Raw genomic sequence first — 115,596 nt, 5'->3', positions numbered from 1 at the left:
GGAGGTGACTCCAGGCCCTTCCCTTCACTTTGGCGGGGGTCTCCATGCAGAAGTGCCCAGGCTGAATAGATGAGTGTGCAACCCAGGGTGACTGGTGGTGGGTCAGGACCACCTGCAAGTAGAAGGAAAGGGAGGATAGGAGGTTTGGGGGGGGGGGTGTGAAGGCTCCCATCTAACTTACTGCCCCGTTTGACACTGGTGTGGCAAGCACACCCATGGAGCAGCCCTACGGCCGGGTGATGGGGTTGCACCCCCCTGCCCCAGGAGCAGCGTGCAGCGCTGGGTGTGCAGCACTGGGTTTTGCTCCTGGATGCTGTTCCTTCGGCTGCCTCCCCGTGTGCACCTGCAGCCACCTCCCGCCCTCCGAAACGCTGCAGTCCTGCCAGCTCCGAGCGGTGCGCGCGGGTCAGAGCAGGGTCAGTGGGACGGATGTGAGTCTTGGCCTCTCCCTCGCAGTGACTCACCTTTTCAGCTCGGAAGGGAGAGCCCAGGGGAATTCTCCACGGCCTAAATATAGAGCGGGGTTGCCTGGAGCCTCTTGACACGCTGCGGTGCAGAAAGGCCACTCGGGTGGCAGGGAACCTGCCTCGAGAGAGGCCAGGGAGGCGCAGGGAGGCTGGGGAGCCAGTGGCCGCGCTGGGGTTGTGCTCCAGCTGGTGCAGAGAGCGGGTGGGGGAAGCTGCAGGCCAGCTAGCTCACGGTGCTCCGGGGGAGAGGGGCTGCCAGAGCACTGACCACACTGTGAGCACGGGCTGCTCGTGCATTCATGGCCTACAGCCCTCTCCAGTGCCCGCCACCCTGGCGTCAGGCTCCCTCCACCAGCTCACCCATTAGGGCTGGCCATGCTGTGGCCTCAAGCTCGCACGTGCCAAATGGCATCACGGCCAGGGAGCACGAGGGCACAGCGGGATCCTCTGCAGCCCAGCGTCCCTGGGCTTCCAGCGTCTCCTTTTCCTGGGAAGGGGCAGCGAGGGGGCCCTGCCCTGCCGTGCTGCCTTACCCCTCAGTGCGGGCACTGCCGGGAGAGGGCAAAGGTGTCGGGAGGGGGCTGGCTGGTGTATCAAACCGGGGCAGGCAGGCTAGGTACGGGCAGCACCGGGGATGGCCAAGGGCTTCCAGCCTGCCTGGCAGGGAGGCGGCCACCTCGCTGAGCTCCGCTGGCACCAGCACGGCGTGTACTGTTGCTCCAAACGTGCATCGCACACAGTATTAGAGACGTGTCCTTTGGTGCAGGCAACCCAGGCCACTACCCAGCCCACCTGGGCACTGTCTCCTCGCACAGCCCGCACAGGGACTCATTCCAAAGGCCAGTGCACTCACCGGTACTGTACCAAGCTGAGATGCAAGAACTTAATGTGGTTTTAAAATTAGTTTTAGTTTCTGCAATTTTTTTTTAATTACCCCTCTAGGCAGGGAGGGCAAGAGTCTTGCAGGCTCCTCCAGGCCGGCTTATGTCACATCAATTCAGTCATATCACAGAAGCAATAAAGCTATCAAACAAGCTTGGCTGGCCTCTTTCTTCTGCTGCCGTTGGCCTTTTTTAGGGGAGGCAGGAGGGATTCCCCTGCTCAGGCTGGAGACAGCTTCGCTGCTGACTCCTCCAGCACAGTAACCCAGAGGCAGCTGCCAGGGGCTGCAGCTGGCCAATGCCACCAGCCTGGTGCTGTGCTGCTCCTTGCAGGTGACCTGAGGGGTGGGGGACGGGGCTCCTGGGTTGGGTGCATGTCATGTTGGGGGGCAGAGGGGTGGGAGCTTGTCCTGCCCTGGGTGGGCTGCCTGCGGCTCTGCCAGCTTCCCGCCCAGGGTCACGGCAGCAGGCGGGCTGGGTGCAGCTGAGACAAAGGCAGATGTCCAGCCAAGTGACTTCTCGCCACAGCATCCAGGAGTTAGCGGTTTAGGAAGCTGGGGGCTGAGGCTGTGACTAGCTCCGACACCTGCCAGGTCCCAGCGGGAGTAGTGTAACCCCTGCAGCAAACCCCAGCAATGCCACAGGGTTTCCAGAGTCACGGGGTGAGTCGGGGACAATCCCACTGCCCTGGGGAGCTCGGTGGCTGCTTCCAAGGTGGGCGACCTGTCTGCCAGACCTGCCGACTCCTTCCTACAAACAAGGGGTGGCTTCCTGCCAGCACTGACGGGACACTGCAGAGGCAACTGCTCAGCCCTCCCTGGAGTGTGGCTGCAAGTTCCAGATCCCATCCCAATTGATGGAGCTGCTCAAACCCTCCTTCCTGTCCCCTTCTCTTCCCAGCCCTTAAAGAGCAGGGCCGCTACTGCCATCGGGCTGGGCCAGCCACAGGGGTGGCCTGTGCCCTGGTCTGGCCTTGGGAGGGCTGTGGAGGGGGAGAGTGCAGAGCTGGGACAGGCGATGCCTGTGGGAGGTCAGCAGAGACAAGGACACTTGTTCTGGAGCAGGTGTCCCCAAAGGAGCCACATCATCGCTGGGATGGAGACGATGCAACCAGATGATCTGTCTGCGTCACAGCTCTCTCCCACCTGTGTTTTGTCACACCCAGCCATGGCCTTGCACAGGCACAGCAGTGGCCATGGCATGCTCAGTCCTGCCTGGACCACATTGCCCCCATCCCACCTCATGCAAGGGTGGCATCTTCAGGGGCAGGTATGACAGCAGGCCCTGACCCTGCAGGGCTCATTCCAGACCAAACAAGGGACATGAGGACATCTCAGCGCTGCGGGTGCAGGAGCGCAGGAGCCTTAGGAGGCGCCAACCCAGTCACTGCCAGCAGCAGCCAGGGAGCAGGTCACCCATCTGTCTGGAGATCCATGGGGCCAGGGGCCCTGCCCTGCTCATGCTGAGCACTGCCCAGGGCAGAGTCTGTCCTCATGGGAGCCCCAGGGGAAAGCGCAGTGTGTGGATTCAGGCACAGAGCTGGGATGTGCCACCTCCTGCCACCATGATCTTGGGCAGGGGGGACAGGGAGGGGCTGCTGCTGGCAGGACATCAGTGGGACTGACAGCAGCAGCGGAGTAACGTCTCCCAGGACAAGGACCAGGGGCAGAACAGGGAGTCAGGACCCTCAGGTGTCTGGTGTAGCAGCCACAAAGGGGGCACACCTGGAAGGGGACAGAGGTCAGGCTTTGCACAGCCACCCCTTTCAGGGGACTGGGGACACTGTGGGCCCACCTGTATGGGGTTCCCTGGATATCCCCCCTGTGCCGTGCCCCACACAGCCCCCTGCCTACCACCAGCATCACACCCACAGCGGCTCCTGGCTGTGCCCTGGGGACATGAGGACCAGCCCAACTCATAGGGAAGGTGGGAGGGGATGGGGTATCCCCTGGGGATGTCTCCAAGCCCCGAGGGCTGTCTCTGGTGGCGGCAGCCCTCCCCCCCTCCATCGCAGCCCTCCTGGGCATCTCTCCCTGCAGTGGCAGGGCTGTGGCCAGTCCTAGCCCCACAGGGACAGCCAGGCAACCTGGAGCAGGACCTGCCACTTGCATGGATACTCTCCAACAGCCCTGCAAAGCACAGGATCCTGTTCCCCGTCCCCAGCTGATTCCCCACCCCAGGGACCCTCCAAACCTCTGCTGGGCCAAGGTGCCCAGGGTATCCCTGCTGCCATGGGGGCATCACGGGGGGCAGAGCCCACGCTCCCGCGCGCTCCAGCCAGTGGGTGTGAAGCCACCCGCGACCGCAGGCTCGGCCACGCCGCCGGTGCCGGGAGCGGGGTGGGACCGGGGCCAGGCGGTGCCGTGCCAGGGCAGGGGCAGCAGCCGCGGGCTGCCCGGCCGGCGGTGCCGCGGGAGCTGTCAGCCCGGCGACGGATAATCCGACGAGACGGGACGGGACGAGGCTGCCGGCCCCGCCGGTGGCTCGCACTTCCCGGCCGGCCCTCGGGGCCTGGGGGCCCGGGCTGCCGAGCAGCGGGGGACGCCGCCGCCAGCCGGGAGGCGCGGGGTCCGGGGCAAGACCCCAGGGGCAACCCGAAGCCGGCGTGCGGCCGCGGCACAGCCGGCGAGCGAGGCGCTGGCCCCGCTCCAGGCGGGGAGTTATATAAGCCCGGGGAGGCCGCGCTCGGGGCAGATGGCGGGGCAGGGGGCGGCCCGGGGCGCGCACCCGCCCGCCCGCCGCAGGCAGGGCCCGGGGGGCCGGCGGGCCGCGAGGGCTGGCCCCGGGGGGGAGCCTGGGCTGTGCCCCGGCCGCCGGCTCCGGCCGGGGGAGCACGTGTGAAGCGGGGCCGAGCGGAGGCGGCCCTGGGATTTGGCACGTTTGCAAGGAGCACTCGAGAGCCCCGGGATGGACGTGGAGGGCCCTGGGCGGTGACGTAAGGACTCGCACGGGCTCGGCTCGGCTCGCCAGCCGGCCCCCATGTCCCCGGGGCCTGCGACGGCCCCGGCGGAGGGAGGCAGGGAGACGGCGGAGGTAAGGAGCCCGGCGGCGGGTGGCCCTGCCGGGGTGGACCTGGCCGCGGGGCGCGGGCGGGCTGGGAGGCCGGGCGGGGAGGCCGGACTCCTCCTCCGGCGAGGGACGTGCACGCCAGGCACACCGGTGGCCCGCGGCGGCTCGGGGTGCGTGGGACGCCGGCCAGCCCCGCCGCGGCCCAGGCGCTGCCGGGACGGCCCCCGCCCTGCCCCCCCACCCCGTACGGCGGCCCGCTGCATGCGAGGGGTCAGCGCGGGGCTCTGTGCCCCCGCCGCCGGGCGTGGGGTCCCCGTGGGGCACCGCTCCCGGAGCGCTCCGTGCAGGGCTGAACTCGGGCCCAGGGGTGCCCGTTTGTCCGTCCCGGCAGCGCCGTGACCGGGCTGTCGGGGCAGGGAGCCCCGCTCCGGGGGCGTCCGTCCGTCCGGGCTGCGTGTCCGTCTGCCCGTCCGCCTGTCCCGGGGGTCGGCCGGCGGGCAGGTGGTGCTGGCGGGGGCCGAGTGCCGCCGGGGGTCCCGGTGCCGGTCCCGGCGGCGGTGCGAGTCTCCACAGAGGCTCGGCGGCGGCGCGGAGCCGGTGCTGACGCGGGGTCGGGCTGCGGCTCCTGCTGCCGGCGGGATCCCTGCGCTGTCCTGGTCCCGGGGCGGTCCCGGTGCCGCTGCGGGGCGGGGCGGGTCGGGATGCCGGTTGGGATCCTGGTGCCGGGGCGGCTCGGGCTCCCGGTGCCGGTGTCGGTGCCCGCCCCGCCGGTCAGGTGACGGCGGCTGGAATTTGACACCGGCGACGGCGGCGGGAGCGGGATGGAGCCGCCGCTGCCCCGCACTGCGCGCCCGCCCGCCAGCACGGGCACCGCACCCCGAGGCGCACCGTGCCCGGGACCCGCACCCCGAGGCTCAGCGGGAGCGGCACCGGCAGCGGCACCGGGAGCAGCGGCGGGAGCCGGTGCCGTCAGGGCAGCGCCGGCCCCCGCCCGCGCCCCGCCCCGGCGCGGCGGCGGCGGGCGGCGGGGGGCGGCGGGGAGTGGAGGCGATGCGGGGCGGCGGCGGCCCGGGGGATGGTCCCCGCCGCGGGCACGGTGAGTGCGGGCCGGGGCGGCGGGCGGCAGCGTCCGCCCCAGCCTGCCGGCGGCGCCGGGCCTCGGCGGCGGCTCGTACCGGAGCTGCGGGGAGGACGGCGGGGGGGCCGTTTCGCCGCCCGCCCCCCCGGCAATACCTGCGGGGCGGTGAAGGGGCTCGGGCCGCCCCCGGGCAGGTCCCCGCCCGGCGGCTCCGGCGGTGGGAAGCGCGGCGGGGCCGGGATTCCCTGCCCGGGCGGGGAGAGGCGGAACCCCGCCGCGGGCGCCCGAGCGGCATAGGGACGGTCTCGCCCGCCTTTGCCCCGGGCTCCCGCACCGGCCCCGTGGGCACGTCGGGCAGGTCTGTGGCCCGGCTGCCCGGGCGGTGGGCGGGGGAGAGCCCCGGGACGGGGGTGCGCGGGCCGGCGCTGCCGGCGCCCCCCGGCTCTGCTTTTGCCGGCTGGGGCCGAGTCTGGTGGCGCCCGTGTGCCCCACGTGTCCGGCTCCGGCCTCCCGCGGGTTTGCGGGGCGGCTGCCAGCGCCGCGTCACACGTGGGGTCGATGTCTGATCCCCCCCTCACTTCTCCTGCCGGGGCAGCGCGGCGGGATGCCGGGCCTCCGCCGGCTGCACCCGTGCCCGCAGGTGCCCGTGGGGGTCTCCGGGCATCTCCCCACGCTGCCCGGCAGGACCCGCGGCTGCAGGGCTGGCACGGCAAGCAGCGCCGAGCGGCGCCCGAGCATAGCCCCCTCCCAAAAGCGGCCACTGTACGAGCTCAGACCACCACCCAGCGCTGGGGCACGCACGGGCGCGCCGTGGATGTGCTTCGCGTGTGGCTCCTGCCGCCCCCGGGGGCCCGGGGCAGCCCAGGGGGCAGCCGCTCCCCGCTGCCCTGTGGGCAGCGGGGGGGCTCCCACCGGGGCTCTGCACGGGTGGGCGTGGGGTGACCGGCGCGGGAATTACCCCAACACGCTGGTGCTCAGCCCCCAGGTGCAGCACACGTGTGGCCGGGGGGGGGTCAGGCAGGTCCTCGCATTGATGGGCCTGATCCTGACCCTGGAAAGGGCTCCTGTGCCTGTTAATGGCCCAGCTGGGCTCTTGCAGGGGTGGCAGGGGCAGACCCCAGCCAGATCCCGCCACCCACATGCGGGAGTTGGGGGTCTGCCGGGGGTGGGGTGCGGATCTGGCATCCCCGTGGGGTGCCCCGGAGCTTGGCTCAGCCCTGCCGGTGCTGGGGGAAAGCAGGGGCCGAGAGGAGTTGCGGAGCCGGCGCGGGCTGCGGGTTGCGCTCTCGGGGAGCTGCCCCCGGGGCCGGGACTCCGTGCTGCGGAGACGCCGGCGGGCCGCATCCGTAGCCCCGGCTCCGGGGCTCCCGGGGGCGAAGGGAGGCTGCCCTCGCCCGGCGCCGCGCCGGCAGCGCTCCCGCCGCACAGCCCGGGGCCGTGCTGCCGCCGGACGGGAGAAGCCTGAACTGCACCGCTGCTCCGTCCCGTCCTATTCCGTCCCGTCCCGTCCCGTCCCGTCCCGCCGGGATGCTGGGGCCGAGGGGCCGCGGCGGGGCGGCCGGCCGCGGGAGTGGGGACCGGGGGGGGGCCTTCCCCTCCCAGCGGGGCGCGGGGACCCTCGCCTGGCCCCTCCGGGGGTGCCGGCCTGGGAAAACCATGACCTGGAGGCAGAGGCTGGCGCGGGGCCACGGGCCGCCACGGGAGCGACGTGCTGCGTGGGCTGTGCTTGGCCAGGCCGTGGCGGCTGGCCCGGCCGGGGGGCCCGGTGCCAGCCCTGCCTGCACCGGGGACGCATCCTGCCTGGTGCACGGCCCCTGCAGGAAGCACATGGGCCTAGCAGTGCCCATCACAGCCCCTTGCCACGGTGTGGCCAGTGCGGGGTGGCACCAGATGCGGCAATCGAGGCTTGGGGACCATCCCCTGAGATGCTGGGGGGACTGGGGAAATGGCTTTTGTGTCCTTGTCCCAGCAGTACCCAGCTGTGTCCCTTCATTTCTTTCCCAGGAGCGCTCTCCTTGGCGTGTCCCTTCCTAGCTTTACTAGAAGCACCTGGGACATGCCAGGGCAAAGCCATGGAGGGGACGGGCAAACTTCCTGTTGCAGGGTGTCACCGAGCTCCAAGGGGACAGTTCTGGCCTGAGAGACAGGGGATCTGGCAGATGGGCCAAGGAGGGTTCAAGCCTCCTTGGGAGCCCGGGGATCCTGGCTTGGGACACAGGGGCCTCCCTGCACCCCTGGGGAGCTGGGGAAGGAGGTGGCACAGGTGGCACGGGTTCCCCCAAGACCGCACTCGCTGCTCGGCTGGGACCATGCACAGCGGGGACTGAACTCCCTGTGTGTGTCAGGGCAGTGGACGCTGGGCAGTGGTGTTGAGGTGAGCCCAGTGTGGTGGCCTGTGCCCTGCCATGTCCCCATGGGACCTGCCTGCCCATCATGCCCCTTGCGGTCCCACTCACCCGGGCAGCTCTGGGGCTGCGTGTCCCAGCTTGGCGCAGGCAGCGGGCTGGGGAGCCAGCGCAGGGTCAGGGGGTGGCTGCACCCGAGGAGCCTGTGCTAATGGATTTGGAGTTTCCAAGGTCAGGCTCCCACCGCAAGCAAGAAAAACATTCCCAGGGAAGGGCCATGGGAAAGGCCCCCCCCGCCCCCCCCTCCGCGGCACTCCCAGCCCCAGCCACTGCTTCACGGCCCAGCCTGGCATCCCAGGCCGCTCGTGCAAGGAGGTGGCTGCATCCCCCTGAGGAGAGGTGCTGGGTACAGGCTGGGCCACCCCAGCTGCGAAATCTCTTGGAAGGGGTGCACAGGGTGATGAGGGTGCTTGGCTGTGCGGGAAGGAGACGGAGGGGGGGGTCATGCATGGGGTGCAGGAGGTGTTATGGAGTGCTGGGGGGTGAGGGAGGGGATCCATGCTTGTCAGGGGCAGGGAAGAGGTGTGTCGCTCCCAGGCAGCCCGCTCGATGCCCACTCCATCCCCTTCGCATGGACACTGACCCCCATCTCTGCGCTTGCAGCCAGCATGGAGCAGCGAGCAGGGCCACCAGAGCCGAGACCTGCAGGACCCACCACGCACCTGCAGCCCAAGGTGAGCCCAGGCCTGGCTGGCCATGATGGCCGGGACCACACATCCCCATCCCCAGCTCATGGAGCTTTGTCCCTGGTGGGGGAACTCTGGTCAGGGTTCATGCCACTGTGCTGTGCCTTGTTGCAGGAGGGGACATTGTGGAAGCTTCTTACCATCCTCTCACTGCTGGCCGGGCTGGCCACGGGCACTCTGCAAACCCCACACTGCAATGAGACGCTGGACACGGCCCCCACGCCGCGGGGCATGGCCACCGCCAGCCCAGCTGTGGAGGATGGCGTGGAGGTACCGCTCACCGCTGCCTGGAGCCAGCTGTACGGTGCGTGTTGGGGCAGGACCCCCAGCCTGGGCATGGTAGCCCTGAGCGTGGGTGGTTTGGGAGCTGCTGTGGGGAGCCCCAGCCCACACAGGGCTGCCTCTGCACATCGGGGCCAGGCTGGTGGTGGGGGACATGTGGGGTGCTTCATGCTGGGGATGATGGCAGAGCCCAGGGAATGAGAAGATGCTTTCCTGGGCACCCATCTGTACCGCTGCCCTGCAGGCATCCAGCCAGTGCTGTGGTGTGGTGGTCAGGAGGGGTCTGCAGGGCACAACGGGGGATGGGCAGGCTCAGCAGGCCCCAGGAGGGCAGTGAGCGTGGGGTGGGGTCTGACACTGCTGTCCCCTCTGTGCAGGGGACAACATGACGACGGGTGGCCCGGGCACCACAGAGCTGGTGGAGGACCTGCTGCTGCGTGCTGAGCGCTCACCGCCGGGGACCAGCAAAAACAAGAAGGGGTCAGGGAAACCCTTACGGGCAGCCCGTGGGCGCAACTGCCACATCCGCAACCTGATGGTGAAGGTGCGCGACCTGGGCTTGGGCTTCAACTCGGACGAGATTGTGCTTTTCAAGTACTGCAGTGGGTCCTGCCACCGAGCACGCAGCAACTACGACCTGACGCTGGGCAGCCTGCTGCGGCAGCAGCTCATCACCCCGGGGCCGCAGGAGCGGGTCCTCAGCCACCCCTGCTGCCGGCCCACCCGCTACGAGGCTGTCTCCTTCATGGATGTGCAGAACACATGGCAGACGGTGGAGAAGCTCTCAGCAGCCGAATGCAGATGCATTGGTTGAGGAGGGGGCCACCAGCTCAGCTCAGCCCTGGCTCGATGCTTGGTGACAGACCCTAGTTTGCCACGCTCAGTTGCACCGGCGCTCAGAGGAATGGTCTGGCAGAGGCTGGTGCCCCTGGTTTTACGTGGCCACGAGGGACGAAATGGAGCCATGACAGGGGATGGGCAGCCAAGCCCCCTCCTGCTCGGTGCCATGCAGCTGGTGCTGCCAGGGTCCTGCCTGGGTGCACCCCGGCTCAACCCTGGGAGAGGAGCTGGAGCAGGTATGGAGCATCCCTGCTGCTGGCAGAGGCCTGCCAGCCCAGTGTCTGCCAGCAGTGCCCAGCTTGGCTGCACCCTGCTTGGACTGCTGCTCTGGCACTCCCTGCTTTAGGGTAGCCGGGTCCAAGTGTCACCCAAGCTTCAGAGTGGGACAGAAGAGGAGCAAAACCTCCTGTCCCCTCGGGCACCCTGGGGCTGGTGGTGGCCGGAGCTGCCCTGCAGGGCGGGAGCATCCCCGAGGACAGGAGTGCAGCGGGGCCAGCCAAACCACACCAGCGCACAGGGTGGGGGACCTGCACCCACCGGGGCTGGCGGCAGCCCTCAGTGCTCCGGTGGGGCACAGGCACTCACTGGGACCCCTGCCCGGCTCCCAGGGGGGTGGCAGGGCCCCCCCGCAGCCCCCACCATGCTGCGGCACTAAACTATTTATTACTCTAAATTATTTATTTATTGTTCTCGAGCGGCAGCTCCTATTTATGACTTTGGGCCCCCGGGGGCCGCGTTAATTTAACCCCAGCGCTGCCGTGAAGCCCTGGGCAGCGCCCCGGCGCCCCGTGCCCCCCGCCCCCTTTTTCTATTATTTGTAAAATGGGAGGGATAAGCTCTATTTTTGTACAGTCGCCTTTTCCCGTAGCAATAAAGCGATGGGCTGCGCGTCCAACTCCTGTCCGTGCCCGCGATGGGGGGTGCCCGGGGCTGGCAGCGGGAGGCTGGGGGCCGTGCTGAGCGGGGCCCCCGCCGGCGCTGCCCGTGGGGGGCGGGGGCGGCTCCCGGTGCCCGGCAGGGGCCGCGCGTGGGCCGGGACTACCGCTCCCGGCGTGCGGCGCGGCGCTGCGGCAGGTCCCGGGCTGCCCGGCCGCGCCTGCGGGGCAGCGGGGCGTGGCGGTGCCGGAGCGGAGCGGGGAGGCGGTGCCGCTCGGGGCGTCCCTCGGGCGCCTCCCGGCCCGACCGCCGCTGCCCGCCGCGCCGGTGCCGCCGCCCTCGTCGGGGCGGGGAGGCGGGTCCCGCCGCGATGCGGCTGCCCGTGCGCCGCCGCTGTCGCCCGCCCGCCGCCGCCGCCTCCTGAGCGCCGCCGCAGCCATGGAGCGGAGGGCGGAGGCGCCGCCGCCGCCGCAGGGCCTCGACTTCACCGTGGAGAACGTAGAGAAGGTGGGCCCGCCGCCCCGAGCCCCCGGCCCGCCCGCGGCGTTGGCGAGGCGGGTGACCGCGGGCGCGGGATGCTCATGCTGCCGCGGGGGGGGGGCGGGGGGGGCACCTTGCGCGGCGGTGCCGGCCGCGGGGGCGGGGGTGTCGGCGTGCCCGGTGCCCTGCCCGCACGGGGGCGGCGGGGACCCGCCTGCGCGCCCGGGGGGTCCGGTGCGCGGCGCGGGAGGTGGAGCCGCCGGGCCCGGTGCGGCCGGGCAGCCCGGGCCGGGAAAATGATGTGGCAGAAATGGGAGCGGGAGGGAGGAGTTGTGCCTCCGGCGGGCGGCCGCTGGGTCGCCGTGCTGCAGCGCCGGGCTGGGAGAGCCTGCGGGTCTGTCCCGGCCGCGGGACCAGCGGCATCGGTGTGATGCTCGACATGGTCAGTGTCTCCATCAGGCAGGGAAGGGACTCTCAGCAGGTGCTAGGAATTACAGCTGGGAAAAGCCTTCAGAGGGCAGATGGCCCAGCGGTGCCTTTCTGAACCTGGAATCGAGCACCCCTGCTCCTGCTGATGCTTGAGGTCCTGCTAAGCAGCTGCAGGGTGAGAGGACCAAGGTCATGATTGCCAAAACCTGGTATCCAGGGAATGACCACTGCAGACTGAGGCCTGCTGGCATCACGCTGCTGCTGGGAAGAGCCCCAGGCAGCCCCGTGTGACCTGGGGTTCATCATGGAGGCCGAGCAGGGCACCCCAGCCAGCACCCGGGGAGGCAGCCGAGCGAAAAAACCTGTCCCTTCTGCCAGCTTGGGGGTGATGGGGGCAGGGCAGCCGAGGCTGCATCCCTGAAGGGCAAACAGCAATGGAGAGCTTCTCCCTTCCACTCACCCTGTAGCCAGACAGCCGCTCAAAGACCAACAAGCCTGTCAATCCATAGTTCGGTCCCCAGACAGCTAGTGGGAATCCCAGTGTCCTCATTTTTCCTCGATAAGAATAGATTGAGTTCCTTGCCAAAGCAATGCCCATGGGTGTGCCGGTGGGCACATGGCTTGTGTTTCACACCCGTCCCTCCCCAGCAGCTTGCTCGGCCTTGTGGGGGGTGTCGGGTCAGGGATGTCAGGTCTACCTGGGCACTGGGTTACCTTTGTGGCCGCAGGTGAGACACAGCCCACCTCTTCCAGGGAGACAGCGACAGAGCGTGGCTGGGGGGATTAACTGATGTCTGGAAAATGCTACATTAATGCAACCTTCTGCAGCTTAATCTGCATATATCCAGGGCTGCTGGATGATTTTTCCTCCGACTTCCTTTCTCTTCGGCAGACACAAACCGCTCCTTTGTTTGCACCAACAATGAAGCACACACTTGCCCGGGAAGGGTGGGCAGTGCCAGGGCAGGGGGCATCTGGCGCTGGCTGGGTGAGGTGGGGCTGTGCTGAGAGGCAGCTCGCTCTCAGCACACTGCTCTGGTTTTAGTCTTCTGCTGCTTGGGAGGAGGCAAAGATGCCCTCTAGGATGCTTGTCTCCCCTCCCCCAGCCGGCCCAGCTTCTCCCGGGTCTCCATAGGCTTTGCCATCTCAGTGATGTCCTCTAAGGTGCGGCTGTGGGCCGCGAGGCTCTGAGCTGCTGGATGGGGGCAGCAGTACTGTCTTTCCCAGAGGGAGAAACACGGTGTGGGATCAGAGGTTCAGCAGCTCAGAGCCCTCCTGTGTGTCTCTTTTCAAGGGAGGGCTGTGGAGTCTTCCTGGTAAAAAGCGAAGGAAAGGTGCGCTTTGCTGAGAGCTGGGCTGGTGGGAGGCAGGTGGGTAGAGCTGCTTTGTCAGAGGTGATGCTGGCAGATAGATGAAGCTTCTACTGGCCTGGGCTGTTCTGCCTGCCGTGTTTTGTGCATGGCTCTATTAATAACACTGAATACTAATTAAAGTCAGGGTTTGACTCCACGTTGAGTCAGTGATAAGTGCTCGGGTTAGGAACAGCGTAAGGAGCTGGTTATCCCTCAAGTCAGAGGGTCGAAGCCTCTCCAAGTCACCTGCAGTAGAAGTCATCATGTGTGGCAGTTGTAGCCAGGGCAGTCTCTGGTGAGATCGCACCTGTCATGCTCTTCTGATGGTTTTTGTGGAGAGGATTCACATCCCTAGAAGACCCTTCTGTACCCCTGCTGTTTATTATGCGGTGTCCTGGGCAAATGCACCTGCAGTTTTGCAGGGCTCTGGGTGCCCATGTAGCTGAAGAGGATCATTGCTGTATTTATCCAGCATGACTTGTGCCAGAGGGAGGCAGTTAGATGCCTCCAGCTGTGACCAGTGGTTGCGGGGAGGTGGGAGGGTGCAGATGCTGTAGGCTGGGCCACTGCTGCCCTTTGCCAGCCATCAGGTCTGAAAGGCTGCGGGCAGCTGCCTTGGTTCCCAGGGGGGTGTCAGGTTCAGGTGCTGCACTTCAAGAGCCATCTGAAAGTTGCTCCCTGTATTTTTTTGCTTTGTTTTTTTCCATAGGGAGCTCTCCCCTGATACAGGGAAAGAGTGGGGCTGTGCTGGGGCTGAGCTGTTGCAGTATGGTTACTGCGTCAGTGTCCCCCCAGTCCTAGCTGAGGGCTGCTCGGCTGCTTTTTGTTTCCATCTGAGCCTGACCTAGATGCTGCTCTGGCTTCAGCACAGCTAGAGCAGGCTGGCACGGCCATGGTGTTGTAGACCTGCTGGGTGGCCGGCAGCTCTGGGCTGGCTCTGCTTCCCTGCACCTGCTGCTGAGCAGGGCTCTGCTGCTGCAGTTGGAGGGATGGGAGGGAAGGGAAGGCTGGGCAAGCTGAGGGCTTCAGGCTGTAAGGATGCTCAGCCTCCCCATGCCTAAACGGTGCAGTCTGGTTTGTGACCTGCATGTGCTTTTGTGTGCCCAAGGGCTGTCCCCGCTGTGACTGACAGCCTGGTGATGGGGTGACTCTGCCCTGTGGAGGTGACACTCCTGCTGCAGTATGAGCCCTGCTCTGGTGAAGGTTGATTGCAGACATTAGGTCCCTGCTGGCTGTGTCTGTCTCGGAGGAGTAGTGCACAAGCAGGACTTGTGCCTTGTATTTCTGGTCTCCCCCGGTCAAGGGTAGCAGCACCTAACACTGCAGTATTGGCCAGGAGAAGAGGACTGCGAGACCCTCTACCTGTTTTCAGTGCAATTGAATCTGCCCCCCGCAATACCCCCCTTTTTGAAATAAGAAAGAAGGCAGTGCCATTCCTCCATGAATTTCCCAAGTGCCTGCTTTCACCCGCTTTTTTTTGTCTGATTCCTTCCAGGTCTTTCCTCCCTTGGCCTGCCTCCCATCCTCTGGGGTGTTTGTAATATTCACTGACATCTTTTCCCTAGCACATTAGCGGTCTGGCGTCTTCTGGTCCTTCCAGATTGCCATGTGCCTCTCTGGAGATGCTTGATGAACGCACAGAGTCTCTCTGGCAGGATGGGTAGGCGGGATGTCATGGAGCTAACATCCGGAGCCTACTGTGATGGGAGAGGGGTGGCTTTGATCACCGCTCCTCAGAGATGCTGAGCCTTGAGGATGTGGCAGCTGCTGGGGCTGCTTTCCACCCAGGAGGATGGGGAGGAGAAACCCAAGCGCATCTGCTTTCTTCAGAAAAATACTGCCTGCCTTCAGAAACCTGATCCAGAGAATCATGGATACGTCAGGGTGGGGGAATGGCACCCCTCTGTCTGGGGCACTGCTGGCAGTGGCTGGGCCACTTCTTCCTTAAAGGCAACCCACGTACATGAGATGTGGCAGCCCTGCCAGGGAGGGGAAATTAGGAGGCTCGAGAGGAGAGATTCTTGCAAAATTGAGGGAAATGAGGAGTCACCTTGTTTAGTGTTTAAGCAGATTCCACCTAGAGCCAGCCTTGGCTGAACACCTTGCTCCTTCCTGTGGCATGGTGGTGATGGGATGGGAGGGCAGCACCTTGTGTTTCCCAGGGCTCAGCTATGCCCTTTAAGGGCCATCACTGGAGTCTCATCTCGGCTCCAACATCTTACAGAGCAGGAATGGGTGACGTTGGTGCCTGGGCACCAGCAGGGTTTCCCCTCTCAAAATGCTTGTGAACTCATTCACCGAAGTGATGGGTGGAAACACAAGATGGTGAGCAGGGGTGTTCAGGTCATCCTTGCAACTCATCCTGGGTTCTCCGCTCCAAGTTCCTCTCTGGTCCTGCTCACGCTTTGCTTGCGCAGGCCCCTGGCCGCCACCGCTGAGAGTGCACATCTATAGTCCCCGTCCCTGCTGGGGACCATGCTGTCCTCTGCAAAGGGCTGCTGGCAGTGAAGCAGCAGGAGAGATGCTGAGGCTGCGGAGCTGCATCTGGGCTGCAGCCCCTTCCGGACAGCCAAGGACTCAGTGTGGGCAAGCTGGGCTCAAAGGGGGGCTGCGAAGTGGCAGCACTTCTTATTAAGAGGAGCGGGGGGAAAGCCCCACTCTTTGGGACTGCTGGCAGAGTGTGGGTGCCTTGAGCAGGAGCAGCATGCCTGGCAGCACACACATGGCTTTATTTTGCATCCATTTGCTATCCTCGGCACTTCGGCTGCCGCCTTCCCTGGGCTGCTGGCTGCTCAGCCTGCCGCACCATGGCAGGGGGAGGACGGCTGCTGCAGGGCGGGGGGGGGGGCAGGGATGACGTTCCCTTCGCTCGGCAGAGCCATGGTAATGGCTGTGCTGTTGCAGGCCTGGAGCACTGGCAGTGCGAGTGCGTTCAGCCAGAAAGGGCAGCGGGAGACATCCCCGGGGGTCCTGCTGGAAGGAGGCTGGTGGCTGCTGAGGGGCCGTGGCCACCACTGCCCCTGGTGTGCTGTGGCTGTGGGCACAGGGCAAACAGCAGAACAGGAATGTTTTGCAGCTTGCTGCTTCCCCTCCCAGGATGCAGACCTCTGGGCTGTACTTACTGTCCCCTCCGCTTGCTCAAGCAGACTGGCCCCTGGAGGGGACCTGTCTCCCCGTGGAGCGCCCAAAAATGGCAAGCAGCACAGTCCCCCTCTGTGGGGCTGGAGCCACGCATCTGGGGCTCCTCTTGTCAGTCCCACGAACGGCAGAGACAACACCTCTCTGCCAGGGACCCTCTGTGAATGTGTTTACATGGTGCAGTCAGGGAGTCAGCCTGGGCTCTGGGCTCCCTGCAAACGCTCCGAGGGGTGAGGGCTGGGAGATTCTGGGCTTGTACCAGCTCCTTTTCCCTTGTGATACTGCAGCGCAACCTAAGATCGAGGGCCTTTGGCAATAACTCTCCTTAGACTGGTCCCCCTCTACCTCCTGAAGTGACCAGTGACCTCTGACCCGTGCCTTTTGGGCAATCTGCCCTGCCCCAAAGCAGCTCGCTTCTGGCTCTCTTGAGGGGCTGATGCTGCTGCAGTGACTACAGCCTAACTGAGGCTTTGGCCACAGCTTTTTAGAGCAGGGAAGAGCCATCATAACAAACCTGAATTTTTTTCAACCCAGCAGAGCCGACGTTGGAGAAAGTTCCTTCCCTGGCCAAAGGGCAGAGCTGACAGCCAGGCTGTTTACCAGCTCTCACGTTACAGGTCTAATTGCGGAGGAGGCAGGTCTGGTGTCAGCCACCCGTTGGAATCAGAATGCACAAAGCCTCCCTGTTAGATGTCATTGCCCGATTTCATGCCTTCTGCTTTTCCCTCCTGGCACTAATGAGTTTCCCTTGTCATCTCCAGCGCTTCCTGGTGGGCCTGAGAGCGCTGGCGGGTGCGGTGATGTCCAAGTCAAACAGCGGCCAGTGCCGGTGCCTGCCTCTGGGATGGGAACAGTGCCTTTCCTTGCTGGGGAGGAGCGTGCTGGGTGTCCATCTACCCTTCTGCAGGGCATGGTGCCTTGCAGCCTCCTGTCCCACGCTCTCAGCAGGAGATGGTACTCAGCCAATGTGGGTGGTAGGCGAGGGAGAGTGCCTAGTCTTCTCCCACGGGTTTCATCTACTGCTTTGAGGTGGGCTGAATGGTGCTGGCATTGATGCTTGTCCTTGGAGGTCCTCTGGAAAGCTCTCCCACGTTGTATAGAGCACCAGATGGGGCACGCTGTCAGCAGCCCCAGGGCATGTGCTGCCCTGCCTCTGTACCTGGCATCCTGCACACAGGCAGGAACAGCCATGCTCCAGCCAGGAGCTGCCACAGCGGTTCCCTCTGAGGCTCGGGGTGCTTGGGGAAGGGAGGTGAGAAAGCCAGCAGCCGTGTTTTTCCAGAATATTCTTCTGATTTCCAACAGCTTGCAGCATGAATCTTCAGCATCAGCTTTGTGTCCGTCTTCTGAATAACTTAGACTTGGTCATCTTGCCACTCACCCTGTCTCCCCGAGGTGCTGAGCAGTGGAGGCTCCAGCATGTGTCCCTGGGGGCTTCTGCTGGAAACCTCCCCAGAGGCTCCCAGTGGGAGGAACTGGGCTGTGGAGTGGTGTTGCTGGGCGATGGATGCCTCTCCAGAGAGCTCAGTGGAGACGGCAGGCAGGGTGAAGCCTCAGGGGTGCAGATGAGGTGCTGGGATGGTGGTGGCTGGAAAGCTGACCCTGCCTGGGGAGGGGTCTCGCAACCCAGTTGTTCCCCATTCTTCTAGTACAGTGACAGTGACATCTCCCCAGCGTGGCCATCGAGGGGAGCATCTATCGTAGCACTGCCTCCTTGCCGTTATGACGCAGCTGCCATCATAGTGCTGGACATCTCTACTGCTGGGGCTGCACGGGGGGTGCTTGCACCTCAGCCTGTGCTAGGCTCTGCCTGGTCGCTCGCTCCTCTCCCTTCAGTTGGGCAATCCCATGACAGCACCAGGGTCTGCTTGCTTGGAGGCACTGGCAGAACCAGGCCTTAGCCAACAGCGCCAGCAGCCCCAGCCAGGTGGAGGACGAGCCCACAGCTGCTTCCCAGCGGGCAGGCTGTGCACGCCAGCCTCCTGTCTGCTGCCATGCTCCCCGTCACCTGCGGTGCTGTGTAAGGCTCGCCCATGTGCACATCGCTCTGGGGGCTCACTTCAGTGTGCCCGGAGCGTGCGCAGTGCCGTGCTCTGCCGGTGCAGCTCCCCACCGTGAGACCATGAAGCGGCAGCCCTGAAACCAGTGGAGGTGAGCAGCTGCCGAGCTTGTGGGTTGGAAACCCAGTGCTGGAGGCCAGGTCCATCCTCCACACATGGTGAGGCCCGTGCTTTGCCAATCTGTACTGGGTTAGAGTTTAGGGCTCCTGGTGCATGTGTACACGTTGTGCCTCCTAATATATGATGCATAGGGATTTTTTTCTCCCACAATTTTCTAGGTATTAGTAGAAAGACTATTCAAAATAGAAGAAATCAATTAATTAGGGAATGTGGGGGGGTGTAAACAGAGAGGCTGGGAGGAGGTGGGGAGGGGTCCCAGGCTAGGGAGCAGGCAGAGGGGACCACTGCCCGCCTTTGCAACTTGTGACGGTGCCCAGCAAGTGGGGAAGGGAAAGAGTGGACTGTCACTGACTCTGGGAATCTCAAGTGAAATTTCTTTTGGAAAGAAAATACGCAACAAGCTCTGACAAGAGCAAGTAAGAGACTGAGCCAACAATGGGGGAGATATTTGGGAGCTCCAGCTTAAGCCCTCCTGCAGCATGACTCTGTCCTTAGCAGAAAAGCAGGGGTAGGAGCCAGGTTCCTACCCCCAGGAGTGGTTGAGCTTTTAGCACATCTGCAGCTACTGCTCAATAGTGAAGTAAATTCTTGCTTTGATAGGAGGGGATAACAGCGCTTACCTCTGCCCCAGCAGCTGAGCGATGCTTTGGGCAAAATTCCGACATAACTGGGAACAGAACAAGGTTTCAGCTGGCTGCTGATAACTCATGGGCTCCCCTTGGCCACTCTGTCGGGACAGATTTCTCTCTCTCCCCATGTCCTGCTTACCTAGGGTTAACCTTTTCTGTGTCAGGATATGTCTTTTAGTAGGACAGATGCCTGTCCCTCTGCAGCCCGTGCTGGCTGGCTCCATCTCCTACGACGTACTTCATAACCTCTTTCTTTCTTACAAAGAGGTTATCCTCATTTTCCCCTGCCACGAAGTCTTGAACAGAGGTGTTTCAAATGATGGCCCAGGCAGTGCTGTCTCTGTAAGGTTCCTGCCATTTTGTACTGCTCTTTGGTCTTGTGCTGGGAAGCAGCAGGAGGCACAAGCACTTGCTTGGGAAGCTTGTTCCTGTGCCCCAGGCTGCCAGCTCTGAGGCTTAAAAATAGGGTTTAAATCCTCTCCTGGGTACAAGAGCTACACAAGAATTTCATAGAGCTTTTTAGGGGGGAGGAGGGAGGATATTTGAGACCTGGAGCCAGGATGGGGACAAAAAATCCTCTGCACCTGCTGGAATCATCCTCTGATTTGCTGTTGGGGTGCAACGGGTGCCTGATAGCCTGACAAATGCCATTGCTTTTCCTTGCTCCTGGCATGTGCAGTCAGCGATTTGAAACGAAATGTGCTGTGCCAGGCAGAAACCCATGCTGCTAAAAGATGGAGCTCAGGCAAGGGGTAGTCACTCTCCCTCTCCATGTAGAGGGCATCACTGGTTACCAGTTGCACCCACTCATAATAAATAACTGATTAATGTTGGCCTTAAGGTCTATATAATTGAAGCCTTGCAGCCTGTGTGAGGCTGTTCACGTGGATCTGAGCTCTGCAAAGCAGTAACTAGATCTCCCAAAGCTGTTGGAGCAGGTAAGTGATGTTCCCCTTCTCCATATGGAGAGATGGAGTGAGCAGCCCTGGACTGTCGCAGGAGGCAGGGTTAGATGCCAGCTCAGCTGTATCTGGGCGGGTTTGGGAATACTTCAAAGGGACTCCATGGAGGGATAATCCCTGAGTGCAGTGACTGCGGGTTGCCAGGGCTCCGTACCACCTGACAGATGAAGATATCTGCAGTGGCTTTTGTGTTCCTTGGGCTTCTGGATGCAAGCTTTGGGCCGCACATGCTTCTGAGAGCTGGTGCATCCATAGCGCCTTTCTAAGAGTGGGTGGAAGGCAGGAGTGCCGGCATGCTGTGTCCCTTACAGCCCTTGTGCGGCAGAGTGGTCCTGCACCCACCACAGTGATGGCACATCATCAGGAAAGCAGGTAGGTTCGGCATAATTGAAGGTAAAAATGGGAGATGACTAAGGAAAAGAAATTTCCAGAGTGCAGCATGAGAGGAGGAGGGGAAGAACACTTTGCAGGTCCTTGCCTGCTGCCAGGTTGTTCTCACTCTGCCGAGAGTCCAAGGAGGCCAGCTAACACAGGCTGACATGGAGAGGGGAGCTGGCTTTGCAGGGCAGCAGCTGGGTGCTGGGCTCCATCCCAGTGAGCCTCCTCATGGTGGGACTGGCCACAGTGGTGCTCCTCGGCTGATCTAGGGTGCTTCCCTCTCTCTTCCAGGCTCTCCACCAGCTGTATTACGACCCCAACATCGAGAACAAGAACTTGGCTCAGAAATGGCTGATGCAGGCGCAGGTCTCCCCCCAGGCATGGCACTTCAGCTGGCTGCTTCTCCACATGGACAAGGTGCCTGAGATCCAGTACTTCGGTGCCAGTGCTCTCCACATTAAAATCTCCCGTTACTGGAACGACATCCCAGCTGACCAGTACGAGAGCCTCAAGTCACAGCTCTTCACGCACATCACCCGCTTTGCCAGTGGTTCCAAGATCGTGCTGACCCGGCTGTGTGTGGCGCTGGCCTCCCTGGCGCTCAGCATGATGCCAGAGGCTTGGCCCTGTGCTGTGGCAGACATGGTACGCATGTTCCAGGCGGAGGACTCCAATGTGGATGGGCGAGCACGGTGCCTGGCACTGCTGGAGCTGCTGACGGTGCTGCCTGAGGAGTTTCAGACCAGCCGCCTGCCGCAGTACCGCAAGGGCCAGGTACGCAGCGTCCTGGCACAGGAGTGTGGCTCCGTCTTCCCTTTGCTGGAGCAGCTGCTGCAGCAGCAGGACTCCCCGGGTTTCATCAAGCAGAAGGTGTTGAAGTGCTTTTCCAGCTGGGTGCAGCTGGAGATCCCGCTGATGGACTGTGAGAACCTGATCCAGGCAGCTTTCACCTCTCTGCAGGACCCAGAGCTCTTTGACACAGCAGTGGAGGCTGTTGTCAATGCCATTTCCCAGCCTGATGCCCAGAGGTAAGGGCAGCCTCTCCCATGCGCTGTGGGTTGGTGCTCCTGGGCATCGATGGGGGAACAGGGTGGGGAGGAAAAGCCTCAGGCTTTTTGCTAGCTGCCATCTGCCCTGGTGGTGCTAATGATAGGGTTTGGAAGTGGGAGATGTTAAAAGCAGCCAGAGGCTACTGGTTTAACGTGGTTGGTCCTGGAAGGCTTTGCACCATGGTTGACTTGGGAGGACCATGTAGTCTTGGGCAGCTGCAGCCCATCTCCACCCTTTTCCTCTTAAGCGGATGAGGATGCTCCCTTCTGGCTCTGCACGTCGGATCCTGCAGCACCCGGCCTGGGAGCGGTTGCCCAGCTCCTACCAGGGTTGTTCAGAGACTTTCCTCTGCCTCGTGCTGCTGGTCCAGCCAAGGAGCTGGTTTGATGCAGAGATTATAAAACCAGACCTGTTGGTTTTCTCCCTCCTCCTGGCTCCAACAGCTCGTGCCAGCCGAGGACTCCTCCTTTGTTTGTGGCTGCGGCTGCCTCTGGAGCAGCTGAGCCCGGGGCTGGGGCAGGTTCTGCCAGGGCCACGCTGTGGGGCTCTGAGCTCGTCTGCTTGGCCACGATGTCTGAGCTGCTGTCAGCTCTTGCGACCAGTGCCCACAGAAGGAAAAGTCCTACGGTTCCTGTGGCCACATCCCCTCCTGGCTGCTTAGCAACCTTCCCCTGAAGAGGAGGATTTCCTTGAAGGCTGGGCTGAGCTGCTGCTACTGTGCATCCCTGTGCATTGCTGCGCATTGCACAGGCTCCAGCTCTCTGCAGCGGTGCAGATGCTGCTGCGGTTGTGAGCCCTGGCCCTGGCCCTCCCCTTGGCTTCAGGTCAGGGCAGCCAGTGCAGCCCCCAGCTCGAGGCCAGCCTGGGGCTGCCTTCTTCGCTGTCAGGGGCGGTTGCATCTGGAGACTCTTAAGTGCTGGTGCACAAAGGGACCCATCAGGATTTTGATGCATCGCTGGGCGTGGGGAGGGGTTGCCTCATTTGCTAGCATTCAGAAGATGACCACAAGCAGCTTTTCCTTCTACCGGGCAAAGGCTGTGGGACAGCCCAAACCCTTGTGGCAGGATTGGCGCAGAAAATGAGAAGGTGAGAGAAGGTGACTTGCAGGTCTGAAATGTTGGACTCTCTTGTCTTCCTCCTTTCCATTTCCCTTGAGTCTCAGAAGTCCCTTGGCTGTGATTCTCTACCCATGTGCAGGAACCTGGCCCTGCAGCACTGTTCTTCAGTTGCGTTAAAAGCCTGTGCTTTTGGTTGAGCTTTCAAAGTGAATTTTGGTGAGAAGTGTGGCTGGCAACAGAGTTTCCTCTCTGCTCCCATGCTGACCCTGCAGTGCAGTTTCTGGTCCCGTTTGGTCCTGCTAAGCTGGCTGTTCCCTTACAGCATCACCGGCACTTGCTCTCCATCCTTCTCTCTGGAGACATCACTGGCCACGGCAGAACACCCTCCTGTCCACAGGTGTGTGGGCCGTGGCCAGGATGGGGCAGGCAGCCAGCCTGAAAGGCTGCCCAGTGTGTGAGCCTGGTGCAGCCCCCACTGCCGGGGTGTGGGGACAACGGTGGCATTGTCGCAGAGATGCCCTGCCAGGCGGTGTGTGATGACAGCTGCTCCAGAGAGGAGCAGGACTGTGCTTGGTGCTGAGATATGGGATGGCTTCAGGAGTGGGGTAGCTCACAGAGCCACCACTTCCCAGCCCCGGTGGGCTCTCTCCTCCCTTTTGTTCCATGTCCTCCACACCACATCCCTCCTCCCACTTCCCCTGGTGCCAGCTGTCCCGCCCCTCTGGCTTTGTTGCTCAGCCGCAGCAGATCCAGCTCTTCCCCAAGCCCCCAGGGAGTCTCCTGACCTTTCTGTCTCTTACCAAGGCAGTCGGAGATCCCTGCTTCTTTTCAGCTGCTCTCTTCCTCCACGGTCTCTCACCTTTGTTTCTGCAGGGGCATGGCTCCCCACTGCCCGTGTCTGGAGGCTCAGAGCATCCTTGGTGCTGGGCTGCTGACATGGTCCTCTCCAGAGTTCTGTAGGGCATTGCTCTGTGAGAGGGTTGGTCTTGGGGCTCCCTGCTCCTCCCATGGGTTCCCCTGAGTGTTATGGACCACGTGTCTTTCTGCCTCGCTCTCTCCCAGCTGGCTTCATTGACATTGCTGTGGAGGCAATCGTGCAGGTGTGCTTCTACCATCAGCAGAAGGCTCAGTGGCTCACAGACTTGGCTTCTGCTGCTGAGGGTTAGGTAGGTAGCCTGTGGGACATCTTCTCAGGGGGACACCACCTTGCAAGGCATCCCTCACACTGCAGCTCCTCATGCCCTGAGTAGCTTGTTGCCACCAGTGTCCAGGTGGAGAAGGGCAAGTGGGACCTCATGGGCAAGGATCACCTGGTCACGGTGCTGCCTCGCTCTTGGGTAAGTCGCTTGTGCTGGCAGCTTCCATGTCCCTGCCTGTGAACAGCAGCGGGTGGCTTCCCTGCCTCTGAGGTGTTACTAGAGATGATGCAGCAGATTTATAGATGCAAAGTGTTTGATCTCCTTACTTGTCAGGTGGGTGGAAGCCCTTTGCACCCAGAGAAGGAGGCATCCCAGGCACTGAGGGAGTCTGGACGTCGCTCCTCTGTTAGGATATGGCATTCCTGAGAAAAAAAACTTGGAGACTTGGCCAGGAGCTGGCAATTGGAGCACCTGTGAGCACAGCTCTGCTCTCAGGGGTGGTGGGAAGCTCCTGAATCGCAGAAGGGCAGGAACAGAGAGATTGGTGCATCTTGTTTGCAGAGGAGGTTTGGGCTGGATTTTCTGTCTCGTTTGAGGATTATCCCCCCAGCTAAGTGGGTCAGAAAGCTCAGTGGCACGAGCTGCAGGGGGAGAGCTGGCATATGGCTGTGTTTCTGCACCCAAGTGGGTATTGTCAGAGTGGACAGAGGGACCTGCATGTGGTTTGTGCCCGTGGTGGGAGTTACAGAGTGTGGGCATCAGACACTGAGCCGTGTTTCTGAAAGCAGCAGGGAGTTGCTGTAGTGGTGGAGCTGGCAGGATTGCAGGTGTCTGGGTGGGATTGCTTAGTGTCCAGCCCAGCCCTTCCTGGTCTTGGCACCTGGTGCTGAATCCCTGAAGAGGAATTTCACTGGAAGTTTTCCAAGAGCTTCATTAGAAACAGGTTTTTAATAGCGTTGAGGTTTTCTCATCAGGATGTAGCTCAGAATTTGGATCAGGAAGGATGAGATTGTCCCATATCTCCCTTCTGCAGGCTGTCCCCCATACCGTGGTGTAGCTTGGGGAGGTTTGTGAGAAGAGTGGGAGGAGGTGCTGGTCTCACCGAGCTGTAGATGCTGCAATTCACTAGGCTTTGAGAAGGGACCAGACAAACTCATGGAAGCAAAATTTGCTCAGTTGGTAAATACCAGGATAGCAAATCTTGCTCGGAAAGGCTAAGACAAATCACTGGAGGGAAATACATGGGGAAGCATTGTCCTATGGCTGCTCATACAGTCTTCCACAGGCATTCCCAGTTGCTGGAGACAGGCTGCTCAGCTGGGCGGCCTGAGGCTTGCCTGGGCCAGGATGGTCTTGTCCTCTCCTGCCTGATGCTGGGGCACTGGGGCTGGGAAGTGGTGGCTGGCAGAGACAGCACCAGCCTCCTGGGGCAAGCTCTGCGCCAGCCAGGGCTGTGGTGCCAGCTGGTTGCTTGGGGCTGGGAAGCAGCACTGAGCAGGTGGGGTGGCCTGGGTCTCTGTGCTCCGGGATGTGGAGGAGAGCCATTCAGCTCTAGCTGGCTCAGCCACGGCTCTTTGGGTGACTGGTTAAAACAGCTCTGAGCAAGAATTTCCTCCTCACTGGGGACTCTTGCATCTGAGCGGCCCTTAAATCTGCATAGGCAGTGAGCAGAGCAAGGTGGTGCTCAGGAGATGTGGTTACCCCCAGCCTTTTCTAGAAGTCCTCACTTCACAACATGAGATGAGTTGCAGCACGGAAGCAAGTCCAGGTGATTCTCTGTTAGCTGTGCAGGGAGTCCAGAGGATCAGCTCAGGTCCAGACATCTACACTGTGAGTATTTCAAGGTAACCAGCAGAAGCCAGATCCCTGTAATAAACTCCTGAAGTCATGAAAACATCTCTAGGGTAATGTGACTCCAGTGCTGCAGGGGAAGGATGGCTTTGCCCTACACTGAAGCAGTGGAAGGTCCCCTGTGCCTTTTTGTCTGGGCACTGCCCTGGCTCCCTTGGGCCAACTCTGACTGCAGCATCAGTTTCTGGGAAGACAGGCTGGTGAATTTCCAAATTCTCCATCATCACATTGCTCCCACATTGCCACATGCATCACTCATGGGACATGAGAGGCTTGAAAATGCTTTACACAAAAACGCCCATCCCCTTTGCTGTGTGATTTCTTCTGGGGGAGAGGGGTGTGTGGGGGTGACCCCTGGCAGCACACAGAGGGGATGCTGAGTGGCCGATGGGACAGAGACACCCTGTTCCTTCTGTCTCCTCCTGTGGCCCAGACCTAGAAGCTGCCACTGCCAGTGTGACTCTCCCTGCACTCTTGGCACTGATGGCTTTATTCTCGCCTAAATCAGCCATAGAAAATGCTGCTGGTGCACAGGGCAGCTTTGCCACTCTGGGGTGGACGTGTGGCTGTCCTGGTGTCAGCACTTACATCTCTTCGCCGTGGTGGACACAGGAGAGCTGGCATCACGTGTGCCTTCTGCTCCGAGCATCCTTGGCCCCCGCACCTGCATGCGGCGGGGCCGGCGGGGAGCACACGGAATAGCTGCAGCTCCAGATAACACGCCTGGTCGGGCAGGGAAGCGGCAGGCTGCTCATCAGCCTCCAGCACGGCCTCTCTCCGGGGGCCCTGGGCTGCATTTCACCTTGGCTGCCTCCTTCTCGTTGCCTTGGTTACCATCACTTACAGGCGGTGCGGAGGGGAGGCTGATGTGCATGATGTGATGTGGGAGAGCTGTGCTGCGCTTGGCTGCGGCAGCCCAGGAGGGTGGGGGGCCATGGCACTGTGCCAGGGGGCCAGCATCCTCCCTGGGCAGGAGTCCCCAAGGGTGGCTGCCCACTTCATCCCAGGCAGAGAGCACAATCTGGATGTGCCTGTACTGGAGAGGCATGTGGCTTCCCACCGGTAGCTCTGGCTGCCTCCATGCAGCACCGAGAAGCGCAGGCTGCAAGCGTAGTGAAAAGAGCCTGCAGGTCTGCCCTCATCTTCCTTCTGCCGTTTCCCATCCCCATCAACACTGCCATGCACAGGCACAGCCCGCTCGGAGCTGGTTATAGCAGTGACAAGTCAGTACTGGCTGGAGGGTGCTGGCAGCCCTGCCAGCAGCTTGGGGTGGGCAGAGGCAGATGCCCGCACCGTGCTGCCGTGGGGGCTTTGCACAGAGCTGATGGCCGCTGGCTCAGCCCTTCTCTTTGCTTGCAGAGACTGCGCTGCGGGAGTGCTCAGGGCTTCAGCCTTCATCCCGATGCCACAGGCTGGGAGGAGAGTCCCTGTAAGCGGTAAAGGCTCATGGATGCATCCTATTGCACAAAGCAGCCTTCCAGTAGGGAAAGCTGGGCAGGAGCCCTGGCAGAGCATCAGGAGGGATGGGTGCCATGGCAGCCGGTGCCAGTGAGGCGATGCCCGGCACTGATTTAGGCTGTGCTTGCAGGTACGTGAACACCCTGCTGAAGCTCATCCCCCCTGTGCTGGGGCTCCAAGAGCAGCTGCGCCAGGCGGTCCAGAGTGGGGACATGGAGACGTCGCACGGGATCTGCCGCATCGCTGTGGCCTTGGGGGAGAACCATTCCCGGTGAGTGCTGAGTGAACTTGGAGCAGTCAGCTGTTCCCCACGTGCTGCTTTGTCCAGGGCCTGTCCTGCACCCAGTGATGCGTGTCACAGTGGTGGTTCTGCTCTGACCGTGCTCTCTGCTCCCCAGGGCCCTCCTGGACCAGGTGGAGCACTGGCAGAGCTTCCTGGCCCTGGTCAACATGATCATGTTCTGCACTGGCATCCCTGGGCACTACCCCGTCAATGAAACCACCAGCTCCTTGACACTCACCTTCTGGTACACACTGCAGGTCAGTGGCCATCGTTGGGCAGCCTGCCTGGGTCCTGCCTGGAGGCACCAGTGCACAGGGACTGGGGCTTGGCCTGGCTGTGCTTGATCCCCAGGGATTTCTGATGTCCCTGCTCCTCGCTCTGCACTCACAGCCACCACAGGGCATGTGCCTCAGAAATGCTGGCCCTGTGGCTTGCTTTTTCCACCCCCGATCTTCCTTGGAAGTGTGAGCCAGCTTTTAAGGGCCTCGTTAACGTAACTAATTAGAATTTCATATTATTGTATTATTTTTTTCCCCCAGCACCAGACCTCGTTGTTTAGCTCCTTGCTGCACACCTGCACCAGCTGCACGCGGGGAAGTGAGCGTGTGCCGGCTCACTGCGGGCTGGACCCTGCTGCCAGGCTGGGGGTCCTGGTCTCTCAGAGGAGGAAAGAGAGGGCTGGGGGCTGCTAATGGCTGCTCAGTGTGGGGTCCTTCTCCCAGGGCCAGTGTTCCCTGTGCCAGCAGAGCAGCCCTGCCACATCATGCTCTATTTTTAGCCCCACTTCATCCCCGCAGCTCCATTCCTCCGCAATCTGATGCGGTGTGGCTGAGCGCAGGCAGGGAGGGGGGCGATGCTGGCACCGTGCTGGCAGCTCCTCTGCTGTGTGGGGCTGGGCAGAGGCTCCTACCTCCTCCCGCTGATTCTCCAGATAGGTCTGAGATATGGGTGCAGGCAGGAGGGCACTGTGCCGAGGCACCCATCCCAGCCTGCCTTGCAGAGGGTCCAAGACACGTGTGCCCCTGATGCAGGTGTGCTCCTGTGCTCCCAAGGCTAAGGATGCGGCAGGGTGATGCCAGCCCACTGTAACTGTGCTGTCCTCAAACACCCAAGGGTCCATCTGGCTGCTGGGGCTTCTGGCGTCTTGCCTCCAGACAGGCCAGCTTGCCTCTCAAGCTGCAGAAGGGCTCAGCATCAGGTGGGGGAGCTGGAAATACAACCTCCAAGGTGTGACAAGATCCCACCAGCCCTGGGAGAGGTCCCCAAGTCCTCTGTGCAGTAGGCATGCCAGCTCTGTTTTCTTTCCCCCGCAACACCTGATGTATTTCTCCTCCTGCCATCAGGACGACATCCTCTCCTTTGAGCCAGACAAGCAGGCGGTGTACCAGCAGGTCTACAGGCCTGTCTACTTCCAGCTGGTGGACGTTCTGCTGCACAAAGCCCAGTTCCCCTCTGATGAGGAGTATGGCTTCTGGTCTTCAGATGAGAAGGAGCAGTTTCGGATATACAGGTACGGCTGGGAGGTTTGGGTTTGCTTGTCAGGCAAGGGTGCAGGCACTGTCCTGCCACCCTGCAGACTGAGCGCTGTGGGGAGACCCACGGAGGGACACAGGAGATTCCTTCCGCCAAGAGCTGTTTTGGCTGTGGTGGTGGGATGAAAACGAGCTGGTGTTTTGTTTGGCACAGCGCCAGCTGCCCTGCCTAGGGAGACCTGGGAGTGCTCCGTGTTGGGCTGGGGCAGTGTGCCTGTGCAGGCGGTGCCTGCACCCTGCCTGGCAGTGGGAGAGCAAGTAACGTGTCCGTGTGTGGAGCACTCTGCAGGGGATGGGGAGACCTCTGCATTTGGAGATGCAGTTGAGACACCTCCCCCATGTTCTCTGCAGGGTGGACATCTCCGACACACTGATGTATGTGTACGAGATGCTGGGTGCTGAGCTCCTGAGCAGCCTCTATGACAAACTGGGACGTCTCCTGACCAACACAGAGCAGCCATCCACATGGCAGGTGAGCGTGGGGACCTGGGTGCCAGGCTGATGGCTACCAGCTCGTTGGGGACCTATTGTCACCATGGGGCATTGAGAGCAAAGGGTTGTGACAGAGGCAAGGAGCATGCCCACCTTGCCAGCACACCTGCAGGCTCTGTGGGGTGTGCTGGGAGGAGGAACAGGTCTTCTGCCTCCCTGTCCTTAGCGCTGCCTAGGGACCCAGCCTCCTTGGCCACTGTGGGGGGCTCTGAGCTAGTGTCTGGATCTGGGGCTGGGGTGGGCATCAGGGGTCAGTGCCTGGCTCTGACAGTGCCTCTCCTGCCCTGGCAGCACACGGAGGCCTTGCTGTATGGCTTCCAGTCCATTGCCGAGACCATCGACGTGAACTACTCTGATGTGGTGCCGGGGCTGATCGGCCTCATTCCCCGGATCAGCATCAGCAATGTGCAGCTTGCTGACACCGTCATGTTCACTATCGGTGAGGCCTTTGCTTGTGTGCAGGCTGGGCTGGGGAGGGGAAGCCCCTCTGAGGCTGCTCCTGCCCAGCAATAACAGCAGTGAAAAGCAAAGCTGAGCGTCCCAGGACGCAGGGAGCAAAAGCCCGCAGGGCAGTCCTGCGGTCTGATCCCGTCTGTGTGTGCAGGGGCCCTGTCAGAGTGGCTGGCTGATCACCCCGTCATGATTAACAACGTGTTGCCGCTGGTGCTCCAAGCCTTGGGCAACCCTGAGCTCTCCATCTCCAGCGTCTCCACCTTGAAGAAGATCTGCCGGGAGTGCAAGTATGACCTGCCACCCTATGCTGCCAACATTGTCGCCGTGTCACAGGTAGGAGCTGGATGCAGACGGACATGTGGTGGTGACCTGGGATGTGCTCTGTGCACACCCTTTCTTCTGCAAGGGGCAGGGCAGGGGGATGCAAAGCGGCAGCTCAGGGCATCTTGCTTGGTGTGGGGGACTTGTCTGTCCTGTTCCTAGGCCAGTAGACCCAGGTGGCAGGCCCTGTGTCCTACTGTGAGTGGAGAAATGGCAAGCAGTGGCCGACATGACTGCCAGGATGTCTGCTGGGGTTGCACATGGGCATCTGTTCTTACCCTGGTGTTTTGTTGGCCTTGTTGGGAGCAGCATTCTGCCAGCTCTGCACCTGCCGGGCAGCTGGTGCTGCTGCTGAGCATCTTGGGCAGCATCCTGGTGTTCAGGCCTCTCTGGGGACTGAGCTGGTCCAGGCAGTGCCAGGGCAGCTTGTCCTGTGGTCTTTCTTGGCTCTCAAGATTTGGGGCAGATGGGGCTCAGAGTCCCGAGGCAGTAGGTGGAGGGCTGAGCTTAGGCCTGCTGCCAGGGTGTGCATGGGAGCAGAGAGGGGCACGAGTCTCTGCTTTGAGCCTGGAGGACACTGTCACTGGAGTAAGGAAGCCCTGGCTGAGGTTGGCTCCTCAAGCCATCGTGCTGCAGAGCCCGTCCAAGCCAGGGGCTCCCCTGGCTGGGTGGGCTGGCATGGGGAAGAGCTTACCAGGGGACAAAGATTTTGCTCCCTGCCTGTGGTGGATTTGGGGGAGTGCATGCTCTTTGGCTGTGCCCAAACTGGTGTTGGTTGTCTTGATGTCCTGCCTCCAGGAAGGGAAGGGGCTTTCTGCAGCACTCACATTCCTCTTCCTCTCTCTCTCCTTCCCTTTGGCAGGAGGTGTTGATGAAGCAGATTCACAAGGTAAGAGGGGCTGGCTCACACCTCTGGCTGGTTCTGCTTGCCCCCCTGTACCCCTTAGTTGCACCTAGCTGAAGACACAAGGGGTGCCATCACGAGCTGGGCTGTCCCTGGAGGAGAGCTCGGCACTGCAGCCATCATGTGTGGGGCCAGGAGTACCTGCTGGCTGCCTCTCGCCTGCTCCCACCACGCATAGGCTGGAGTTGCACAGTGGGGTGTGTACCCATAGAGAGTGAAGCCCCCAGGGGGGGCTTAACTCTAGCAATTGCCAGTCCCTCCAAGCCCAGGATGCTGAGATGGCAGGCATGTCCTCAAGAGAAAAGAAAGGGAGATAAGTGTGGGGACAGAACCATGCGACCAGGACAGGTGGGACGCTTGACCCCACAGGGGCTGAGACAGGCTGTGCAAAGGAGGGTGTGCTGGGGTAGGGTGAGTGGTGCCAGTATGGAGATCTTTGGGCACACTGGTCTTTCCTTGGAGGGTTGCTGGGAAGAGGCCAGGTGTGCTGGTGGCAGAGTGCAGTCCCCGGGTTCTGCCATGCTGGTGGGGAGGTGAGATGCACCTAGAGTGACCCAGATAGAGCAGCTCGGGAGCTGCAGCGCACTGGGGTCCTGGCTTTGCTGACTGGGTCCCTGGCAGCTATCTTAGCATGTCTGTGGTAGGGCTGCAGGCTGGGCAGTGACCTGCCCCGTGGTGTCTCCTCTTTGTCCCAGACAAGCCAGTGCATGTGGCTGATGCAGGCTCTTGGTTTCCTGCTCTCTGCGCTGCAAGTGGAGGAGATCCTGAAGAACCTGCACTCCCTGATCACCCCCTACATCCAGCAGCTGGAAAAGCTGGCTGACGAGACGGTGAGTACCTGCGTGCTACCTCCACCCAGAATCAGCTTCTCCCACTGGCTGTAGCCCTGGGTCTGCCATGTTGAGGCAGCACTCTTGAATGCTGGCTCGAGAGAGAGCACAGTGTGGGGAACCCCTCTCTGGCACTTTGCCTGTGCAATTCTGGTTCCTCAGGATCCCAAAGGCATGACAGTGATTGAGCAGCACAGTCTATGTCATGCTTTGGCTTTGTTTTCCCTGGCAGCCCAATCCCTCTAACAAGCTGGCCATCATCCACATCCTGGGCCTGCTCTCCAACCTCTTCACCACCCTAGACATCAGCCACCACGATGATGACCATGAAAGCACCGAGGTCAAGAAACTGCCAGTGCAGCAAGGTCCCAACCCAGTGAGTAGAGCAGTAGCTTGATGCTCTTTGCTGCAGCCTGGCCAAAGCCTTTCTATTCACTGCTGGTGCCAGGAGAGGGGGGTTAACGGGGAATGCAGCATGTACGGTGAAGAGGGTAGTGCTGGTGCATTCCAGCTGAAACAACTCCTTCAGCTCATCCCACTACTCTTGAGGTGGGCAGAGGTGACCTGCAGGATCCCTTTTGGCTGGGTGCTGCTCTGGAGGACAGCCCGGGTGCTAGCTGCCAGCTGTGAGCTGTGTGCCAGGCTGCTTCAGCAGGGAATGAAGCTGCCCAGCTTTGGGGAGGGGAGGGGGCAGTGGTGCCTGAAGGTTTGAGTCCAGGCCATGCTTAGTCTTGAATCTCCCCTCCTCGGTGTCATGGGGGCCAATTCTTTTCAGACCTCTCGTTCCTTACAGGTGGTGGTGGTTCTGCAGCAAGTCTTCCAGCTCATACAGAAGGTTCTCAGCAAGTGGCTGAATGATGCCCAGGTGGTGGAGGTAACCAGGCTCCTCCTGTACACAGCCGGCAGCTCTGCCTGTCCTTGCTGACCTGAACTGGGCACAGCAAAGGACAGACTCGGGTTGATGCTCTGTAAGAGGGATGTCTTGCTGGTTGTCTGGACCAGTCTTGCTTGCTGTCACCAGCATCGTCCAGCCATTCTTGTCTGTCTTGTGCCCCTGTCAGCTCTGCTTCTCTCCGGTTACAGAGGCCCTACCATGAGCAGGGAGATGGGAGATGGGGGTCTACCAAACCTGTGTTCCCTGAGAGGATAGCTCTGCTCTGACTTGGACCTGTGTCATCTGGTGTTCCTCCAGTTCACTCAGTCCAGTAATGCCCATGTGCAGCATCTCACCAGCCCCTTCCTCCTGGCCCTTGGGGAGGCTTCCTGCTGCAGTAGGAAGGGTGTTTCCTGGTCTCTGGGAGTATTGTGTGCTGCAGGGCACCAGTACAGGAGCAGGTCTGAGCCCTCTGTCTAGCTGGTCCCCATCTCCATTGCCAGCTCTCCCCTCCCCCGGGACCTGTCCATCAAGCCCTGTGCCCCAGGAGAAATCTCCTGGTGCCTGTTGCTCATGCAGTCCCTCTTCTTCCACAGTCTGTCTGTGCCATCTTTGAGAAGTCCGTGAAGACCCTCCTGGATGATTTTGCCCCCATGGTGCCTCAGCTGTGTGAGATGCTGGGACAGATGTACAGCACCATCCCCCAGGCCTCTGCCATCGACCTCACCCGGCAGGTATGGAGCCACGCTCGGGGCTGGGGCTGCCGCTCCCCGGGAAGGCGGGGGACACGCAGGACCAGCAGCAGCTTCAGTCTTTCTCTCTCTCTTGCAGCTGGTTCACATCTTTGCCCATGAGCCTACCCACTTCCCTCCCATCAAGGCCCTCTTCTTGCTTGTTACCTCAGTCACGCTGACCCTCTTCCAGCAAGGTACGTGGGATTAACCCTTCTTCGTGCTGGGGCTGTTGTCAGGCTGTTGCATGCATGGAGTCTGGAGGCGTCTTACCAGGAATGGCTGTTTTCACTCCTAGCTAAGCTAATGGGGCCATCTCTGTTTCTTGGATTCATCCCAACCCCTGGAAGGTGGGTACCTTCCCCGCAGGGCAGCAGAAGCAGCAAACCCCTGGGCAAGACTCTGTGCTGCCGTGACAGCCCCGCTTCTGCAGCAGGGCTGGGCGTCGTGTGCTGCAAGGGTCAAGCCAGAGCTCCAGTCCTGCTTGGGCAGGGAGGCTGCGCTCCCCGGGAGATCTGGGGGCTTTTCCGGGGCCCAGAGCTGCTTGTAGTGGCCAGGAATCGAGCCCTCGCACGAGCAGGAGGATGTGTGTGTGAACATCTGGGAAATTACCTTTTCAGTCACTGCTGTGATGCTGGGGATGCTGGCATCCTCCTGCAGGGCAGGGGCCCCTCTTTGGTTCACTGCCCACCGTACAAAAAGTGAGTGAGGTTAGGACAGGCCCTTCCACACCATGGCTCCCCTCAGCCTCTTGGTGACTTGCCCCGTGACAGGGACAGATGTATGTTGGAGCTGCTGGCTCTGGTCCTTCAGCACCTCTGTGTGCGGTCCCCAAGGGGTCTTGTGTTTTGCTCACAGGCAGGTGCCGGGTAAGGTGATGCTGTCCCCCAGTACAAGGCTCAGAGCTCTCTAGAGTGGTGGGGGAGGTGTGAGGACCCCTGCTTCACCATCACGCCACGGTCCGAGTAAATCCTGCTGTGCTGAGGTGTCACCGGGGTCAGTGGCAAGCAAGCCAGGCTTACCTGGAGATCGGGTCCCAGCTTCTGCCAGCGGCGTGTGGATGCGTCTACGCTGAAACCCTTTTGGCTGGGTGCCCGGGGAGGCGGCGATGCCTCCAGGCAGCAGCAGGCATGTCTGCAGGAGGAAAGGGGAGGGGATGAAGCCCGAGCTGTGCCAACGCTTGGACGCGAGCTTTGCTCAGGCAAGCGGCTGTCCGGCTCGCTGTGTGCCCAGGACTGTGTGCTCCCACCTGCCCTGTGGGTCCCCTTTGGTGGGCAGCCAGCCCTGAGCAGGGCAAACCCCTTCTGCGGAGCCCACGGGCAGCAGGAGAAGGGGGGACGCCTGACCCCACAGGGACCAAGACGTGTCTGTGCACAGTCAGATGCCAAGGTAGGGTGAGTGGTGCTGGCATGGAGATCTGTGGGCACTGAGCTGCTCTCTCCCAGGAGGATGCTGGAAGAGACCTCCAGGGGAGTCCTGGACTCGGTGTCTCGGAGAGCATCTGGGAACGGGGTGGAAGGGTGACTGTGCCAGGGGCTCCTGAGCAGCTGGTGCTGGTGACAAGCATGTGCACGCCTTAGCCCGGCTGGGCCTGTCAAGCGTTTGCTGAGGTGTTGTCGTTCACTTGCAGTTATCTTCCAGGACCAAATGGTGCTCTGAAGACACCCGCTCAGTCCCCACAGTGCAAAAGCTCTAATTCTCCTTGTGGAGATGGTGCCCAGATAGCCCCTGCTCCTCCTCCTTTTCCTCCCCAAGGACATGAAGATCTCCTCCTTGGCTCTGCAGCACCCAGGTGCTAGGTGGAGACCCTGGGGCTTCAGACCCTTTCCTTTGCAGTTTCTTTCTGTTCTTGGGTTCTCCAAGTTTCATGATTTTTTGTATGTTTTGTTTCTTTAACTTGCTTCAAGCTGCTCATGTTGCCCATCCCCTTCCCCACACACCCCTCCTCCCTTACACTCCTGTTTTCACTTGTAAATTCTTTCTGTATCACATAACTATATGATGTTGAGTTGCTGTTTGTATGATTTTTCTCTTAAGTTACATCTTTATTATATTTTAGGGCCCAGGGATCATCCTGATATTGTTGATTCATTTATGCAACTCCTGGCACAGGTGTGTTTTAGTTTCTTATTCATTCACTTTCTGTTCTCTCTCTTTCTCTTTTTGATTCAATTTAAACCTATTTTTAGCTTTCTGTTGACAACGTTTTTTTTCCTTTTAGTTGAATATCGAGTTTCTCCATCTGTTTCCGTGGAAGTTGAAAACAAAACATTCTCCTTTAGTTCTGGGTTTGCACCATCCCCAGGGCAGTGCCCTCCTCTGCAGGGCAGCCTCCAGCCGCCACCCCCTCGCCTTGCTGAAGCTGGCGCGGGGTGCTCGGGGCTGCTGCTGCAGTCACCCTTGGGTGACAGACAAATTAGAGCATTAAGTGGATGTTTTCCCACCCATTTACCTGCCCTGCGATGGGTTCTCCAGAGCAAGGACAGGCTGAGCTGGCTGCCTTGCCCCAGGGCCAGTGGGAGCAAGCCCCTGCCCTGGTAGCAGGCAGCTGCCAGGGTTCGGCTCTGAGCAATGTGCTTGTGATGGTGTCCGGACCTGCCAGGGTGCCACGCTGCCTCCTGCCCCAGCAGCCTCTCAGGCTGGTGGCAACTCCTGCGCCTGCAGCCCGGGAGCACTCCCATGCTGTCGGCTCAGTGATGTGTGGGGAAAATTTGCGTTGACGTGGTAAGGGCCACGGACTGGCTTGTGGGGCTGGCACTCGTGTCACCGCTGGTGGTGGACAGACAGGGCCAGAGCTGTGTGTGTATATCAGCAGCAGGAGCCCAGAGTGCTCCTCAGCCCGCTGTGGCCCATGAGGGAGATGCCCTGATGTTCTTGATGCACTCAGCGCCTCTGTTGGAGACGTGTCCCCTGGCACGTAGCCACAGGGTACCCCTCCTCAATGGCAAGGAGGGGCCTGGCAGAGTCACTTTCTGCTTCGTTTCTGTAATGGCGAGACCTCTAACGTGCTGGCCCGGTGGCTGTGCAGGAACACCCATCCAGGCAGCTGCCAGAGCTGTGACCATCCTGCCCTTGCCGGCAGCCCGGGAGGGGTGTCTGACACGTGCAGGCGCTAAGCTGCCAGCCCCCCCTGACAGCTGCTCAGCCCACACATGGGTCTTGTGGGATGGAGCAGGCGATGGGACTGTACCGCACCCCCCGGGCAGGGTCTGCTCCTCATGGGTCTCACCTTGATGCCCAGATCCCACTGAGACCCGTCACATCTAACAAGCCATATTGCAGCATTTTCTTCCTTACTTTTCATCTTGAAAGATTGAACATAATTGAGATTATCAGAAAGCATTCACAGCTTTTGCCAGCGCTGGTTTTGGAAGCTGTGACCTTTTAACAAGGGTTTCAAACGTGATGGGAGGATGGTAGATGGGTTCTGTGCGTGAGGTTCATGGAGGTGTCCTCCCCAGCCACTCAGTGGCGGGACCTCTGCTAAACAACTGTGCCCAGTTTGGGCACATTTCTGTAGATACAAACTGGAGAGCACAGAGAAAAAAAACGTCTGGGAAGATGACCACCTTGTACACATGGTGAGGAGGAAAGGCTGATGGGAGCCTGAGGAGCTGCATTGGGTCTTGGAGTGTGTAAAAGGTAATGTCCTGGTCGTAGATAAAAACCCCTTTTCTGTTCTCGTCGAGTGGGACAAACAGTTAAAAGAAATCATGGAAAAGGATCCAGGTCAGGCAGTAGAAGATCTCTCTAAGAGCATGGGGGAGTCACCCAGGGAGCTGCTGTCGTTTGAAGGGCTTGGAAGGACTTAAGAAACCTGTTGCTCTTGGAGGGCAGGTAGAGGTGATCCTGCCAGGGGATGGGACATTAGGTGACCCTGAGAGACTCTTCCAAGGCTATTTGTTGTTTCTTTGGGAAGTGCCAAGTTTCTCTCTGGCTTAGGGTCCTTCTCCATGTCTGGACCTGGCACATTTGTGCTCTTTTGGAGACAAAAGTGCAGCCATGCTGCACTTCCATGAGGTGTGCGGTGAGAGCAACCACCACCCAGCCCAGCTGCTGGGAAGCTGTTACACACTGCCCTCTTGCACAGGATCTGCCGGCAGTGCTGGGGTGGTGTGCTGGCAGCTGGCCTGGGCTCCAGTGTGCCGGAGACCCTGCTGCAGGAGCAGCTCAGAGGCTCCTATCTCCATGGCTGCTCCATCTTGAATCACTGCGAGATATCTGACATCATGCTGCCAGCCCACCACCATCCACTCAAGACTTGGTGTTTTCCTGGACATTTTAGTCCAGCAACCCCACAGAGACCAAAGGATCCCATCCCCGTCCTCTGTCCTTACACACAGGACTTGTTTCAAGGTTTCCTCCTCTTCCTTGGCCTGCCCCTCTCCCCAAGACTGATGAGTTGACGGGGTGCTTTGAAATCCATCAAGAAACAGCCTTGCCATTCCCGCTTGGCTCCTTGCTCCCAGGACTTCAAGAGCTGATGGCAGAGGTGGGTCTAGCCTGTCCCCTTCCAGAGGACCATGCTCTGTGGTGATGCTGTTGAGCATTTGAAGATCCAAGGATTAAAGTCAGAGAGAAATTGGATCTCTTCAGATCCAATTATCATGTGGTGGGGGCTGTACTTTCATCCCAGCCTGCTCCATCTGTGGAGCCCTTGACAAAGTAATGCATCTCCCAGAGCAGGAGTGAGTTTGGACCCAAGAGTGTGTCAAGGTGGAGCCTTTCCCACTTCCCAGACCGTCTGCTCCTGTGATGGATCACCTTGGTGGAAATACCATCTTCCCTGTTTCAGATTCCTCTGGTTTCTCCTTGCAGACAGTGCTTTTGTCCTCTCCCTCTGCCAGCAAGTACTTTCCTACCTTCTGGTAACTCAGAAGAAGCTCCTGCCTCCTGATAGCTGCACATCAGCTGTCACCAGCTCACAGGGAGCCATCTCTCTGTGTGACAGGATTTCAGTTGACTTTGCAGTGTATTTATCTGCGCTTGGTTGCAGTCTGTGGGACCGCTCAGTTGGTGCGGCTCATCATCTTGCCACCATTAACTGGCAATCCACTCTTGACAATGGCTGGCTGATCACAAGAGCATGCTGGCTTAAACCAAATGTCTTACAGATGCCAGAGACTCTGGAGTTACTGTTACTACTCAAACCTAAGCAGAAAATAACCGGTCTGCTGTAAGGCTGCACAGAGTGGTGCCAACACCCTTTGCAGTGAGATCTGTCCTCAGCTGCTCCCCTCCTGCCTCTGCTGCGTGCTGGGGATGGTGCGGAGCATCACTGCTGATGTGCCTGAGGTGAGCATCCCGCCTGGAGGGCTATGGGGCTTCTTGCCACCCACGCAGCTGGAGCACCTGTGCCCAGGACCACATGGCTGTGGTGGCTGGGGCTCATACCTGGGTCTGCATCAGCAAAATCAAGCAGGTTCTGGTGTCTGGGAGCTCTCACCCGCTCCCTGGCCAGTGGGTACCACTCATGTGTATGCTCCCAGTTGCAGGTAGGATTTTGCGGGTCTCCAGCCTGCCTCCCCACTGTGACTGCAGGCACATCCATCCACCCTGGCAGGGTTCCATGCCAGCATGGACCTTGGGAGCACTGTGGTGACCTCCCCTGACGGGGAGCCCTGGGGCAGACTGGGCAATTGGGGCCTCACTGGGCAGAAGACGCAGGAGTGACCTTCTGTGATGGTACAGCCAGTGCTGTCCCCCACCTCCTTCACTTCTTGGCCTGGTCCAGGCTGCATGCAGCAGTCCTTGATCTCTCCACCACACCTGCTCCAGCCATAGAGCCCTGTGGAGGACATGGGCTCAGCATCCCCTCTCCCTGGCAGGCAGGGCTGACTGCTCCTCCCTGGCTCTGGTGCCTGACCAAGCTCATGTGCCCTTTCCAAAGCTGGAGGGTCTGCTCTGCTCTGCCAGACATGTGGTCTGGGAAGAGACGGTGGTGCCAGGCACAAGGGTTTGATCTGCATGTTCTGGAGAGCTGCAGGAACTGGCCGTGTAGCCCACCACTGTCCCCTGTCTGCTGGAGGAGTGGGGTCTGGTGTCCTTCAATGCCTGCCTCTGAAGAGCTGGGTGCAGAAGAGGAGCCTGCTTTGAAGACCTGTGTGGTGGGTCTCCCAGCTCTCTTGGAGAAGAACCCGACATCCTTTCTGTGCCAGGCTGCAGGGCAGCCCTCGACGGAGAGCCAGTGCCTACCTCTGCAGTGGCTGCTGCAGCAGAGGATGTGGGAGGATGATTGAAAGCATTTGAAGACCTGTCCCCATCCCAGAACATGCGGGCAGAGCTGCTCTGGCAGGAGACAGGGAGGACAGACTGGCAGTAAGAGGCCCCAGAGCTGGAGCATGATTCCGGGTGCCGGGAAGCAGCCCCTGGCTCTACCTGGTGCAGCTTGCTAATGGGAGAAACTCCACAAGGTGCCATCTCATGGGGCTAGAAAGCACCTCTGCATGTGTGCCCGGATTGGGCTTGCACTCTGCGGTTGCTTGGTGAAGGTGTCCTTTAGGAAGGAGCCCTCCCAATACTGGCACGTTTTCCCCCATGGCACTGATTGAGGAGCAGATGCCGCAGTGAGTCTGCAGGAGAGCTTACGGGGCTCTGCCTGCCGTGGGTCTGGTTTGGCTGGGAGGAGCACCCTGCAGGTAGGTGGCAATGTGAGCATGTTGGAAGAACCTTGTGCCAGCTGAACAGTCTTGCAGCGTGCAGGACTCGGGTTAAAAACAGTTCCTTGGATGGGCAGGGTAGAGAAACCTGCAGCTGGGTGGTATTGCAGGAGCCAGCTGCCCTTGAGCAGCATGCTGCTGTGGGAGAGGCTCATAGTTGCTGCTCTGGAGCCCACGCCAGGGCCCCAGTGGTAGTCTCCCATGGCTAAAACTACAAAGTCTTTTGCAAGAATTTGTCCGGTGTGGGGCCAACTAGATGACATCAGCCACGATGGGTGGGGTGTGTTTCTAAACCATTGCCCACCTACTAGCTAGCCTTCTGATGTTGGTGCTAGCTCATCAGGAGGGATGATGCACACAGTCTGTATATACACACAGGTATAACATGGCCTCTGATCGCCCCTGTGAAGGTCTTTGCTTGTATCTAGCAGGAAAGCAGGTCCCTGCGATTGTGCCAGCTCCATCTGGCACAGCGATGCCTTTGGTGCCCAGACCTGAGTCATCTCTTGCAGCGTGTGATACAAAGGGTCAGAAGGGAGATGGGGTGACCCTGAAACCTGCTCCTCAGCTGCTTCTCTGCACTGGGCAGATGGCTGTGGGCTTTCCCTGGAGAAGAAGAGGTGGGAAATGAGTCCGATTTTGCTCCAAGTAGAGACCATGGCTGTGGGCAGATGGCCATGCATCCTGGGCGCTGCCAGCTGAAAGCTGTCCCTCTTTTCATCCCCAGGAGCAGACTTGGAGGGTAGCAGTGGCCTTGCACTCAGCTCAGCACAAAGGCTGCCTGCCCTGGTGTCCTGCTGTCCAAGCTCCAGGCACAAAGCGGGGCCACTCCAGTGCTGTGGCTGTTGTTCCCCTGTGTCACAGTGACAGCGGGGCAGGAGGCATGGCTGCCATCCCCAGTACTGGCCCACAGCAGTGGGCATGGTGGCATGGTGGTCAGGGCACGGATGTGGTCACCTTACATAGCAGGGCTCACTGTGGCAGGGCAGAAATTCTTCCCGTGGAGTGGAAGGTGCAGGCTGAAACATTTCTCTCCAGTTAACTGCCCGGTGCCAGCACAGGAGGGACCAAGCCACTGCACGAGGTGCCATAGCTCCACGTGTCCCCAGCAGCAGTGGCTGACCCCCACAGAGGCTGGTGGGATTGCTGTGTGGCAGAAAAAACCCAAAGCTTTTCTGACCACAGGTTTGCTGCTCAGGAACTGCCAAACAATGTTGGTGTCTCATCGTCATCTGTGTCCTGGAGCCCAAGCAGTGCAAGCTGCTAGTCCAGTCTGGGGTTATGGTGTGAACCACTTGCTGTGACCCCAGGGATGCCAACATCTTCAGGAGGAGAGGAGCAAAGCACACAAGTGACCAGTCTCTGCTGAGCCTGGCATGGCTGTCCTTGTCCTGGGAGTGCTACCACTGCCTGGCCTACTCTGGAGGGACAGGAGTCCTCTGTCCCGTCTCTGGGACCAAAGCATTCGTGTGTACACTGCTGTGGCATCTCTCCTCAGGTCCTGGGGTCGGTGGTCCCTGAATGTAGCAAACTGCGTGGCTGGTGGACATTTTCTTGGGGGTGGGGGGGTGGGGGAAGTGATGGTTTCCTGCTGTACTCTCTGAATCTGCTGTTTACCGTGAGTGTGCCCAGGTAAGTGTGCGTCCAGGCAGAGGCTGTCTGGGGCACTGGGTTCCTTGGAGGCTTCCTGGCTGCCTCTGCAGCGCTGGGTTTATGCTGCCTGTCTGTGTGCCTTGCAGGCTCTGAAAAGGAAGCCGGACCTCTTCCTGTGTAGCAACCTGGATGTCAAAGCAGTGTTTCAGTGTGGTGAGTACCACGGGCACGGGCACGGGCTCTGAACTGCTCTCAGAGAAGCCAGCTTGCTCCTGCAGAGCCGGGCACAGACCAACCAGGGGCTGGGGACCACAGGGCTGATTTAGGATGACACGTGGGGGTTTTGGCTGCTAACTTGAGTGATTTCTGCCTGCAGGTGTTCTTTCCCTCAAGTTTCCTGAGGCCCCAACAGTCAAAGCATCCTGTGGCTTTTTTGTGAGTATTGTGGCATCGTGCAGCCCACTGAGAGCTGGGAGGGCGGGAGTGGGGCTGCAGGTTGGGCAAGAGCGCTGCAGTGTGGAGCCTGCTCTGGCACTGAGCTGGCCGGGCTCTGTGTTTCAGACCGAGTTGCTGCCCCGCTGTGGAGAGATCGCCCCGGTGGGACAGGTCGTGCATGAGAATGGCAAAGTGCTGCTGCAGGCAGTGCTGGAGGTGAGATGCCAGCACCACGGGTGCATCGGGCAGCTTTAGGCTCTATTGCTGAGCAGCACCCCTGCAGAACTGGGGGCACAGCCCACCAGTTTGGGCAGGTGCAGGCACAGCGACACCGGGGGCTCAGCAGGGTCTGTCTGCTCTGTGGCAGGGCATCGGTGGCCAAGCTTCCCGCAGCCTCATGGATCACTTTGCAGAAATCCTCTTTGCCTTGAACAAGCACTGCTTCAGCTACCTGAGTGTCTGGATCAAGGAGGCCATGCAGCAGGATGGCTTCCCCTCAGCCCGCGTCAGCCCTGAGCAGAAGGAGACCTTCAGCCAGCAGATCCTCAGGTTCGTGCACTGCTTGCTGTGGCTGTGCCCCATGTGTGATGGGAATGACCCATCCTGCATAGCCTGATGTGTCCCTCCTGCTTCATGTTTGTCCCCTCCCTGTCTTAGCAGAGAGCGTGTGAACAAGCGGCGAGTGAAGGAGATGGTGAAGGAGTTTACCCTGCTGTGCCGAGGGCTGCATGGCACAGAATACACAGCAGACTACTGAGCACCTGGCCAGGACCGCGGACAATTTGCCCGGACCAGCTCTTCCCTGCAAGGAAGCCCCCATCCTCCCCGCCCTGCTGCAGTACGGCTCATAGAATAACCCTCCACCTAGAATTAACCCACTCGGGACGCTCCTCAGCTAGATTTGGTGGCCACATCTCGGTGTCAGCATCTTTGTTTCCCCCAGCATGCTCCCCCCTCACAGGGGACAGGAGTGCCGGCTGCAGGAGGTGGCAGCGGGGGAAGCCTGGGCAGGACTGCCCCAGCACAGGCTGCCCTGCACCTGGGCTACCAGCCCTTCCCCAGAACTTCCCCGTGGGTGCCTGTGCCCCACGGCGGGGAGGCTGCCCCTGTGCCCACGGCAGTGGCTGGCTGGGCAGGGTGGCTTGCCCCCTGCTCATTTGTATGTGTGTGGTTGGGAGGGGGGAGGCCCTGCACCTAATTATATTAAGAATATTTCTATGTTGTGGCTTTCGTTATTGCAGTGCCTGGACTGCCTGCACCTTGGCTCAGAGGAAAAGCCAAGCAGAGGGGCTTAAAACAAGGTTGGGAGGCCTCAAAGCCTCCTGTCCTGGCTTCAGGAGGGATGGCAAAAAACAGTCCCCCTTGCTCACCACGCCATCCTTGCCCAGCACAGAGCAGGTCACAGAGAAGAAACAGTCCTACCCCACATGAGAGGGGCCAGACTCCACCCCCACCAAATGCAGGGTCCTCCCTGCAGCACAGCGGGGGTGTGCCACAGTGCTGCTCATTAGAGCAGGTAAGGGGCTTGCTCACGCCCAGAGCCCTCTCCCACTTGCCTTAGTCCCTCTGCCCAGCCTGCAACCATGCTTTCATTTCTGGGGGTCCTGGTTCTAGTCTTCTGTTCTCTCAGGCTGGTTTCAGCTGACACACAGAGCTGTGCTCCCCAAGCAGGCATCATGAGCTGCGTTTTCACTCTGGCACACCTGGTGTCAGCCCTGTCTGTGCTCCTCAGCCCATGTTTTATTCTAGAAGATGATTCATTACAAGTCCTTTTCCATTCAGCTTTAGTTAGTAACAGTAGCCCACAAAAGCCTCAAGTCCTCAGACTGTCAGCTTGTGCAAAGCTCTAACTTTTGCATGTAGGGCCAAAACTGCCCTGGACTGGGGAACCTTCAGAGGCTGGTCCAGGCCAAGCACCTCTCCTGGCCCTGCTGCTGCCCTGGCTGTAAGCCCCAGGCATCCCCGAACACACACACACCTGCTCTCCCACCACAGTACTACTGACCCAAAGCTGCATCCAACGCAAGGCCAGTTGGTGGCAGGTCCAGACCCTTGAGAGACCCTCACAGCTCCAACACTTGTTGGCTGGCAATGCTTGGGCACCCACATGGCCCTGTTTCGGGCTAGGTGCCGATGCTGCTGCTGAATCAGGGTTGCTCGCGTCCCTCATCCTCATAGGCAATGGCAATCCCCCGTCGGCCCTGCGTAGCCTTGGAGATGGGCATCTGCCCCAGCCGCTGCTCCAGACCCCGCCAGCTGCGGGACTCCAGGAAGGAGGCTGGAAGGAAAGAGAAAGGGAATTGGGAATTGTTACTGGAAGCAGGGAGGCGGCACCTCCCCTGCACCAGGGCTCATCCCCACCACAAAACCAAATCACAAACCAGCAGGGCTGATCTCTGCAAGGGCCCGTGTCTGGTCCCTGCAGGCCAGGGTAGTGCTAGGGGGCAGCTGGGAGGCTGGGGGCTCGCAGAGGTGGGTGGCACGCATCTCCCCTGTGATCAACGAGATGTCAGGAATAGCTTCTGCTGCAGGGATGGCCGGTGGGAGTTCAACATGTGCGCAGGCACCTGTTGGGAAACAGTAACATTAGTCTGATACTCCTTATCTATCCTCCAACTGGCACAGAGCTGAGACAACTGTGACCTCCGGGTAAGGGAGCTTAACAGGACATGCCCTGGGAGGGTGCTGGGCAGCTAGTTTCTAGCTATTACCTGGCAGCAGGTCTCGGAAATCAGTGAGGTAGTTCCCTGTCCATTCGCGGGCTGGGTTACAGGCCAGCTCCAGCTCATAGGGCGTCACAATGGGCCGGTAGAAGTCGCTGGAGTCCAGCAGGGAGTTCTGAGCACAGGCCACCAGGACAAAGATATCCACCTCCAGGAAGTTGGCCAGTTTGGCAGGGTTTGGCTTCCCCACAGCCAGTGTGTAGCTGCGCTTGCCAGCCCGGCGCAGAAGCTCCCGGAGGTGTTGCAGCACAGCCAGGTAGCCCGCCACGCCAAGGGTGCCCACCAGGATGCCCACCACGTGGGCGTCCCGGGCCCGCTCCACCAGGTAGAGGCGTCGCATCAGGGCCCGGTTGACATTGAGAGTCTCGTGGCGGCCACAGCCGGTGGTAGGATCAAAGGAGCTGAAGGGGCAACGGTTCCAGGTCAGCATGAAGCTGGTGAGGGCCAGGCCCTCGGCTCCCACGTAGAACATGGCACAGTCCTGCAGCCCTCCTGGTGCCTCCACCAGGAACTGGCGACCAAACCGCCGCTCCTCTCCAGGTAGTGCGGGACCAGGAGGGTCCCCACACACCACTCTAGAAAAGATGACATTGGGGTACTCAGGGCACAACTCCTGCTCCAGCTCACCTGAAGGGAGAGAAGAGTGAGAATGAAATGTGCCCACAGAAGGTGGGGCAGCAGATTAGGGGAGAGGAGAAGACAGAAGTCAAGGCTGACAGTGTCTGGGGAGTGCCTGCCTACTCTCCTCCTGGCAGCTCTGCAGAGCTCAGAGCAGCACCAGAGACCCCCTCCCTGCCGCAGAGCACTCACCCATTGCATGGGCATAGACCACATCGCTTAGCACCACCACATGGCTCTGCCGGTCAGGGTAGAGGTCCCGGAAGGTCTTTGTGCAATGCCCGATGTCCAGGGGCTGCCGCCCGAAGATATGCAGCACCGGGAGCTTTCTGCAGGGGCTGAGGCAGGCTGGGCCGTAGTGCAGCACCGCCTCAGCACCTACGTGCTCGGCGGCCACTTCATCCACACAGCAGCTGTGGGGAGGACCCTATGTCAGACAAGCTCTACCCCATAGAGCTCTTCCTTCTCCATGGCACTACTATCCCTTGCCTGAGCAGCTCCATCCCTCGGCCCTACCAGGCTGGGGACGGGTAGCTCCATTACTGCCCGTGCAGAAACCTCGGGACATGCCCGCACACCAACCTGCCGTACGTGGTGTCTCCTAGGACGTACATCTCGGCCCCGGTCGCCTCCTCCATCCGGGCCGCCAACGCCGCCGCGTCCGCCAGAAGCTCGTCGGGGAACTGGAGGGCGACCTGGGGGGCGGGGGGGGGGGAGAGGGGGTGAGGCACCAGGGAGGGGCGGCCCGTAGCTCCCGGCCCCGCTGCGGCCCCCGGCCCCGCTCACCTTGCGGAACCCGCCATCCCGCACGAAGGCGGCGGCCCGGTCCGTCTCGTAGAAGCTGTCAAGGTCTCCTCGCGGCGGCGGCGCCGCCGTCGGGCCCAGCTCCCGCCGCAGCGCGGCCTCCCCGTCGCTACTGAAGGCTGTTGCCATGGCGCCAAGGGGTTGCGGGTCAAGACCGCCACGCGGGGCCCCTGCGCCCGCTTCCGGGCTGGGGCGCGGAGTCGGCCAATGATAACTCGGCACCGCCCTCCCTTCTCCCGGAAATCCCGCCCTTTCTGGGGCGGGGCCTATCGCGCTTCACGGCAGGGCGATGAGGGGAAGAGCAGCCAATGGGAAGAGGCGCCCGTCGCGGCGCGTTACGGTCTAGGTAGATCCCGCGCGGCCGTCAGGCCGGGCAGCCAATAAGCGGGCGCGGTGGCGGTGGCGTCACGCTCTTTCCGTCCGGACGCTGCGGTTCCGTTCACGTGACCCGCGCGGGTCAGGTGACGCGCTCGCGCTCGCCCCCGGCTCGGCCCGCTCCGTCCCGGCTCGGCCCGCGCCGCTGCCGCCATGACGGGGCTCGCGCTGCTGTACTCGGGGCTCGGCCTCGCCTTCTGGACCACGATGCTGGGCGTCGGTCAGCGGGGCCGGGGGGGCCGGGCGGCGGGCCACAGGGTCGGACCGGGGCCGCGGGGCAGGAGGGGGCTCTGGGCGTGAGGAGAGGCTGCAGGTCGGGCCTGCGCCCCCGCTGGCCGGGGAGGGTCTGGGGTGTGGCGGGGAAGGACGGCGGGGGTTGAGGAGGTGTAACGTTAGTACCCCGGTGGCCCGTGGCCTGCCGTGGCACCGGGAGCGCTGCTGTGGGGCTCCTCAGCCTGGACATCACCCCCGGGCGCTTTCAGCGGCTCCCTCGGGCGGCTGGGGCCCCTGGCAGCGCCGTGTAGCTGCCAGCTCTCGGCACTCTGAGCCTGTCCAGCCTGAGCAGCTGATTTGCTTCTCTGCGTGTGCCGGAGTGGAAAGGTGCCGGTGCCAGTCAGGGGCTGTGTTTGGTTTTGGCAGGGCAGGGGAGGTAAATGCAGGTGCCTGTTTTTTCAGGCTGTGCTGGTTAATGTCTGCTGGATGGAGATCACCCTCCCGCTTTGCCAGGCTGTGGCGGCATAAGGAAATGTGCAGGTTTGTCAGGATCATTGCAGATCCGGTGCATGGCAGCTTCTTGCACCCCAGACTCTGCTGCTGATGGCATTGGGCTCAGCAGCACTGAGGATGGGTTTACTGCCCAAAGGGTAGCAGGAAGATTTTGTGCTGGAGCTGTTGGTTATTTCCTCTTTCAGTGCAGAGTGAAGTGTGACCATGAGCCAGTCGGAGGCTGGGGAGACCTTGGCTTTTGCCTCAGTATTTGGGTGAGGGGAGAGACCGAGTCAGAAGCAAAGGGTGTCTCACTTCCTCGTGTTTCCAGGGCCTTGGTGAACCCAGTGTGGGGCACGGGGCTGCCTTAGTGGATTCTCTGAATCACATGGCTTGCGCCAGTGCAGATGCATGCTGCGAACTTTAGACTGTTGGAAAATCTCAACAAGTTGAGCCCACAGGCTCTTAAGTTCCCATCCTGTTGCAATCCCTTTTCAGGAAAGGCACAAGCAGGAAGTGATCTCGCCCTGTGCAGTGTTGCGGTGGTGCCTCTTTGTGCTTCCTCTCGTTGTCCTTCCTCTCCTTGTCCTGACCCCTGCTTTGGTCCTCTGGTCCTGGTGACCCAGCTCACAGGAAAGTGTCCTTCGCCCTGTTTCTTTTGTGTATGAATCCAAGGCTACACCTGCTCTTGAAGAGATGGAAGGTGCCCTGAGGATCTGCCCTGAGCCGGTTGTAGTTCTTTACCACTCCTGGGGAGTGGGGGCAGCTGAGGCTGGCTGGGTTCAGTTCCTGCTCAGCCAGCCAAGCAGCAAAGCCAGAACACAAGTTGCAAACTGGCTGGACCTAGCACCATAGAGATCGTCCCTGAAGGTCACCCAGTATGCAGGCTGGGATGTGGCCTCCCTCTGCACTCCCTGGCCATGGTGGTACCGTTCCTCATTTGTGTGTGTTGCTGCAGGGGAGGGAGGCACCCTGATTCTGCAGGCAGGAGTGACCAGTGTTACTGCTTCCCGTTTTGGGGCCAGCTCGCCTGGTATGTTCTGCCGGTGCACTGAGCCCTGAGTCAGGTTTAGCACATAGGAACAGTGGGAACATCCCTGCTGTGAGGCTGGCAGGTCTCCCTACGCTGCAGTGCTGAGGTCTTATGTGGAATGAGTTGTCCTGCGGGTCTTGGCTGTGGGCAGGGAAGGGCTCCTCTGACCTGGGGCATGTGGTCGTGCTGGCCATGTTGTGGCTTGCCATCATCCCCTGCCTGCAGGCTGTGACTCGCTGGAGGAGGGAGCACTGGGACATGTGTAGTGACCTCTTCACTGCTTTTAAGCATTTCAGAAGTTTCCTGTTTATTCTTTTCTTGACTGTATGCAGGGTCAGTGTCACACAGCCACTGGCTCTAGTCGGCAACGATAGAGCCGTCCCTTCACCCTCCTTATCTGGTGTGGGGACAGTGTGTGTGTGAAAGACAGTGTGACAGACAGTGCCACGCTGCCTGTGCTTATCTGTTCCTCAGGACGTTAGGTCACAATCTCTTTTCCAGCTGCACACTGTCAGCCATGCAAAAAGCAAGTATCTCTTCTGGTCTGCAGCCGTGTTTCCCGCTCATGAGCTCAGAGCAGGGCAGGGTTTTGGTGTGAGCACCTCTGGATGTGCCTGGGCTCTGCAGGGCTACTGCGTGTGACACCAGGCTTCGCAGGCCGAGGAGGAAACAGCAGTGCCGGGCTGGTAGTTGGTACCTGTCTGAAGGTCTCTGTGTCGCTCTTGCTTTCTAGGGATCTGCTACACAATATTTGACCTGGGTTTCCGCTTCGATGTGGCCTGGTGAGTTGCCTGAAAATGCTGGCATCCTCAGGGCTGTGTGAAGTGGGTGGTGCTGGCAGTGCCTGCCAGGAACAGTGCTCGTTTCTGAGTGATGAGCAGTGGTCACTGGATTGCAGGAGAACAAGAGCTACAGTGAGTAGGGCCTCAGCTCCCCAATAAGTGGGATAGATGCAGCCCACGTGTATGTCTGGCTGGCTCCATACAGGATCCTGGTGCAGCCATCACTGCCTTTCTCACCCCCTCTCCCAGCCCAAGCTTTCCCTTCACAGTGAGGGTTTGGGGGTGAGATCTCTGTCCGTGTGGGTGAGGGTTCTGAGTTGCTGGCTGGCAGAGACAGGCTCTCATGTCCCACTGTCTGGCAGTCCCCAACCCATCTTGGGCTGCATGATCGAGTGGGGGGTACCTGCTTTGGGGCTGTGCACTGTGAAAAGGGGGGCTCAGCCTGTGCTAACTCAGGGCTCGCTTCTCTCCAGGTTCCTGACAGAGACGTCACCCTTCATGTGGTGCAACCTGGGCATTGGTCTGGCCATCTCCCTGTCCGTGGTGGGAGCTGCCTGGTGAGTGCGTCTGGCTCTTCATCAGGCTCCTACTGTCCCACCTTGGTAGCTGTGTAAACACTGTGGTTTCCCCATGACAGGCAGTAGCAGGACAGCATGTACGTGTGGGGCTATGCGGGTCACTGCAGCAGTGGGGCCAGGTTGCTGGGCTCCTGGGGGGGGTCTAGGCAGGCTGCCTCACAGGCTGCAACTGCAGTGGAGAGGCAGGGATGTCTTTGGCTCTCTGGAAGCCGTACCCCTGAGCCCAGGCCTTGCAGTGGCTCTTGTGCCCCAGCAGTTCTGCTGGCGTAGGTGGTGAAGCTTGGGACCACTTGTACCCTGGGGGTGGACAGGCCAAGCCCACGTTCTCCCCCAGCTGCATGACTGATTCTTGCTCAGCTGGAAGATCCTGGTTTCCTTATTGAATCCTTCTGCGAGTACCAGACCCTCCACCAACCACCCTTGTCTGCCACAGGGGGATTTACATCACAGGCTCCAGCATCATCGGTGGTGGAGTCAAAGCCCCTCGGATCAAAACGAAGAACCTGGTCAGGTAAGGACAGACCTGGGGTTAGGGCTCATGCCATGCCTGAGCAGGTCCCAGCCCTGTGCAGAGGCTCCTGTCCCATCTCTAGCTGGGTGCTGCTGGCAGACCGATCCTTGCTGAGCTGCTGCTGCTGTTTGCTTTCAAAACAAAGAACCCTAAAGGAGCCAGAGTGCTGATTTGAAGAGTCGCTGTGCAATATCATGCAGTGAATGAGCCCAGTGTGTTCTAAACAAACACCATGAGATCATATTTCCTGCCCGAGGCGAGGGTTCCCCTGGCCAGACCTTGCACAGCCATTCCCTGAGGGAGCAGAAGGGGGCTAGCAGAGGGCAGGGCTCCCTGGGCCTGCTTCCCACAGGTCTGTCACAGCTTACTTGGGTGGCACAGCACAACCAGCACCCGGCCTTTGTGTTTGGCAGCTCCCCCTTGTTTGAGAGGAAAAGGGGTCGGTAGGCTGGACTGCCTTTCTGCCCTTGGCAGCAGTGGGACAAGCTCGGATATGGCTGTGGAGGGGGCTGGCTGCTGGCTGGCTGAGCATGAAGTGGTAGGGGCTGCTCCGGGTGGAGGCATGGCACTCAGACTTTGCCTTTCTCCCACAGCATCATTTTCTGTGAGGCTGTGGCCATCTACGGGATCATCATGGCAATTGTCATCAGTAACATGGCTGAGGTATGGGAAGATGTGGGCTGGCCTGCACCGGCCTTGGGGCAACAGTGGGGATAGGCAGCTGGGCAGGGGCCAGTGCTGTGAACAGTGGCCTTGTGGGGACTTTCGGACACTTGTGGCTCTGGGAGCACCTGGGCGGGTGGTCTGTGTGGTGGTCCTTGTCTGTGCTGAAGAGTAGGTTGGGGGAGCACACACAAGGTGTGTGTCATGAAGCCACCCAGGGACATGGAGTCAGGGAGCAACTCTGGCCAAAATATGGCTGCCTCATGCTGTATCAGGGACAGGTACCTCTCCCAGGGACCACAGACTTGGCGCTAACGCAGACCCTGTGCTTTCTCTCAGCCTTTCTCTGCAGTCACCCCAGAGGCAATTGGAGCCAGGAACTACCACGCAGGTAAGGACTGCTTGATCCCTGGTGCCATCGCTGTGAGCATTGCCACAACCCTGACTGCCACCTTCTGACCGGCCCGTGGCCCGCTGCAGGTGCCTGAAGGACATGCGACTCTTCTGCCAAAAAGCAGCTTTTTAGTTACCTTTTCAAGGCCCTCCTGCACCCACGGGGCTATGCTGCCCAGCAGCAGCACTGCTCCTCCCTTGGGTGGCAGAAGATTGCTGTCACCTGCTGGCCTGGCACTGCAGGAGCTGCTGCACACCCTGGAGCAGTCTTCCTTCCCAAACAGGAGGATGTTGCTGATGCTTGGCAGCTCTGGGGCTTCTGTCACCTCGAGGCAGAGCTGCTGCAGCATGCCTCAGGTGCAGGTAGAAGGGGGTTACCCCCTGCTCTTGCAGTGTTCCTCTCTCACAGGTTTCTCCATGTTTGGGGCTGGCCTGACCGTGGGGTTATGCAATCTCTTCTGTGGGGTCTGCGTGGGCATTGTGGGCAGCGGGGCTGCCCTGGCTGACGCCCAGAACGCCAGCCTCTTCGTCAAGATCCTGATCGTGGAGATCTTTGGCAGTGCCATAGGGCTGTTTGGGGTCATCGTCGCTATCCTGCAGGTACCTGCCTCCTGGGGCCACAAGGTTTATGTGAGCACAATGTGCCTGTCATCCTGGGTGCTCTTCAGCTCCAGGGAGAGACTCCTGGGGCCACAAGGTTTATGTGAGCACAATGTGCCTGTCATCCTGGGTGCTCTTCAGCTCCAGGGAGAGACTCCTGGGGCCACAAGGTTTATGTGAGCACAATGTGCCTGTCATCCTGGGTGCTCTTCAGCTCCAGGGAGAGACACCTGGGCTCCAGCACAATCCTCTGCTCTGGGGCAAGGAGGCTGCTCACAAGGTTTGGGTGGGGGGCACAGCTTTCCGCACAGCATGCCGTGCTTATTTGCAGCAGCGTGCTGAGCTCTTTTGATGGCCCCTCTGAGCAACTGTCATGGAGGGCGTCACCTTGGGTGCACCATGTGTGGTGCTCATGTCTTATTGGTGGGGCTGATAAGCTGTCTTCAGCTTCTGGATGGTTTCAGGGTGCTTGGGTGGGACTGGGATGCTGGGCTGGGGTTTGTGGGGCACAGCCTAACCTCTCTTCTTTCTTTCTAGACATCTAAAGTAAAAATGGGCAACTGAGCCCTGTCCCACCAAGCCTGTTCCAGCCTGCCCCAAGAGGTGCTGTATATACTTATTTAATGTTTCTATCCTTGACTGGGGCAGGAGCTGCCTAGCAGCAGGAGCCTGGCTGTGCAGAGCCCCATCCTGCTGATCCGTCGGCCCCTTGGAAGAAACAAATTTCTCTGTGTGAATTCTGCCCCCAGCAGCCAGGCCCAGCCCGTGGGGCCCTGCTGCTGCGTGTCCTCGGTGTGTGTAGAATCAACCACCAGTGCAATTCTGTGTCCGTGAAATAAATATGGTTCTCATCCAAGGTTTCAGCTCTTTCTCTGCCCTGTGCGTGCTGGGGAGACTTGCAGAGAGCAAGTGGTGATTTCAGCTAACCCTCTGCCTGAAAATTCCCCTCTGTGCCTCTGGCAAAGTCCCTGTCCTGCACCAGGAGCCTGGTGGTGTCCTCCCTGTGTGGGGTTAACCTGCTCGGCCTGCAAGCGGCAAACTTCTCTGAGCTGTGGGAAGGCAGAGCTCTGCCTTGCTGCCCAGAGCAGGTAGGAGGCTGCTGTAGCAGGCAGCAGCAGCCCCATGCTGCCACTGCCAGGCTCCTACTGGCGCTGGCAGTGCCCCGTGTGAGGCAGGCGCAGGCACAAGCTGGTTTGGGCCCTTCGGCTCCCATCCAGGTAGTTTAGTGCAGAGGGAGTGTACACGATATCCGTAGCTCCATTGTGCAGCTGGGGAGCGCCAGCCAGAAGGGTGGAGGAGTGAAGCTTTTGCCCCTTCCAAGGCTGTCCTCCAGCCAGCAGCTCCCTCGTGTGACTGTTGCCTGGGGGGTGCTGGGGCTCCCTAGTCTGCAGTGCCTCTGTCCAAGGGGGGCTGGCAGCAGGGACGCTTCGTGCTGGCTCTGCTTCCCTCTCCCTGGCTGTGCTGAACACAGTGTGGGAAAGCTGGCTGTGGACAGCTGGGCCTGCAGCTCATCTGCTGCTTGGGGGAAGGGAAGAACAAGGTCCTCCTGCCTCAGCTCTGCAGAGAGCCTGGAGCCGATGCTTCTGCAGTCTGCTGTATCCAGTACGAGGCCCTCATCCTGCTGTGCTGCCAGTGCACCCTTTGTAGGGAAGCATTGATTCCCCTGGCGCTTCCAGTGCTGTGTCAGAGCAGCTGCGTGCCTGGAGCTGCCCATCTCTTCTCACCTGGATGCGACAGGCTGGGCAGCGGTGAGGCTGCTGGAGCCAGGGAAGGGTTCAGACCTGCCGATTTTTGCCCTTGGAGTAGGGCAGCTGCCTCTGCAGGGCCTCCCGGAGCTCTGCTGGTCTCCCAGCTGTGCTCCACACTGTCCGATGTGTCTTGGGGACAGCAGCGTGTTTCAGCCCTGGTTGCAGGAAGACTGCTGGGGCAAATCAAGCCTCTGTTTCTGCTGGCTGCCCTCTAGGACTGGAGGCTGCGACAGGAGCTCTGTGCCTCACGTAATGGCAGGGACATGAGCTGGGCCCTACCTGCTCAAAGAAAGGGTGTCAGGTGTAGGCAGTTTTGGCTGTACTCTTGTCCTCTGGCATTGCTGGTGCTGCAGGCCAGAGGCATTTGAAGCCCCTAGAAGCTGCAGGGCCATCTCCTCAGACCTATGCCAGACTTGCGGGGCTGTGTTTAGGAAGGAGATGCCTGGGGTTGGAGAGCCTGTGCTGGTGGTAGAGAAGCTGTGGTATGGGTTAATAGTCTGGCTGGTTAACAACTGTCTTGAAAGACTCATCAACTTGGCTTTCAGGGATGGGTCTTGCCCTGCCCTGCCTTGGCTCGATAGAAATCTACCTGCTGTCAGAAGTCTCCCTCCGCAAGGTGCTTTCCCACCCTCCATGTCCAGCCTGTGTGTTATCACGGCTTTGGCAGGGGAATGTGCTCCAGGCTTGCCCACAGGCCCCTTGTGAGGATGCGAGACCCACCAGGGCTGGTCTCAGGGTGGCCCATGGCCCGTCTCTTGCAGTCAGCAGTGGCGACCTGGGCGCACTCGGTGATCTCGTGTCCTAGGGGCACGCGTGCTCTTTGGTTCTGCGCATTGTGTCACTTTGGGAGCAGCACGAGTTGGAAGATGACTTGGTGACGGTGTGTAAGTACCCGCAGGCGATATGCCACCTGCCAAGGAGCCGAACCCAGAGCTGGAGGCAGAAGTCGGGCAGCTTTCACAGGGCTTGCCTGCAGGGTGGAGCAGGGCTGGGCTGGGTGGGTGCCAGTCCCGCCTGAAGGTTGTCTTCTGAGGGGAGCGGCCGTGGGGCAGAGGGAGAGCCCTGGCGGGGTGAGCGGCCAGGCGCGGGGCGCACAGAGGCCTCGGAGGGCAGGGGCTGCGCAGAGCGGGCACAAACGCCGTGGGGCGGCGGGCAAGAAGTGAGGGGCTGTGGGCAGCGCCAGAATTCCCGGTGGTGGGTCGAAGTGGCGGTGGGACCAGCCCAGGATCCTACGGTCATGCTGTTGTGGTAGGGAGAGCGGAATTCTCGGTGTTTCCTAGCAATGGAGCCCGGGGGGCGGGGGAAGGAGTCACAGATGGGTTGCGGCGGGTGCTGAGCCAGCACCGACGCGCGGGGACACGGGAGTCGCCCCGGGGGGGGCCGTGAAAGCGCCGCCGCCCGCAGCGGGCGGGAGGGGAGGGACACCGGGGGACCCCGTCCCCGTGGCCGCGGGGCAACTCGGAGGGTCCCCGGTGCCGCGCGGGGGCCGCGGGCTGAGCACCGCGGGGCGGGGCGGGGGCGCGGCGCCTCCGGGGGGTCCCGGTCCCCGCGGGGCTGCCCCGGCCCGGCGGCGGCGCGGTCCCGGGGCGCGGGGCGGGCGGTGGCGGCGGCCCCGCCCGGTGCGGCGGCGGGCGGAGCCGGCGTGCGGGCGCGGCCCCGTCTCCCTGCGGCTCTCGGCGGTGCGGCGGCCCGGCCGGCAGGGCCCCCCGCAGCCCCGGGCATGGGAGCCCGCGGGCCGGCGGCCGGGGCTGGAGGAGGAAGAGAAGGAAGAGGAGGAGAAGGAAGCGGCGGCGGGGGCCGCTGACCGGCGCCGGGGCGGCGCGGCAGCCCCGAGGCCGCGGTGAGTGGAGCGGCGCGGACAGGCCTGGCCGGGTGGGGGAGGCCCGGGATGCCACCGGGGGATGTGATCCCGGTCACTTAGGGGTGGTACCGCCCCGGCTCTGGAAGAAGCCTCTTTTTGAGGTTGTTTCTCGTTTTTTAATAAGTTTGTGTGTGTGTTGGTGACTGGGAAAAATGGGGGTGGGGTGGGGGGGTGGGGGTGTTGCATGCACCCCTTCGCCCAGCTTTATGGCCGGGAGGAGGCCACCTTTGGTGGCACCGGGGCCATCAGTTGTCCCTGCACCTCCCTTCTCCCAGCCCAGGGATGTCCTGCGGGAAGGATGGAGCTCATAGGGAGGACCATGGATCCCCTCCAAAACAAGCATCACCAGCCCTATGGCACACACCGCGCCGGGGTGAATCCCTGGGGACCAGCTCCCCAACCCCGGGTTGCTTTCGGCCTCTTGCACCCTGCAAAGACGCTGCGATGGGGGCAGATGACATCATGTTTCATAGCCCCCTGCTTAGCGCGTGTTTTTAAGCCCACTCATGTTCATGAGATCCTGTGGCCGCCGTTCATGGAGTGCTTCGCTTTTGTTCCCGTTGAGCATCACTCTCTACTTGCCTCGTGGACTGCCCTGCTAAAGGGTCCCTACAACCCGCTCTTATTCCTCCCTAGCACCTCCCTGCCTGGCTGTTCAGACGCCACTGCTCCATGTGCTGCCTGCTGCGAGGGTTTTTGGGGAGGGTTTCTGGCAGGCGCTGGGGGGGGGGGGCAGATAGGTCCCTGTGTCAAGGGCTGTGCTGGGTGACAGGGCGCTGTGACTGTGAGAAGGTTTGGGAGATAATGGCAAAGCTGGCTTTTCTCCAGAGGGCGACTTTCTAGAAAAAACCTGGATGAAGGGTTGGGGTGCTGGTATGTGCCAGGAGACCCCTGCCCACGGGAACCCCGCTCCACATCCTACAGAGAGAGAGGGTGGATGCATTTGGGGTGCTGGGCTCGGAGCCTTTTCAAGCACCTCCCTGCCTGCCAGCCAGTGGGCTCCTGCCAGCACCCCGCTGCCTGCCAGGGACAGCCCTGCGGCTGCGAGAGGGCAGCTGGAGCAGAGTTGGGCAGGGGGTCCTGCTTCGCACCTCTGCTCCGATCCCTGCTCCCAGCCCGTGCTGCTGTCACTGCCGCTCGCCCTGCAGCTCCCCGGGGGGCCCCACTGGCCAGGGCTGGCAGCTGCTGGTGGGCTGGCCCCAGGCCCTGGGCTGGTTGCCAGCACCCTCAGGTCCTAGCTGCGCTCCGGCTGGGGGGTCCTGCCGCAGCTCCCAGGCCGCTGGAACGCCCCCCAGGATTCCTGCAGTGGCACCGGCCTGTCCCTGGGTCTCTGAGACCTTGTGAACCCCTGTGCCTGTCCCTTGCATTTGCCTTGTCTTGTCCAAGCAACTTCCCTGAGAGCGGGGACTGGGGCAGGGACCAGGGCAGGAACTGGAGTGCCCAGCCATGCTGTGGCCCGAGCCCGACAGTGGCGGGGCTGGGAAGGGCCAGACATGGTTTGGCTCAGCTGGGGCCCTCCAGTGACTCTCCCGGCTGCCTTCCCAGCAGGGCTCTGGCCCAGCTCCAGGTGTCATGTGGGAGATAAGGGGACCCTGGCTCCCAGCAGCTCCCAGCGTCCCGGGGCCTCACCACCAGCAGCAGGAGGAGAGAGGACCCACACTGCTGGCTGTAAGCTGGACCCCCCTGGACATGGCAGGGACCCCCACCCCAGGGGCTGGGACGTCCCACTCGGCTTGGCTCAGTGTCTGCCATGCTGCTGCTCGCCCCGCTGGCTGCTCCGAGGAGGGCCCCGCTGGCAAGGCATTTGCTGCCGGCCCCGCTTCGGTGCCGCTGCTGGGGTGGCAGCACTGGGGGTGGGGGTTTGGGGTATGGGGAGCAGGGAAATAGGGTGCCTCCAAAAGGGGTGGCTGGTGGCGACACCCACGGCACCCTTGGGACATCCCAGGCTGGCTGCGTTTTTGGAAAGCGTGACCTTCTCCAAGGGCCCAGCCTCCACAGAGGCTCTCTGTGGCACCTGTCAGGGTATCCCCATCCCCTGCTGGAGGGGATGAGGAGTGGATCTGGCCTGGGCTTGGCCTTGGGAAGCAGGGAGGAGACTTGCTGCGTGGGGCTGGGGTCATCTTGTGTCTTTATGGCTGTACCTTCAGAGGAGGGGTCCAAGCACAGCATCCCCCCCAGGGTGCTCTCTGGCATACTAACCTGTGAGCCCATCACCTCTGCATCAGGCCTGTGCTGCTTCCACTGCCCTAGTGTCGTTCAAGCTGGGGTTGGGGGCTCAGGCTGGGACTGTCCTGAACATGGGGTGTCTCGGTAGGATTGGGACCGTGGCTGGAGCCGCCTCCCTGCCCCGCTGAGCGCACATGTCTGCCTGCTCATGCCCGGAAGATGACCAGGCTGCTCTTGGGGGTGACCCTGGAAAGGATTTGCAAGGCCGTGCTGCTGCTCTGCCTGCTCCACTTCGTCATCATCATGATCCTCTACTTCGACGTCTATGCGCAGCACCTGGACTTCTTCAGCCGCTTCAACGCCAGGAACGCCTCGCGCGCCCACCCTTTCTCCAACTCCTCCCGCCCCAACAGCACCGTCCCCAGCTACGGGCCAGCTGGTGCTGAAGCCCCGTCCCCCAGCGCAAAGCCCAGCGCCAACCAGTCCGCCACTGAGAAGCCCTTGCAGCCCTGCCAGGAGACACCTCCTGGGTTAGGTGAGAAGTGTGGGGTGAGCATAGGGAGGGAGTTGGGCTCTGGCTCCAAGTGTGGGGCTGAAGTGGGTGCCCATGGGTGGCGTCCTTGCCCCCTGGGCTCTAGGCATAGCTTCCCAGCGGTCCCAGGGGCGGAGCAGTGGAGAAACTCCAGCCTGGAACTGGTACCAGGATAGCTGGTTTTGGGTTTTATTAGCAGCTTGCCCAGTCTCTCTGCACTGTTTGGGAAAGGTTTTGGGTGTCCTCTGCCCTCGGTAGTGCCGGTCCCCCTTGCAGGTCCCCCTCGCTGTTTGCTCTGCTGCGGGTGACCATGACCCTGACCATGTCCTGTCCTGCGGGCATCATCCTGCCCTCCCTCTTGCAGTCGGGCGCCTGCTCATTGAGTTCAGCTCTCCCATGAGCATGGAGCGGGTGCAGCGGGAGAACCCCGATGTGCGCCAGGGTGGCAAGTACACCCCTCCGGACTGCCTGCCCCGGCAGAAGGTGGCCATCCTCATCCCCTTCCGGCACCGTGAGCACCACCTCAAGTACTGGCTGCACTACCTGCATCCCATCCTGCGCCGGCAGAAGGTGGCTTATGGCATCTACATCATCAACCAGGTGAGAGGGGCGAGGGCGATGGGGTGGTGGGGCTGGGGTGGGCTGGTGGGTATCACTGAGCTCTGCCCTGCAGTTTGGTGAGGACACCTTCAACCGGGCCAAGCTGCTCAACGTGGGGTTCCTGGAGGCTCTCAAGGACGATGAGGAGTATGACTGCTTCATTTTCAGTGATGTGGACCTCATCCCCATGGACGACCGCAACCTCTATCGCTGCTACGAGCAGCCGCGGCACTTTGCCGTTGGCATGGACAAGTTTGGGTTCAGGTGTGTGCCCTGGGGTGCCGCAGTGTTTCCACCCCAGCAGGGCTGAGGTGGCCTTGCCAGGATGACACTGGGGCCACCAATCTCAGTTTTCACCTGGAACAGGCATGGGGTTGCTGGTTGGGATTGTGGACGTGGGATGGGAAGAGGGCACAGAGCCCTGAGTGGGAGGGTGACACGGGGGAGGGCTGGTGCTTGTCCCTGGAGGTCCCCATGGGGCTGACCCCCATCCTGGCCTGTCCCTGGGGATGAACTGTTTGCATTCAACCTGCAGGCTGCCCTACGCTGGCTACTTCGGAGGTGTCTCTGGGCTGAGCAAGTCCCAGTTCCTGAAGATCAACGGCTTTCCCAATGAATACTGGGGCTGGGGAGGAGAGGACGATGACATCTTTAACCGGTAGGTGCTAACCCCTTGCCAGCCCTTTCTGGCTGGGGTGTGCTGGGGGCTCCCCGCTGAGCCCCGACCTGCCGCCCTCACCAGCGCCAGGACTCCCCGTCTTGCAAGGGACGTGCATGGGGCACGCCACACTGGAGGAGGGATTTAATTACCCTCTGCCTCGAGGGCTGGTGACCTTCACGGGGCCGTGGGGCACCCACATGCTTTCCTCATGGCTGAGCCCCCTCCACAGCATGGTGGGGCCCGGCCCCCTCGGGCGGTGGTAGGAGCTGTGCCGGGGCGGTGTGCCTGCGGGCTCCGCTCCAGGCCAGGGCCAGGATGCTAAACTTGGAAGCGTCTCGATGGCGGCTGAGCCGAACAGGCATTTCGGCCAGCAGCCGGCAGGCCGCAGCACAGCTGCGTGCAGCACCGGGGCGAACCCCCCCGCAGGCACCCCACCTTGGGTGCGTTGGGTGCCGGAGCTGGAGAGTTGCCACCTCATCTCCTGCGGGTTTCCCCACGGCACTGCCACAGCTGGTGGCACACAGCCAGCCCGTAATGGCCAGGCGAGCAAAACGCCCCTCGCATGGGCAGGGGTGACACAGTTGCGATTTCCATGCAAGGTGGGCTCAGGGTGGGGAACAAGCAGCATGTGGAGCTCTGGGAGAGAGCTTCAGGCAGCCCTTAATTTGTGGGGAGGGCCCGGAGGGAAGGGCCTGGCACCGGCATTTGGAGAATGTAAAGGGCAGGGGCTGTGGAGGGGGGGACGGCTGTCGGCGTGGGCTCAGCACGGGGCTGACCGCAGCTGCCGGCCCTTGGAGCTGGAGGCCTCTGGATGGGAGCGGTGCTTGGGGCACCCAGCACCCTCAGTCATGGCACCGGCCTCGCCGTGACCTGGCTTTGCTCATCTTGGCTTGGCATGGCCCTGTTTAACAAGGGGCAGGTTTATTTGGCCTGGGGCATGACCCTGGAGGTCTCCGAGCCAGGGAATGTCCCACACTGATTCCCCCTGCTCCTACCCCCCAGCATCTCCCTGAACGGCATGAAGGTGTCGAGGCCCGACATCCGCATCGGGAGGTACCGCATGATCAAGCACGAACGTGACAAACACAACGAGCCCAACCCGCAGAGGTGAGTGAGTGCAGGGGCCTGGCCAGCCGGGATGCCAGGCAGTCGCTGGGATGCCTCTGGCTACCAGCTCCCCTACTCTGCGCACCCCCACGGAGGTCCAGCACCGCTGGCACCATGGCAAGCACCCCCCTCCCCGCCTCATCGCGCTCCCCTTTCCACCAGATTCACTAAGATCCAGAACACCAAAATGACGATGAAGCGGGATGGGATCAGCTCGCTGCAGTACCGGCTGGTGGAGGTCTCGCGCCAGCCCATGTACACCAACATCACGGTGGAGATCGGCCGGCCACCCCCGCGCCTGGCCCGGGGCTAGCGCTTGTGCCGCCGGCAGAGCCGCCAGGAGCCGGCTCTGTGGCCGGGCTGGCTGGGCACCGTGTTTGCCCCGGCTTGAGAGCCAGGACTGGCTGGGGATGTTTTCTGCCTACTCTGCTGCCTTCTGGAGACGGCCACCCCCCAGCCGGGCCCTCGGTGCCCAGGATTTCTCTGTCCCCTCCCTGTCCCCATGAGTGTGTTTGCAGGACCCCCGCCCCATACTCAGTGTGTTGGCGGACGAGCCCGGCTGCCCAGCGTGCGGCTCCTGGCACAGAGGGAGGGGGCAGCCCCGGCCCTGGCAAGGAGCCCCCTGCCCATGCCAGCTCCTGCCTGCACCCCAGGTGGGGAGGGTGAGATCCCGCTGCTCTGGGAGAGCTGGCGGGTCCCCACCAGCGCTGCGAGAAGCGGGGTGCAGGCTTCCCCCTTCACCAGTGCTGGAGCCGCTGCTGCCCCAGCCGGGGTGGGAGCAGCCTGGGCCCCCCTGAGCAGGCAGGGTCGGGGTGAGGTTGCCACCCGGGCCAGGCGCTGCCTGTGCTGCTGGGCACACAGACGTGGCTCGCTGTCTTCCTCTGCTTTAGTCTGGTGCTTAGAGCCGGGCTCTGCCTCAGCTCTGCCAAACAGAGACCTCTGGTTAGCGAATGCCCCTCGCTGTGCCTCAGTTTCCCCAGGGCTGGTGGGGGGAAGCCGTATTCTGTCCCCCCTCCCCAAAGGCAGATGCTGTGTGCGTGTGCAGCCCCCGCCGGTGGCTGCCCTCACCTGTCCTCCCCGTTTTGTGGGAGGGTGGGACTCATTTGAACCCCCCCAGCCCCTCTTGGTGGTGGCTGGCATGGGGGGGTGCGCTGCCCCACAGCTCCCTCCAGCAGTGGGTGCCCCACAGGCGGTTTGGGGGCCACTGGGGTCTCCCCCTTCTCTGGCTCCCCTCCTCCAAGCCTGGGGCAGGGGGACTGCAGGCAGGAGAGGCCGGGGCCGTGCAGGGCAGGTGCCCTGTGCCCCTCCATGGGACAAGAAGGCCCGGCACCCCGCACCCCGCAGGGGGCCGGCAGCAGTGGGGTTGCAAGCGGGGCAGCACGCCAGGGTGGGGGGGCACCGGCGACTTTTGTACATTTGAATGTCTGACCCTTTTTTTCAGCGTACGTTGAATGCAGCGTTCGGTCGTAGAGACCGGGGGTTTTGTATTTAATAAAAGTTTCAAAAGTTTGCAGGGTTTGTAGGGCTGGGGAGGGGGCGGGGAATCACCATGAGATGGAGCAATTTCAGCATCTAGTGGGAAGGGGTCTGGGGGGCAACGCTGTCTGCCAGCTCTAACTGGGGGCTGGGAGGCAAAGCCCCCCTGCTCTGCTCAGCCCTGGAGCCTTTCCAGCTCACCCAGCCATGGAGCAGCACTGGGGCATCCCTGCCCCGCAAGGTGCCCAGGGCACGCATGGGGCAAAGCTGGCTGCTGTCACCATGCCATGGATGCTTGCTGCACCTCCCTGCCCTTGGGGACAATGCTCTCCCCCAGCAGGGACAGGCCCCTGTCCCCCACCTTATGCCTTAACTCCAGCTGGTTTCGTAGGTCCAAGGGAGCATTCCCCCTTGCCCAGTCTGGCTGCTCAGTGTCAGTGCAGGGCATGCAAGGGGAAAAAGGCTGCACCCATGGGACATGGTCCCCCACTCTCCAACCCGCACCCCCACCAGGGTCCCCAAAGAAGGGCACAGTGGGACACAGCCTCAGGAATATAAATCTCATTAAAATCTAGGATACTTTAGAACTCTACACCGGGAGAGACACTGGCACAGGCAGTGCTGCCCAGGGACGCGTGCGTTATTGCTAACAATTAGAGGTGAAGAGTAGCGGCGTGACACGTGGGGCAGGGCACGGGCACCATGCGGGAACCTGCGCCCCTCGCCACGGCACGGCGGGGGGCTCGGGACGGGAACAGGGGAGCTGGAACATCCTGCCAGGGCTCAGTGCCCACTGCCTCCAGCCACCGTACCAAGCCGCGCTGTGCCCCTGTGTCAGCCTCAAGGCTGTGGCATAGGGAGTGCAGAGCACTGGCTGGGAGGGGGGGCAGCAGAGTGGGAAGGGTCTCACCCCGGCCACCCTAAATCAAGAGCTCCAAGCCCTTTGGTTGGAGCTGGAAGACATTTAAAGTTGCCTGGCCTTTGCCAGTGCATCCTGCTCCACTAATACTGGTTGGAGACCGAGCATCCCCTGATGGCTTGGAGCAAGTAGGCTGGTGCAGCCCTCCGTGTCTCCGCTGGTACTTCTTGCTAGCAGCAGCTGCAGGGGGGCAGGGGGGCAGTCCATCCTGCTCCCCCTTAGCACCATGGAAGGTCCCCCTTGCCCATGCCGGGGCTGCTGGGGAGAGCTGGACCATGGCCTTGGCCCATCACCCCCCCGAGCCAGGCTGAAGTACTCCCCAGCCTCCTGCCCTGCCATGGGGCAGGCAGGAGCACTAAACTGTGCCCACGCTGCATGTGGCTGTGCCCAGCTTAGCAGGTTAATGCCTGGCCCCCAAGGTGGCACCCACAGCCCCTCAACGGGGCCGTGGGGGTGGAGTGATGCATGGAGGAGGCACACCAGCTCACCACCTTGCACAGCCCTGGGGTACCGTGCATGTGTGCCCATGTGTGCCCGTGTACGTGACATGCATGCCCATACCGCATCTATGGGTAAGGGACACACACATGCACGCACACCTGTGCTCTAAGTGCTCGTGTCTTGTACCATGGGATCCCGCTGCCCATGCGGACACTGTGCTTGCCCCCGTCTCCCTCTGCTGGCCTGGTGCTTGGCACGGCCACCCGTGGGACCCTGCAGGCTCTGAGCCACAGTGGGTGCCCACGTGGGCTGGGGGTCCTGCGGTGCCAAACCCTGCCACGACGGCCCTGTGCACACACAGCTTGGGGCGGCCACGGGCAGCCCTGGCATGCCCCAGCCCTGGTCCCACCCCACGCCCTCCCCACGGGTGGGCCAGGACTGTGCCCCACGGTGGGGCAGGCTGCCTGGCTGTGAGGGGGCTGGGAGCCAGGGGGCATCCTGCCCCCCATCCTGTGCATCCCCCTGGGGCAGGGCCCCCGCAAAGTGCCTCTGGCTCCCGGCCCTCCTGGGGCTGTGCCCCCTCCTCTCTTGTCCCAGCGTCGCGCACAAAGGTTACCGTAAACATGAGGGTTAACGAACGCCACGGGGGGGGGCAGGGGGGGTTAACCGGCAAGGCGTGGGGGGTCTCGGGGTCAGGCGCTGAGAGCCCCCTGCGGTCCGGTGCAGCCCGGAGCCAGGCTCCGCCAGCGGAAGGTGCGAAAGTGTCACCGCGCGGGAGGGGTTAGAGGGGGTGCGGGGACGGCAGGGGGTCACAGTCTGGAGTCCTGGCTGTGGGCTGAGCCGTTGCTGCCCTGCACGGGGGAGGCAGCCGCTGCCTCGCTCCGACCCTTCTCTGGCTGCAGGGGCTGCACCTCCAGATGGGACTCGGTGGAGGGGCTGAACGCCGGGGCGTAGCGCCCGCTGCGGTGCTCTACCAGTGCTGGGCCCCAGTCCTTGCTTGCCTTGGTAGCGTTTTTCAAGCGCTAGAGAGAGAGGGAGAGGATGGGGACAGGGTTAGCACCCACCATGTTCCGCCACCCCAGCCTGCCCCAACATGCCAGTGGCTCCCAGGGTACCCAGAGGCGGGGGTGCCCCATGGATGCTGCCTGCACACAGCCGCTGCGGGGTGCTGACAGCTCCGGTGGGGTTGGGGACAGCCTTGCAGGCAGCTCCAGGTGGGACACGAACAAGGCGGTCTAGCCCCTAGCCACCCACCTCCAGCAGCGTGTCCCCCTCGGAGCAGCACACTTTGTAGATGGCGTAGATGGGGATGCAGATGACGGAGGAGAGTGCCATGAGGAAGCCGATGCTGATGGCCCAGGTGGGGTAGACGTAATCGTTGTAGGAGATGGGCCGGTACTGGATCACTGTGAAGACCAGGATGAACTGGGGAGGGACAGGCAGGATCAGCCAGTGGGGAGCAGCCAGCCTGCTCTGTGCCCTCCACAATCACCCTGCTCTGCCCCATCCCTGCCGCTCCCTGCATCCCTCCCCAGGGTGGGTATGTGGGGTGACCAGGTAGGCTCCCAGCCCCCTTCTCCCATGGCCCTGTGCCCCATGGTCACGATGCTCACAAAGATGATGGCGGGCGAGATGAAGCGCCAGCAGATCTGGAAGAAGAGCGGGGGTGGGAAGCCCAGCATCATCTCAATGTCCTTGAAGTAGTTGTGGTGCCCTGGGGGAACAAGTGACTATCAGCCCCTGCATTGCTGGGCTGGGACCCCAAGCCCCCACCCACCCCTGCCCAGCACCAGCTCCAGACCCAGGTGGTGGGATCCACCAGGTCAGAGCTGCCCAACTGGCCAATGGCCTTGCCAGTTACCCCACAGCAAGACAATGACTAGCTAGAAGTTAGCCCACCAGTTGGCAGGGGCAGCCCTGCTGGCCAACTGGCCGTAGGCAGTTGCACCTACCGTAGATGTACATGATGGCCACGCACATGATGCAGGAGATGATGACCAGGGAGAAGCTGGCGGCGTAGTTGTCCATCAGCAGGAGCCAGTAGATGCCCGCCTGCAAGAGGCACCCATTGACACAGCTGCCTCAGCTGTACCGCTGCCATCGGCAGAGCAACGGCACAGCCACGCTGCCAGGGCTGGCATGGCAACACACAGCCCGGATCCCACCACCATGGTTGGCATGGCAGCACCCGATGCCAGGGTCAGCATGGTGACACTTAGTCCGGATACAGATACCAGATACCATTGCTTAGTCTGGATGCTGTCACCAGGGTTGGCATGGCAACACCAGGCACTGGGTGTTACCACCACCATGGCAACAATGGATACAGCTGGTGGTGTCAGCAAAGCAAGGCTGCCATGGCAATCACACCCTGTCACCACAGTCCTATGGTCACCTACCTGCGTGGTGAGCGGGATGCCCAGCAGGAAGCCTGCCACAGCCACCCCCAGCGTCACAAAGGTCTTCCTGCGGATGATCCACTCGTTGCCCACCTCATCCACGATGGCTGTGACCAGTGTCTCCAGCAGGCAGAACTGTGCGTGGGACAGAGGGGGCAGGATGTCACCGCCTTGGCCCCACCATGCCACCCCATCCCAACGCACTGGTGCTACCATGCTGCCCCACCACGACCTACCTGTGTACCCAGCCCCAGGAGGATGAGCATGAAGAAGAAAAGGATGGACCAGAGGGGTGAGATGGGGAGCAACGTGAGGGCTTCGGGGTAGGCAACAAAGGCCAGGCCAGGGCCATGGTCAGCCACCTTGGAGACATCCACGCCCAGGTGGTTGGCCATGAAGCCCAGGATGGAGAAGATGACAAAGCCGGCGTAGACGCTGGTGGCGCAGTTGGTGATGCTGATGATGATGCTGTCCCTGCAGGGAGAGGGGTCAGGGCTGTCTGTAGGCCTGAGAGGCAGCAGGGGGCTGGGGTGGCGGGCCGTGGTAGGGCACTCACCGGTAGCAGTTGTTGTGGAACTTGTTGTAGGAGGCCATGGTGATGAGACCACCCCAGGCGCAGCCCAGCGAGTAGAAGATCTGTGAGGCCGCATCACCCCACACCTGCAGCAGTGGGGTGGTCAGCCCTGTGCCCTGCAGCCCTGCTCCTCCCTGGCCACCCACCACCCGCTGTCCCCGCTCACCTTGGCGTTGAGGATCTTGTCCCACTGGGGCGTCAGGTAGTACATGATGCCGGTGAGGGCCCCCTCCAGCGTGATGCCGCGCACGAAGAGGATGGTGAGCACCACGTAGGGGAAGGTGGCCGTGAAGTACACCACCTGTGGGGTGACACCTCAGTGGTGGGGGGCCGGGGGAGGGGACAAAGGGCGTGGTCTGAAAGGGGCATGACTGTGGACTGGGGGAGGGGCTACGGGCCAGGGGAGGGGTTATGGTCCTGAGTGGGTCCCCGGAGTGGGGAGTGGGGAGCATGCACAGGGCGGCGGGCTAGGAGGGGCTGTGCCCAGAAGCGGTGGGGCCATGTCCACAGTGGGAGCGACATTCCCAATAGGGGAGGGTCATGGCCACCACAGCCGGGGGGGCGGGGTGCACGTGGGTACCTTCCCAGAGGACTTGACACCCTTGATGAGGCAGAGGAAGACCACGACCCAGGAGACGCCGAGGCAGCCCAGCAGGGGCAGCCGCACCTCGCCCAGGTTCCCGATGTCATCCGACAGGTCCAGCACGTACCTCCTGCATGGGGAGGGGGACAGTGGATGTCAGCGGGACCCTGCCACCATCCCCTCACCTGTCCCACGTCCCATCCCCAGTACCTCCAGTACTCCTCGCTGGGGCTGGTGCGCTTCTGGGTGGTGTTGAGGAGGCGGGTGAGGTTGAGGGCGGCGCGGCTGGAGAGGTTCCCGTCCAGCACCCCCACGCAGTCGGGCGTGTTCCAGGCGTTGCTGCAGTATGTCCAGGGCAGCACGCGCGTCATGGACACAAAGAAGTAGTAGAAGGCAATACAGATCACCACGTTGTAGTAGATCCCGATGTATGTGGACACCACCATCATCCCGTAGCCCACGCCTGGGAACAGCACCAGGGAGCGGTGAGCGGCATGGTGCGGCACGGCAGGGGCATGGCACGCAGCACAGGGGGTTCTGGCGTTGGCACAGCGGGGGCAGGCAGCATGCGGCACTGCCAGCAGCAGCCTTGCAGCCGCTCTGTGGCTTGGGTCCTGGCTGTGGCACTGGGCTGGGGACCACTATGCATGGGATCCTCACCTCCAAGCAAGCCTGGTCATGCTGAGGGTCCCCTGGGACATGTGGCAATGCGCAGGGGATGCATGGCCTGCAAGGCTGCAGGCAAACTCCTAGGGGCTGCAGCCCTAGAAAACCACTGGGTGGGGGTCTCTCCTGGCTATGGTGACTTTAGGGCTGCAGCTACCTGGTGGCATGTGACAGAGGTGACACAAGCACAGGGGAAATGCACCCCTAGGCTGAGCACACCATGGTGCAGAGCACACAGAAGCATGTGCATGAGCTGCCCCCACTCAGCTGTGATGTGAACACATCACCCAGAAGGCAGCACGCAGGCATGTGCCAGAGCAGCCAGCAGCATGGGAGCACACCGATGTGCCGGGTGGTGCACCAGCAGCACAGTCCAGCCATGGCAGGGCAAGCTCTGAGCATGGACAGCACGCATGTGGGCACAGCACCCTATAGCGCAGGGAGAGGACCACAGGAGCGTGCCCACAGCCAGAGAGGCCATGGGTGCCCACAGCCTGTTCAGGGGGCCTGACTGGACTCTGCAAGAGTGACACACTGGGGACACGTGTGGCCTGAGCAGGGATGTGTGTGTAATGCCTGCAGCGGATGCCAGTGCAGGGCTGGGTATGCGCAGGAGATGCATTGCGTGTGAAGGGACATGTGTAATGCGTGCAGGGGGATGCCAGGCGAGCTGTGTGCAAGGGAATGCAGCCTGGAGTGGGCATGCGCACGGGCCCTGTGCCATACAGGCAGTGATACATGTGCAATGCACACATATGGAGGACTGTGCAAGCTGCAGGTGCCTGCACAGGGCCACGTGATGTGCCGGAGGTGTGCGTGCAGGGGACACACAGGGTGTGCAGGGGCCGTACCATGTGCTGGCGGGTGTCCCATGTTGGTGTCTGCTGGTGGGGACAGGCAGCTCCTTACCTTTGAACATGGGGCTGACCCTCCAGACGCCAAGACAGCCCTGGCTGGCGAACTGCCCAAAGGAGAGCTCCATGAAGAAGAGGGGGATGCCGCAAAACACCAGCATGATGAAGTAGGGGAACATGAAGGCACCTGGCGGGCAGCAACCAGAGGGTGAGTGGGCAATGGCCCTGGGCACAGCTGTGCTCCCCATGCCCTGCATCACCCCACAAGCCTGGGGCTGACAAGCACTGCACAGGGCTGGAGCACTCACCCCCACCCCTGCCCTGAGGCACCCCATTCCCCCGACACCCACCTCCCCCATTGCGGTAGCAGAGGTACGGGAAGCGCCAGACGTTGCCCAGCCCCACGGCGTAGCCCACGCTGGTCAGCACAAACTCGATCTGGTTGCCCCAGTTGCCACGCTTGACGCTCTTGTCCAGCTTGCCCCGCTCCCCGGGCACAGCACCATTCTGTGGAGAGATGCCGTGGGATGCGTCAACCAGGAACGCCCCTGCCGGCCCCATCGGAGGGGCGACGGCCGCCAAGCGGGGCCGGGTGGTCCCCAGCATCCTTCCCCATCCCTCCCTCATGCCAGTGTCCCCCCCATCCCGCCACGCACAGGCAGTGCCAAGGAGGGGGAGGGCAGCGGTGGCAGCGCCCCCCCCGATGAATAGCTCTGCCCAGAGCCCGGCTGCAGCGAAGGAAGAGCCTGCAACTCATACAAAGCAGGTCCGGGCGCCTGAGCACAAAGGGGCCTCTGTTCCCGTGCCCCCTCCTCCCTGCGCCCAGCAAGAGAGGTCCCGCTGGGTGGCCGCTGTCCACGGCTGGGCGAAAATGGTGGGACCCCCGGGGTGAAGCAGGGCCCCCCCCTCAATGGGTAGTGGGGTGCAGTGACCAGAGCAGGCGGGGGGCTGGGTGCCTCCTGGGAAAGGCACCCTACTGCCCCTGGGGTCCTGCTGCCAGCTCAGTCACCAGTGAGGGCACCGTACTCAGGGCAGCACCAGGGCAGGGGGTCCCATGCAACTGAGTCCCCTAAGCGGGACAGCCCCAGTGCCCAGCCATCCCTCACTGCAGGGGACCTGGGGGGAGGGGGTCAGACAGGGGCAAGAAAGGGCGCTTTGTGCAGGCTGCCACACAATGCGAGCTCACACCGGAGCCAACAACAACAACAGGGATAAGCACCCATCACCCCCAGCAGAGATGGCACCCATCACCCCATGGCTCCATCCCAGCACGGCCCTGGGCTCATGCTAATGTTTTGCCCAGATGCTACAGAGCTCTGGCAGGTTGGGCTGAGGGCAGATGGCATTTCTGGGGTGCTGCAAGTACCCCAAACCCTGCCTTCTCCACCCAAGGCCAGGTGATGGGTACACAGGATGGGAGTGCCGGTCAGTCCGTGACCCTACGGGAGCAGCATGGGGTGCCGGCAGCCCTAGGAGCACACTGGAGCTCCACAGTGACAGTCTCTCCACCACCATGGACACCCCATGCCCACACCCATGCCCACTCACGCTGCTCCCCCCGCTGCATCCCTGCCATGTGCCCCCCACGATGGCTGATGCCGTCAGCGAGCGGGCCACAAATGGGAGCCGTCGCTTTGGATCTGCTCACGCCGGCGGGGTGCAGGCAGCAGGCACGGTGCACCTAACCGTATCATTCGATTAGGGCCGGCACAGCCGGGACGTGATGCCCGGCGACTCCGGCACTGCGCTGCCAAACAAAGCCATCTGCTACAAGCGGGGCCTGCACGCGCCGGGGGCCACGGGGGGGCTGCTGGAGTGCAGGGCTGGGGAGAGGGGCGATGGGGGGGGCGGTCAGATCACTGGGCGCTTTGGGCAGGGCAATAGGGAAGACATGCTGGCCATGCCCAGTCAGGGTACCAGGGTGCCCACGCCACAGCCTGTGGGCAAAGACTGTCAGAAATGAGCTCACAGCAGCCCTGGGTGCTGGGGGAGTCTCCTGTGGGGTGCTGAGTGGGAGTGGGACTGAGGGGGTACCCTGGGTTGGGGGACAGGACACTAGCACTGTCCCCACACTAGGGCACACTGCCCGCTCCATGAGGCTGATCCGATCGAGAAGCCTCTGATTAAGCTGCTCGCACTAACGAGGTTCCTAATGAGCAGCACGGCCAGCAGGAGAGGGGGCAATGTTCCAGCCTCCCTGACAAAGGGTCTGGTCGAGGGGGGAAGACACAGTGCATGGCGCTGGGTCAGTCTGGAGCCCCGATGCCCACAGAGGACCTCATCCCTGTCCTAAAGCCAGAGGGCTAACCCTCTGCTCGGGTGACCCTGGCATGGCTTCACCCCCATGCAATGGGGCACACCAGCCTTGAGCTGCTTGGTACCAGTGCAACGAGAGCACCAGGCCTCTGTGCCCCCCCCTCCCCCCCCCCACCTTTCCTACAGTGCTGGGCTTTGCCGCACTTGTCCCCAGTAAGGGGGCAGCCACGTGTGCCCATGCGTGCACAAGCATGCACACGTGCGCAAACACTTGCGGGCTCACCCATCAGCTTGCTACCACCCCTCCTCTCCCCAAATCTGGGAAGGTCAGCCTGTCCTTTACAGTCATTAACTGTCCTCCCAACCCCACTTGGTAAAAGAGGGGGACGCACACCGAGAACCCAGGTGTCCAGGAAGATGAGACAACATCCCTCCCTGCTGTGGGGATGGGACAGAGCTGGGCTGCAAAGGGCGAGCTGCCCCCCAGCACGGATGCAAGCCCCTGGAAAGGGCGGTCCTGCTCCCAGACCCTGCATTTTCCATGCACATACGCCCATGCAGCTCCAAAAGATGCCTGGCTTGAGTGAAAATATAGCGGGAGGCGGCGTGGGGGGGAGGAAGAAGGATGTTCCGGGCACCCCAAACATCCCCTTTGGAGATGTCCCGCACCCACCTTCGGAGATGTTCAGGGTGCCCAGGGCATCCTTTCTCCCCTTTCCCCAGGGACCCCCCTCCCCATATGGCCAAAGCTTCCCCAGCCCAGCAAAGCAAAGCAGGCATCATCCATCACACTGCCTGGCACCGGAGCCTTTCTCATGCTAAGCAGCATTGCCTCTCACAATGACAGCTTGGCTGGGGTGCCCGGATGCCCCCCACTACCCGAAAGGGCCCTGATTTATGGCTGGGAAGCTCATGGCAGTGGCAGAGTTGATGCGGGGAGGGGATGTCCCCATGGGAGGCATCTCCAGCATGGTGCCCCCCTCTTCTTCCCTCCACTCAGACTGCCCCCACAGAGGTATTTAAGCCCAGCAGAAGCACTCCATCGGGTATCAGCCTTATCCAGCCCCCCCTCGAACCAGTGAGAGACCCCCAGTTCCTTCCCCAGCCTCCTAACTGGGTGCCAGGGCTGCTCCTGCAATGCCAATGCAGGGTACCAGTCAGCCCTGATGTCATCAGCCTGATGTCATTGCTCTTTGCCACATCCATGGCAATGAAGTCATGGCTGGGCAAAGCAGGGACGGAAGATACAAATAGATGCTAATTACATTGTTTGCCAAAATAGCAGCTCTTCCAGGGCAGGGAACTGGGGTGCCAGATGCCTGGCGTAGGGGAACCCCAGCCTGGGACAGGGGTCCCCAGGGATGGAGTGACATGGACTGGGGTGTCCTGGGGACACTTGCTGGCTGTCCACAGATTCTGGGTGCTGGGGAGGGGGACTATAATCAGGTCCTGCACTCCTTGTCCCTGGCACATGGGATAATGAGCCCACAAGTGCCAGCCCTGCACCAGAGCCTGCCGTGACCTGCCAGCTTGCCCGTCCCGGCTCTGCCAGCCCCACCGGCACATCCGAGCTATCCCTGCCCTCTCTCTGCGGTGCCCAGCCCTGTGTTCGCCCCTGCCCCGGTGCAGCAGAGGTACAGCATGGGGGCACTCCCAGGGGCAGGGTGACACAGTGCTGAGGGGGATGTCCAGATCCCGGGACCCCTCAGCAGTGCAACACAGTCCCGACCACCCTGCAACGCAGGGAGGCTGCCCAGCCCCACCAACAGCCCTGAGTGTGCTCTGCCAGCCATCTGCAGCAGCACCAGCCCATCCCTGGGGTGCCATGGGAGGACAGGGCAAACTTTGACTGATGCCCATGAAATGGGGCGGGGGGGGGGATCTTTGCTAGCCTCTGCCCCTGCAGCACTGAGCAAGGCAAAGGGGTGCTGTGCACCTCTCTTGCAATCAGTAGGTTCCAGAGTTAATGAACACGCAACCGTCCGGCAACCAACACAGCCGAGGCCATGGAGGGGGTTGGTGCCACACTGTGCCCTCCATCCCCTGGAGCACCCCACATCCCTGGCTGTGGGGCTTCGGGGTGCCTCTCCAGCATCCCACAGCACAAAGCTGCAGCTGTGGCTCTGCCCTGCAGGCCCATCACCCCGGAGCTGGCACAAAGGGGCTTGGAAAGCCACGGTAGGGGGGTGACAGCGCTGGCGTGGCCGCCACCCACCCTGACCCCCCCACTCTGCCCCCCAGACTGAGACCCTGCTCTCAGCTCCCCACTGACCTGCTGAGGGGGCCAGAGGGGGCCCGGCTGCCCACAGCCACCATCCAGAGGGACAGGCTGGCCGGCTCGGCGAGTCCCTAGCTTCATTGGCACCTTGGGCTCTGGTGCAGCAGCCGCCCGCCTGCCTCCCCCCACTCGCTGCCTCCAGTGCTTGGCACTGCTCCCCACTTGCCTCCCAGCCAGGCTCAGCCCCTCGCCAGCCACGCCGCCGCAGCACCGGCACCCCACCACGCTGCCTGCCCCAGCACCACCCCTGCCTGCCCAGGGACCCTTATGCCTCAGTTTCCCCCCACCACGAGCCGTGCCCCCGTGAGCCAGGTGCCTGCCCTGGCAGGCTCAGGCAGGGCAAGCTGCACAGCGGGCTGAGCCCTGTCATGCTTAATGAGGCCTCATTAGCGGGGTCCAGCTGCTCACAGCCCCGCATGCTTCAGCGGGCAGCGCTGCCCTCCCTGCGGGCACTGCTGCCCGTCTGGCCAGGGCCGGGACCTGTGTTTGGAGTGTGGCAGGGGGCCACGTCCCCTTGGAGCCTGCCGTTCCATACCCCAGTGTCCCCAGCCCCACACACCTGACCCCAACCCTGGGCACCTGAGGGCTGTGAGGACCAGGCATGGCCCCGCTGGCGGATGGGGGCATGGGGACAAGCCTGCCTGCTGACACATCCCCAGCCTGGTGCCACACTACTCTGACGTCATACCACTGGCGACATCATGGGGTCTCCATGGCAACCCTTGAAAGGTCACTGCCCCACGGGGGACCATCTGGCTGGCAGGAGGGCTGTGCCATGACCCCCCTGCCACCCGGGCACTCCGCAGCCTCCCTGCTCGCCCCCTTGCTAGGGAGGGGTGGGACCCCAGCGGGGTGCTGCGTCCCACAGGATGGCAGGCGCAGGGTGCCCCTCAGCCAGGCTCGGGGTGCCCCAGCTGCTCCCAGCCCTGTGCCCCGGCTGGGGAGCGTGGCCAAGGCGCCAGCGAGGCGTGATGGTGCGCCAAGGGCGGGGGGACAGGACGGCGCTTTCGGGCGACCATCTGGGGTCTGGGCAGCAATGGCCGCAGGCATGCACATGAACAGCACACGTGTGCAGGCGGGTGCTTGGCCCCTCGTGCACCAGCACCTAGTGCTTGTCCCTGTCCCCTCCTGCACTGGCCACCCAGTAGCTTGGGACATGCCCTATCCATGGGATGGCAGTATCCAAGCATGACCCCCCTGGGACATGTGCAAGGCCAGAGCCACCCCACGCTGTGCCAGCCAGTGACTCCAGCCCTGCCCAGCCAGCTCAGCCACCTGTCCTGCCCAACATGCGGCCAGGCACCTTCTGTGCCCCAACACTCTGCAAGGTGCCCACACAAGCAACCCTCTATGCCCAGTTTGACCACATCACTTTGCCTAGGCCACCTGCATGTCACTACCACGATGTCTTGCCCCAGGCACAGTGCCCCCCTCCCCGTGCCCCTAGCAGCAGCCTGAGCACAGCACCACGGGACCCACCGTCCCATCCCAGGGATGCCAGGCCCTGTGCCAGCCCACGGGAGCACAGTGCTGCTCCACTGGCAGCCTGGCCAGAAGGCAGGCAGAGGTCACTGCCAGCCCTACGGGCACACACTGCTGCTAATGAAGGGCCCACAGCAGGACCCTCACCTCCCCTGGCATCCCAGTCCCACACCAACTGGCTGGCAGTGCTGGGGCTGAGATGCAGAGGCAATAGGTGTATTGAGGGTGGCTGTGGGTCTTCCAGCCCCTGTCATCCTGTCCCCGAGCAGGGCTGTAGGGTGCCTGGGGCAGGGGTGATGCCCAGGGACCATCCCCCAGCCAGGTGCTTCCACCAGGGCTGCCTTTCTCCAGCCCCTTTCTCCCGGGGCAGACATGATTCTCCCAGGGCATTCAGGCAGAAAAATCCTGTGCTGCCTCCCCCCCCTCCCCATCACTGCCCCTTGGTATTCCAGGAAGGGCTCCTGGAGCCAAGAACCACTTCCGCAGCTCCACTGGCTCCCCTGCCCGCAGCCACTGGCCAGTGGCACCACGCTGCTGGGGGTGTCTGGGACAGGCAGGGCCCCCCCACCTTCCCAGCCCTTAATCCCCAGCAGTGCTGTGGCAGTGGCTCCCCATTGTCTGCCCAGGTTGGGCTGGGGCGATGGCAGGAGCCCACCTGAGCGGGGTGCCCCGTGGCTAAAGGCTGCCCGACCGTGCCAGCAAGGCAGCCCGGGAGTCAGGAGCCACGGGTACTGCTGGAGCCTGAACAAAGTGCCCTGAGGAGAACAAAACAAAATGTTCTTAAAGGCCAGGGACAGAGAGGCTGTCTGACCCTTCCCACTCCTCTGTGGCGCCACGGGGACCCTCCTGACTGGTCACACAGGAACTGACCCAGCCCCAGGAGCTGCCCTGCACCCTGTTGGCCGCCCACTGACAGGGCATCTGCAGGGCTTGGGAGTGGTAGGGGGGCACTGCCCACCCTTCTGCCTGTTGTTTTGGAGTGAGCATGCAGAGCTTCCCAGAGCCATCAACAAAACGCAGAGCTTGCAAAAGCAAGACACAGCACCCTTGTCACACCCAAACCAACGGGAAAGAGCAGGCCCCAGCCCACAGGTGGGGAAACTGAGGCACAGCTGCACATCACCCAGCTGCTGCCTCCATCAAACCCTGTCCTTCCCCAGGCAGGGCACAGCAGGCACCCCGAGTCCCACCGCGGCCCCAGGCGTTGCACACACATCCCTGGGCAGGGGTTGCATTGCGGGAGCCCAACTGGGCTGGGGGCAGCGGTGGCGGGAGCTGCACCTGCAGGCAGGGATGAGAGGACAGGCAGGAACTGCACTTTACCAGGTGACTGGCAGAGCCCTGGAGGCAGGCCAGGGAGATTACCTCCCTTCCTCACTGACCCAGGCAGCTCAGCAGCTAGTGCCTGTCCTGCCACAGCTCCTGCCAAGGCTTTCTTATGGTGCAGGGATTGCTCCAGGAATGAGGATGCTCCAGGAGCAGGGATGCTCTCACAGGGACCTCTGCCTTCCCCCACAGCCCCCACACCAGCATCCCCCATGCCCTGTGCAGGGGTGTCCTTACACCCTGCAAATAGTGAAGCACTGGGCTCCAAGCCAGGGTGGCCAGCGTAGCATGTGCCAGACCCTGTGGTCCCCTGCCCATTCCCACCTGTCTGCGTGCCCTGGCCCTGGGGTGGGCTGGTCAGGTACTTCCAAGAAGCAGGTTAAAGATTGACCGGCAGCAGGTGGGCACTCCCATGGCTGGCTCCCTGCTGCAGGTGCCAGGCTCAGCCCTCGCCCCAGTGCAACGCCAGCTGCTCCAACCAGGTCAAGAACACAACAGCCACACAGAGCCATGGCAAGCACCCCACACATGCAGGAGCACATCCCCATAACAGATCCCTGATCAAGCCCGGACACATCCTCAGCACCTCCCTATTCCCAGCCAAGGGCTTCTGTAGAAAACTGCCTTCCTCTTCTACTGGCCACCTTCACCCTCCACACTGCCCGTTGCAGGCAGGATGGGTGCTGGGCTCCCTGCTGCAGGCACAGCCAGCAGGGCCATGCTGGGACACGCAAATGAAGGAGCCACGCACACGCAAGTGTGCTGGAAGCGCCTGCTGGAGGACACTGCTCCTCTGGCTCTTGGCTTCCCAGGGAAGTCCTGGCTCCCAGCCCTCTGGCTGGAGCGTGCAGCTATTTCAGGAAGCCCCTGGGGAAGGGGAGGCCCGACAATTGTGTTGGCCCGGATGGTTCAGCTCCCATCCACTGGGAAAAAGGGAAGAGCCAAGCCCAGCCTGGGCTCACCTGCCCAACACAGCACAGCAGCCCGGCACAGGAACCTGAGCTCAAGGGCTCCCAAGTACCAAACACTTGCACAGCAGAGCTGCCACAAGCACGGGGCCATTGCAGCCCTCCAACACGGACACATGCCAAGCGCATCCCACATCCACCCGGCGCACTGAAGCCATTCCTGCCACTGATGAGCGCAGAGCAGCGCACAGCAGCCTGCAGCACACCGCCTGCAAGTACAGAGGGGCTGGGCATCACACTAGTGCCTGGAAAAACCTGGCTCTGCCCGTACACCATCCTACCAGCCCTGTCCAGGACAGCCTGCCGGGTGGAGGCAAAGGGGAAGCAGCCCCACACTGTAGCCCTCTGGGGGCACCCAGCACAGAGGGGTGCCTATGCCCTATGCTGAGAGCAGGCAGAGGAGCCACCCAGCTGGGGCTTTCCCACCTTTGCCGCCCGCCCAGAGAGCTGGGGCAGGTGATAAGGCTGGGCAGCGTGCCTGAGACGGGCGATAGCATCCCCAGGTACAGCGAGATACCACGCCCAGGGAGCCTTGCAGGCACAAGGCTGGTCGTTGTGCTGCGGGAGCATCAGGGTGGCACAACCTCAGCTGGGGGTCCCAGGGGGGCACCAAGCCTTACAGGCGTCCCAGTGTCCTGCTCCCTACGCTGGGTGCTCCGGGTCCCCAAGGCAGTGGCCCATGCCAGCCCACTCCCCACAGCGCAGCACTTACCAGCAGCCCCTCGCTGCACTTATCGGCCATCACTGGAGGCTGGAGTGTGGCGGCGGCTGCCCACCGCAGGGTCCCTCGCCTGCCCGCTCTCCGTCACGCTGGCTGCGGCACCAGCACGAGTGCACTTCAATCCACTGTCAGAGCAAGCTGGGCAGAGGGGAGAGACACCAAGAGAGACGTGACTGGTAGGGTGGGCACATCCCCGCCCCAGGCCTCCCCCTCCCACCAGGAAGCCGTGACAGGCCCCCATACCTGCCCGCAGGGCACATGGGAGCGGGGCTGGCAGCAGACGCAGGGTCTGGGGCTGGGTGGGCTGGCAGCGTGGTCTCTCCCACCCACCCACTCCAAGTGTCTCCGAACCCCTGGCACTCACACGAACCCCCTGGCACTCACATGAGCGGCGGCTCCCAGGTGTTTCCCAAGAAGCAGTTAAAGATTTACCAGGTATAGACAGACGACCTTGCAAGCAGCTGGCTGTCAGCCTCCCGGCAGGTGGGCAACAAGGGGCTGTGGGCAGGAGCAGGGCCCGAGCTCTGCCCCAGCGAGAGCTGGAGCTGAAGTGGCTGCGACACACTGCAGCGCCGGGACTGGGCGCTGAGCGGGGCCAGCGCAGGGCTCAGCTGCCGCGCAGGACACAGATGGGAAACGATTGCCTTCTGCCCCGGTGCATCTCATGCACGTGCGGCGCAGGGGGGCTGAGCTGCTGGGCTCTGCCGGGCACCAGGTGCTACTGGACAGGGTGCAGGCGCGGGCAGCTGCCTTCCCTGCCCCTACCCCTGCCCCAGCCTGGGGCTGCTGAAAGCCTCAGGGAGCACCGGGGGCCTGACCTCACCAGGAGGGACAGCCACTCTTGCCAAAGACCAGTTTGATTGTCCGTGCAACAGCATCAATGTTTGCAGATCTCACACTAGCACTTGGTGTCCTTGCTGGCTGGGGAGGGATCCCCAACCCCCACCAAGAGTCCCTGACCCCCACCACCTGCAGTCGAGCACCCCATGGGCCTATCCCCAGGCTGCCATGGGTCTAGAGTGATCACCAGAGGGGCACGAGGCCCTTAAACCGTGGAGAGGGAGCACGGGCAGTGGAGATAAAGGGCAGGAGGCCAGGGGATGCGGGGTGAGCCCCCAGCCCTGGCCACAGCCCCTCCAGCGTAAGCAGGCTGCTGTCAGCAGATAACGCGTCCCACAGCCAAAGCCCTTCCCAGAAGCAGCTGCATTTCCAGGGGGAGCCGAGATGTCATCACTACCACAAGGCTGACTGCTCACATGGCACAGGGACCTCTCAGAGTGAGAAGCGTAGAGCCAGCGGCCAGACCTCCTCCCCACCACACACCTATCACCGGCTATGCCCACCCTGCAGCCCTGAATTCAGCCCAGGGCTTCACTCTGTGTCCTGGGAAGGCAGAGCGCCCAAGTGGACAGCCCACCGCTCCCCCCGGGGTCTGCCAGGCGCTGATAAAGCTGTGTGCCTGCATAGACGCTGCTGGCTTCAGCTCCCAGCCTGACAAGGAGGCAAGCGCCCAGCCAGATGCAGGGCAGCAACGGGATGGATGCATGGATGCCTGAGGCTGCAGCATCCCCTGAGAAAGCCAGGCAGGGATGGGGATGCAAAGCACTGGCGCTGCGGGGCGGCTCTCAGAGCTGCGGAATGCCGTGACACCTCGGAGGGCAGGGCGGCTCGACCTAGAGACAGGACGGATGGCACCGTGGAAGTGGGAACACCTGGGCACCCGCGGGGGCTCCTGGCTGAGGTGTCACACCTCGGCGGGAGAGGCAGCCCAAAGCACCCAGGGGAAGGCTGCGGATGCCCGGTCGCAAGATACAGCTCCCCCACCCCGGTCCCTTCCCGCCCGGCGGGTGCCCCGGGCCACCGGCGCAGCCATTGCCACCTGCGAGGCCATTTCCTCCGCCAGCATCCGCCGGGCCCGCCGCAGTCAGGTCTCCCCGGTACCCGCGGGAGGCGGGTAGCGGGCCGCCCTGCCCCCCCCACCCCCCCATCCCTGGCGGCGGCACCGGCGGCAGGCCCCCCGGGCAGCGCCCGCCGCCACTCGCCCGCCGCCCGGCATCCCCCCGCCGCCGCCGCCCGGTGCAGCACGGCGGGGGGGGGGGCCCGGTTACATCAGCCGCCACGTGGTGGCTGCTCCGCCGCCCCGCCCCGGCACATGCCCGTGGAAAATTACCGCCAGCCCCCCCGCCCCGCCACCGGGCCGGGCCGCCCCGGTCCCCGCGGCCCCCCCGGGTCAGCTGCAGTGGCAGGCAGCCCTGCTCTGCGCGCCGCGCCCCTGCGCTCCGCCGGTACCGCGCCGCTGCGCCGGGAAAGCAACAGATGCGGGACCGCTCCGCATCCCGCTCCCGCCACCGTCCCGGCGGGTGGCCGCGCCCGGTGCTGCTCACAGTGGCGCTGCCGGTGCCGCTCCCGATGTCCCCGTCCCCGCCGCTCCGGAGCCACTCGCGGCCGCCGTCCCCGCCCCTCTCCTCTCCTCCCCTCCCCGGCAGCTGCCCCCATCCCCGGTACTCCCGCGGCTGCCGGCCCGACCGGGCACCCGGTGCCGGCGGAGATGCGCGCCCCTTACCGTGCCCATGCCGCCGCCCGGCCCCTCCCGCCGCGCCAGGTGGGCCCACGGGAGCACCGCCACGCTGCGCCCGGCCCGGTACTGGTGCCGGTGCCGATGCTGTACCAGGCCCGGAGCCGCCGACGCCGCCGGTGCTGCCGAGTTAATGAAAGTTTGGAGGTCGGTGGGGGCTGGCGCCGCCTCTCGCCCCCGCCGCCGCGCTCCGCCCCCCGCGCCGCGCCGCGCTCCCCAGCGCCCCGCTCCGGCATCCGCACCCGCACCGGGGGCGCGGGCACCGCCGGCAGCGCGGGCACCCGCGGGGCGTGAGAGCGCACTCGGCACACTGGGGGCACTCGGGGTACATATGGTGCCCACGCACACGCGTGGGAGCGCAGGTACCTATGGCACAGACGGGCACATATGGGCACACACCGGCACGCTGCATGCATGGGCGTGCATCGGCACACATCGGCACACATGGGCACACACGGGCACACACGGGCACACTAAGCACTTGACACACTTGGGCACTCGCAGCCCACATGCAGCCCACAGGCACACGGACACCCAGGGGCATACGCAGGCTTGCAAAGGCACGTGGCACGTGGACATATATGGGACATACGGTCACAAAGAGGCTCATACAGGGCATAACGTGCATCCACACATACATGTTTTCACACCTACAAGCACACACAGAGGAACACCTGCACAGAGTCACTCTGCCAGGGCACAGCACCACGATGAACCCTCAGGCTCCAGCGAGGATGCATGTGGTTAGTGTGACTGTTGTACATGTGTGCATGTGTGTGTGTGCATGTGTCTGTTGCACATGTGTGAGTCCATGCATGTGCATGCTGCAGCAAGTGTGATTGCTGCCACGTGTATACACATGTGTATACATGCAAGTCTGTACATGTATACCTATGTATTTAGGGGTGTGTGTACATGTGTGTACACATGGAAAGGTACGTGTCAGTGTCTATAGGCATACACGTGTGTATGGGCATCTACTTGCATATGCAAACCTCAATGCCTGTGCATGTGTGTGTGGACATGTATGGGTACACATGCACATGTGAACATGACTGTACATGTACATGGATGCACATACTGATATATACATGCCCATAAATACATATGTGCATGTGCGCACTCCTGAACTCACGTGCATGTGTGCACATGCATGTGCAGCCAGCACACACCCCCACAGCCCTGGCCAGATGTTTCCAGTAATGCATGACGGGTGCAACGGGGGCCGCCCCTGGCCTGGCCCCTCGCCGAGGCCTGCCTTCCCTCCCATCCTCTGCCTGCTGGGCTTCCCACATGCCGGGACAGTTGCCTGCACCCCGGCACCCTGCCCTGCTCGCTGCCCCCTGGATCCCTCCCAGCTCCCAGGGTGCGCTGCACACCCGGGCCTCAGGCTGGCTGTGGGAAACATGGCAGGGGTGCAGTGGGGGCCTTGCACCACACAGCCCAGCGCCCTAAGTGCACCAACAGCACAGCCCTTCCCACATCCCACTGGGTGCTCTCTGTTTTTTTCTGCCTCCACAGCCCTCCACCCCATCCCAGGGCTGACCCCGCGGTGCTCCAGCCGACTTGGGGAGCATCCTTTACCTGTCTCTTCACAGATCCTGTTGTCCCTGCTGGTTGCTACCTGGTTAAGGAAACCCTCAGCAGAGGACCGAATGGAGGTTGGGGCAGCGATGGAGTGGGTGCCCCAGGGTCAGCTACTGCAGGCCCCACCGCCACAGAGTCACCAGGGTACAGGGCTGCAGGATGGAAGGTGGTGTCAGCATGCTCACGCGCTGACTCTGCTTTCGTTTCGGGCACCCGCAGCAGGAAGGGGAAGGCAGCAGTGAAACTAGCGGGTGCTTACGTCCTCCCACACCGTCCCAGCACCCATGCATGGCAGCTCAGCACTGGGAGCCAGGTTGCTCACTAGCACCGTCGTTCCCGGCTGCACTTGGCCTCACACCCCACCCCACAGCCTAAATCTGGCACCCAGCATCCCACACCCAGCATCCTGTATCAGAGCCAGAATCCAGCTGCAACCTGTACCCCTGCCCCAGGCTCTGGGCTTTGGAAAGGAGCTGCCAGCTGTGGAGTCGTAGAATTGACCCTCAAGGGATAGATTTCCATGAATGAAATTCATGCTTTCAGCCCCCTTCTCAGGGTCTCACTCCCCTTCTGTGCATTTCCTCTGTGCACTCTCCTGTGTCTTGACTTGGGGAAACAGAAGGAGGGACCCTGCACCCCCCAGAAAGTCAGCGAGAGGCTGCTCCTGCCCCTCTGCAGCCTCCAAGATGCTGTGATGGCCTTGCAGCACCTTGTACCTGGGTGCAAACACCTCCTCCCCACGAGCCTGGGAGCTTTATGCACCCATGGCTTTCGCCATGGCCCTGCTGCACCAGTCAGGGCTTCCCTGGGGTCTCATGGTGCCCAGAGCCACAGCAAAGGCAGAGGCCAAACACAGTGCATGGGGTGAGAGGCTGCAGTACCAAAGGGGTGCGGTATGGGTGTGAGCCTCCAGCCTACGCTCATGCTCCCTTCACCCACCTGACAGCAATCATCCCACCATTCCCCATTTTGGGGCACCTGTCTCCTTCCCTCCTCACTGGCTGCCAGGTGTCACAGTGTCTCCCAGGACATCGCAAGGTGGTGGGAGTGATACCACAGCACCCATTCCCCAGTGCCGTTCAGATCTGTGGGGCTGGTGGCTTCCTCTGCTGTGGGCAGGTGCGATGACCTCACTGCAGCTGTAGCATCTCTGTGGGGCACATGCGTTGGTGTGCAGGTGGCATTGCCACCTCAGCAGCATGGTCCCTCCCCTCCCCTCTACCTCTCCTCTCCTCTTCCATCTCCATGGGTGTTGTTGCCTGGGAAACTGCGGGCAGACACAGGCAGGGATCCAGAGGGGTGAAGGGTGGAGAGGAAATGCCAGCTCCCAGCACCTGAGAGAGGGCTGGGCTGGCCAAAATGCCAGAGATCTCCAGAGATCTCCCCTGTGCTAGGCCTATGGCACAGAGTTGTGGTGACCCCCCAGTGCTCAGAGCCCTGGCATGGTCCAGAGCTTGTCCTTGAGTTTGGACATGCACCAAATGCAGCAGGATTTAATGCTGTCCCCCCCTGTGTGCCCAGCATGGGGGCTGGCTGTACATCTCCCTGGAGGGACCGTGGAGTTTTATCCCAAGTGCTTCCTGAGCACTGTAAGCCCCAGCACCACTGGGTCTGGATCTGGCCCCAGGGTCTCCCTGTGGTGGGATGCTATGTGCAGAGCTGGGGGCCCCCTGCGCTCCCTGCCCTGGATCACATTCCCAGTGCTTGTGTGTGTCCCAAGGTGGGAAGCAGGGGGAGAGCAAAGTTCAGCTTTGGCATGAAGGGAAGTCACCAAAATCAATCAGTTTTCTTTTAAACCAGCTTCTTGGAAGCATCTCCTGGCTCTGGCTCCCCAGGCTGCAGACCAGCCCTGAAGGGGCCCAGGCAGCCTGGGGAGCTGCAGAGCCTGGGGACCATGCACCCTGGGCTGATCCTCATCCTGGTTCAGATGATGGGAGGGGACTGGGGTAGAAGTCCCCACACAGGGTGGCTGTCTAGGTCACAGCCGCTTCTACATTATCAGGAAAGGACCCCGCAAGAAGGGCAGGGGAAGCTCCAAGGAAGAGCCACCAGCTCATGTTTTGCCCTTCCAGCTTTCCCATCTTTCTTTTCTTCCCAGCATGTCCTCCCTGTCCTACACAGCATGTCAGAGAGGAACTGGTCTATGACAAGGTCCCGCCTCATGGCTCCTGTGATGGTATCAGAGCTCTTGGAAAGCCCCCAAAATTGTCCCTGATTTGCCAGCAATTTGAAGCCACCTCATGAGAGCTGTCTCTCTCCCCAGCAAAGACCTGGGTTTGCAGCTCTGTGGGGGCAGTGCCGTACTCCAGTTCTGGCAGCCCTCTTCAACCTGGGACCCTTGTCCCTGCTGTGCCAAGGGCTGCCCCTCACCAGTCCTGGGCTCAGCTCCTGCCCCAGGCTCTGCCATGCCCCTGCCCTGGGCTTCGCCAGCAGCTCACACCCGCTCCAGCTCCAGGCTTCGGCTGAGTGCCACAGCCTGGCCTGGAGCAGTGCCAGGGCAGGCGAGTGGTGTCGCGGATGGGAGGAGATGCCGCAGGCATCGTTGCTCTTGGCCACAGGGAGCTGTGCCCCCAGCAGCCACAGCTCCTGGGGACTTTCCACTCCTGTGCCTGCTAGTGACCTGGGAAAAGTCCCTCACAGAAGACGCAGCCAGCCTAGGGGAAGCTCTGGTTCAGATGGGCAGTGAGATGGATGGGCAAACCCACAGTGTCCTGGGGCCAGCAACCATGGGGGATGAAGCTGGGCCCTGCCACTGCCTCATGCTATCCCCCCTGCAGCCCACCTCAGTGGTACACATGGCACCCAGCTCACAGTGCAGGGCTTGTGTTTCACGCTGTGGACACGTGTGGCTGGTAGGACAGCCCTGGGCACAGACAAGGGCTCCATTGTTGGGCACTCATATTTTGGCTGCAGGTCCCAGGGCTCTCCCTGACCTGTTGCCTCTGGCTGGGTGGCGCAGAGCTATCTGGATGGGTTCAGCATCACCCATGTCAGCTCTGTACTGGGCTGCCTCATCCCTGGGATGTGGCTCTCCTCTGGGTGCAGGGGGCAGCAGGGTGGTGGGGACCTCATGGGAAGCATGTGTACCTCCCCTAATGCTGCTCATGGCAGCATCTGGGCCCCTGCCCCAGCTCAGGCTCTGTGACCATGACAGCTGGGGTGCCTTGGGCTGCCCAAAATAGCTGTCCCAGCTCTCCCCGCTGCCTGGCCGCTGGGAGCTATCCCATGACAGCGCTCCACGGACCTGGAGCAGCTGGAGGCGGCTGCCATCCCTGCTTGCAGCACTCAGCCCACCGCCCACGGGCTGCTGGCTGCTGAGCACCCTGGGCCAGGACAAGCATTGCCCCAGGGTCAGTCTCCCCCGAGCACTGCCCTTCCCTGGTGTACCCATGGGTGCTCTGCCCTGGGGGTGTGTGGCCACAGCCCTGGGGCTCTGCAAACCCAGTTGTGCCCCCTGGACTGGGATAGCTGGTGCCCAGAGGCTGGGCAGGGCTCGCAGAGCTGCTCCCAGCTCCTGTTGCAACTTGGCAGCCAGCCACACGCCACAGGGTGCACCCCTGTCCTCCTCCCATCCCTGCCACAAGCCAGCCAGACACAAGGACCAGCCTCTTGTCTCTGCCACCGGGTCCCCCTTCCCAGCCTGCCCAGCCGGCTCTCGGGCACTTGGTACAAGATGGGGGGGTCCTGCTGCCCTGCCCGGGCCGGTGCAGTGTCCCAGGGGAGCAGTGGGCAGGCAGGCAGCCAGGTGTAAATCACTCCCGGCTGCTGAGGCTGGGCTGGGCAGTGTCCCTGGGGTGTTGGGTTGTGGCACTCCCACAGAGAGTGCCTGGGGGTGAGGGACAAGGGACAACGGCTGCACCAGCCTGGCAAAGCAGCAGCTGGCACTTGCCCACATAAGACATTTGCCGATGCAGGTCCCTGGGGACAGTCCCTGAGGCCATCTCCTCTGCATCCTCGAGGGCAGTAAGGAGGACAAAGCGCTGCCCACCCAGTTCACCCAGCAGTGCTCCATCCTGCGTGACACAGGGGTTTCGGTTCCCCTCAGGGCATGCACATGATGTAACCATCCATGCAGAAGTGTCCCCTCACTCATCCTTCACCACATTGTACCTCTGACCTCTGCTGAAATTCCCTGCAGGGAACTCAGCCAAATGTCACCGGGGCTGGACCGTGGTGGGGACACACAGTGACAGAGTGAGGCTGGGGGCCCTGGGAGATAGCACAGCCCCCTGCAGCTGTCACCCTGCTGCAGCCGGCGTGCTGCTGTGGTCCTGGCCAGGAGACCATGGTATGTTGAGGAGTCAGTGGCCCATGTAACAGCAAGCCTGAGCAGGCCCAGACCTGCACCACGGGCATCCCTTGGCTGCAGGCTGAGCTCAGCCAGGTAACAAACAGGTACCTGCCGTGTGCATAGCTGTGTCTTTAAAACAGCACCAAGAAGTTCTCACGTGAGCATCTTTTTTGGCAGTTGAAATCATGAACAGGGCTGTTTTCTTCTAAGAAAATCCTATAATAGCTCAAATGACTAAAATGGAATAACCCTTTCCACGGATGGGATCTGCACGGCGCGCTGTGCGTGCATTGGAGGTCTGCTGGATGCTGCGCAGCTCAGGGCTCCTGCATCTGAAGGGATCTAAGGCTCTCTGTAGTAGCCTTTCTGTGGTGTGAGCTCTAATGAACAGCATTTTAAATGACACTGAAAGTATGTGAGCGCCTTTTTTACTGGCATCGTGACAAACCTCCTGGTGCAAAATGAACACGAGCTGCGCTTGGAGGAGGGGGTCCCCGAGTGAAGAGGGCAGCTGGAGGGATCCGTGGTTGAAGTCCCCGGACCCCAAGATGGGTGAAAATCCTGGTGCTGCTGGAGATGAATGGGTGTTACAGCTGCTGCCTGGAGGGACCCCCTAAGCAGCTGGGGGTGTCTCCCCAGCACAGGTCCAGAGGGATGGAGGCAGGGGGACCACATGGACAGACCTCAGGCAGAATCCAACCGTGCCCACAGAGGGGGGAGGTCACCCCTCTGTCGGCCTGACCCCAAGCTCGCCTCCCTCTGAGCAGGGGATGCCCGGGGACCTGGCGGGTGCTGAGCACCCACACTCTCCTCTCCCAGGCAAGGGGGACCGGGGTCCCGAGGGGGGCTGCCGGCCCAAGCAGGACAGAGGAGGAGGAGAAGGAGGAGGAGGAGGAGGAGGAGGAGGTGGAGGAGGAGGAGGTGGAGGAGGAGGAGGTGGAGGAGGAGGGCCGGTGCCGGGGTGTCCGAGGGCTGGGAAGGGGCCGGGCTCCCTCTGCGGACAGCCGCCGCTCACTGCAGCCGCCGGCAAAGCACCGGGGGCCGGATCCTGCCCGCGCCTGCAGCACCTCAGGGATGCTGTCCCCGGCGGGCAGTGGGGATAGCCTGGCCTGGGTCCCCTTCGCCCCCGCTGCTGGCAGGGACAAAGGCAGTCTCCTCCTGGGGTGCCCCACGCCTCGTGTGTGCCGGTGCTCCCCTGTAGCCGGGGACCCATCGTTCTCAAAAACGGCTCCTGTCCCTGGGGAGAGCTTGCAGGAGGTCCACATGTAAAACCGGGAGGTGGCTCCCTTCGGAGCCACTCACAGCAGATAAAATCCAGATATCCCTGCCCTGTGCTGCTGAGACTGTCCCCGAGTCTGAAAATAAGCTCCAGAATGACTGGGGACAGGGACAGGCAGCCTCTAGGCATGGCCAGGTTCTGCCACGCAGGGCTGCTGTCCCCAGGACACGCACCCCAGGCAGCCCTGCCATGCGGCTTTACAGCTCTTAATGTGACTTGGCAGCAGCAAGGGAAGCAGGGTACAGCTCAAAAAGGCTGGTAGAAATGGTCCAGGCTAGATGCATGGTCCTATGGGGTGGGGTGGGATGCTGGGGTGATGGGCATGCAGACCCCATTCAGGCTGGCCTGCTCTGAGCTCCCACTGCTCAGAGGTAACAGTCACTTAGGATTTTTTTAGTCCAGGATGCAGGGATTTTAGGGCAAACTGGAGGTGCAAGGCTCAGTGTCAGGGTAGGATGAAGCACAGCATATTTAAGGGAGGACATCGGGCTGTCTTAGCTGTCAACAACAATCACAAGCTTGTGGGCATCACGTCTGTCCTGAAGAAAGAGTGGAAACTGAGATGGGATCTAATTAATAAAGAGTATGGATCCTAATGCACATAGCTTTTGCCTTGTGGAAACTTGAACTTGCCTGTCCAAACCTATTGGGTCCTCTCTGAGACAAGGAATTAATTTGATAAACATACTGGGCAGACCAGCAAGCAGTCCGGTAGGATGAGCAGGGCGGCACGTCCGCACAACGCAGGGCTGCAAGTGCCGAGGAGCGCTCAGGTGAGCGCCTGCAGCAGCTCGTAGGGGATCCGCACGGGACATGGGGCAGCCAGGCCTGCGGGTGCCTGGAGGCTGCTCTGCGCTCCGCGGCGGGGCAGGGGCAACGCCAGCCCGCTGCTGGTTAAGCTCCGCAGCTCCAGCTCCGCAGGTGATGCTGTAGCGACGAGCGACGAGCAGTCGGAAACCGTATGGGAACCAAATGCCGCATTTCACCCAGAGCTGGGCGGAGGGGAGGATGGCTGGCAGGGGACAGTGGCGGTCCCGCAGCCCCAGGAGCGGGAGCGGGGAGCAGGGGTGCCCCGCTGCCGGCAGAGGGAGGCAGACACCGCGGCGGCGGGGCAGGGATGCTCCGGCACCAGCGGCTGGAGAGGACTGGGGGACAGGGGCCAAAGCCTGCGGAGCCGCGGTGGTGCGGCGTCCCCCAAGAGCCCCGGAGCTGCTCCAAGCCTAGCCGCGGCTCAGCTCCGAGCTGTCATTTTGGGGACGTAGCCCCAAGGTTGTTCCTGACCCCACAAGCAGCCCCGCATGGCACTGGGCACCTGGGATGGGAACGTGCCAGCTTGGCCCGGGGTGGTTTTGGGTCAGGGGAGACACACATTGGTGTCCTGGTGGCACTGGTGTCCTCACTGCATAGGCACAGAGCCCATGTCGTCATCCCTTGGAACCCTGGCCCTCTGGGTGCCAGCTTCATCCTGCTCCCATGAGAAGTGCTGCTGTCCCCATGGCTGTGCCTCTGTGCCTTGCACCCCACGGTGGGTGTCAGTACTGGGGGTGCTGGTCGTGGGGCACATCTGGTGCTGCTGATGTACGCACTGCCTGCGCCGGCTGAGGCTGTGCTGGGAGCTCCCCCACGGCCGTCAGCACTGAATGGTGCCTGGGTGTGTCCCCAGCTAAATTTAAAGGACTTTGTGGTATAAATATCCTCGGTCATAAATAAACAGAGAGGCTAGATGTTTATCGGGGCCTTCCTGGTAACCCTGTTCCAGCATGCCAGGCACCCCATGCAGTGTCTGTGGTCCTCCCCGGGCTGTCCCCTCTGCTGGCTGCACAGCCAGGTCCTGCACTGCCCTATGGGGACATGGGCACAGGGTCCTGCCCTCTGCCGTGGCCCTGCTCCATCCCACCGGGCCCTCAGGGGAAAAGATCCAGCAGCCACTGTTGCTCCTCCAGAGAGGCTGACTTGCTGGCAGGAGTAAGGATGGCCCCAGGCCCTGTGCTGTCACCTGCCACCAGCCCTGTTTGCCCACGGGGAACAGGTTTGCATGGGGGCACTGAGAAGTGGGGTGGCCATCCTGGCACCCACTGTGTGGGCCACCACCCGCCTGGTGCTGGGGACCATGAGGCACCACCGGCACAGCCTCAGAGCTGGTGCATGGGGCATCCCCCGGGGTGTTGCTGGCACGGTCCCTGGGGACATGCCACCATGAGGCCACCATGAGGCAGGGCCAGAGCCACAATGAGAGGTGGGGCCAGGACCACAATAAGGGGAGGAGCCAGACTACAATGTGCGGTGGAGCTGGAGGTGCTGAGGTGGAGCCAGGGCCAAGTGAATGGGAGGTGAGAACCAGGCAGGAGCAGCCCCATGGCACTGGCAGGAGGTTCCTGTGGGCCCAGGACCCATGGGCTGCCCCAGCCTGGCTCTTGCCTGCTCACCACGAGTGTCCCGGCACTGCTGCTGTGAAGCCACCCCATGCTGCACCAGCTTGTCCATGTCAGGTTGTGTTTGCACCCTCTCAGCCCTGCCATCGGGGAGCTCTGGGGCTCTGCACATGCCCCCTGGGAACGAGGGCTTTCTGTAGGATGTGCAGCCTCCCTGCAGCCCATGGGATGGCATCAAGGCCAGAGCAGCAGCTCTGTGCCTCCACCTGCCCCCACGTCCCTGCTCTGTGCCAGGCTTTTGGCATTTCCTCTCAGTCCTCCCTGGACTGCCCATTTCCAGACCCTGTCCTGCATCCTGCACCTCTCAGGGTGTCCTGCTGCTCACTTCCACCCGGTCCTAACAGACCCACCCAAGCCATGCTGCACAGCCTTCCACCACACAGCTCCCATCATGAGGTCTCTGAAACCCTTCTGCCACACATAGGAGCTCAATCATCCCCCTGCAAGAGCCAGCAGCTCCTCTGTGACCTATAGCTGTGCCAGGAGCATGGGCTGAGCTGGAGGAGGATGGTCTGAAAGGGATGCTGACCCAAACAAAGCCCCACTGTGCTGTGCTGTGCAGTGCTGTGGGGTGGCCATGGCCCTGTAGACATGCTGGGCTGATAGTGCGTTGGCCGCACCTTGCAGAGGTGTGAAGGGAAACCTCTGGCACGTCAGCACCTGGTAAAAGGTCACCAGAATTTGCCAGAGCTGGTTCCCAGCACTGGCAAACTGTTCCTAGCTGGCTCAGATCCGTCCTCCTCACCATCTGCAGCCTGGGGTTAATGAGTACCTCCAGGGTACACAACTGGAGGGTCATTAAACAGCAGTCGAACAAGCCGGGGCTGCCAGCAGCACTTGAACAAAGGGGGCTGATTCACTGTTTGCCCTGTAACAATATTTGCTGTGGCCGGGAGTGAGGGAATGTTTGTGTGGGGCAGGATGGCACGGCGACATGGGGACTGGCAGGGGAGGGTGGCTGTGCTGGGGAGAGGACCACACATGCCACCTCAGTCCTGCTGGCTGCAGGCAGGGGCCTGGCATGGCCACGTGTGCCCTCGGATCAGCAGGGTGTCCCTGTGCCCCTTGGGGTGACCATCCAGCCTGAGGAGCCAAGGCCACCAAGCCACGTGGGGCTGGACTCAATCCTCAACCTCCCCTAGCCCAGCAGCCTGCTCCAGCATCCTTGCCAGCACGTCATCCTCATCATGTCAGTCTGTTTCCCAGAAAGGCAGGGAGCTGGGGACAGGGAGAACAGGGATGAGGGTACCTGGCTGGAGGTGGGGAAAGCCCTCTTCCAGGAGACATCTACCCCCAGACCCTGGTGAGAGGCTGCTTGTGGCTCAGGAGTAGCTGGGAGGGATGCTGGGGGATGACCCGTGTCCCCAGTGATCCTCACTTGTCTCCTTTGCTGTCCCCAGAAAGCCAATGGAGGAGAGTCATTTGCTGATTAGCTCACTACCTAATTAGCCCCGACTGAAGATGTGTCACATGTACAACCAATATGCTTGTGCTCACACATATGTGTATGCAAACACATGTGTCGGTGTGCACACTCAGCAGCCCCAAACCCAGGACACCCACAGGGGAACATGCTGCATCCCTTGGGAGATGCTAAGACAAGAGAGGTGTTCAGCAAAGACGCTGCTTCATGCCAGGGCCTGCCATGCAGCCGGTTTCCCTAATGCAGCGATGATGGGCTGGGGCACGCAGGCTATACTCTCCCCATAAGCCTTCCAGCTGCTCTGGCTCCCAGCCCTCTCAGCACTGCTTGGCACAGCCTTTTCCCACAGCTGTGCACATACTGCACCTTGCTGGAGCATCTTTCTGACCCCACCAGGATCACCCTCCCACCCACATGCAGGGACGGGAGCTGCTGGGCTGTTGGTGGCTGGTAGCCGTTGGGATCAGGAAGAACAGCTCACAGGGAGGTGGCGGGTGTGGATCTGCATCTGCAGGGTGGGTAAGCAGCATCGACCCTGACTTCCTTCCCCGCATCCCACCGATGTGTCTGGGGGGCAGAGGGGTGCTGGGCAGGTACGGCAGCACCGCAGGTGCCCTGTCCTGGTGAGGAGTGCTGCCTGCCCTGCCTGCGCAGGCTCATGGCGCAGCAGCCCACCTGCACACCACTCCCTGCCCCTCCAGGCCCTGCAGTCTCCTGGGCTGAGGGCGGAGGGGGGCAGATTCCTTTCCAGGCGGAGGATTTCTCTCCTTGGGAGCAGTGAATTATCCCCAGCCCGTCACACGCGATCTGTCTGCTTCTCCACCCGCCTGCTTGCCAGGCTGCAGGCACAGCGCATGCCCGGTGTGCTGGGTACGCCAGGCTCCCACTGCAGGGTCCTGTCCACATACACCATGTCCATTCTGGGCTCCCCTTACAAGATGCAGGACCCCAGCAGGGATGAAGCTTGTCTGATGCTGGCTGTGTGAGCCTGGCTGAAGTGGGGACCCACACCTCCACCCCCAAAGGCCTGGGAGCATTCACAGCACCCGCAGCAGTGTGGGAGCCTGTCCCACTCCTCTCCCTGCGCTGCCCTGGCTGCTCCCAGGTACAGCATCCAGCTTAGCCCATGCAGAGCCAGACCCTGGCCCTGTGTCCCAGCAGCCATGGGCTTAAATACGTGTCTCCAACACTGCTGGCTGATGTGTGCCCGCATGCTGGCCCCTGCATGGGTGAGCAGCATGGGGGGCAATCGGCCCCATGTGTCTCTGCACTCTGTGCTGCTCTGGCCCAGGACCGATGCAGGCTGGAGGCTGGTGTCCAGGCATCCATCCCACCCTGGGTACACCCTGGCCACCAGAAATGTGGTGTCCCAAGACAGGACCTGATGGCTGGATGGATTTCCCTGCCAGGATCAGGATCCCCAGGCCTGGGGGTGACAGTGGTGGAATACAGCCCCCAGCCAACATGCTGGGGCTGGGCAGCCAGGCTGGAGCTGGGACTCCTGGGTCCCTGGCCAGGCTCAGGTAGGCATCTCTTACCATGACACTGCCTGCGGGGGGGTGGGAAAGGCTGGGACTTGCTGAGTTCAGCCCTTTGGTACCCAAGCTTTGCCTGGGGCATCTTCATTCACCTGCCTCTGTCGGGGGCAGGAGCCGAGGGGACAAAAGTCTGTCATTACCTGGTCCAGGGAAGCCTCCCTGTGCCCAGAGCCAGCCCCCTGCCCCGCTAATCCCAATCCCCTCATTAGTCAGCCCCTCATTCAACCCTGATGAAGGGGAACAGCAGGGGATCCAATTAGAGCCCAAATAACAGGCTGGGGCAGGGATCCTGCTCTACCTGTCCTGGCCCCAGGCGAGCATCACTCATGGGGCAAGGGCTCATGGGGCAAGGGCTCTGGCAGGACAATGTGGGAAACAACAGAGGCATGGTGGGCTTGTTGGGGCCCTTGTGTCCAGCACCCTTACTCTAGATACTGCTGTGATCCACTGGCACTGGAGCCAGGGCAGGGGTGGCAGATGCTGCCCACATGCTGCTGCAGGGGATCAGCCCATGCTGTGCATATGTGTGTGTATGTGTGCCAGGCATGTACAGCCCCGTGCACATGTGTGTGCATGTGTGCCAGGCTCTGCCACCCTCTTACGCCCAGGATTAAGTTCATACAGTGGTGTAAATTGCTGCTGTCCCATCTGGGGCAATGTGCTTGCTGCCTTACACCACATTAGGTCCTAGACCTGCCTTGCAATTGCCACTGTGTGGGGGGGGAAGAGCTGCCCCCCAAATACCCACTCAGGGTGCAGCCTGGCCCTTGCACAGCTCCATCCTTGCACCCTCACCATGCTGTTCTGCAGGGACCACAGGGACCTTTACTTCTCCCCAACATGGCTGTCCCCTAACTCACTCCCTGGGACACATGTGGGGCTGGATGGGACTACACAAGCTCTGCCAGGGTATCCAGACTCATCAGTGGCCCCGAAGTCTGGGTCCCTATGGCTGGTGCATCCCCACCCTCTGGGTACTGGCAGTGAGAGGGTGCAGGACAAGCTGCAGGAGCCTGGGCAGGGAAGGGTTATGGCTGCAGCAGAACAAGGTTCCCAGCACCTTTCCAGCAGGAGCTACTGGGGTCATTAACCAGATGTCAATGGCAGTGATGGGAGGGACATTATTAGGGATGGAGAGCCGAGCTCATAGACCCAGCTTCCAGGCACCTCGGAGCTCTATCCCTCCTCTGCAGCAGGATCTGGCCTCGCTTGCTCAGGGAGAAGACCCTGACCCAGCAGTAGGGTTGTCCAGCCCCCCTCCTCAAACTCCTGGGCTGCCCCAGCAGTTCCCTCTTCACTTACCTCCTGCCCTGGTGCGCAGCACCCTGTGCAGCAGCTGCTGGGGCACCACACATGAGGGGCTCCTGGAAAGGATTAGGATGAAGGGAGCCCTTCCATCTCTCTGGTGGGGATGCAGTCCCTCGGTCTGGCAAGGGTACCAGGGGGTCTTCTAGCCCTGGGTTCCCTCTGGCTCCCTGCCAGCGGATTGCCCCTCCAGGACCCTGCTGCCCCTGCACTCCCCAGGCAGCCCCTGCTCCGGGCAGGGAGAGATGTGGGTAATTAAAGACCCCAGCAGCAATGCTAATCACTGGTTGTGGGAATAAATGAAGCAGGTTGTGGTGCCCAGGGGCCTGCACCTCCCCTGCCCCAGCCAAAAGCCTGTGTCCATGGGCACGGAGGCACAGCCTAGCATGGCCTGGAGGGGGATGTCCTCAGGACAGTCCTCTGGCTGTTGGGAACACTGAAATAGGTCTGGTGTTGCCACAGTACCAGAGCCCCATGCTCCAGCTCTCCACAAAGGATGCTCTGGGAGTGTGTGAGGCTGGGCAGGGCTGCTGGCTCGGTGCCCACGGCTTCTGTGGGGCTTAACCCAGCATGTCTCTTCCACCACACTCTCTGCCTCTTTCTTTCCCGTGCGCAGGAGATGTGGGACAGCAGGCACATGAGCTGTCCCGCTGCTGGGGTAGAGGCAGTGGCACAGCTTGAGTTGCCCCAGGCAGGCTGTGGGGACAGTGAGGCATGGCAGGGCTCAGCACGGCAAGTGGCTCTCACGCTCCTGCCTGCAGCCATGGCTACACCCTCTGCTCAAAACCGCGTCCTCACCCCTGACACGGAGCTGTGGGTGGCACTAGGCAGGGAAGGGGTTTTCCATAGGCAAGGTGAGTTTGGCCAAAGGTCTGGCTTCTCCCCAAGGCTGAGCATCCCCATGTGGTTAGTACCATCCTGTGCAGTGGGAGGGAGAGCATGGCTCACCAGAGCCATCCCAGCCTGGCTCTGCCTGCCCAGCTCCTAGCCCACGACAGCCCCTTCCCTTCTGCCCGGTGCTGGTAGACACCTCTCCCCAGGCTCTGGCACCAGGAGATGCCTGCCCCACCAGCACCGATCCTCGCAGCATGTCCTCCAGCCACAGCGGCAAAAGAATGGCGCTGGCACTGCCCGCCTGGGCCTGACTCACCCAGCCAGTCCAGCCACCCCAACCGCCCGGCAGAGAGGCAGCAGGTCTGTCCCCACACCTCCCAGCCCCAGTATGACTCAGTGCCCGCCTGCAGCCAGCGCTTGCAGCCCTGCTCCCTTACTGTCCACCCAGCATCACCCAGGCAGGGTGGCCGCAGGACCGCGGGGAGCTGGCCAGCACTGGGGTGGGATGCCAGAGCCAGGGCATGGAGCTGGGGAGGCAGGGCAGTGGCCAGGGCGATGCGTTGCCCCAGCTTGGTGCTCCAGGAACTTGTCCATCCGGATGGGGAAGAGGCAGGTGCCAAGCAGCCATCCGGGAAATCGTGGCAAGACCCGACATGACTGGCCTGACAGGCTGGGAAACAGCCGGAAAGAGACAGCCTGGCCCCTGTGTCACGGCTTGGAGACACTGCTCTGGGGAGAGGCACCAGGAAGAGCTCAGGGCTGCTCCCCAGCCACCTGCTCGCACGAGAGCTCACCAGCCCACTGCCGAGTGAGCCAGCAGTGCTCACCGGCACACCACTGTGCACCGGGAGCTCCTACTGGGGACGCTTGCATGTGTATGCATGTGGCACAGGTGGACAGACACATGCCTTGACATTGCATGCACCTTGCAGTGCACACTCCTGCATACACACACACTCCCCCTGTGTGCACAACCCCTGCACACCCTTCTACATGTCCCCCCAAGGTGCTGTGCACATGGCCTGCACGTGTCTCTCAGGCACAAGCCTCCCCACACTTGCACCCTCCTAACACGCTGTGCATACATCAGCATCCCCCATACACACACGCACCCTGCAAATGCCCCCATCTGAATGCATGTGCACTGTGCACCCCTCACATGCATGCACACCCTGCACACGTCCATACATACATTACACACATACATATGTCACATACACACCATGCACAGCCACCACATACATACCTCACCCAGACCCCACACCATGTATCCCCCACTCCCACACCCCTCACACATGCAAACCCACCATGTGCCTATTCACCCAGCTCCCTGCTCCTCACTCCTCCTCCTGCCTCATGGCTCAGTTCGGTCTCATGTGTGCCTGCGTGCCACGTGGGGACACAGACACATGTCACACCCCCACAGACCCCCACAGACCACACCCCCACATACCACCACATGACCCCACACACATGATCCCACATGCATACTGATGCCCCCCCCAGCTGCTCCTCCTGGGGTCATCCCAGTGCAAGGCTGGCAAGGTGCTGGGGCATGCTGGTCCCCTGGACTCGTCTTCCACCCACGTGGCCTCCACCCACATGGCCATACTGCCCTGGGCTTGGCCATGGCTCAGCAAAGCCACTGCACATGCTGGCACCAGCGTGAGCCCACAGCCCTGCGGGAGGGCACCACGGTGGTTGTCGCTGCTGTGCTGGAGGGCTCACGCCTTGCCCTGGTGCTGGGCCAGGTCTCGGCCATTGCTGGGACAGCTTTGCCAGGCTCCACAGTGGATTTGAGGAGCACTGTGCCGGGATGGATGGGCAGGTGTTGGGAGAGGCTCATGTGCTCCTTGCCCACAGCAAGCCATCCCAAGGGACAGCCTGAAGGGGTGCTGGGGGAAACTCCGTGCACCCCTCTCTCTGCATGCCATCCCCACAGACTCCCCAGCACCCAGTGCCGCTAGCCAAGTGCTTCTCGTGTGCCTGAGGCCTCGGCCATGGCTGCTTTTGTAAATGCCAGGCCAGCCCCAGTGCTGGGGGGTGGCACTCCTGGCTTGCCTAGCTGGGGACCTGGGCTAGCACAGGTGGCCCCAAGCAGGGGCTGGGGCTGGGGCAGGCTGGCTGCTGGCAGGGTGAGGTTGCTGGCAGCACCACTACAGTCTTCGAAAGAGTCAAGCACCATGGTGAGCTGGGGCAGGAGGCAGCAGGAGGTTAGCGAAGGCCACCTGCAGTGCCCGGAGCTGGGGAGCTGGAGAGCGGTGGCGGAGGATGCAAACCCCTTCCCTGGGCTGCTTGGGGCAAAGGGTGCAAGGGTGGGTGATCCCCAGCACCCTGCAGGGTGCAGGACTTCCAGCACCGAAGCTTCCCCCGGGCAGGGCAGGAGCATTTGCCCCACGCTGCTGGGGCCCAGGGTGGGAAACCCAGCCCGGGGGCAGGGGAGGGCACCCTGGAGCACCCGCACAGGGACAGGTGCCCATCGCCTTGCATGGAGCCGTGGGCGGCCGCTGGAGCCAGCGCAGGCTGCCAGCGCGGCTGGGCGCTGGTAAAGGTTTTGGCAGCAGAGGTGCTGGTGACTCAGAGCTGGGAGGAATGTGGAAAATGCAGCCCGGCCGCCATGCCACGTGAGATGCAGGCAGGGCTAGGCCTGCCAGCGCGGCCAGGCTCCAGCGCCGCGTGCACCATGCCGTGCTCAGCGACGCTCAGCCAGGGCAGCGAGGGTGCCCTGCTGACGAGGCACCACTGAGGCCCTAATTAGGTGCGTGGGTTGCTGGGACGGGTTCAGCTCGCCCTCCTCCGCGGCATTGAGCAACTGTGCGTTAGGCTGGCATGGCGCAGCTGCCTGGCTGGCAGTGGCAGCCATCCGGGATGCTTTTGGGAGCCCAGGAGCCATGGGAGCCCAGCCCCTGCCTGTTGCAGCCCTGCACTGGGTGACAGTGGTGGGTGGCAGCTCCAGCGGTGATTGCCAGTGGCTGGGCAGGGTTAATCAAAACCACCTGGGCTTGCAGAGTGGCTGGGCGTGGAAAGTGGGGACCCCAGGTCTAGGCTTGTGTCCCCCACCATGATGTGCCACTGCCCTGGTGCCCATGGATGCTCTCCATGCCCCCACCACCCCGTAGGCTCTCCAGCCCAGCCCCAGCCCTCCCCAGGTGTGTTTCTCCCCAAAAGACCTCATGCTGCTGGAAGAAGCTGCCCAGGGACACCTCAGTCCTCCCAGGGTGTCATTTGAAGGTGGCACAAGCTGCTGCTTTGCTCCCAGGTGCCTCCAACAGCCCAGGACAGGCAGAGGATGGCCCTGGAGACCAGCTGTTGCTGGCAAGACCTGGAGCAACGGCATTTGCAGGTGATGTTGCCTTCAACTGGGGATGGAGAGGACCCCACAAGAGCAGATGGCAGCAGCTCCCTGATTAACAGCACTCTCCACCCAGGGCAGAGCATGCAAGTCCCTCTGGGCAGGGCCAGCATGTGTCCAAAGGGAAGCAGCTAAGGGATTTAATGCCGCAGGGAGAGGGAAAGGCTACAGAGAGGTGGGTCCCAGCCAGCAGCTTTCCTGGAACATCCTGGGAGTGTAGGCAGGACTCGGTCTGGCAGCAGGGGTAGTAGGAATGGGGCCGGCTGCAATCCAATTAACCACAGTGCTCAGTAACCGGGTCAAAAGACAGCTGAGTGAGGCCAAATCCAGGCTGCAAAGTGCAAAGGGGTTGTTGGCATCTCTTCTGCCCAAGACTGTGCTGATAACCCCTTTGTGGACCAGGGACAGGTCCTTGGGGTCCAGGTGGAATGAAAATAGTGCCCAGAGGTTTGATTTGCAGGGAGAAGAGCCATGTGACACTTGCCTACTTGTCCCCATCCTACCAAGGGACAACTTGGAGAGGCAAAGACCCAGGGGCAGAGGGGTTCAGGAACCAGAAAGCACTCCTAGTGTGGTGGTCTCAGGGCCAGGGAGGTGTTTACGGGCAGGACTGGTTCGGATGCCTGGAAAATGGCGTGAGAACCAAGACATGAAGCTGTATCTGGGGTAGGGACATGTGGGGGCAGAGGACACCCTCAGACCATGGACAGTGAAAGGTGGGAGGGCAGGAAGCTGTGGGGTCAAAGTGAGTCAGGTGCGAGTCACGGCCAAACAAAAGGTGAGATGCTTGGATGGATAAGAATTGCAGCTGACTCAGAGTTTCCACCTCTTCCCGAGGGCAGTAACAGGGGACAACAAGGGACCAGCCAGGACCCCCTTCCTGTAGAATCAGTGCTGGAAAGGAAGTGGTAATTGCACCTTGATGCCTTTGGGACCCTGGAGCCCAGACATGGAGTGGAGAGAGCAGCACCCACTGCGGCCCAGGACCCCCATCCAGCACCAGTGTCCTGTGGCATAGAGGGTCCTGGGGTATCCCTGCAGGAGGCTAGCAGCCAGCATGGGAACCTGGGCTGAGAGCCGATACCTTCCTGGAGTGCTCAGGCAGAGGCTGTTTGAATTAAATAGGAGAGATTTCCCCCTTATTAGCAGGCTATTAATCACATTCAGTTTTTTTAAATTGAGCCGTTGCACAACACATTGAGTAACAACCTAATAACAGGCTGTAAATCTCAGTTTGCTCTCCGGGAGATTACAGATGTTAATAATAGATAATGACCCACAACTTAGGAGCTGCTCCTCTCCCCTACCGCTTTGATCCCTCTGCTCTGCCCCTCACTGTATCCAGCCCCCAGGATGGAGCAGGGCTACAGGGAGCCCCTGAGAAATGCAAACCACGAGGTAACACCCCCAGCACCACCACCCAGCAGAGCTGGGGTCCAGCTGCTCAGCCTGCAGAAACCAGCCCGCACTAACGCCAACTTCTCCTGCAGCTCTGTACCACCACCCATCCTGTCACCAGCATCCTTCCAGAGAGCTGATTTTGGGGTCCTTGGCTCCATGTGCTGGTTCACATGACCCATCTTTAACCATGGATGCACAGGGATAAAGCAAAGGTATCAGTGCATTCGTGGCTGCAGTCCTGCACTCCCAGGAACTCGGGCACCTGCAGAACTTGTGCAGGATGGCTGAGACAGGGAGGGCTTGGCCCCCGCTCTGCCAGCCCCAAGCCTGCATGCTGCCAGACCCTGGGCACAAATCTCTCCATCCCATGTCCTCCCTGCTGCAATCAGTGTGGGGATCTGGGCCACATGCAGGCTCAGGGGCTGCTCTTGGCTTGCTGTCACTCTGGACGTGGCAAGACCAAAGCACATTGCAGGCTGCAAGAGACTGTTGCACTGAGACAGGCACCCGCCTGCTGCAGCAGCAGCTGTGTACGGGAGCTAACCCCTGCAAAACCTTCTGGGGAGGTTTCCAAAGCCAGTCTCCTCCCCATCTCCTGTCTGCTGCCCCATCCCTACCTTCCCATCCTCGATCCAGAGCCCCCTTCCCAAAATGGGAGCTGACCACCTGTATGCACCCCGATGTGACTTTGCATCCCCCCCTGGATGTGTGCACATGCTGTCTGCATCCTTCCCCCGGGATGCGCACACCCCTCACACCCCTGCGAGCCCTGGGGTGGCCAGGCAAGGTGTTGGTTGCACAGGGCTCTGCTCAGCCTCAGGTGCTGCTCTTAGGACAGGGACAGTCCCAAAGGACTCCCTCACCCCCTGCCCCGTGCACTGGCTGGGAGCAGGAGGATGGAGGGACACTGCAGGAGGGGTTGGGTGCATATTGACCCCAGAGGTGGGGACAAGAGGGGAAAAAGGAGTGGAGGATGACTGTCTCCTCATTCTGTCCTGGGTCTGGTACCACCAAGCCAGGGCACAGGAGCAGGGTGGCAATGGTGCAGCATTTACCACAGGGTGCAGGGTCCCTCCACCCCCAGGCCCAGGGAATGTCCCTTATGGGTCGCAGCCTTTGCTGCCAGCATCCTCCCAGTGCTTCACAGGTTCTGGGCCCATAGCCGCTGCCCTATGGAGGGTGCAGGGGCCAGGGGGACCTGCAGGGCTGCAGGAGTCGTCACCTAGCTGGCAGGGCCAGCAAGAGTGGTGAGTGTGAGTCACCACCACCTTTCCCAGCTGGGGTGGGACTGCCACAGCCACTAAGCTGAGCGTCCCGCCACACTCACCAGTTGCACAGGGCAGCACCAAGCAGCCAGCAGGCATACCAAAACCAGCTCCCCTGCCCCAAGGGCTCCTTCCCCAGCTTGCAGGGAATCCTCATCTCCAGCAGGCCAGATCAGGCATGGGGCAGGCAGCAGTGGGACGCCCTCCTTTGTGCAGGAACCTGATGTACCCCACCCTGCTCCTTGCAAAAGGGTGCAGACGGTGGTGGGGTGCTGGGTCCCCCCAAGGCTGGTCAGACCCCTGGTGCATGCACTTCTGCCACACTGCGCATACCCAGGCACTGTGTACACATCAGCACCATATGGCAAGAGTGACTGGCACTGGCGCTGGTGCCACCAGTGGATTCTGGAGAAGGATGGGGAAGCAGCTGTGTTTGCTGTGAGAGGCAACTGCTGTCTGGGAGCTGCCGGCCAGCGCCCCAGACGGTGTGGAGCCAGTGCAGCCAGCATCCCTGTGCCACTGTGTAGGTGTCCTTACACCCCTTCAGCAGACCTGGGACACTGCTGTAGATGGATGCTAGGAGAGCTGTAGCCAGGAGCTCATCCAGGCAGGGCTTAGTCTCCAGCACCTACCTACAGCAAGGATTATGCAGTAACCTAAGGGGGGTCGGGGGTCTTCCTGAGCAGGAGGCATAGCGTCACCAGCCTGTGGCGTGGGAGCACCCAGCGCATCCCTCTGGATTCGGAAATGGCTCAGGTCTGTCCTGCCTGCAGGTGCAGCATGATGCCACCTTGGGCCGTGGGGCAGTGTCCTTTCCACACCCAGGGAAGGTGCTCTGTGGGGGGCAGAGAGGATGATCAAGGAGGCAAGCACTTTCCCAAGAGGAGGAAATGCTGGTCACGGGTTGATCTACAAGCATGCCTCAGGGGATGCGGCAGCCGCAGCCATGCTGCCGCGGGGTGCTGGCCATCCTACCCAGCCTCCAGCACCTCGCACCCCATTAGGCAGATGCCGAGCAGCCCTCGCCCAGCCGGTATGCGGCACTGGGGCTGCCGGCCCTTTCCCTAGGGACACCTCAAGGACCTCACCGCGAAATGAGGATGCTGCCACTCCCTGGTGCAGGGAATGTGGGCCAGGGCTGCCCCAGCCAGTTTCCTTTCGGATGCTGTTAGTAACCCTGCACGTGAGTCACTGTTTGTGGGTGCTCCTGCCTGCGCTGGCCCCACGCTCCCCTCGGGCGGGCGGCCGGGGCTGCAGCCCCCTCCCCAGGCTCCCCACGGCCACGTTCCCCCACGCCCTGCGTGGGGACTAGAGCTCCTCCATGCAGCCCTGCGAGGAAGGAAACCTCAGCAGCGGGGTGCTGCAGGGGGGTGCAGGCGGTGTCCCCAACCCAGCACCGGGGCAGGGCTGGCGGCCCTTTTCCATCCCTGCTCCTGGGGCTTCCCCGCCGCCAGGGGCTCCCAGGAGAGACGTGACAAGCGCCCTGGCAGTGATGAAAGGTGGTGGAGGGACGGTTTGGGGCCGGGAGGCTGCTATAAGGGAGCCCGGGACCTTTGATATGCAGCAGCCTCCGGGCCGCTGATTGCATTAGCGGGTTTAGTGCCCGAGCAGGCACCCGGCCCCCACTATCAGGAGCAGACAAGCTGCTAAAGGCCCCAGCTCCCATTTTAGATGCAAATCACCCTGCAATTGTGGACTCGGAGGGGAGAAGAATCCCAAAATCACCGTCGGGTGGAAACAGACCTGGCTGAAGACAAAGAGGTTCCCAGGTGGCTTGAGTGACCCTGTAATTGTCCCATTGATGCCTCAGGTGCGGGGCATCGCAGCCTCAATGCCTTCCAGGAACAGCCCCTTTACGGGAAGTGCAGATTCCCGAAGGAATGTCCCACCATCCCCACTGTTGGCCCGGGCTGCCTGCATGTCCCCTTGCCTGCCACTCAGGTCCCCAGGGCTGGTGGCTCCTGCCCCAGGGCCTGGAGCTCAGCTCTGGTCTTGGCTTTGAAGTGCATCAGATTGGGCTAATGGGGAGGTGAATCCAGCAAACCTGCACCCAGAGGGGCTGGAGGAGGTCATCCCCCACTCAGGGCCAGGGGTGGTCCTGGAAAGGTGGCCAGGCACGGCTGGAGCTGCCCTGGTGTCCCCTGAGCCCTGGCAGATCCCAAGCCATTGTGCCTGCTGGGGTCCTGTTTGCACCGGGTAAACTGGAGCAGACTCACTGGGTCAAATCTGTGTTTGAGTCACTTTAGGAGCATCCCAGCTCCCTAAATCCACCCAGGCACTCAGGGTGAGGCTGGGCCACAGTCCCACTGGGATGCTGTGTGGTCCCTTGCCCACCGCTGCAAGTGTAGCCCAAAAACCAGCCCCACAGAGCTCCCCAGCTCCATGGAGAGCTCCACAGGCCCACAGAGCTTCACTGCAGCCCCACAGAAACTTCCCCTGCCCCCCCAGCAGCCCCAGATCCAGGGCAGAAGGACAGATGTGGGGCCATGCATGGGGGACAGCGGTGGGGCCAGGGTGGTCTTACAGCTCTAACCCCCCAGAGATACCCTCTCCAACACCCCTGACTTTCCCTGCCCCATGGTGTGGGCTCAGCCATGCCCTGGAAACCCCCTCCAGCAGCCTCCTCGCCCTCACATGTGCCATGAGTTCAGTCTGGCCTCATTCATTCCACATCCCTGGGAGAGGAAAGGGCTTTAGGGCCATTGGCCCTGGGAAAGGTCCCCTGGGCCCCCTGCATCCCACAGTGGGTGGTGTGCCAGGGGACGAAGGAGGGACTGAACTGGCATGCCCACCATACCATGCAGGGGACCTCGGGGTCCTGCACGGTGCTTTAGAGCCACCATCACTTTCCAAAACAAGGAGACAGGCAGGCAGGTGCGCAGGGCATGGTGTCTCTGCAAAACCGCACGCCTCTGCTTTGATGTAGGTGGAAAATTCCCTGTCTGGCCGGGAATCTGGGGGGCTGGGGACTCCAACACCGGCTACCTCAGTGAGGAATTAAAAGCGTGTTTTGTTGGAAAGATTTTTCCTCTCCTGACTGGGGAGGTGACATCCGAACCTTATTTTCCTTTCCACGCTGGGACACATGCCAGCGGGGCCAAGTGGTCCCTGGGGAGCCATGGGATGCTGTGGCTGCACTGAACCCCTCACCAGTGCACGTGGGAGGTAGCGGCGGAGCAGGACTGAGGCACAGCGGGACGATGGAGCTGGGGAAAATGAAGGCCGCTAGAGGTTGGGTTTGGGCTTGGGGCTGTTTGCCTGTAGCCTGAACACGCGCCGAGGTCGGGCAGGGAGCCGGCTCGGCTGTGGATTTTAAAATAGCACCTTGTCTGCCAAGGACCCTCCTACTCTGCCACGGGCTGGGTGGATCCTGGCCCTGCTGTGCACCTTGTGCTGCTGGCGAAGCGCTGCATGCCTGGCCGGCTCCGCTCCAGCGCCGCAGCCACTGCGGGGCCGGGAGGCAGGGAGGGGTGTGCTGGCTGCTGCTGCCGCACACCCGGCCGTGGCTGTGCACCAGCTCAGCTCAGGGACAAGCATCCCGCAGCTGCCCCCAGGCAGGGGACGCTTATTCTCAGGCATCCTCTGGGCAGGCCACTTGGGCTCCAGCCCCAGCAGCATGGTGCTCTGGAGCAGGTGGAGAGGAGCATTGCCATCTCCTGGCATTGCCCCTAGCAGCTGGGGGTACCACGGATCCTTTGCCCCGGGGTGGTGATCTCTGCTTTGGGACCATGCTCATGGGGTGGCATTACCCCTTTTGCTTGCTTCCTGCAGGGCACCAGTTTAGGGCAGGAGTAAACTGGGGTTGCCACACTGGGACCACCCAGGGAGCAAGGAGGAAAGCAGTGTGTGCATGCTGCGGCTGGGAATATTCAGCCTTCCTCCTCCCCTAGGGCACTGTCCCACCGTCCCACACCTTGCAAATGGCAACTGGGTCCCCTTGGGAACAAAACCTTGCAAGAACCTCCCCTTCGAGGAACCTGCCACCCTGCCAGCCCTGCAGAAAGCTCAAGGATCGAAGGCTGGGATAAGGATCTTCCTCCATCTTTTCAGATGCCGGTGCTGCCCTGGGGAACACTGGCAGCCAAGCACAGGCTCTGCTGGAGCTGGGTGCTGTGGCTCCTGCTTGACCAGCTTGGCACCACCAGTGCTGCACACATGTGGGCACATTCACCTGCAGATGAGCTTGCAAGCTTCTTGGGGATTATGCTCATGCCACAAAGCTTCAAAGCTTGATGGAGTTCTGAGGCAACCCCTTTTCCATCCCCAGAAATGGCTGCAGCCCCAGAAAGGGAGGGCAGGATTTGGGCTCTGGGTCTGCAGCAATCCTTCTTCATCCCTCCCCTGCCTGCCTGGATTTGTCTCTATCCATCTTTGGACCAAGAGCACCCAGAGGTCCCCACCATCCCTGCTGTCCCCACCGTCCCCGCTGCATACCGGCACTGCCAGGGTAGGTGAAGCAGCCAGTTTTCTCTGAGTGACTCATGCTGAAATACATGACGTTCACCATATTTCAGGGCTTTCAACTTGGATGAGAAAAACATCAGGGCGTAAGAAAGTTTCTTTGCGAGCTGCTCTTAAAACACTGGAGGGACTTCTCCCACTTGCTCACGCTCTACTTTTTTTTTGCAGAAAAGTAGCACTTTTAATAAAAAATCCTTTTGATTGTTTATAACATAGAAAACAGACAATTAAGCAGAGTGTTTTGTCTTCATTTATAAAAAAAACCCAACACCTGAAGACCATGTGGGTCTACCCCAAACAATTCCTAGCTGCACACAGTGAGCAGCTCGTGTGTGTCCCTGCAGCTAGACATGCTGCCTTTGCCACCTCCTCCCTCTGCACCGGCCTGCCTTCGTGTAGGTGGCCAGGGAGCCACGTGGCCGCTGTGCCCGCTTGCCGCCTGCCTGCAGGGCTGTGCCGTGGCCATAGCCGGCAACACTGCCCATCCCAGCACGGCTCTCCCGGCAGCTCGGCGTGGTTTTGCTGCTGCGTTTTCTCGCAGGGTTATCTGCTCCGGAGCTGGTGTTGGTTTTGGCACGCAGCGCCGGGACCACACCTACTATTTAAATACCACAGCCAAGGGCTCCGAGGGGGGAAAAAAAGGGAAAGAAAGAAAACGAATATGAAATATTTGTTGCGGTTTGGAGATACACACACACATGCACACGCAACACAAACACACCAGCCCGGCTCCGGGTCATTGGCAGCCGAGGAAGGAAGACTCCGGCTAAGATTGTCTTCAAAACCACGCTGGCGGCAGAGTCTGATGAAGGGAAACCCTTTGGGCCAAAATTAGCCCCCACCGCATGCCAAGCCAGAGCCTGCTCTGGCCCGGGCTGGGGAAGCCAGGGCAGCCCTGGTGCGTAGCTGGGGCCAGAGAGCCGTGCCAGCCCTTCCCACGGTGCTGCCCTCCCGCTGGGCTGCGAAAAGCTGGGAAAAAGGTGCCAGGGATGGAAATCCCCAGGGAGGCAGCCCTCGTGGGGGTGAGAGGGTTTTCCCTCCTCAGTGCCCTGGAATAGCAGGTTCTGTCCTAGAAATGCCCATCAATGTGGTAACTCTCATGGTGGGACTGGGATGGCTGGGACCGGCGGTGGGCAGCACCGCTGCTTGGTGCTAACACGGGATAAATGAGCACTCAGCAGCCCAGGATGGGCTGGGGCTGGAAGTGAGGAGGACAAATGTCCCACAGGAGCAGGTGGCTCCAGTCACGCCTCTGCGTTTTTGGGACTGGGGGGCATCTGGGACAGGCTTGGTGACATTGTGACCCTGCCAAGCCACTGGCACCATGGTGGATGGGAAGCTGTGCCATTTACCCCCTGTCTCTGCTCATTTCACTCTGCTGGGGCAGGTCCCCCTGCCCGCTGCCCCCTTCCCTGATTTTGGTCCTGGCAAGGCAGCTGCTGGCATGAAGCCCCGGCGTGTTGTCCTGAGGGGCACTGGGTGGCCATACTGTGCCATGCTGTGCCACACAGCGAGGCCTGCCGAGGCAGCTGGAGCAGGTGGATTACCGCCACCTTCCTTCCCCCAGGCTTCTTCCCGGAGAAGTTTTCCCGATGATCTCACTGGGTGCACATTTCTAAATCGTTTGGTTGATTGTTTCATCATCGGAGGTCAATTAAAGAGAAGGCGAGTTCCTGTTGCCCCGTTCTGAACCCCTTCGCTGCCAGAGCCCCAGAACAAAGGGAGGAATTGGGCTTGGGCTCGGCCAGCTTGTATTCCCATTTGATTATTTCCAACAAGGGAGCGAATCTATTTTGGAGCCGGTATTCCCAGGGGATGAGCTCACCAGCGTAGCGCATGAGCAGAGCTGGGGGGGGGGGGAAAATTCAGCCTTTTGTAATGTGTTGCAAACCTATTTACTACCAGGGAGGCTGGGTAATTAAATGCCACTTCCTGGAGCAGAATGAAGCAGCTTTATGTAACGCCGGTGCAAAGGGGTTTGTTCCCAACATGAGGCTGCCGCTGCTCCTGCTGGTTGCTGCCACGCGTGTCACAGGCGGGAGGATGCACTTTTGGCACTTTCGCGGGCTGCGTGCATGCAACTGCACTGTGGCATCCATGTGTGGCTGGCTGCGAGCCATGGCCAGCATCCCGTGCCGTGTGGCCTCAGTGCAGCGCGTGTCCTGGGGGCACAGGATGGTGGTGGGGCGGCTTTTCTGTGCAATGCTCTATGGTGTGTGATTTACACTGGTGAGGTGGTTGTGGGCAGATAGCTGCACGGGAGGAATAAAATCATATGTCCTGGAAAACAGTTTCCACAGAGAGTAGGATGGCTCTCCAGCTCCCTGCTTGTCCTGCTGTCCCCTGGGCTGTCCCGCACTACTTCACACCAGGGCTGTATCCCCAGGGGTGCAGCCTGTTCACTCAGCCCCACGCCACAGCTCCCATCAGAAAGTTGTTCCCACACTGGGTTGGCAGTGCCCCCTGTACTGCGGCCACACCAGTGCCCAGCCTCTGGGGCCAGCCAGGCTTTCTCCGGGCTGGGAAATGGCATGGACCTGTGTGGAGCAGGGCTGGCTGGTGCTAGGCTCGATGCCTGCACTGTGCGTGGGGAAAGGAGGTTTTCCCACCTGCTGAGAGTCCGGGTTTGTCGGACGCTGAATACCATACAGTATTGCTGAGGAGGAAGGATGGAGGCTGCTCAGAAAAGAGTGGCGGAGATTTTTACCTGGATTATTTGAAACTTCTGTAGTTGATTTGCTTGTACATGATGTATAGCTATTAAACCCCAATGCAGGAGAGAAGGGCTGTAACATGCACATCCCCTGTGCTGTGCAGCAGTACCACAATGTCCACTGCGAAACACCTTGTGCAACTTGCTGGCACTGCATGTTGGGGCTTTTTTTTTTAAAGATTAAACCACTTGGGGAAAATATCCCGCGTTCCTTCTGGCCTTCCCTGTTGCTCACAAGGAACCAGAAAACAGCAATTCCTCATTTTACCCCTGGAGCTGCTGGGGCAGCACAGGTCTTCTCCAGCCCTGTTGTAGGTGGCAACCAAAGCGAACAGCTCCCACAGCCACAGCCCAGACCCGGCTGCTGTGGCCAGGGCTGGGGAGGCTCACCAGGCCAGGCGGCAGGATGCGGCCCTGGGCTGGCACGTGAGCGCACGAGTTCACACGTGAGGCTGCTGCTGCGAGGGCTGGCTGGACGCCTCGAGCGCATTGCGCTGCTGATGGAGGCTGTGGTGTGCATTATGGGTTGGGACATCGCTTGGCACCACGCCGAGTGCGATATCCCCTCCGAGCGGGGGGATACCCCATCCATTGCGGTACTGGACCCTGTGGCTCTGTGCGGAGCCTGGTGCTTTCAGCTTTCCTGTACCAGTGAAAGTTAAGCAGTGGAGGAAAAACGTTGCTGTATGTTATAGAGGAAGAGAGGTAAAAAGGGCAGGAAATTTGCACCATGTCCATTTCCCCTTGGCCCCCAGCCGCTGCTCATTCCGGATTCGGGATTTGCGTAGGCAGAGTTAAAAATAACAGGGGTATATAAAGAAGGACGGAGAGGGCTGCGCTGGCCCTGCAGCCGCCCGGGCACAGCCAGGCAGCAGGCAGAGATCAAAGCAGGATGCAGTCCAGGCGGTGCAGTGGGGCCGAGAGCGTGTGCGAGGTCTGGGGGTGCCAGTGCATGGGGGGTCAGAGTGCCCAGTGCTGCCGGCTTGGCAGCCTCCCTGGGCTGGCAGCTGGGCAGCACCTGTGGGAGATGCGGCAATGTGTGTTCCCATAGGCAAAGACATCACCCCTGAGCCTTGTCCCTTTGCAGCCCTGTCCCTCTGCGACGTTTAGTCCACTGTGACATTCATTGGGAGGGACCTGAGCCGGCTCCCCTGGCCAGAGAGCTGTGTGGGGAGCCTGGATGTGGCCCCCCTGCCAGAGCACCCCATTCCAGGCCTGAGGTGCCAGCTGGTGCTGCTGGGGCACTGCCTGCCTCCCCGAGCCCCTGCTAGCCCACGTCCTCGGCTGAGCATCCCAGTCCTCCCCAGGCCCGGGGCAGGCAGGGTGGACACAGCAGCTCACTCCGCCAGTGCAAACGAATCTGCCCTCTGTGCCCTGATAACATTGTGTTTGTTGCAGAGCGGGAAGAGCCTGCCAGCACACGATAAGAGCAGATGACTTTACTCTGGACCCGCTCCGGATTGAATTATGCTTTAATTTCATTTTCAGTTCCTCTTTTCTTTTCAGAAGGGAAAGGGGGCTTGGGGGGGTGCAGGCAGGTCTAGGGGCTCCCGGACCCTTCTCCAGACAGGCCAGCCCTGTGCAGAGGGGAGGACAGAGAGTAAAACCCAGCCAAGTCCACTTTATGTTGTCAGGGATGCAATCCGAGTGTCACAGCAGCCCGGGGCGTCCTGCTGTGTGGGTCCCCATGGCACCTCCCCATGGGGTCCCCCGTGGAGCTTTTGGGGCTTGGGTTTTGCCTCCCACCAAAGCAGAAGCTCTCGGGGCTGTGACGCTGTGACTGGTGTTGGAAGGGCTCTGTGGTTCCCGTTGGAGAGAGGGCACTGGAGATGCTCTCAAGGGGAGTCCCCTGGGTTCATTCCAGGCTCCCAGCTTCAGCTGATGGAGCACAGCAGGGGACGCAGCGCAGGTGTTTTTCAGTCCCCGGGTGTTTTGTGGGGTAGACTCCTCTGAGTCTCCTGGGGGTCCTGCCAGGTGGCCCGTGCATTTATGCCATGTGGGGCATCACCACCCCCGCCCACCCCACGCATGCTGCGTGCCATGGAGAGGGTGCCACAGCGCTGAGGCAGGGTTGGCAGAGCTGCCGATACTCTCGGCTTGATGGGGCCACCTCCAGCACACCAGGCTGGGCATGGCATGCTCCTCCGCTGCCAAATGTGCCAAGAGCAGGGATAACCATTAACCCTTTCCTCTTTAGCCATCACCTGAGCGGGTGGCCCTTCCCACCCTCTGTTTGCTCTCCTGCTGGGTTGCCGTTTGATCTCCTGGGATGCCAGCAACTTTACAGCCTGCTGTAGTGGCGTAGGAGATAATCCGTGTTTCCTAAACGGGCTTCTGTCAACAGCAGGCTGTGCACGCACTGGCTGCTCCTGCTTGCCTCTCTCTTAGCTCGGAGGAGGCTCTCAGGGCAGAGGGGCTGGCAGGGCTGCGGTGGGGAACCCCCGTGTCCACTCTGCCGCTCACAGCAAGCAAACCCCTCCAGTGCCGCCCTCCCCAGCTCCCTGCGCAGTCAGCACTGGCAGTGCTTGTGTTGGTGTGGTGCCTGTTGCGGTGCCGCTCCCCTCTGCGCTGGCCCTCCCACCATAGCATCAGTAATAAGAGTTTCCTGGGGAATATCCCACATTTGCAAGAAATATTGGCTATAAAAATGAACCCGATCTGCTGGTGACACCTCTTTTAAAAGAAGCCAGTGCTGCATGGGTGCAGATGCCAAAACTGCCTGGAAAAGGGGAAATCCAAGTGGAATTAGTGTTTGTCTCCTGTGGCATCTGCTCTCACTTATCTATAAAAGTTTGGGGCAGGAACTGCCTTGCTATTAATTATTATTTGGCCAAGAAACAAATAATGGGATTAACCAGTGATTTAAATAAGCTACTCTGGGGGCCAGGCTGAAAGGGATTTTGAGTGATGGCCACATGCTTTTTTGCTACAAATGAGGTGACTTTTTTCAAGGAAAGACTTGCAGCCTCTGTGTTTTGGGCCACCGGGTGGCATTAATAAACCCACTCCTTTGCCAGCAGCTGGGCACGCGGGGCCCAGGCAGCAACCCAGCATGTGCTCTGGAAACCAGGGCAGGGATTCTTGGTAAAAGGGGGAAGATCTGAATCGTTGTTGTTCCACTGGATTACCGAAATAATTTATTGCAATGCTCCACCCTTATAATTAAAGTGTGGTGATGAAAGCAACTGGTAGAGTAGCTTTGGATCCAGAAGCGGCGTGTGTGTGTGTATGCGAGCACCTCACCTTTGGTGTTTATATTTGTTTTTTTTCAAATTGACTCTTCGCTTCTGAATAGTGCAGGCAGCAGCCCCAGTTCTTAGAAAGGTATCTGCACATGGAAAGCCCCAGAAAGCAGGGAGACAGGCTCCAGGAGATAAGAGCCATTGCTTCTTGACAAATGCAGGAGTAGCAGGGCCATTCCTGGTACTGGTTGGACAGGGGCCAAACAGAGAAGGTCTCACTGTGAGCCGGACAGGGCAGTAGAGAGCCCCTGGGGAGGTCTGCGCAGCACCCTGGGTCTCCATGCTATGTCCCAGCTTGCCAGCGTGGACTGGGGCACCTGAGTGTCTTCTGTGAGGTGGGACAGCCTGATCCCCTTGCAGCCCCCGCCGTGGGAAGTCCTGGGGCTGACGGCACCATCCCAGGGGCTCCATGGGGTGCACAAGGTCGGACAGCCAGCCCGTACCCCCACGGCCAGACGGTGGGAGGCTGAGCCAGGGCGCTGATCGCCAGGCAAACGTCTGGCAGGGGCTGTGGGGCAAGATGAGGCGCTGCAGGCAGGCTGCCAGCCCCCCGGCAGGGTATACCAGACGGTTATCTCGGCTCACACACGCACCCTGTGCATGGCCAGATGGGAGCCGGTACGCTCTGGGCTACTGATTGCCTCGCCGACGGCACCGAGGACGCAGCCTCACGGGCGCTGTTGCATGAAGCTCAGCCACACCACCTTTGCTCGTTGACGCGCTGGTCGCCCCCGACGGCGACCGCCGGGCTCGGCTCGCCGACCGCACCCCCGCCGGCACATTCCCACCGCCCACTCGGGGCACGGTGTGGGGGGACCCCCAGCTCTGCGATCGCCAGCCCCCCTCCCCGCCCGCTGCGCGGGGCAAGCCAGCAAGGCACCGCTGCTCCGCGGGCAGGAGGGACCCCGAGCTTCGCGACGGACCCCGCCACCGCGGGGACCCCACCGCGCGGGCAGGGGCCGGGGCCGCGGCGTCGGGCAGGGGCAGCCGCCACCAGCCCGCCCGGGCAGCGCCACGAGAGTGGGCGTGGCCTACCCCACGGGAACCAATAGGGCGCGGCGGCGGCGAATATCAAGGCTAGTCGGGCCAATAGGGGCGCAGCCATGCTGTTAACAGCTTAGGGGCGCGGGGCGGCGCAGAGTAGCGCTGCCGCCGCCGCGGGGAGCGGAGCGGTGCCGGGCTCCGCGCACCGCGCTCCCCCAGCCCGCCGCGGTTCCCCGGCCCGCCATGGCGGCGGCCGTGGACGAGAGCACCCTGCCTTCCATCTCTACTTTTGCTAACCTGCTGCCGCTGGAGGAGCGGCCCGCCGACATGCTCCACGTAAGGATCGGGCGGCGGGGTGGGGGGATACGGGGCAGAACGTCCCGGGCTGGGGCTCGGCCCGGCTGGGGCTCGGCCCGGCTGGGGGGGTGGGCCCCCTCCCGCCGTCGGAGGGCGCCCTGGCGGCGGTGCAGCCGCAGCGGTGCCGACCCGTCGGACGGGTTGGGGGGAGCTGCCGCCCCGGGCGGGAGGTGCGGGCCGTGGGGGCCGGGTGGCGGGCGCCGCCGTCGGCCCTGCCGGTCCTGACGCCCCTCTCCTCAGCAGAGGATGCTGCAGCAGGACGGCGCCGCCGCCGTCAAGCGGGAGGACGACGACTTGGGCAAGTTCGTGGACTTGGACTTCATCCTGGCGCACACCAGCAGCGGCGGGCAGGGGCCGCCTGGCCCCAACTACCCCCTGCCCGAGACCCCCGAGAGCTGCGGCACCACCTACGACAGCGACGGCTCCTACCCGACATCGGGCAAGTTCCCGGCTTCTTACCCCGAGGGCCAGGGCCACAGCTACGTGGCCGAGCTGCTCACCCCGGACCTGCCCGGCCACTGCGACCTGCAACGGAGGGAGTACACGGAGCTGCGGGTGCCCGGCGGCCCCCCCCAACACCCCCCCCATCACCACCCGCCCCTGCACCCGGCCCTGGCCCGCCCGCTGCCTCTGGACCCTGCGCAGCCCTTCGGGCCCCGCATCAAGAAGGAGCAGCCGGAGGAGCGCGCCTGCATGCTGGGGCTGCCTGCCGCCGAGTACCTGGGGCCGGCCGGCGGCGAGCACAAGCCGCGCGTAGCGCCGGGTCCCGGGCCGGGGCCAGTGCCGGGGCCGCCGCTGCCCTACCCGGGCTTCGCCCACGGCCGCCTGGGGCCCCCCGAGGAGCCGCTGCCCGGCGCCGACCCCCACCTCCTGGCCGACCTGCCGCCCCACTACGCCGTGGCCCCGCACCGCTACGCGCCCCACTTCGCCCCCCAGCCGCCGCCGCCGCAGTTTCATGGACACTTCAGTGTTTTCAGGGAGCCCCTGAAGGGGCCGGGCCCGGGCCCGGCGGGGCTGCCCGGGCTGCTGGTCACGCCGCCCAACTCCCCGGTGCTCGAGTACTTCCCGGCCGGGCCCCCCCCCGAGGACTGCAAGCCCAAGCGCGGCCGCCGCTCGTGGGCGCGCAAGCGGACGGCCACGCACAACTGTGAATACCCGGGCTGCGGCAAGACCTACACCAAGAGCTCCCACCTCAAGGCGCACATGCGGACTCACACGGGTAAGGGCGCCTGGGGGGGAGGGCGGCGCGCGCGCGTGGGGGGGAGAAACGCGCGAAGGGTCCCAGGTGGGGGGGTCCGGGTGTACGGCGAGAGCCAGGACCCGCTCCGGCGCCGTTCCCGGGGCTGTGGAGGGCCGTTGGGGGAGGTGGCACCGGGGGCGCACGGTGAAGACCCGCCGTGGTCAGTCCCGGGGCGCGCGGAGGGTCCCCGTGGTGGGGCTGGGTGGGGGCACTTGGGGAGACCCCGCAGCCGGCACGGGGCTGCACGAAGGAGGGTCCTGCATGCGGGGCGGGGTGCGAGTGGGGATGCCCCTGGGAGATCTCTGAAAGACCCCGTGGTTGTGCTGGGTAGGGGCACACGGGGACCACAGTGAGACCACTCCTGTGACACCCCCACTTGCTGATCTGAGGGCCCAGGGGTGCCTGGAGAGGCAGGGCCTGGGGGCACATGGAGAATCCCCCCACGTGGGGGTGAGCAGAGCAGGGAGACAGACTCGGGGTGTATGGTGAGACCCCCTTGGCAGAGCTGGAGCAGAGCACATGGTGCAGCCCCACAGCAGGGGCGAGCCAGGGGAGCATCCACTGTTTGAAGTGGGGCAGGGGTGCCCAAAGGACTGGCCCCATGCGGGGCATATGGGGAAGGGCAGGAAGATGGGGGATGAAGGAAAGGTGGGGCAGGCAGAGGTGTGCAGTGTGAGTACCCAGCAGGACTCCCTTCTCTTGAGGATGGGTGGGGAGGTTGGAGATCTCCCTTGAAAAAGGGGGCTGCTGGGCAGGGGAGCACAGGGGCAAAAGGCATAGGGAGGATGGGGACCTCCAAGCCCACTGACACCCCCTCTCCTCCACAGGTGAGAAGCCCTACCACTGCACCTGGGAAGGCTGTGGCTGGAAATTTGCCCGCTCCGATGAGCTGACCCGCCACTACCGCAAGCACACAGGGCACCGACCCTTCCAGTGCCACCTCTGTGAGCGGGCTTTCTCCCGCTCTGACCACCTCGCCCTCCACATGAAGCGGCACATGTGAGCGGTGGGCTGTGGCCGGGCTTGGTGTCCTCGGAGCCAGCTCACGGTGTAAATAGTGTTGGGCCTGGAACGGCACTGGGGAGCAGCCCGGCCGCCCAGCCCTCTCCGCTTGTAGTTGATAACTAGTTTTTTTTCTCCTGCCCCTGCTGTGAGAGCTGGGCCCAGCTGAGTGGTGGGGAAGGGCTGCTTTGGGGTGTAGATGGGGAGCAAAGCTGCAAGAAGTGCCTCCAGCCCTTGCCAGGCATCACCACTCAGCTCCCTGTGCCTGGAGGGTACCACCCCCCCCAGCCAGGTACCCAGTGAGTGGGGGGTGCTGGTGCAGGCAAGGATCTGTTCCCAGAGCCCCTGGCTTGTATTTGGCATCAGCTTAATTTTTTCCCCTCAAATACTGGCACCCACCTGGCTCCAGGGACTCTGGTGGCTGACTCTGGCCAGGTTTTGGCCAGAGACCCATGCCCGCTGGGTGCACGGGTTGTAGTTCTGGGAAGTGGGTTGCTAGTCTTCTCGGTTGTGGCCATCAGAACAAACCTCCTGACCCAATAGCCCAGAGTGGACGGGATAAGGGTGGGACCTGACTGTGGCTCGTGGCTGTAAAGGTTGGCAGGGGGTTGGCAGTGCAGTGTCACCTTGCACAGGAAGCAGGGATGCTCCTGTTTCCAGCTCGGGACCCCACTGGGCAGTCCAATCCTGGCCGTTCCCACAGTTTCCTGCTCAGGAGCCTAAAGTGGCTCTTGTCTGCTTTCATTTGTCTTCTTCCCTTCAGGATGACACCAGGTACTGCTGCAGCTGCCTTTCCCATGCTGCTTTTTGAAATTTAGTGTGTAAAGGACTGAGTCCAGCTATGAATGCCCAGGTCTCTGCTATACTTGAAACTTTTGTAGAGGGGGAAAAAACTCAAAAGAAAATGAGTCTTTTTATGTGCAGCTTCTGCAAAGCAAGTTGTAAATTAAACAAAGCAGTAATATATAATGTTTCTGGTTTTTTTAATATATTTTTTTTCTTCCAGCTGGGAACACAGATGAGTCTCGGCTTTGGGAAGTGCACTGTTCCCGTCTGTGTATATTGTTAATTAACATTTCTCTGCTTGGGCACGTTAGGTCTCTCGCACCCTGAAATGTTACTTTTCTTTATATGCAAACTGTTGAAATATTGTGATCTGCTGTATAATAAATAAACA

At 61.8% G+C, this 115,596-nt stretch overlaps 7 protein-coding genes across 17 annotated transcripts in view; 5 read left to right on the top strand and 2 right to left on the bottom strand.

The window, feature by feature from the left end:
* The first annotated feature begins 4,153 nt into the window (after positions 1 to 4,153).
* On the top strand, positions 4,154 to 10,543 carry ARTN (artemin). Of its 2 annotated transcripts, XM_037404043.1 has the most exons (4): positions 4,154 to 4,381; positions 8,444 to 8,514; positions 8,641 to 8,830; positions 9,186 to 10,543. In XM_037404043.1, the coding sequence occupies exons 2-4, from the start codon at positions 8,449 to 8,451 to the stop codon at positions 9,620 to 9,622; spliced, it is 693 nt and encodes a 230-aa protein (XP_037259940.1). In that variant the 5' UTR covers positions 4,154 to 4,381; positions 8,444 to 8,448; the 3' UTR covers positions 9,623 to 10,543. The 2 variants fall into 2 exon arrangements, with proteins under 2 accessions (XP_037259940.1, XP_037259939.1); XM_037404042.1 differs by lacking the exon at positions 4,154 to 4,381 and having other exon boundaries at positions 8,327 to 8,514.
* A 412-nt stretch (positions 10,544 to 10,955) lies between these two features.
* Positions 10,956 to 42,953, top strand: IPO13 (importin 13). Of its 2 annotated transcripts, none has more exons than XM_037404039.1 (20): positions 10,956 to 11,031; positions 20,364 to 21,100; positions 26,759 to 26,899; positions 27,027 to 27,168; positions 28,255 to 28,421; positions 28,795 to 28,915; positions 29,227 to 29,374; positions 29,540 to 29,721; positions 30,572 to 30,598; positions 31,309 to 31,443; positions 31,676 to 31,819; positions 32,237 to 32,317; positions 32,914 to 33,051; positions 33,149 to 33,245; positions 35,108 to 35,160; positions 41,447 to 41,513; positions 41,677 to 41,735; positions 41,862 to 41,951; positions 42,103 to 42,284; positions 42,396 to 42,953. In XM_037404039.1, exons 1-20 carry the CDS (start codon positions 10,963 to 10,965, stop codon positions 42,490 to 42,492), a joined length of 2,877 nt encoding a protein of 958 aa, XP_037259936.1. In that variant the 5' UTR covers positions 10,956 to 10,962; the 3' UTR covers positions 42,493 to 42,953. The 2 variants fall into 2 exon arrangements, with proteins under 2 accessions (XP_037259936.1, XP_037259935.1); XM_037404038.1 differs by having other exon boundaries at positions 10,963 to 11,031; positions 42,393 to 42,953.
* A 489-nt stretch (positions 42,954 to 43,442) lies between these two features.
* On the bottom strand, positions 43,443 to 46,072 carry DPH2 (diphthamide biosynthesis 2). Its single transcript, XM_037404041.1, has 6 exons — positions 45,863 to 46,072; positions 45,659 to 45,771; positions 45,269 to 45,489; positions 44,447 to 45,085; positions 44,117 to 44,302; positions 43,443 to 44,013 (listed from the first exon to the last, which is right to left on the bottom strand). The coding sequence occupies exons 1-6, from the start codon at positions 46,007 to 46,009 to the stop codon at positions 43,883 to 43,885; spliced, it is 1,437 nt and encodes a 478-aa protein (XP_037259938.1). The 5' UTR covers positions 46,010 to 46,072; the 3' UTR covers positions 43,443 to 43,882.
* A 238-nt stretch (positions 46,073 to 46,310) lies between these two features.
* ATP6V0B (ATPase H+ transporting V0 subunit b) lies at positions 46,311 to 52,378 on the top strand. The gene is made up of 8 exons (XM_037404388.1): positions 46,311 to 46,475; positions 48,727 to 48,775; positions 49,249 to 49,332; positions 49,787 to 49,864; positions 50,458 to 50,527; positions 50,867 to 50,918; positions 51,330 to 51,520; positions 52,058 to 52,378. The coding sequence occupies exons 1-8, from the start codon at positions 46,409 to 46,411 to the stop codon at positions 52,082 to 52,084; spliced, it is 618 nt and encodes a 205-aa protein (XP_037260285.1). The 5' UTR covers positions 46,311 to 46,408; the 3' UTR covers positions 52,085 to 52,378.
* Positions 52,379 to 54,963: 2,585 nt separating this feature from the next.
* Positions 54,964 to 61,704, top strand: B4GALT2 (beta-1,4-galactosyltransferase 2). 2 transcript variants are annotated; one of them, XM_037404059.1, is made up of 7 exons: positions 54,964 to 55,108; positions 57,444 to 57,830; positions 58,192 to 58,427; positions 58,501 to 58,691; positions 58,963 to 59,085; positions 60,091 to 60,195; positions 60,358 to 61,704. In XM_037404059.1, exons 2-7 carry the CDS (start codon positions 57,515 to 57,517, stop codon positions 60,506 to 60,508), a joined length of 1,122 nt encoding a protein of 373 aa, XP_037259956.1. In that variant the 5' UTR covers positions 54,964 to 55,108; positions 57,444 to 57,514; the 3' UTR covers positions 60,509 to 61,704. The 2 variants fall into 2 exon arrangements, with proteins under 2 accessions (XP_037259956.1, XP_037259957.1); XM_037404060.1 differs by lacking the exon at positions 54,964 to 55,108 and adding an exon at positions 56,657 to 56,797.
* Positions 61,705 to 62,216: 512 nt separating this feature from the next.
* On the bottom strand, positions 62,217 to 79,867 carry SLC6A9 (solute carrier family 6 member 9). 3 transcript variants are annotated; one of them, XM_037404055.1, is made up of 14 exons: positions 79,702 to 79,867; positions 77,130 to 77,276; positions 68,458 to 68,614; positions 68,163 to 68,294; positions 66,798 to 67,050; positions 66,585 to 66,717; positions 66,171 to 66,305; positions 65,987 to 66,090; positions 65,667 to 65,904; positions 65,431 to 65,565; positions 64,984 to 65,083; positions 64,645 to 64,745; positions 64,286 to 64,456; positions 62,217 to 64,053 (listed from the first exon to the last, which is right to left on the bottom strand). In XM_037404055.1, exons 2-14 carry the CDS (start codon positions 77,157 to 77,159, stop codon positions 63,841 to 63,843), a joined length of 1,902 nt encoding a protein of 633 aa, XP_037259952.1. In that variant the 5' UTR covers positions 77,160 to 77,276; positions 79,702 to 79,867; the 3' UTR covers positions 62,217 to 63,840. The 3 variants fall into 3 exon arrangements, with proteins under 3 accessions (XP_037259952.1, XP_037259954.1, XP_037259955.1); XM_037404057.1 differs by lacking the exon at positions 79,702 to 79,867 and adding an exon at positions 77,523 to 78,811; XM_037404058.1 differs by lacking the exon at positions 79,702 to 79,867 and adding an exon at positions 77,571 to 78,811.
* A 31,983-nt stretch (positions 79,868 to 111,850) lies between these two features.
* LOC119155573 (Krueppel-like factor 2) overlaps positions 111,851 to 115,596 on the top strand; it is a 5,648-nt gene continuing 1,902 nt past the window's right edge. For 4 of the 6 annotated variants that reach the window (XR_005106760.1, XR_005106761.1, XR_005106762.1 and 1 more), the window contains exons 1-3: positions 111,859 to 112,156; positions 112,421 to 113,396; positions 114,245 to 114,416. Coding sequence is in view for 3 of the 6 variants with exons in the window: in XM_037404387.1 (XP_037260284.1) it covers positions 112,064 to 112,156; positions 112,421 to 113,396; positions 114,245 to 114,416 (1,241 nt within the window). In the remaining 3 variants the exon portion in view is untranslated. Of the gene's footprint in view, positions 112,157 to 112,420; positions 113,397 to 114,244; positions 114,417 to 115,425 lie in introns of all 6 variants that reach the window. The other 2 variants (XM_037404386.1, XM_037404385.1) reach the window with 2 other exon arrangements.

The sequence above is a fragment of the Falco rusticolus genome, chromosome 11 (genome assembly GCF_015220075.1).
Source record: "Falco rusticolus isolate bFalRus1 chromosome 11, bFalRus1.pri, whole genome shotgun sequence".
Taxonomy (NCBI): Eukaryota; Metazoa; Chordata; class Aves; order Falconiformes; family Falconidae; genus Falco; species Falco rusticolus.
This window is presented reverse-complemented; position numbering and strand designations above follow the sequence as displayed.

What these genes read in the sequence shown, in the direction of transcription:
- ARTN (XM_037404043.1), top strand. Translation starts at nt 8,449, where the DNA reads ATGGAGCAGCGAGCAGGGCCACCAGAGCCGAGACCTGCAGGACCCACC. An exon ending in CCACGCACCTGCAGCCCAAG is followed by an intron (nt 8,515 to 8,640) that starts GTGAGCCCAGGC and finishes GCCTTGTTGCAG; the next exon opens with GAGGGGACATTGTGGAAGCT. An exon ending in TGCCTGGAGCCAGCTGTACG is followed by an intron (nt 8,831 to 9,185) that starts GTGCGTGTTGGG and finishes CCCTCTGTGCAG; the next exon opens with GGGACAACATGACGACGGGT.
- IPO13 (XM_037404038.1), top strand. Translation starts at nt 10,963, where the DNA reads ATGGAGCGGAGGGCGGAGGCGCCGCCGCCGCCGCAGGGCCTCGACTTC. An exon ending in TTGGGGGAGAACCATTCCCG is followed by an intron (nt 26,900 to 27,026) that starts GTGAGTGCTGAG and finishes TCTGCTCCCCAG; the next exon opens with GGCCCTCCTGGACCAGGTGG. An exon ending in AAGCATCCTGTGGCTTTTTT is followed by an intron (nt 41,736 to 41,861) that starts GTGAGTATTGTG and finishes TCTGTGTTTCAG; the next exon opens with ACCGAGTTGCTGCCCCGCTG.
- DPH2 (XM_037404041.1), bottom strand. Translation starts at nt 46,009, where the DNA reads ATGGCAACAGCCTTCAGTAGCGACGGGGAGGCCGCGCTGCGGCGGGAG. An exon ending in TTTCCGAGACCTGCTGCCAG is followed by an intron (nt 44,303 to 44,446) that starts GTAATAGCTAGA and finishes GTTTCCCAACAG; the next exon opens with GTGCCTGCGCACATGTTGAA. An exon ending in TGCAGAGATCAGCCCTGCTG is followed by an intron (nt 44,014 to 44,116) that starts GTTTGTGATTTG and finishes CTTTCCTTCCAG; the next exon opens with CCTCCTTCCTGGAGTCCCGC.
- ATP6V0B (XM_037404388.1), top strand. Translation starts at nt 46,409, where the DNA reads ATGACGGGGCTCGCGCTGCTGTACTCGGGGCTCGGCCTCGCCTTCTGG. An exon ending in GACCACGATGCTGGGCGTCG is followed by an intron (nt 46,476 to 48,726) that starts GTCAGCGGGGCC and finishes CTTGCTTTCTAG; the next exon opens with GGATCTGCTACACAATATTT. An exon ending in TCCGTGGTGGGAGCTGCCTG is followed by an intron (nt 49,333 to 49,786) that starts GTGAGTGCGTCT and finishes TGTCTGCCACAG; the next exon opens with GGGGATTTACATCACAGGCT.
- B4GALT2 (XM_037404059.1), top strand. Translation starts at nt 57,515, where the DNA reads ATGACCAGGCTGCTCTTGGGGGTGACCCTGGAAAGGATTTGCAAGGCC. An exon ending in GGAGACACCTCCTGGGTTAG is followed by an intron (nt 57,831 to 58,191) that starts GTGAGAAGTGTG and finishes TCCCTCTTGCAG; the next exon opens with TCGGGCGCCTGCTCATTGAG. An exon ending in AACGAGCCCAACCCGCAGAG is followed by an intron (nt 60,196 to 60,357) that starts GTGAGTGAGTGC and finishes CCTTTCCACCAG; the next exon opens with ATTCACTAAGATCCAGAACA.
- SLC6A9 (XM_037404055.1), bottom strand. Translation starts at nt 77,159, where the DNA reads ATGGCCGATAAGTGCAGCGAGGGGCTGCTG. An exon ending in GGTCAGCCCCATGTTCAAAG is followed by an intron (nt 67,051 to 68,162) that starts GTAAGGAGCTGC and finishes TGCTGTTCCCAG; the next exon opens with GCGTGGGCTACGGGATGATG. An exon ending in TCTCGCCCGCCATCATCTTT is followed by an intron (nt 64,457 to 64,644) that starts GTGAGCATCGTG and finishes GTCCCTCCCCAG; the next exon opens with TTCATCCTGGTCTTCACAGT.